We start from the raw sequence: 144,179 nt of genomic DNA on the forward strand, positions 1-144,179 counted from the left end.
GTAAATAGTATGTGTGGCGGTACTCCATCGACTGACGCTTCGTTTCCGGGTCGTAATGGTGTATCCACGACTCGTCACCGGCGATGAATCTTCCTGGGCACACAACCTTCCACAGTCAGAAATTCAATGACATCCCGCTCTTTCAACTGGACACCATCACTGGATGAAATGGATTGCTCCATTATTCTGGAACGAGAAGAAAAATGAAATGAAATTTTTGAGTTTTACGTCTCACGGTTATGCCGGTTAGGCTAAAGGAGACGGTGATGATGAGTGATGAATGAAAATGGTGAAATGAAGAAAGTGGGAGGAAACGGGAGAACCCCGAGAAAACCCACGCACACGGTGTGTCCACCACAAATTTCACTTGGCGGGAGCACGGTTTGAACCCAGGACCCCAAGCACCAAAGATGAGCGCTCTACCACTGAGCCACCGCGGCCCCTGGAACGAGAAGAGATAGGAAGGTGAAACAAGCGACATTCTATAGCTTAAACATCAGTGCATTAATGATAAACAATTCAGAATGTTTGAAGTACCATTATCAAGTAGTGGGGTTGGAGGCATTATTTTCTGAATCACCCATGGAATGTAATTAAATCTGAGAGAACAAATATAGAGAAGTCGTTAAATAATAGAGAGCGTATGATTTAAGGATTTAAATTATGGGTATGATAGGGGAATACAATCTGTCAATCTTAAGATTCAGCTTGATTATTAGAATCGAGTAAAGCAAATGTACAAAGTGGGGTACGATTAAAAATAAGTGAATGTCAACTTTCGCTTTTCTATGCCTTACTCCTAGTTTAAAATTTACAAGCGAAAATAATAATAATAATAAATGTTCGTCAACTGTGGTGCTTCCGTGAATCAGAATGGTCTCGAGTTCGGTTCTCGGTGGAATATAGGACTTTCGACATTGTAAAAGCAATTGGGATGCTACCTGAACTAAGAGGTAGTGAAAGCGTAAGTCACAATAGGAGCCAATACTACAATCACCCAATTTAAAGGTGTATAGCCTGCCATACTCCTTCGTTCTAATCTTCAGTTTCTTATATCTAAATAGTATTAATAGGCACTTGACGACAGGTCATCAAGATCAGTCTGTGGGTACATTTATTCTTAATATTTGTAATGGGCCCTATAGGACATATACTTTTAATTAAATACGTATTTATACTGTATCCAAGCACGTAGGAGTGTAACGTGTACACCACGTAACGTTAGTTTGTATGCCGATATTTTCTTAATATTAACTAGGTTTCTACCACTTATGGCTGTAGTGAAGAGACTACAGTGGAGTGGATTGCAGAAAATCTTTTCTCGTTAGGTTACAGTTTCCACTTCATAACGATCAACATTAAAACCGGAGATTTCTGCCACTTCCGTTTTAGTAGAGATTACGTAATATAAGGAGGCTTAACTGATTACAGGAAACCGCGTCTTTATTACAATTTTTCATTCTTTGGAAATCAAGATTAAAACTGGAAGTGGTTGATTTCTCTCACTTATGGTTTGAATAAAGAGTTAAGAGAAAAGATGGTGCATATCCTTAGAATGCTAAATCGATTAAAAAAAGAAAAAAGAAACCGGAAGTTATACTGGGTAGAATTCCGGCTACAGCAAACTACTTCAGCTTTTAATAGAGAAATAAAGGATGGAGATGAAATACATTGTTCAGACTCTTAATCGATTGCAGAAAATCGTTTCTCGTAATTTGTTACCGTTCTTGATCTATAGTGATCAACTAAAAATCGGAAATAGCTGATTCCTACCAATTCCGATTTGAATATCGCCTCCATCAACAAACTTGATTATTAGCTTTTGACCTACATCCATCAAATAGTTCTTGAGATATTTTGTCTCCCAGATACATAAACACACACGGACTGATAGGGTGAAAATAATAATTCTTATATAATACAGGGTTTTCCTGGAACTTTCCTTAGTAGCATTAAGTAAAAAGGGCTGAAATTACAGTTGTTGTTTCCGATCTATGGTGACTATTTCAAACATTTCAACCTGCACTTACCGTAAGAGAAAGCATGTCGCCACCATCGAGTGCTCTATTTGGTGAACTTACATCTGAGCGATTGCCTGATAGCGAAGTTTTCACTGTAGGGGACTGGCACATGGTCATGTCAAGCCGCAACCACTCTCCTAACAGGCTTTCCATAGACCTTCATTGATGCGGGGTCTGCTATGAGACAAGGTTCGTTTCAGGAAGCTAAAGGCGCAAAAGTCCATCGATAAAGCATCAGGGGACTTCACTGGAATGTCTGAGTGGAATGGAACGGCGAATGGAATGGAATTCCAGTTTCTGCTGCCATTTGTTGAAGGAAAAGGCGGGTTGAGCGAGATGTGTGACTTGACGCCTTGTTCTGATACATCTAAATACGATTTTTGTCCCTCTCGTAGAGATGGAGAATGTCATGGTGATAAACGGGTGGACGTTAGCCTAATAATATTCCGAATTCATCTTCGTATATTTGGCTACATGATGTATGGCCAGCTTGCCCTGGTACGAGTATCCAGTAATAGTCATGAAACCTGTGCCAAAACTTTCCTTGTATTCAGTGAACCATCTTTGGAAGTCCCTCGCACCTAACGATCGATAAAAAATTGAAGGTTGCTTGTGACAGTCATCCAGATAAACATTTACCTCATCCAATGTTACAACAAACTTCCACTTTTCACCGGGCCCAGTACCGCTCATACAGCTTTCGACAGTTGGTGTGACGTTCCTAGATGTGTTTTGGCAAGAGCTTATGAACACACCCCTTCCGTCGCTTTACTAACATCAAATCGCGGTGAATGATGGTGTGCACTGTCTTCAGTGACGTCTGTAGCCTGTTCACGATACTCCTGTATGGGTGGATTCTCCCTGGTGACCAGAGCCCGGACTTCCCCAATTCTAGCTCGTGTGCGGCTAGTGGCAGGTTCAATGCCTACATGACTGGCAGCTTCCTCCTCTTCCCGCTTGGTGGTGCTGCACAAGGTGTTTAATTTCGTCATTATAGATCGGAAACAACCACTGTATACTCGTATAAGAAGAATCATTTCTTGCATACGAGGCGAATACCTGTTATTTTATACATCTATTCTTAACTTGTTTCATGCTCAAACATGCTCATCGCATTTACACATTGAAACATGGAAAGTACAAGGGTCATTCAAATAAGTAAATCAAATATTATTACATATATCATAAAAGATAAAATACTGTATTTCCAATTCGAATTTTCATAAACAATAAAATTACAAATACGACCATATTTTTGACTTCAAATATAACTAATTCTTTATATATATATATTACAAAGTACTACGTGCGTTTCTTAATAAAACTTAGGTATGCTGGCAGATTTCAGTATATACACGTAAGTAACTGTTTCTCTTTCAAACAATTTTGAATCTTTTTATCTGATACTTTTAAGTGTGTCAAAGGAAAATGAAAGTTCCATACAGTGTTCTTACTCTAAAACATCTCACACAAATAATAATAAATTCCATTCTCGCTAGAACTCGAAATCAACTAAACTAGATTTTTCTGTCCATTGTATCGTTTTGAGTAACTAGGCATATACAGTAAAACCTGTCTAAGCTGGCCACCACTCTACAGAATATGCCATCACTCTAAAAAACAGAATAATAACAGCACATACTATATCTACATGATTCCACAGATATGTGACCAAGCTATATAAGCTTATCAAAGAGTGAATAAAATTATTTATATTATGCAATATCCATTCCAGTCATTCAGTATTTGAGTATAAATCTAGTTTCCGTACTTTTCAGCCCAGCAGATTTTATAAGCTCGAAGTATATCTATAAATCTAAAATCAAATTTACTTTGCATAATATTACATACAATTTCATTTACATTACAAATACTGAAGCTGAAGTTACAAGTCACATTATGTTTAGATTATTATTTACATTCCACATTTGTTAAACGCTAATTCGATGCGTTACAACTTAGCATACCTTGAAATCTTCAATAAGAAAACAAGTAATACTACCTGTGCTCATTAAACCGAGGAATGTCGTTGGAAACAATCGTGTAAGAAATTTGGCAGGTGTTCACTCAGCCGTGAATACAGCACCTTTCGTTATCTTTCGATCTGTATTTTTCTTCCCTATAAACGTTCAAAGAAGTGATTCTTTCTTAGGCATTAAAAATAACAAATCACTAATTAGTTAATTTTAAAAGAATTGATTCATTTCACAGGTAGCGATGTATATGAAGGCCTGAATATATACATACACAATTTATATATATATATATATATATATATATATATATATATATACAGAAAATTCCCAAAATTGAAGAATAAATTTGATGTTTAAAACAAACCACCAGCGTAATAAAATTGATATTAATATTCATATATTTGGGTATTTTTCCTTCCTAAAATAAAAACACGTAACAACAGAAACCGATAGGTTATTGATGTTTAAATTGTCTAATATATGTATCAAATAAATATCCTTTCTTTGATTTTCTTATTGCTGATCATTGAGAATAGTTTATACAAGTACAGTAGGAAGTCGAAAATCCGAACTAATTGAGACCACAGGTAGTTCGGATTTTAGAAAATGACCAAGAAAATGCCATTTAGGCTTAAATATACTGTACGGTATGCTCTTTTATCGATATAGTGGTTATACAGTACATACAATAACTACAATACCGTACATAAGGCTACTTACATTTAATATTTCTCAAGAAGCTGCTCGTACACTAAATTACATTGTTCTTGTAACTTACACCTAAAACTTAACTTCTATAGGCCTAAGGGAAAATAAGGACACACCAAGGTCATTACCTTGGTCTGCCGACGGATAACCCTATTGTTTGTTTATCGTTAGCGCTAAGGCAAAATGTAAAAAGCTTCTATGGACAGCGTTCGGATTTTTGACGTTCGGATTATCGACGTCCTACTGTATATAATTGTATGATCGTTCAATTTAAACCTTTACATCCTGTTTCGTTAGTCCAATTTATTTAAACTTTTTTTTTCATCACCTAGGACCTTAATCAGGTTTGTATTTCCACGGTTAACATTTTGATGATTTCTTATTTTTAATACGTGACAAAGAATTACTTCCTTGAAGAACGTTTATAGTAATCTTGAAAGAAAAATGCTGATCGAAAGATAATGAAAGGTGCTGGGTTCACAGTTGAATGGACACTTGCTAAATTTCTGAACACACGTTAAATTTCCTATCTGATTGCTTTCAACGACATTCCTCGATTGAATGAGCACAAGTAAGACTTTTTACTCATTTATTGAAGACTGAAAGGTATCATGAACTACAAACCACTGAATTACCGTTTAACAGAATTTCTTTCTAACTCTTTATTTTCTACACATTTCGTTGATCCTTTCACTTTGTCAAAGAATAGTACTTGGCGTTTTAGAGGTGTAATAAAGAAAATGTTCAACATAAATAACTGCTGTATATACGTACATTTTCTGTTAACACTAAGAATTACCATTATACTGATTAGATTTTTAAAAATAAAGGGGCTGAAAATCTATACATATATATTAAGCAGCAATTAAAGTTTTTTCATCTATCTGTTTAACTAAGGAGCTAGCTACTTTAAAGTACATAGCACACATGTTAGTACGTCTGTTAATTATATACAACAAATGTATGAAGACCGTAATCATACATCTGTACGGATTAATCATTTCATTCATACTGAGTCTTGTAGTTCCGTTAAATATAAAAAAAGGCAAATCCTAACAACTATTAAACTATGAATGAAACAGCGATTCACAATTGTACTGATACAATGTACAGTATGCCACTTCTTACTTATTAATTACTGTTTATGAACTATATTTCTGGGTAATAATAATAAAATTAATCTTACACAGTATATGACTGGCTGAGATAATAAAAATAATATTCAACAGGCACAACAAAATAAATAAGTTTTCTTCATTCAACGAACTCGAAGTTTGGTTGGGATATTTACTATTATGCAACTGCAGGTCAAGCGGCGAAGTATTACGTCCCGGAATATCAAATAATACAATTAACTGATTTATTCTTGATCATTAAAAATCAAATTTATTGTAATTTTAGAAACATATCTTCCATCCACTAAGTAACGTATACAATGCAAATCTGAATTTCATCGAACATGTGTGGGTACACAACAGATGAAATTATAAGGAAGAAATACTACAATACATAATAAAGTAACAAAAGAAATTGATAGTGTAATCACCACTCTTATCGACACAAAACATCCGTTGCTACATACAGATCAAGATTATGTTAGCATAGTTACGCCAATAGCAATATTGATTGAATATTTATTTCGATATATTATACTGTCATGACTTGAATTCTGCCTCTGTTACAAATATTTGATTGATTTTGTGTTTAACGTCTCTTTCAGCAACAACTTATTTCACGAATTACTGTACACGCAGTGGCGGCTCTTGACGGAAGTCGCATCGGTAAAAAATTTAAATTTTAATCGCTACAAGCGAGTACATTAGAAAGCTCGGCAGTGTAGCAGTAAAGCTTAATTTTTTTACTGATTGACTTCCCTTACGAGATTAAATTTTATTGTTTCCTAGCTTTCCACCTTAAATCCTAGGCCCTTCAGCATAGCGCACGCAAACAAAAATTTAACAGAATGACGAGGGACAATAAAAGTTTTCTTACAAGACACAGTTATAAAATAATAATACAAATTACCAAAACAAATATTTTGAGCTACAAAATCTCGCATTGTTTCCATCTTCCTTGTAATCACCACTGAGTCATAAAAAAAAATCAATAGCTCAAAACTGGCTTTCCCTGAGGTGCCTCCTTTCACTGAATAATTTAAGGACGGGAACGCTATATGTCGAAATGAATAAGAAATGCCCTGTGTGAAACTTGCATAAGGTATTTCCACAATGACTCTTATATGCCTCTTGCTATTGGGACTAGAGCTGGTGCACATTTACTATGAAGTTCCTACACGAACTGCACACACACATAATCTGTCTTTCGCCAAGTTTCAGGATTTAAAACATTTTATTTCAGTTATTCAATATCTTTCAGGAATACGCGTGAACAATTAAATCTACAATAAATATTGTTATAAAACTCATGTTGTACATATTTTCCCTTCATATCAAGCAAGAACACAACGCAACTAACAGTTACAATTCTTCTTTCCCAAACCCTGTAACTTACAAAGATTTTCAAAAAAGATTTTAGGTATATAACAAAACAAAATAATCAAGTTCTAAAGCTCATTGTTCTCTTGCGATCTACCGCCATACAGTACTCGGATCACAACACACAGAAGAATCCTCTAGGTTAAAGATTGTAAACCATCATGTGTTTGCAATCAACACAAGTTTACTCATTTTACTCACATTTCTCCCGAGAATTTGAACATTTTCTCGATATGCTCCATATAACAAAACAAAACGTATGGTAATTCTAGAATTTTTTCTTATTCGAGGAATACATAGAAGCATTTTCGGCGAAAGGTAAACCGCAACATTGAAAATAACACAAATCGTATCTTTGTTACTTTGATAATCATTATGAATCCTTAACTTTGTAAATCATTATGAATCCTAAACGAAAGAGCATAATCTTTACGTTACGTTTTTGTATTTACATGACATTTACATCGTTCTGTTACACAATTAACAGAATATTCCTTTATCAGAAAGAAAAACAGATGTATATTTCAGACTTGAAAATACACTTGCTTGTAAACAGATTACAATATCGAATTACCTAAGGCATTACACAGTTAGAACTTGTTACGACGTAACTCAATATTCATTCATCAACTGTGCACAGAAAACAAATATATATTACACAAGACAAGTAATACATTCCAGCAGTGTTTCTTAAACAATGCACCGCAAAATTCTCTGCATAATAATCAAAAATTCTGTCAGAACTATTCCAATCGTCAAACAGTAAACAATAAAACGTAACTTTTGTTACGCGAAAATACTGGGATTTAAGATCCGGGTTTTTTATTTTCTATCACTAATATATGACGCAAGACTAATAATTCCTGGTAGATATGAAAAATAACACGAAAATTGATAGAAGAGATGCGCTTGCCAAATCTATTTGGAATCTTACTGTTAACAGCAGTTTCATCTCCTATTCCACGCCGTCCTCTACAACGAGGAACACGTATTCTAGTTTTCATTCTCGTTCTATTGAGAGGATTGTCTTTGAAAAATCTGTACTGGAACAAAAGAAAAAAATTGAGAAACACTGCATTTACATATATTCAAACCGAAACTTTTTTTTAAGCACTCGAACTAATTTCATTGATGCTCGCGATTGGAGGGTATTCATAATATTAACTTGTAATTTAGTAGTAGTTCAGTAAATTTTAATTAATTTCCTTTCTGTCGCAAAATTTGCTGCAATGCACGCAAACTCTGTTGAAAGCCTTCGAGCAAATGAACCACACATTAATTAAAATACTTCAATGGAAATGGGAACTTCTTTATTTATATGTTATTATGCAGTCTCTTATTCCCGTAGTCTCTCATACAGATACAAACTAAACACTTCTGAATAATACCTAGTCACTTTCACTTCCGGAATTCTTTCTGCTTCCCTCATTCCCAGAACCAGATTTCGCTGAAAGAAAGAAAGAAAGTATAACTTAGACAAATGCATTAGTGCAATGAAGGTCGTATAATTTTATTATTCCGTGAAATAAAACCCAGCTGGGTTACGATTGTCTTACACGAATGTAATTAAGAAGGAGGAGGAGTGGATACAGTTATTATTGATTAAGCGCTTTAACTTTCACCACAGTGAAATTAAACTACCACTAATTTTAGAGTTTTTCTCTAATATCTTTAAAACAAATAAAAATAATCGAAAAGCAAAGACGTAGTGCACTAGACAATATTATTTTTGCATGTGATACCGTTATCAGAACTCATCTATCTTCTTTCGATTTGCAACTGTCGATAGATTTAGCATTTTTTGCGGGTTCTGTAAATAACAGCACACCAAAAACAGATAGGTAAATTGTGGTAAAGGTATCACATGCAAAATCATATTATCTAGTGCACTACGTGTTTGCTCGAATATTTGTTTTGAAGATATTGCACAAAAAGTCTAAAATTTGCGGTAGTTTAATTTTGCTGTGGTGAAGATTCTTGACATGGACCATAAACACTTAATTGAAGGACTCCAGGAACAAAGTTTTTCTTCTATTCATGTTCAAATGAACCTTTAGTTTGCTATTCGGCTCATTTCATCCCTAATATTCTGATATTCAATGTTGCTGCTCATTAAGAATAGAGATAAGGCGAAAAGTTTTAATTTCATTTACTTCTATATATATACATATTTATTAATTTTAGTTTGCAACTGTTAATAACACAATTGTTCCTACAGTAGTATAGCTCGTCTTGCAAGATCACGGTACGGTACAATATATGGTCTATAGTAAAGCCCAAGCACTCAGTTGTCCACCGCGACGTAAACACAATGTGATCACGGATCGAACATGAGCATATACAAGGGTCATTCAATAAGTTCTTAGAAAAAGTTAAAAAAGAAAAACAAATCATTTTGGATAAATTCTTTTTATTTTTCAACAAAATCTCTTTTTCACGCGCCGCATTTTCCCCAGCGTTCCTTCAACTTTTGTAAGCCGTCCAAAAGGTAGGATTTCGGAAGGTCTTTAAAATAGGCATCTACTTGGGCGATGACCACCTCATTCAACGTAAAAATGTCTTAGCGGAAAACGATTCACAAGTCTGGAAATAAAGTCCCTGGGAGCCAAACCTGGTAAATACTTTGGATGTTGTAATAATTCATATTTTAATTTTATAATTTTCGCTATCGAAACTTGTCTTGATGGAAGAATTTTTTTTCTTTGTCAAATGAAGGTGTTTTTTCTCAATTTCTTCTCTCAACCGGTACAATAAAGACGTAAAATATTCATCATTCATCGTTTGTCCTTTTCCCAAGTAATCGATGTGATTCCGCGCGCATCCCAAAACACTGCGGCCATCATGTTGTCGGCCGATTTCACCGTCTTCGCCTTCTTCGGAGCTGGATCGCCTTTTAAAAACCCACTGTTTCGACTGTATCTTTGTTTCTGGAGTGTAATAGTGTCCACTGTCATGTATCGACGCAGAAACTCGTCGGGAATGTAACGAAAACGTGCTAAACCAGCCTCCGAATCGATCACACAATTGCGTTTATTTTCCACTGAGAGCAAACATGGCACCTATGCAGTGCGTTTTTCGACAAAACAAACTTTATCAAATTAATACAGTATATTATCGTTATACCAGTTAGTACTGCACAAAGAGTATTTACTGGAATGAAACTTTTGTGACCAAATGTTAAATTGTCAACAAAATTTGAGATGGTCCAAATTGGTGTTCAAAATGAACTTGAAAATGATCTATCAATTTTCCCACGAAACGGTTCTATAGAATAGAACTCCTCTTCAGCAGCGAAGAGCTCCAAGAATATAAATAACAAGGAAGGTGTTTATTATCACTAATGTTTTGTGTTATTTTAATTTACTTCGGTATGGTATACGTCAGGCTAATAGTAATGGTTGTGTTAGTAACAATAGTTATGTGTCAGAAGTAATACACACACTCATATATACACACACATATATATATATATATACAAAGTTTCAGATTTGTTCCAAATTTTACAAATGCCGCAAGTTTCTGGATTGCTCCGCTAATTCCAGCAAAGATACTGATATGACACTGCTGTATTGTATTTGTACGACAAAAATAAATAATAACGCATGAAGGAAACTGGAAGTGTATTACACAAGAAAACTATCTGTCCTAGTAAAAGGATAGCATTACGCTAAACCCCAGCTGGAGAGTAAATGGTTGACTGATTTGGAGTTTAACATCCCGTTTAGCAGCGAGGCTATATGAGACGTGAACCCACAACTTAACATGGGCTCTGAACTACATGAACTTTAGCGAGAATCGAACCCAGGACTACCGGGTCGAAGTTGCGTTCGCTAACTATAGACTCATCAGGGAGTTCTGGTGAGAAAACGAGCAAATACAACTAACATTTTCGTATTACACTAAATTTATATCAGAAAGATTTCAAAGGGACGCTTAATAGAGAAATCTTACCCTCTTTTTATGTCTTTGCTATATCTAAAACATAGCAACTCATGAAATAATAAGTTTAGCGAAATTATAATAAATTTCAAAGATAGAAATTTATTTTATCTTTCAAATATGCGTGAGTACAAAACAAAACAACTTTTATTTACGTATATACATTGAATATTATGCTAGACTGTAATCTCTGACTTTTTTTTTTAAATCTAATATAACTACGTTCATATTCACCGCTTACACTTTGAAACGATGTAGATCAGACACTTAAAACTTGGTCTGATCTACCAGTACTTCTTTCAACATAAAAAGTATCACAACTGGCTGGGATTTAAAAGTATTATGGGTAATGTCTTCTCCCCAAATTTCAAAATCACTGTAATAATAAAACTTCACCTTCTAAAAATGGTGGCTTCACCGCCATTTAAACACAAATGAAAGGCGGTTACAGTATTTCCAAAACGATGTTTTCTAATAAATGTACTTTAGGGGAAAATGTGACAATCTTGAAGGGATTAAAGCAAGGTGGAAAAAAAATCATGATTTTTTTTAAAAAATCATTTTTGATGATTATTTTGATTTAAATCGATTTTTTTGATTTAAATCAAATCTCTCTCCTCATATAATACAAGACGCGAACTGAATAAAAAGCATTACGAATTAGTATTAACCCTTAGTTGGTAACATCCAAAAAATAAGCTATAACAGTAACATCCGCCTGAGAGACGGACACGCACAATTGAGACGCTTGAAGCCAAAGTGGTGTAAGTAAGTTTTCAATAAGGTTTAGTTACACCCAGAGAATTGATTCTACGTAACAAAATTAATAAACTGGATAAGAAGCACATCGTAGTTCACTTGTAAATGTACCCATGAGTTCAATGTAACATGCTTCGCCGCTGAGAATTAATTTCTAAATATATACCTTGTAGAGTTTTATCAACACGTATATGCACCCCAATAGAATATGCCGTTTGGCAATTAGAAATGAACTTATTGAAAACATTGGACACTTCTACGAATAGATGAATCATCAAACCAAAATTTCACACCTTTTGAGACATGGTTGCATGAAAAGCATGAAGTCCAGTGCAGTCAGTTGATAAAGGTGACACCAAGCTCTCACGCCCCGACTTGAAAATGGATCACAAACTCATCAAACCAATAAGCCCTTCAATTTTAGTCTTATCAGTATTCTTATAACTTGAGAAGGAGTTATGTAACTTTCATCTCATCACTTCCATTGTACACTAATGCAGTTCACAGTTTGGTTCATAGTGTCATCAGTAAGGAATAAATGTCAGATGTCCTCTGGATTTGGAAAATTCTATAACTAATTCGCGGGTCCTAGCCACGATGACAATTTATTTTTTTTATCACGTTTTACTTAGGTGTTTTAGTACCCAAATTTGGCTTCTTGCAACTCTATCTGATTTTTTTTTTTTTTTTTTTTTCTTTTTCAATAAACACTATCAGTTTCTGTTGTACTTTCGTATTATTCTGATCACTTTTCTGTTCATTGCTATTGCTTATCAGCTATGTTATTGGCATCATTAAAATTTATTTCTGGATTGCTTTTATGATCTTTTGGATAAATGATCTTGTTCAGGAACACACGAGTCATCGGATCCGTAATCATAATCAGTTTCTGATCTATAGCCATCTCTAATTGTTCTATAGCCATTTGTGGTATAGCCTTACTCCTTTGTGGTATACCTTTGCTATTTGACATCTTAAAATATTCAATTTTCTAAACGAAAGAAACAACCAAATATTAATAGTTGTCAGTATAAAGTAATATCCGTCCCTTAGACGGATAAAATATATTTCCTTTACAGTAATATCCGCTTGCGAGACGGGGTGGAATAACTTTATACACTTCGAAGTTTGCAACAATGAGCTAGACACGCAACCACCTGCTGAAAACTGCACAGTCAACCCACAACCGAAGCATAGGTGAAGTATCAGATCATACCTCCAATATGAGTACCAACTCTGAAGAAAAAAGTATCGTACATCCGCCTGGGAGACGGATATTACCGACTAAGGGTTAAATGCCAATTATGCCATTTAAGTGAAAGTATTGGAGTTGAATTTTGAATTAATCCGCAATCGTTAACTATATCAATCCCAAACATTTTTTTTTTTTTTTTTTTTTTTGTAAATTATAAGACTTTCTGTCAAGCATCATCCCTATTTATCCTAGGATCATGGTTCATACCTCATTCTCTTCAGAACAGAACAGTCTTTAAAACGGTAACATTCACATTTTCCCTATAATGTCCCCGAAGCGGAAAATTTTTAAAGTCGGGATTTTTTCTGATTTTTTTTTTTTTTTTTTTTTTAATTTTGATACCTTCTGGACTCCCCTGTGTTAACGCACAATCTCAAAATCAAGTGGGAAATACTAAAGGTGTACTAATGTGTGTACAAAATTTCAAGCTTCTATCTTGAATAGTAAGGGCGGGAAAAATATTTAACATTGAGCTAAGAACATCCCCACAATACCCCAGATGACCCGGATGTAATATAAAAATTTCCTCAGACATCCCTATTTATCCTAGAATCATGATTTGTACATAATTCTCTTCAGAATAAAACCGAGTTTCAAACGGTACCATTCAAATGTCTGCATCGTGTAGGCTATCTGGGGCTGGAAAATCACGAAAAAAGGGATTTTCTGTTAACAAATACCCACATTTTTTTTTTTACCCCTCTCTACCGCCTCTGTTTAAAGGCAAAGATCTGAAACAAACCTGAAAAATACTACGAGGTGCAGTGAATGAGTGTCCAAAATTTCAAACTTCTAGATGCAAAAGTAAGCCCGCGAAAAATAATATTCCTAAATACCCCAGATTCCCGTATAAAACAGGATCTCAAGTAACAGTTTCCTGAGACATCCCTATTTATCCTAAGATCATGGTTCGTACATCATTGTCTTCAGAATAGAACAGCCTTTCAGATGGTACCATTCACATCTTAGGCGCTAAAATCACTTTTTTTTTTTTTTTAATACATTTTTGCCCTTCTGGACCCCCCTGTTTCCATGCAGAGATATGAAATCATCTGAAAAATACTAAGGGTGTACTGAACGAGTGTGCAGAATTTCAGTCTTCTGAATGTAAAACGTAGGCCCGCCAAAAATAATAAGAATAGGCACAACAAAAAATATCTTTTTTAAATTTTTGATGTCATCAAATCTTATGTCTCGACGCAGAGAGGCGTGAAAGCATATGTAACGTGCTCTACAATGCCTTCAGTCCTGAAAAAACTAAGTAAAAAGCTTTATTGGTAATTTTTAATGGAATAATGAAGATTTTATCCTATCACCTAAAAATAGGTGATATAATATACAAGGTTAAGCGCTAAGGAAAAAGTACAGCAACGCTTATCAAAGTGACACTTTTCCCACACAAAAGTTACTGATATTTGGCTGGGACATATTTTTAAGGAAATTGTAACTAGCTTGCGGTACGAAATACATAAATTTTGCCTGAAGTTATACAATCTAAAAAAAAAAAAAAAAAAAAAAAAAAAATCGGAGAGGGGATAGGACACTTCTAAATACGCTTTATTATTTGGGAACAAATACATAGACGCGCACACGAAGGAATCTTCGTCTTAAATGTCGATGCTGATTTCCCCGTTGGAATAGTTAACGATTTACAATATAAACCCTATGTTACGAAGAGAGGAAAACAGGATTGCCCTGTTACCCGTTCAAAACGGGATTTTCCCTGATCATCCTCTGCATGACACTTGTGTTCATACTATGCTGTACATACTGTACATTTGAGTCTCATTGTAATTATAATTATCATCTTCCATAGTCGAAGTAACAGAACAGAAACGGGACTTTACTTATTTTCACTTTAAATTATTTCTGAATTTGATTTAAATCAACGATTTTTATTTTAAAAAATCAAGTGATTTAAATCTTGATTTAAATCAGTCTGATTTAAATCACTCCACCCTGGATTAAAGTATCAATTCATTATTCACCTGGCGTAAGTTACATTTTAAAAAAATCTGTATATCAAAGACATCATCATCTCAAAAACAAAAAACGGAAAACGCAACCAATTATCGCAATTGAAGTTGGAATAATAATATATTGTGCCATCCATTTCAGCTCGGCAAAAAAAAAAAAAAAAAAAAAAAAAAAATCACCATTTCAGATATTGTTTCAACTTTTTTTTTATAGCAACTATAGAGCATCTCACCCTTAGATTGCAGTACAGGAGTAAATGGCAATGCTTTTCCTTATGCCCATTGTTGCCAAACAGACTGAATTTTAGAAATATTTTTTTTATTATTTATTTTTACTAGATATGGATAGATTATTGTATTCTCTATTAAATAATCCGTTTCATATCAAGAATTTTCAAGTATTGAAATAAACTGAAATAGTGAAATCTTACTAATGGCAAATTCTAACGTTGCGTTAAATATATCACGTCATAAGTTCGGAACTATAAGAGATACAAGGTTGAAACTTATACAGGTATTAACATCATATTTGGTATCAATGTTGGAAAAATTTGCATTCAAAAAAAACTTTTCGGATTTTAAAATAAAAAATAAAATGTAAGAGAAATTGCGTATACTATTGCAATGCAATATCTAAAAAGTTGACTAGTGAGAAACTTTTTTTTTTATTTTTCAGGTTAGATGGGGGTGAAAAGCGAGAAAATGTTATTGAAGTTATTTTTTAAAATAAATTGCAGGTCGATATCTATCTTTATTTAGGTTTTACGACTTTTAGTGTTAAGGATCAACTTTCCAAAGCGCACGCCCCTGACCAGAAGAAAGGCAATGACAAATCTTGCCAATGTTATTTTCCTTATAATGTTTGTTTTAAAGCCACTGATGTAGTGTCGTGCTATAGCGATGAGTATTCACTGTTGATGCTATGCTAGCACGAATATACTGCTTAACAGAGGCGTGATCGCATAATCGAACCCTGGACCACATGTGCGAAAAACATTACGAAAATTCCACTCAATCTTACTTCGCTCGTTTCCCTTGATATATATATATATACCTACATAAGATTAACATTCAGACGTATAGTTCTTATTTTCTTTCTTCCAAGAAAGGCAAATTTCAATCGCGGGTGAATACTAAGTACAGTGGACACTTGAATCAGGATAGTAACTCAGTTAGCAATAACATAAATCACAAAAATGCAGTTGGTACTCAAAGAAAACCAACTGTTTCTTCAGAAGAACTATATCTATGGAAGAGGAAAAAGCAGGCCAATATCTGTTAATAATAAAACTCCTCACTCACTGGTGATAAAAAGTCATCAGTTTTTATAATTGATTCATTTGCAGTTCGCACGTAGTCCCTAATGTCCTTTCGAATGCTGATAATTTTGACAATAAAATTTGGTTTTGTTTGTAATCCCACTTTCCTTAATTACTTTGGATACGTAGATGAAAATGAAAAAAGCGTTCATAACAAATAAGTTCATGAGCTCACAAAGCAGAATGAAAAGGCTATTTGTTCTTTCACTCGATGTTTCTTTAGGAAGCATGAAATAAACAAAATGCATTTTGGGAGAGTTCGATAATTCTGTTTGATTTTGTTTCCTCGCCCTACGATTTGTAGCTTGTTGGGTGTCGCTATACGTGATTTAAAGTCAAAAGTTGGTCCGTTTGCTTAGATATAATAAGGTATCTTTTCATTCTTCTGTTGTTTCCAGATTGGCATTGTGCGTCTGAGGTGTCAGAAGTAAGTATAGAAACCAGGGCAATTCAGTTCCTATTCACTATTACATTTATAGATTGTTGAAATATTTAAAATATTTGATATGTCGTGTGCAATACTGTATTTACTGTATTGTTCGTCATGCAGAGTGAAGTGCGGAAAAACCGTTCAATTGGTAGGTTGCGTGGGAGAGCGTCAAATAGTGCCGAAAGTGTTTAAGTGTAAGCAGCGAAAGTGATTAAAAGGTATTTAGCATGCGTCTTTTCTCCTTTTATTTTAAATTTACAAATCTTTCGTTAATACTTATAAATGCATTTATAATTTCTATTATAGTGCGATGGTTCATTTAGACCTCCTGGTATTTGTTAAAATATCATACTGTTATTATGCGGAGAAAATCAGATTTAAACCATCGGAAGTGGGAAGCAGCCGCCTTCACAATATACTTTACGATGTAACTTTTGTTTGACAAACGGAATTGGATTTGCGGATATTTTGCGTTTTCGCAATACAGACGAATGAACGTTTTCGTACGTCGTATTTTCTCGTCATGTATCACTATCACACTACTCCAGTTTTCACACTTATCCAACTTCAGTAGCAGTATCTTACCCATTGCTATTTCTTAGTTTGAAGCACAATCGTTACAGGAAATTTTTGGGTGAAACTGTTTAGTCTGTCATTTATTTCAATCATGTTTTCTATTTGTTTCATATGTTCTGTCGATTTCGTTTTGCTCTTATCGAAAATTCATTGCAACAATTTCTAAACCATCATAAAAGGAAACCTCTAACACGCAGTTATTAGACTGTTGTTTCGAACCCTCCAATTAGCCCTTCCTAGTGAATTTGACCGAATGAAATGGCAAAAGGGTTGAAAATATATGAATTTAAGGAAGGCTGTAATTTTATTTACATACTCTCTTACTCTTTCTGTCTTTCTTGTTCTTCCTTCAGAAGAAAACATACGGCGGAAGAAATGTGGCAACAGCACGCTCCATACACTCTGCACTGCAATCTAAGGGTGGGACGCTCTATAGACATGTTTTTAAGAGAACAATGTTTTGTTTTTTTTTTGTTTTTGTTTTTGTTTCTGTTTTGTCGAATAAAACATTCCCGCCAAGTAATGGGCCGTCAAAGACGCGGAGTACAATTTATGAATTGTAGAAAACATGGATAATAGTTAACTTGGGAGCAACATTTAGCTATGGAGACAGGTAGAGTTATAATTCTTGGTATGTACAAAGGATATAAATAAACTATATTTTATTATAGTTCGGTTTGCGTATGCGTTTCTTTTTGTACATAAATTAACAAATGAACGTCAGTTTATCTGAAAAGTCAAAGTTGACTTTAATTTTTTTCGAGCACTTTCGGTTCGAATTTTAAAATTTTGTTTTCACAGTTGGTAAGATCTAGTTACCCGCTTTCCAAAAAAAAGTTTGTATCGCTTCTGAGTGCAACCTTTTTGTTGGAAAAAAATCGAGAGATTGTCAAATTTTGAAAAATTGCCATTTTTCGGCACCATTTTCTCGAAAAAACCACATTTTTAAATTCTGAAATTTTATCAGATGGTTCAACTTTGCATGAATAACAAGACCACCAAATACCATTCTCGACCAATGCTTCATGAATTAACTAGTCTTTTGAAGTTAGCGAAGTTTCGTTAACTTTGATGTCACATTTGGCAACACTGGAAGCAATAAAAGTGCAATAATTTGATGATGTTTGTGGTTCACATTCATTAAATGAAGAATAAAAGTTCTTCCTGACTGTTGTTTTTATTATTATTTTGATTAAAAAAAAAAATGCTCTCTGAAATAGTAAAATGAGCCTCCCGCTACTCCTCCGTTTTCTTACATCGGAGTAATCTGAGATGGAAGTTACGATTACGAAACTCAAATTTTAAGTTCACTTACTTAAGATGGTCTACGGAAACAAAATTTCAGTGATTTTTTTTTCTTATGAACCAATCATTTCCTTGCTTGGTGTCTTCTTCGCTATCAGCATGTAACCATGCAGATGCTCCAATAGGTGTTTGTGTACTCACAACTCGTAGCACATTGTCGATAATCAAAAACACTTATTTTCACTTCTCTTATGCTCTTCTGTAAATCTCTACCCTGCTGAAGGTCCATGTAGAAGCCTAAATAGTACTTCAACTTCACGTAATTCATGATTTATTCATAATATTTCTGCTACCCACCACTGGTTATCATATATGCATTTAACAAAAGTTCCTTTTTGCAGACTTACTAAATATACTCTTTGAATTGCAGAAGCTCGATTTTAGGGAAAGTATGAAGTTAATTCACGGTGACCCGCTATTGCCATAAAAACTTTTGTCATTTTTTGAAAGCCAAAGGTGACTTCGTTCAGTACAGTTACCGGTCGCACACTTTCCCATTCTTTCATTTTTATTATTTCCGGAAATTGTCGAATTCCGTTCCAAGCAACAAAACGAGAGTAATACCCGGAGTTTGTACTTGCACTATACTCACGAATTCTTCTGCAGTTTTAATAATGTGTATCTGTTTTTGCCTAAGGTTATGCCGCGTTGCCACATTCTTTACAATCCCCCCCCCCCCAATACCGTCGCAGAGACTCTAGCATGGCCGGTTTCAATGAAAAACCATTGCTTTATCGGACTTGTCTGCATCTCGAACATCTGAAAGCTATTTTTAAAGTGGGATGCAGCACCATCAGAAATGACTGACACAGTTTGGGAAATTGGAGACACTTATTTTCACGTATTCGAACCTTTTTCTATAACCTATATTTTTGCTTTTCCTCGAGTACTTTTAGAATCTTTTCTATGGCTATGAGTACATAAGCCGAATCGTGTATTTTGCCGTCACTTATTACAACAAAACTGTCAGTTGTTTCATAATAATATACCACTGCCGTAAAGATGGAAATTTGCTCGTTTTTCCGGAGATAACTCTAATTTCACTTTGCAGAATAACAGTTTAGTCTTCAGCGAAGTCCACATTAAGTAAAATAGAATCTGTATCTCCAAATTTTATACGATGCTTTTCGGTAGCAATTAGTTCTTTTTGTATTTTCTTGACGTAGTCATGAATTCTTACAGTTAAACCAGCAACGTACGATACGAAAACAAAAAGTGGCATATTTTTTTTTTTTTTTTTCCGAGACCATTGTTTTCCCATATGGCATACGTCACACTTTCATTTTCATCAGGATCAATAATTAAAGACTCCACACTTATTCCTCCCATTCCAGGACATTCACCACATTCTTGAAGACAGCTGTCATTTTCTACGGATCATACTACTAAAGAAAATAGGTCACTCATGATAGCTTCAATACAGACTGCACATTTGATTTGTCGCAACGCAATAGCAGCTAACTTAAAATTTGCACAATACACACACACACACACTTCTCTCGCAGGTTGCGGACTGACCCACGTTGGTCAAACACTATAAAATTTCAAGTGACCCATTCTTATGATGAGATTATTCTGTTTAAACAGTCCGTGAATTTCATTGATGGAACGCGCAAGAAAACGTTTCGATTTTTTAACTTTTTGTCTATTTTCGATCACTGTAATGACATCACATTCATTGGGACTTCGTCTGGAGCATTCCAAATCATCACGGAGGTAATAGTTCAGGCTTTTTATAATCATTAGAATTTATTGGATAGCCGTTTTAAGTAAACTTAAAATTTGTGTGTTTCGTAATCGTAAATTCCATCTCAGATTACTTCGGTTTAAGAAAATGGAGGAGTAGTGGATGGCTCATTTTACTATTTCAGGGAACATTTTTGATCAAAATAATAAAACGCAGTCACGAAAAACTTTTATTCATTTAATGAATGTGAACCACAAACATCATCAAATTATTGCACTTTTATTGTTTCCAGTGTTGCCAACTGTGACATCAAAGTTAACGAAACTTCGCTAACTTCAAAAGCTGTAGTTAATTCATGAAGCATTGGTCGAGAATGGTATTTGGTGTGTTTATTATTCATGTAAAGTAGAACCATCTGACAAAATTTCAAAATTTTAAAATATGTTGTTTTCGAGAAAATGGCGATTTTTGAAAATTTGACAAATTCTCGAATTTTTTGCGACGTAACGGTTGCACACAGAAGCAATACAAAATTCTTTTCGGAAAGCGGGTAACTAGGATGTACCAACAGTGAAAACAGAATTTTAAAATTCGAACCGGAAGTGCTCGAAAAAAATTTCGCAAACTTCGACTCTTCAGATAAACTGACGTTCATTTGTTAATTTATGTACAAAAAGATACGCATACGCAAACCAAACTATAATAAAATATAGTTTATTTATATCCTTTGTACATACCACAACAAGAATTATAACTCTACCTGTCTCCATAGCTAAATGTGGCTCCCAAGTTAACTATTATCCATGTTTTCTATAATTCATAAATTGTACTCCGCGTCTTTGACGGCCCATTACTTGGCGAGAAAAGTTTTTTCAACAAATATATATATATATATATATAGGTCTCGTCTAGTTGCTATAAAAAGTTTCAACAATATCTGAGATGGTGATGGTACCTGCTCTGCCTGAATTGAAATGGAAGGCACCACATATAACGTCTATATTGCAAAACACTGATCATTGCTCTTAAGTTTTTGGAGAGAATACGGAAGATACATGAACTCACAATAAATCTGTAAATTACTTATCTGGAACAAATATGATTCGAATGCACACGAAGGAACAAGGAATTCAATTCATAATATCTTTCAGTGCTAGGCATCACCTAATAGAGAAATTTGCGAACATCTCACTTAAAATGCTTTTCCTTTAGCTCTGTGTCTACAATGTATCATAGAAATCAGGAACAGCATGGTACATCTATTTGTGGAAACACTTTTATTTTTTAATTGTGGAAATACATTTCACTTTTACTTACACATAAAGAATATAAACAAACGAAGTGCTTAAAAAATGATTTAAATATTTGTATACATGATGACCTGTAAGTAGCTGGACAGTAGACAAAAATACCGAACTTCGATATTCTTTGGTTGGATGTAATTAAGAATATGTGGAAATAAGTTATCAACTGACAAATACTGACTGAAACCACCAAAAAGATTATTTAGCTTCCAACCACGTATACAAGATATTATATTTCACGCAAGTCATCAAGCAAATGGCATCGAAAGTTATTTCTAGAGTATCATGTGCAGCCTCGAGATTGACACATATCCTATAAAAGTATTTTAAAAATTCGTCAAAGGTCAAAATAGAAGATAAGACAACCTTAAGACAATAATAAAATGCTTATTGTGTTCCATTGAACACATATATCATTGCTCTCATCACACTTTGTATTAGTTTCAAATTAGGCTTATATGTACAATGAAAAACATGCAATTCTTGTTAACTTTCCGCACCAAAAAATGGATTGCATGCTTTACATTTGTAAGCCTGGATTAAGTGGAACTACTTCATTATCTTTAGAATTAACCATTTCTACGAGAGAGAAACGGATCAACAGGAACTGTTTTCCAGACTGATGGTCGTTGTCAATCCATACCTGATCCTCTATCCGGACTTGAATTTCGGGATGATTGTTTTGATCCAGCTTCACTCCCAGATCCTGATCTTCGCGAACCAGACCTGGAATAAAATATGATAGATACAACATTTTAATTCAAATATGCGACAATAGAATAAGTTGAAATAGTAAACTGTTAATTTGATCACTCGCTACCTTGGCTTCGATCTGTGAGACATGAAATTTTTCGTGATATTATATCTATATTTAATGTTTCAGACATAATGCAGAGTTTTCGAGAAACAATGGTGGAGTTTAGGCAACTTGGGGTGGCTGAATAATACACCTAGTTGTTTAGCAACTCAAATGTTTGTTTAGTGCAAAAACAAATTCAGTGCTACCAGAAAGGCAACCTGTTGAAACCGTTTGAATATCAGTACGTTTCTATGTATGACACATATTCACAGCACGACATGCGTTCACGCGATAATCAATTTCATACCAGACTGTCGAGCAAGTTTCGCATAACAATGCCGACCACCTCAATCATTCTTGCTTCCAGCTGGTTCACATTATTCATTTTAACACGATACGCACGTCTTTGAGAAAACATAAAATACCTTATTTATCATTAGGAGAAGGTGTGGAAAATTCCAAAGTTTCAAAGGTAAACGTAACTGGTAACAAGTAATATATCATTTGAAGTTTTTTGAGTCTGAATAATATCTATACATGGGCCATTTAAACTGTAGACAAGACTCTGTATGTGATTTCTGAAATTATTTTTCAAAATATTCTCTACAATTGACATGTTTAAGGAAGTTTATAAGCCCAATGCCGCAGTGTCGGAACAGTACAGTAAGCATATATGGCAAGGATGGTAAGACACGGTGTCTACAGAACTTATTTAATTAAATTCCCTGAGTTTTTCTGGCCAAATTATGATTTTTCCCTAACTGTCGTTATCATTTTAGTTAGAGCCTTTCTATTTCAAGTATGCCTTCGGAAAATATGTGAACCATACTTCGACTTCACCCCGCCGCCCTCTTGCGGATGAAACCTTCCCTTTGCTTTGGGGAAAGAGGTGAACGACTTCGGTTGTGTTGCCAATTTGTCATTCAGTCGTTTGGTCTTGGCGAGTGATGATCGTATGCTACTTAAAATGGCTAACAAGACAACACGGGGAGTCTCGTGAAGTAATTCAATGTGGTAACCCTGTCCGTATCCAACCATTGAGGGATCTCGGCAACAGCAACTTGTCCCTCCTCTTTCGAGGAAGGTACGGGGAAACACATCGACAGCAGCGCCAGCAGGGGCACATTTGAAATAGAAAGGCTCTAGCATAATTCATGAAAAATAGCGCCTATTTGAAGTATATCCCAAATTCCCACCACTGTTTATATGATTATGCACTACATTGTAAGCGTAGCAACTAACCAGTTTATTTATCTTTAAATTCTATTTTAATGGTCTCCCTTCACCCCTCACAGCCACCCTTTTAACTCCCGTTTATTATCTACTTATTTTTTCATTTTTCTAGGTCACTACAACAAAACATTATTTGATAGCAAACACTTAAAAGACATCATGTGATCAACACACATTTTCACAGTGCCTTACACAAGTTTTTGGAAACGTTTTTTCTACACAATGATTTTTTTATGCATTGTATACATTGTATGAGTACTGCATCACGAGTCGCAGTATTTTCAGTGTAAATTATTGCCTCTATAACCAGTGTAATGCCACTAGTGCAGTGTAAGTGCCATTTTTTCTCTTCTAATCACGTATTTCTTTCTGTTGCTTCCTGTAGCATACTGTAGCACTACTTTCTATATGTTTCACTAATCTATACCACTTAGAAGCGACGAAGTATGCAAAACTAACTGTCTTTAAGTTTTGCATACCAATGTAACCCCTTGGTTAGTGTCCCTTTGGACGGATTAGAATTTCGCGCCCCTTTCGACACTGAGGCTATAAGAGACATGGAATTCGAACCACATACGCTTCCGCCGAGATTCGAATCAGGTCTCCTGCGCCGAAGATGCGTACGCTAACAATAATTATGCAGTCTTCCCATCATTTTAAGTTAGATTCTTAACAAAGGTATCATTATCGTCTTCAAGTAATCTTTCGGTCACTCACTTTACACACAAATACTTCAATATAGAGTTGAAATTATTCTTTCTAATCCTTCCCTTCAAATCAATAATGAACTTAACTAAATTATCTAACCCGGTTGCCTTTCTCTTCCACACCCTTAATAGCATTTCCAAATTCATTCGAAAAATTGTAAACCCTTTTTCACACTTTCATTTACTATATTTTCTCCTTCAATCTAGTGAATATCCGAAGCTTGTGTATGCGACCTCGATAAGTCATTTCACTATTCCTAAGACCTTCCTCCGAATTAATGTTGTTTCCTTCTTGTACAATTCTTCATATTTCCCTACTTTTTCTGGTTCTTATATGTATGTATTAGTAAACACACTAATCTTATTCTACTTACTGCTAAAGTGACAATATGTATATAAGAATAGGCATAAAACAATATCAATTAACTTACGGTAACCTTTTAGTGTTTAGGGTAAAATGTATTCTGCGGATGGTCGTGTCCAATTCAAAAGTCCATTCGATTCAGAATCAGCCCTTCGGAGTTACTTGATTTTATTTTATTTTGTTTTTATTTATTGCATTTCAAATGAAAACTACTTTTTTTTTTTTTTTTTTTTTTTTTTTTTAAGTTTGCAACATTGATAGAAGCCAGGTTGCATCAAATCAATACCTATTGCAACCTTGATATTACACATTCACGAGATAATACTCTTACCTGCTTCTCGACCTCGATCCTGATCTACTTCTGCTTCTGCTCTTGCTCCTGCTCCTGCTTCTACTGCCTGATGGACTTCTGGAATACAAATATTTTAAAATAACCATTAAAACAATGAACATTAACTAGCACTCAGTTACAAAATAAATGGGATTACGTCTAAACTAATAGAATCCCAATGAGATTTAAAGAGTGGGCGAATGTTACAGGTTTCTTCCCCGGTCCCTTTTTTCAATTTCGCTAAATTGGCAACTAGAGAGAGTCGTGTTTAAAAGAAATCCTCCATTTTTATACAGTGGAGACTCACTCAAAGAATATCGGTCGATCAGCTCTATTCTTGCAAGTCCTTTACTCATATATTACTTGTTAACAGTTAGTGTATATACACCATCAGAACTAAAAAAAACTAGAGCTCTCTCGTGGCCATACGGTCATCATACTAGTCTTCAGCGCGGGAGACCCAGGTTCGATTCCCGACGGGAGTCCATGTGGTTTGGATCCCAAGTTAATCTGTAGGTTCACATTTCCTATAGTCGCTGCTGAAAGGGACGCTAAACCCCAATCTAACAAACTAGATAAATTATTGCTGTTAAATGCTAAATACAGTGAGTTTCTTTCCGCTCGAGGCCGAGAGCGCAGCGCATTGTCAGCCAGTGCAATAGGAGCTGGCTGAGATGCAACCCGTTAAAATAACATCAGAAGTGGTAAAGTACGTTCGCTATCCTGGTATACAGTTGCTGTCCGATGCCGACGCACCACGGGTGGTGGAAAATGTCACCAGACGCAGTATGAGGGCTTATTTAAGGCTGGTCGAAGGGAAGTCGATGAGGGTGACAGATCTGTTGTTGCCACATTTTCCCTTCTGTGTTATTTCTAGAGATCTTTTTCTTTAAAACATAAATAAATAAATAAATAAAACATTAAAAACATAATACCTAAGAATTTTGTATTATGCAAAACTGTTAATATATATAGAATTGGTTAGCGAGGGTAAGTATTACGTTTGTCCTACAGATTGCCTAAGTAGTTTTTAAATGAACACACATTATTTTTTTTAATTAACTACTGAATCCGTAATGGCTTTAAGAAACAAGCAATTGGAATTGTGCAGACCAGGAAATAAACCTTTATAATTACGACAAAAGCTCTATGACATGAATTCACGCAGATGTTCATTTCTAATTTATATTTTAGCCAAATGCTGAAACTTTTTTATTTTATGTGTTTTCAGTAGTCTATAGTTTCTCCTAGTGTTGCTTTAATTCTACGTCTTTCCTACACGGCTAATTAAGCGTAATTTATTGTTAGGATCTGCAGTGTTAGACTAGTGTTGCCCCCGAGATAAGAAGTATCTTTTAAATTCGAGGCGAGACGATAAATTTCACGAGTCTGGCGGACAACTCTAGTATATCTCAGTCTTAGTTCTCACACTTTGTTTTATTGATACATGAATCATAGCATAAAATCATACATTGATAAATTGATTGTACGAACACAGTGTGGAACATTTATCAACTTTTTAAAGATACGCAAGTCATTATGCCATATACTCCAATAATAAATATGGTTTGAATGTTATATCATTCCCTTCATGAACCTCTCTTTACGCTGAAGGATTCTAATAACTTCTAGATGAAATTAAGACAAGTGAATGTTGTTTCACAGTTGAAACTATGTAATACTTCCAAACAATCCGAATACAATACTCAAAACTTCAAAGTAGTCGGCTACATTTATAACTACTGATTGTAACAGAGGAATAATATCAAAGAAAGAACCTGTTCCTGAGTCCATATACATAAAATATTTCTCGCTATTCCTTACTGTTTTTGTTCTGTGGCGAAATGTTGAAACCAAAAATCGTTAATTTGGATCATTTCTAGTTTGAATAGAGGGTAAGGGAGGGTATAGAACCTATTTTTGGGACGTTGAATCGATTGAAAAAAAAAAAAAAAAAAAAAAAGTGCTTCTCAATATCTTTTATAGTTCTTGCTCTATGAAAATCAATATTGAAACCAGAAGTACTGTAAATTGGTTCCGGTTTCGATAGAGTGTTGCAGGTTGTGATAATAAATATATAGTCTATACTCTTGGGACCATGAATCGATTGCAGAAAAATGCTTTACACTATCTATTACCATTTTTGCTCTGTAATGATAAATATTGAAATACGAAATGATTAACTTTAATTACTTCTGGTTTGAATAGAGGGTTAATGGAGAAGACAGACCCTGTTTCTGGAACGCTGAATCGATTGCAAAATCCGCATCTCGATATCTCCTATTGATTTGGCTGTGATACCTGATGACAGACGAAGGGACGGACAAACCCGTTCTGTAAGACTTCCGACACTTGTGCATAGCATAGTTTGAAAATCTTAAAAAAATATATCAGGTCATGTATGTGAATTTACAAATTGAAACGAGACGAGGACATCTTTTTCGATAATCGAAACCAGAGGAAAAAAAATTCTTCGAGAAGAGAGAGGAGATGTGACGTGACATAAAATTTAGACAAGGAAACCCCATTTTTCGATCGACTCGTGAACACCACTATATCAGACGCATTTATTATTATATTGGTAATAGTATTCGATCTATGTTACACAACAGACTTCAGTGTTTATCAAAATTGGAGAATGCGCCTATTACAGTACATTTCGTAGGTTTAGCTACAGTCAATAATTACTATTAATATAACGCTTATTATTCTACTGCTATAGTATTTAATCAGTGTCCACGAGAGACGTTTATGCTTGTTGTGTTACATTGCTCTAGTTTCGCAGAAAATGTTTACTTTATCTGAGTTATGGGAAAGTAAAAGAAAAGTGTGTTGTGAAAAAGATTTTTAAAAATATGACCGAAAAAAAGGGAAAAAGGAAGAAGGAAAAATAGTCACTGACCATCCTTTCTTGACAATTTGGAAAGACATAAGGCAACGTCGCAAAAGCATTGATGGATCGGTTTTGCCAGCGGGAGAAATGTCCACTGGCGTTATTTGAATGCTGTCTTGTGGTTTCTGGGGAAAAGGGACCATGCCTTTGAGTTTCTGAAACTATAAGAGGACAGCGAACAGTCTATACACACAAAATGTCTTTCTTAATTAAAATTAGTTAATGAACTAATACATTTTAAGAATCTTTATTTTTTTTCGTTTTATTGGCAGTTAATTTATACGCTACACAATGCCTGCACTGAAATTATATTTGGAATTAATATACACATCGCAAATGCATTCCAAAGAAGAGCAATAAAACTAGAATCATTGGGAAATATATTGTTTCACACTGGAATTGTGTATTTCGATTAGGATCTGTGAATATATCCATTATTGCACTCTCACGAAATGCGTACAGCATTTGCCGATAATAACCGGTAGTCTGTCTCGGCTAACAGCGAGTTTTATTCAATTTTAATCACAATGAATTCAATTTGTTATTATTATTAAAAGTATTTATGTATTCTAGTTGCAGTTCCAAATGGAATACTATCTAAAAATATTTTTAAAATAAGAAGACAGGAATGTTAAACACTATTTACTTTGTTTACTACCTACTTGCTTACGAACCCAAACTGGATTGGCCGTCAACTTGCCGATGTTTTTGCGCCGCACTCCCGCCCTCGACAGGAGTCACACTGTAGTAAATTATTGCGTGAAGTAAGCTTCTTGCTTATACATATTAATTTCTTTCTTTCCTGTAACCTATGTAAAACAATTCTGAACGATACGGGACTTTCTCCGATAAGAAAGGGGACCAGGTCCGACCCTTCGCAAATCAACAACCACTTTTATTGTGGTTCTTGGAAGTCCTGTTCCATAAGTGAATCCTTGAATGAACGATTAAAAAAAAAAAAAAAAAAAAAAGACAAAAATAGCCAATATTTCGTGTGGAGAATAGGAATTTCCATATGACTGTATATAGAGAACAACATAGAAGAAAGTATAATAAAATCTGAAGTTATTCAACAAATATTTTGGTTAACATACTGTAAAGAAGAAACTGTATTCCGAAGAAACTGTATTACAAAATATAGTACAAAGAAACATGGAATGGACGGAAGAAAAGACTACCATTAAAGATCAATTCTTTAATTGCCACGAAAGGGTTAGGAAGAAACTAGAGCAGCGGTGCATCTAAGGGTGGTCCAACAGTCCAGATTTTAGACTTTGAATCCCCCCGCAACAAAATTTCTGAGTATGGCAAGGGAAGTACTACGGTATTTACTTTATTAGAATTCGATTATGATTATTTTTCTTTTATTTTTGATGCGCAAAATAAGTCTCCGTGTTCACAAGGAATCTTTAACTCCAATAAGCAAAAACATGATCAGACATCAATATATTACCTCTGGCTTTACTGCACGAACGAATGATTTTATTTGTCTATTACTGTGTCATTTTTTTATGCAATTACAATTTTAAAGCTTTCTTTGTATATTTTAGGATCAGAAAAATCAAAGATTCAGGAAAGTTTATGCATTCAGGCCAGAAACAGAGACCAACAAACGCTGGGTGCAGCTTACCGTGCAGCTTCAGAAGAAACAAAATACAAGATCAGTAAAAGGCTAAGAAGCCACGGACCACTGAAGTAAATGTGGAAAGCACGATACGAAACCTGGATAGTGGTGCAGAAAGCTGAATAATAGTTAAGAAGGGAAACCAGTAAACCACGGAAGTATATTAAAAAGGAGATTAGGGAATTAGGAAGAGCAAAAGTTATGAATAGGTGAAATTAAATCCAAGGAGAAACATAAATATAACACTAAAATCGAATGGATAGTTGACGAGGAAAATGTGATAAATGGAAATAGTATGTTGATATATTAGATACAATAGGATCTATCACGTACTTTAAACACCGTAAATGAAAAACGAGTACATGGATACCGACCACACAGTATTATATAATTGGTTAGTTGATTCAAGTTTAACGTCAATACAAACTTGAGAAACAAAAGGGAAGAAAAGAGGTTTCTTCAATATTAATACTTTTAATTAAACTGAATTTCAGAACCGTTTCATACATTGAAAAATTTTCTCGTTGAATGTTCCACATAAATTTAAGAGAAGCTTACCTAGATTTGGCTGAACCTGACCTCGAGCCACTTCTTGATCTTGATCGAGATTTACGAGATCCTGAACCGCTTCGAGAACCAGAACGAGATCGTGACCTGCTTCGTGAACGTGATGCCGATCTAAAACAAAAATATTATGTGTGTACTTCAATACATTCACGGTTCCTACTCTCTTTCCCCCCAAAAAAATCCAGGACATTTCCAGGACAAATCATCAATTTTCCAGGACTTCGACACGGGAAGATAACAGGATTGCAACTGTAGGTTCAAAACTCACAACAGTGAAATGACAAGTGCGGTAGCTTATACAGTGAATATTAATGCAAGTACAGTATTAACCCCTTCACATATGACTTCTTTCGATTTTTTTTTTTTTTTTTTTTTTTTTTTTTTTTTTTTTTTTTTTGCATTGCTGTAAACATCCATGCCTCTTCTGGCGCTTACTTAAACTAACAGATGTTCACAAAGCACAGGAAACCTGTAAGCTTCTGCCTTCTATTGACAGCAAGAGGGATACAGCCGCTCAAACATCGGAACGCGTGACACGCGTCAAAATACGGAAGTGAAAAGTGAAAAGCAACGCGTCCAGCGCGTCAAAATATGGCAAGGGGTTGATACACGATATTTAAATACACAAAGAGGAGCATAATTTGCTGTTTTTTTTCGGTGGCCTCCCAACTCCCCTTATAGCCAAACGATACATAGGGTTGCCATAATTTTTTGATCCAGAATACGGACAAATTTTAAATTACGACCCATCAAAAATATGGTGCCCAAACACAGAACAAATATTTTAAAATTTCTTACCTAAAAATCACCTTTTTATGTTATCGGTATCACACAATTGTTTACTGTAATACTTAAAACACTACTAGAAATTAATGAAATGAAATGAAATTTTTGAGTTTTACGTCCCACGGTTATGCCGGTTAGGCTAATGGAGACGGTGATGATGAGTGATGAATGAAATGGTGGAATGAAGAAAGTGGGAGGAAACGGGAGTACCCCGAGAAAACCCACGCACACGATGTTTGTCCACCATACTGGAAATTAATGTTTTATTTACTTATTTATTTATTTTTTCATTAACACGAATATAATAAATCATGCCATTAGATTATATATCAAATCTAACCAAAAGAACCCTGGAATGGAAAAATGAGACAGTTCTTAAAAATATAACCTACGTTATTAATAGTTACCAAAATATAAATTACCCTATACCTATATGATGAAAACACAATTCTTTTCGCCCAAGATTTCAGCGATTCCCGACTCGGAAACTTTCAGGCAGCTCCAAAACTGTCAAATACGGGCATTTTTGTATTTCATGCTTTGTACAGTACGGACACGGACCCAAAAATACAAACAGTCCGTACAAAATACGGACATATGGCAACCCTACCGATACACCCACATCCAGCCCATGTAGTTTTAGTCTTTCTACATGACATTTTAATTGTGCACCGAACAAATTTACAAACAATTAGAAATTGAGTTTCACCTGGATAAGACCTTGTCACAAATAGCATTCATATGAAATTTTATTGAAGAGTAAGTACTGTTGCGAAAATAGACTGATTATGCAGGGTTGATACTGGTCGTACAAAGCACAGTTTCTGGAGGATAGTGCTAGTGAAGACAGTATCCAAGAATGGGTTGACAGACTAGTGGATGAAAGAAGAAGTTATCCCAGCCAACCACCCTGTTGGGAGATAGAAAACCCACCAACCACCCACACATGCAGCATCACGTCAAATTATTATTCAACACAAAAACAAGAATTATTATTATTTCTGCCTTCCGGCAGGTCCTGGACAAATGGGGATTTTTCTTTTTTTTTCTCTTTCTTTCTTTCCTTTTTTTCTTTCTTCTTTTTTCAATTTTAGATTTTGGCCTGGAAATGTTTCTTTCACTTTTGTCGATCTTCAGCTTCCTCTTTTAACTCCCAATATTTTCTTCTATCTTTCAAATCATCGATCAGTGTGTTCTTCTTCTTCCTATTCCTCGCTTCTTTTCCATCTTCCCTTCTATAGCGGTGTGAAGAAGACAATTTCTTCGCAGAATGTGTCCTCTTTTCTTCTATCCGTTTTAAAAGATCTTCGTTTGTTGCTCTCTCTGTCCATTTTATCTTCTCCATCTTCCTCCAACACCACATATCGAAGCTCTCCAAATATTTCCTCTCTAACTTCCGTAATGTCCAAGTCTCTGAATCATACAGCCCAATGCTCCATATATAGCACTTGACCAACTTCTTCTTAAGTCCAATATTGAGCATGCTACTTAAGAGTGATCTTTTCTAGTTGAATGCTTCTTTAGCTATGGCAATTCTTAACCTGATCTCTTTGGTGCAGTAAGCGTCTCTCGTCAAAATACTTCCCCGGTACTTGAAATTATCGACCTCTTCAAGTTCTCTTTGTTCTACTCTGATCCGTAAGGGCGTATTTCCACGGGATATTCTCATGACTTTCGACTTTTCTATGTTAATTTCCATTCTATACAGTTTTCCAGTGTCAACTATTTTGTCAATCATCTCCTGTAGTCCTCCTTCGGTTTTAGCTATTATAACCGTATCATCTGCATACCTGATCTTGTTAATGATCTGCCCTCCAATCTTGAAATCTCCAATTCCCGTTAATGCTTCCTTCATTAAACATTCACTGTAAATGTCGAATAATTGGGGCGAAAAACTACATACTTGTCTGACTCCTCTTCCAATCTCCACACTATTGGTTTCTCCTTCATTCAAGCGCAGCTTCACTCGTCCTGTATACAGGTTTTGAATGAGTCGTCGATCTCTCCAGTTGACTCCGATTTCTTTAAGTATTTTCAGAAGTTTCGTCCAACTGACTCAGTCGAAAGCTTTTCGCCAGTCGATGAAAAACAAACACAACTCTTCCTTTACATCAAGAATTCTTTCTGATATAATTCTCATCAATCCAATAGCATCTCTGGTGCCTTTTCCTTTCCGGAATCCAAATTGATCTTCTTCTAACCTCTCATCTATCTTACTTTCCAGCCGCCTATTCAGTATGCGTGCAATGATCTTTCCAGTGTGGGATATTAGACTAATGGTTCTCTGATCGCTGCACTTCTTTGCTTGGTTTTTCTTGGGCAATGCAATCATTGTAACATCAAGAAAATTCTTTGGCCATTCTCCACTCAGGTAGATCTAGTTAGTAAGTGAAGTCAGTACTTTCATTGCGTTGTCTCTTAATCCCTTGAGCAAATCTACTGGTATGTCGTCTTCTCCAGTGGCCTTTCTCCTTCGCATGTCTTTGATTGCTTGTACTACTTCACTTTTCAATATACTCGGTCCTTTTTCATCATCATCCACCTCTTCCTCTTCTTCGATCGCAATATCTTTGGGGTGGTTCTTCTGATCATACAGATCCTTTATGTATTCCTCCCAACTTCTAAAGATTCTTTGATGGTCAGTGGTTACATTACCTTCTTGATCTTCGACGCCGAACGTTCGTACACTTTTGTTAGCTTTCCCTCCTAATTCTTGAGCTTTCTGGTACATCAGATCATATCTGCCGCGCCGTTGAAGTTCCATTATTTTCACATATCTGTTCATGCACTTTTCTTTGGCTTTGTCTGTTTCTCTCCTCAATTCATTATTTAGCCTTCTGTATTCCTTGATGTCCGTGTTTTTTGCTCTTCTGCGTAAACAAAAATAGCAATCAATTAAAATATTCATTACAATCACGAAAAATCTGACTCAATATTTCTATAAATTTCAATAACAGAAATGCATTTTCAAGGACATTTCCAGAATGTCTCCATGACAAAATCAATTCAAGGACATTTCCAGGTTTTCCAGGATAAGTGGGAACCCTGAATACATAAGAAAATTGTATGATCTTTCAACCTTCATTATTTTGTATTGTTATTTTTTTTTTAAAAAAAAAAAGTACATTCGTTTCCAATGAACTTTCCTTAGGGATTTTTCTTTAACACATGTTGCACTTTACAGGAACAGACAGCTGTTTTCCTCGTCGAATTTCTCACATTTATTTCCACACTTAAATAAGAATAACACTTGACCAAAACAAACACTTACTATTATTAATCTGTACTAGCATCAATTATTCGTTTCGCTGGGTTAAAATAAGAAAAAACTAGTAAGTCACTTTTTACTATTACTGAAGCACTCGCAAATCGACAGAAACAAAGAAAATACAATGAAAAATCCGAAACCAATAAGTAATCTATATAATTAACAGTTAAATATTACTATTGTGGGCTGAATTTGGAATTAAACGGCATCGAAATTGTCACTGTTCATCTAAGCGACCCCGAAAACAATTGATCCGGCACTAATATCGGCCATTTTCCATCATTTTTATGTATCTCTATCTCCTCTAATTTGTGAGGCTGAATTTGGATTTAAACGGCATCGGAAGTGTTAATGTTCATCTCAGTGAAAACTATAGATTCGACACTAATATCGGTTATTTTCGATTATTTTATGCATCTCCTCCTCCCTCTCCCGTAAGTTGCACAAAGTAAAAAAAAAAAAAAAAATTATAAAAAAAACTAATCTATGTTGAAAAATCTGATCGAAATCGGTCGGGTGGTTAAAGAGTTATTACGTCACAAACGTCATTACGTCATTTTCATTTTTGTTTATATAGATTACAATTTAGGCAATATATGATTTCTTTCGTCTGATATATTGTCCAAACTGTAAGAAAGATTATAATAGCAAGTGTTTCTTCTGGTCAAATTTTATTTTTATTTAATTTATACGTAATTATAGTGATAGAATGAGCAGCATTGCGATTGATTCAACTATTAGTTTTACACTCCATAAAAGGCTCTTTATACGTGGTGCATCCAATAAATACGCGAACTGGGCTAGCAGGGTGACCTTGAGGTGAAGTTAGGCCATGCGCACTTGCTTGTGTGTTGGCAGGTGACCCCTAAAGCGGCATTAACCGTCAGACTGTCAAGGCGAGTATACAGCTAGAGGTGGCATTAGTTTTGTAGTGTCCTGTTTGTGTTGGTGTCGACGACGATGAATATTAATGAAGAGATGGAACAATGAATCAACATCAAATTTTTGGTGAAACTGGGGAAAAGTCTTAGGAAATTCATGGAATGTTGAGGGCTGTTTACAGAAATAACGCACTGAAAAAAAAATCAGCTGTTTTGAAGTGGATCACGCGTTTCCATGATGGCCGTGAAGACTGCAAGGATGAGGCAAGGCCAGACAAGCGTCGACCTCTTGTGTTGAAGACAACATTGAAAGTGTGCGGTCTCTTGTGCTTTCCGATCGTCGATTAACTGTTCAGATGACTGCGGATCAACTGAATTTAGGAAAATCATCTATGCACACGATTTTAAGAAAATATCTGGAGTTGTGAAAATTGTCTAAAATTGCTAACACCTGACCAAAAGCTACGAAGGACCGAATGCTGCACCGACTGGAAAAACTCCGTTCAAACCTCCGGTTTGCTTGAAAGGATCATCACTGGTGACGAATCATGATCGATCGAGTACGACATCGAACTGAAATCACAGAGCGAGGAATGGAAAGCAAAAGATGAACCACGAATGAAAAAAATGTCGAAAAAGTCAACCAAAAACCAAAGTCATGCTGCTCGTTTTTTTGACATTCATGGTGTTGTTCAACATGAATTTCTTTCTCTAGGACAAACAGTGACTGGTGCCTTTTACGTGGAAGTTCTTCAGCGCTTGAGGAGTGTATGTGTTAAGTGCGATCGAATTTGTGTGGTAGTGATGGATGGCTGTTGCATCATGACAATGCGCCTGAACATTCATCAGTGACTGTCCACGAGTTTCTGACCCACAATTTGATCACAATGCTAGATCATCCTCTTTCCCACTAGACTTAGCCCCCTGTGATTTATTTGTGTTTCCGAAATGTGAAATGGTCATTGGGGGGGCGGGGGGGGGGGGCACTGGAATGATGTGATGACGATAAAACGTGAAACGACACAGCACCTAAACAGCCTGACTCCTGAAGACTTCCACGGGTGTTTTCAACAATATACACGGAGGCGAGACAAGTGTATTACTACAAATAGAGAGTATTTTGAAGGGGATAAGATTGATGTACCCTAATTTTTTAAAATACAGTGTTTATGACATTAATTCGCGTACTTATTGGACAGACTACGTATACATTCTATTTTGACCAAATTAAGCATCTGTCAAACTACATTGAAGACATTTACTTACCTTGATCTTGATCCACTTCTGCTTCTTGAGCGTGATTTTGATCTTGAGCCACTGCGTGATCTGGATCTGGAACGGGATTTGCTTCTTGATCGCGATCTGCTTCTAGATCCTGACCTTGATCTACTTCCACTTTTCGATCTGGATCTAGCTCTTGACCCACTTCTTGACCTGGATCCACTGCCTGATCTTGACCTCGATCTACTCTTTGATCTTGAACGTGATCGGGAGCCGGATTTACTTCTGGAACGAGATCGAGATCTACTTCCAGATCGACTACGAGATCCCGATCTTGAGCGTGAACGTGATCTCCTATCTGACCCGCTACCAGAATCTGATGCAATGCGGCGTTTCCTGCCTTTTGTTTCCTTTTCACTGCCACTATCGCTAGAAATATAAACAATAACATTAAAGAATTGTGTGCTTATCACATCTATATTTGTTAGTTAAAGTAACATGCTCTGAGAGCATCTTCTTCATTTCATGAATGGATTCAAGAACACGAAATCAAGGGTAAATTAGTTTAATTAAATGAATTTCGTGCCTAATTCCAGCTCTCATTGTTGCTGACCAAAAACTTTTCAGTTAATTTCGTAATGAATACACATTAAAATGTTCATATGGATGGGAAAATATCGCATTTACAGTTACTTTTCTGCTATTTTCTTTAAAGTCCTGTCCAGTCTACGAAACTTACGTTTACAGTGTTTTGGTACAACCAACTTAAAATACGCTGCACAATATATAATAATAATAATAATAATAATAATAAAATTGAAATCACTTTTGAATAAATATGTTCACATTATTGGAATGAATTTGAGTCACTTGTTATAATCTTAATGTCTGAAATGTAACTGACAAGGATTCCATTTTCAACCAATGCAAGAATAACAAGATTATTGAATGTTTAAATAATTAACACAGAATATGACTCTAGGGGGACATTTTCTGTAGTGTACGTACCCACTGGCAATTTTCAACCTATTATCATCAGAATCAGATTCACTTGTTGATATTGTTGCTTTTGAAACCACCCGTAACCTCTGCTTTGCTGACATTCCTGCGGATTCGTTCTGCTTTCTCTTTTTGCCAGGACCTTTAGGTTCCTGTAAAGTAAAGGTATCTTTTATTAACAATCCATTGATCCTGAGACCACCATTATTAATGGAAATACAACTATTACTCATGTCACAATATAACAATTATTTTCTATGCTTACGGCATTCGGGACACTAACAACACAAATACCTTATATGGTTATAGTACGTAATATTCAATCTAGTACAATGTACTACATCCACGTGTTTAAGCTATATTTAACACTAAAAAAAAAAACAACAAGCGTCTTCTATTCTTAGTATCGCAATTGAACAGAGAATATGAATTAAGGACATGAGTTCAAATTGTTCAAAAGTTTTGCAATTTTCATTAAGTTTTAATTTGCTAACGGGGACCTGATATCCTTTATACAATTCATGATACGATGTTTAAACTTCGTGGAAGCGCATAGCAACTTTCAGGTTTTCGGTCACAGGCTAATAGCGCATTTTCATACACTATTTCACTCAATATCGAAAATACACAATCACGCCGAGCAGGAGAAAATTTCAATCGATAATTTTAAAGCTAAACGCACCTATCATTTTGAAATATAAAAAGACAAAATAATAATAAGTACATTTACAGAAGTAAGTTTAGATTATATGTAAGAAAAGCAATACGTTATAAAGTACATTGAATACAATGAACTGAAGAATCAACACACTGTCGAAAGGAAACTGGAATTAGTATTAATAAACAAATAAGAGCGTATTCCTTAATGTTTTTACTACCAAATAATAATAATAATAATAATAATAATAATAATAATAATAATAATAATAGTTGGCAACATTTCTCCTTCGGCCGAAACACATTCCCGTATTCACTCAGTGTTGTTGGCTTACAATTTATTCCGTAACATATTAAAATATCGACAAATACACATATCTATGTATTTAAATCTACTTTCTATGACTTTTTATCCTTGAAAATGAGAGCTGTACACAGCTGTTGAAATTGTAAGGTGAAATTTTCCTTTATCCAACGAAATTCTATTACTTTATCTTACACACTTTTTGCTTCACTTTCCCATATAATTATTCACACCTTTTGTTTGGACTTTCTCTTCGTTTTCGGTCGGTCTGAATCTGACTCGGAGCCAGACACAACATCTCGCTGTCTTTTTTTCCTTCCTCTTCGACCGCCGCCACCTTTCTCGCCTGGTTCTCTCTTTCTGCCTCGTCCTTTCTTTCTCCCTTCGCCCTCGGAACTACAACAAAGAAAATTACATAGAACTACCAATTGTGAAGACAGTACAGTTGTCGGCAAAATGGCTACTCTATTTATATATTCATTTATCTTAAATACGAATGGTTCAATCTAAATACAACTGTCAGTAATATAGTGGAATTAATGTTCTTTCTACCTCAAAGAAAACTTACATTATAATTAGGGACACGAGTTTTTCGCACTAAGAATTTAAAAATTTCGCGTTTCGTTTTTCATATTTCGCATTTTGTAGCTCTTGTGGAAAAGATATTCATTGATATTTTTATAATTGTTCCTTTTATTCATAGATCACTACAGAAATAAACCATTAATTACCTGAAAACAAAATGCACTGAATATTTCACTTCACAGTATAAATTTCACTTATAGAAAATTATATATATTTTTAATCAAACTGAAGGAAAATTAATAACTAAACTTACTATGAGTAGGAAAGTTTTGCTATCTTCTGAAAAAACAGAAGTTACATTTAAGTATTAAACATATGGATGTTACATGTTTCCACATTTTTCTGCTTCATTACTGTACGTTTGTCACTTACCACCAGTCCATGACATTGACTAGCTAATTAAAACGACTCCTCCCCATCCAGCTGCGATGGTGACAGCTAAAGCGAAAGATGTTCTCTATAACCATGTCCGAATCACCCAAAATGCACCGTTCATATACCACGTTCTACAGTTTGGTCTGGGGAAAACTGGCGTTTGAAATTAATGAAAAAATATATAAAATTTCGCACAAAACTGCCAATTTCGCGTTTAATCGCACAACGGAAACCAATGAAAATACACGAAGAATATCATAAAACGTCAAGAAACTGAAAATTACTTAATTCTGATTCATTTTGTTTTATCACGCATTGCGAAAAACTTGTGCCTCTATAATAAAATGTTAATAATAAATCTGATACTATTATGCCTGTACATTTATCCAGTAAGTATGCAAGTTTCTATCTTTCTTCTGTACTATCTTAAATGCACGGAAACTATAGTATCACAAGAAAACGAAGGGCAAGGAAAAAAAAAAAAAAAAGAAAAAAGAAGGAACTGGATTTTCGAGAAAACGGCGTTTTAATATTGAAACCGCGTATAAAATGAATAGGGTCAGCCAAATCTTTTGCCCCTTTTACATGGACATTTCTACGTCTACTCATGCATGGCATATACAGTCAAATAGTACCAAGAGTCACCAATAGATAGGACAAAGTACCCGTTAAAGCACACACATGGACATTCCTTGTTTTTTCCCCTTACCCTTCAAATGATGAAGTATAAATACAACCTACGAAAAATTCACATATTTTGAGTACACAAGCAATCAGCTCCCTTTACTATAATACTTCAGGCCAAAGAAAATGTATTTGGATAAAATAAAATTAGGAAAGCAACACATAACAAAGTAATTCTCAAGTGATACCAAAAGAAGGAAGAAGGTACAATACACCAAAAATAATCCGACTGTTTGACCTAACCTTAAGAATACTAAATGCTATTCCAAAAGATAACGCAAAGGAAGAAAAACTAAATGAAATCCTCGCTTCACGATATGTATTGGATTATTTTGTTTCTTCCTAGCACATTACAAGAGCAGGCTTTCCAATGCTAAGAAAAAATATAGAAAATCACGACGAAAAAATATAGGAGGTTTCGTGAAGCTGTAAAAAAAGGAACATTTTCAATTATCCAATAGATAGAAATAAAACAAAATACATGGAAATTAAACCAATTGTTATATGAATATATATTCTACTCTAAATATAACTAAATGGGTAACTGTCTCCCAAAAACGCCAATGGAATTAAAACGCAGAAATGACAATGTAATACAGACGAAGTTGAAAACGTTACGCGGAAGACGCAGAAATACCGTTGCACCCTTCCCGGAACAACTATCTGAAATGTAAAATAAAATCTAAAATATAAACATTCTGTAGCTGGCGCTTTTAAGGTAAAATTTCACTATGTGTAAGTATTCATACATCTAAATAAATTAAATAAGTCTTTAAAATCACTACTCCATAGAACTTTTTAATGAATATGACGAAACAAGTTTTATTTTTTGTTCCATTTTGTAGCTGTATGAATGCTTTTTGAGCTAACTGTATATTGTTTGGTGTAATTATCTTTAGACAATAAGCAGGAAAAGACGAAACACAGAAGAGTGTCCGTTCAATCACTCTACCGTGGAGACAAAAGGCCCTCCAAAAACCCACACCTTATTTCCTTATGTTATTTTCACAAGTAGAAGTAGCAATGCCACAAACATGTACGAGGTTTCATTAAAATATAAGAAATATAGGAGTTCATAGGAAGAGATGTAAACATATAGGAAAACTAGGAAATATGGGAGCATTGGAAAGCCTGCAAGAGGGATAGATGAAGTGAGGATTTCATTTACTACTTCTTTCCCAAGGATTCCAAAAGAGGCCAGGAAAGTGCTTGTATATTTTCAGTTTAGCAGCGAATAGTCATTGCTAAAGATGAAAGCTAGCATCGAAACACGGATTTGACGGATTAACTTCCCCGAATACAAGGTAATCTCTTTTATATCTAAAAGAAAAAGGTTTACTTATGTACGAAGCTGTCGAATAAAAAAAAATTAAAAATGCACTAAAATTTACAAACAGTGTGTGATTGTCCTGAAGTTTGCAACAGAAATAGGCATAGTATGAAAACCCTAACAGGAGACAGCATTATTTACAACATGCTCCGAAGAGGAGAAACTTATTATAAGTCATAGTTTCGAAATTTACTGGTTTATTCGTACACAAGCTGCAGTGATAGATATCCATCACCATACTGTACCATTTGTTCTGCTATACGTTTAATTCCTTGCTACTGAGAAACGAACAACAGAGCAATGTTCCTTTTCTGGTCCATGTTGTCACTTGTGCTGCCATTTTCACACTATTATCCAACCCTTGTGTATGATTCCACTTGTATGATTCCAACTTCTAAAATTTAATTTTATATTAGAGAGGTTGTTTACTTTTGTAGGCTCGAAGAGTTGCTCCTCAGGACACGGTGATACTGTACAACATTGCCTTGATCCTACAAAGATTAGCAACTCATATACTTAAGGACGAAAAATCTACTTTGGAGACTGTATTACAGGCTGTGCATGAATTAGGATTATCACATAAGTAAGTATATTTTAAAGCGAAATAAACTGTTGAATGTATCGTACGATATGGCAACAAATCTGGGGCTGAGAGGTAAACTATGCCAAGTCACTTTTTGGCCGAAATTGAGTTATATTTTTCTTTACTTACATTGGTACGAGGGACACTAGGAACGTTTTAAAATGGTCATTATTGCAAATTTTAGAACAATCGGATGTTATTTCTCAATTTTAGCACATTTTTAAGGTTTTCATTTGACTTTCTCTCTTAGTACGCATTATATGAACACTCGCCCTGGTTCACATAATAATAAAACAATTCTAATCTACGTGGTGTACAAAGAACAGAAAATATTGACCAGGAGTATCAGGTGGTAACTTCTATCTCATAAGGGCAATAGGTAGAAGCTGCGTGGAGAAAGATTAAACAGAAAGTATAAAATGAGCAAACAAATAAGGAGGAAAAGGTGTTTAACAGCTATTCATCTGGCGATCTTGATCGTTTACATTCGTCTTTTTCCAGAAAGTTTTGCACTGGTCGTCTTTAGGAAGCAATATCTTACACGATTTGAGTGCGGCACTCGCTTCCAATTTTTTCTATATATATATTAGTCCAATAATTTACCATTGTAGGTTTTTCACGATATATGTTTTTCGCTGATTCACAACCAATAGTTACTATTTTCACTTGGAAAATCAGTGTGGAAACCATGAAATGAAGTGTGGGAATTATTAATTTGATATATTTATCCTAGCGTATTCCAAAACGAATGGCGAGATCTGCAAAGTATCGGACACCTATGAGTAAGATTCGGATTAGGAGAGTGTACGAAGCATTTCGGATAACATTCACCGAACCAGTCATATTTCACCACTATAACGCAAGAATATAATGCTATACTCTGCTGGTATAAAACAAACCCAACAAAGAACACGACTGCTATGGGAAGTACGGTGCAAATACTAGGTAAGAAACCGCATTTGTCACTGCAGACTCCAGATTCACTGCTGTTTCTCTGAAGATCCAACAGAGCACACACCACACCAGCTTGTAAATTTTTTTGGCAGGAATGACCCTATTGCATGATATAGCTGTTTCACAAAAGTAAGTCGTTTGATCGCATGAGTCAAGAGTAAGGCGACACTTCGCCAGTCAGTTAATGTATAATATAAATATTCCTTGGTCCAGTCATGACTCCTTACAAGGTGTTAGGATATCAACGATGATATCGGTATTCCTCGACTACTAAAAAAAAAACATTAAATTTCGTACAAAGAATTGACTAATGAACTGAAATCCACTGACTTGAAATTTGAATACAGTGTTTTGCTACGATGGATGATTACTTACTGTTCTTGTCACTCGCCAGTGGTTCATTCTTTCATTTCTGTGACCATTTAGTGCTAGAACATACTTAATGTATATCTGGAATGTAGATATTCTTAGTAAGCCTATATAGGCTTATCTGCTCAAGTTCAATAGCATTTGCCATTTCAGAAATGAAATGCTTCTTTTCTGTGATTCCCACTATCTGTCCTTAATCAAACGATGTTAAATCCTGTCCATGTTCTAACGTTACAACTAGTTTAATTCCTGAACACAACTTGTAACTGTCACATTATATGCAATTCTGCAGAACATTTTCCAGCAAGTCAAGAATATAGAAACAGCTTATCTATAGCTATTTTCAATGTCAACTGATGAAAAGGTAAAAAATAAATAAAGAAAGAAAAAACCTACCCTGATCTTTCCTTCTTCTTTCTCTTCTTTTTCTGTGATGGTTCGACATTTTCACTGTCGCTGCCACCGGAATCAGTAGCAATTTGATCGTCACGCTTTCTTCCTTTTGGCTTCTTTTTCTCGGCAGGTAGCTCCAAGAAAGCGATGGCATTCTTTGTTTTTTCTTTGTATTCCTTTCGTTTCAACAGCATTTGCTCTAATTCCTGTCTCCTCTTCTCTTCCAATAGTTTCTAAAATAATAAAAAAAATAAAAATAAAATACAACTACATAACATTCGCAATAGATTATATTTAAAATATAACGTAAAGTATGGTGAGTTGTTAAAGGGTAAAGGAATAAGAACAATTCAATGTGGTAGGACCATAAAGAAGTTGGTAACATATTCCATTTTCATTTGCTAGTATTGGACATTAAGGGAAAAAATACTTCGTTAAAGAAGTAAAACTACAATTCACAGGGCAATCACGAAATAGAAAAAATAAATTAATTTCAAATAATTTACAGTACTTAAAATATTTTCAATTTCAATGTTTTCTATGACAGTATGAATCCTGCATACCTTCGTGAAAGCAAATCATATTTTTCTTCAACATTCCCTCAAGCCATCATAATCGATCTGCTACTTTCACATACGATTTACACACCATAATAGGGGATTCATGTTATTTCAAAAAGAGAGAAAAACACTGCTCACCCTTCTAAATAGGTGTTTTGAATTTTTAGACGTATATTAAGAATAAAGGATGAGGGTCCATAAGTGGGGTGTTAGGCTCTAAGGAGTTAAATATTATGAGTTGTGTATTTATAAAGTAGGGTCGTTAGTATAAAAAATATACACAAATTAAAGCCAAAAGTTTATAACAACCTAGCTGAATACACTGAAACATTCTTAATGCAACAAATCACAAAAACCTAAAAAAAAATTACTGTGGCTTGTACAATAACCAAATAAACTACGTGAAAATCTACGCAGTAATTAAGCCGAGCCGTCCTCACAGCTTTCTCCACTTTCAGACCAATGAGAAATGTCAGCATTTATAATATAGGAGATGTGTGGAAGTAAAAAAGGACCTGATGCTTGTAAATATCTTTGATAACCCAAATACCATAATACAGTGGCTATATGTGCACAACACCCAACCACCCATGCACCAACCTTGCATTTGGAATACCAGCCACGAATTGGAGGTGAAACACCACTGTGGTACTGAATCTATGCATTGCATATTTTGGAAGACGTGTGATGTGATTGTAGTCCATTGTAGTTGAACACGAACAATATCATCGTGCTCTTTGTCAACAAATAGTTCATAAAGACCCAATTCACTCAAATGCTTCTCTGTATACGACTTGGACTGCTTAATTTGATACACCCTAAGCGTCATATCACGCAACTCCTTAATAGTCAATCTTGGAAAGTCCCCTGAAGTGTCAGCGGACATCTTGTGCCAAGTACTCTTGCGTTTTTCCAGTTTTCGGATTCTACTAGTATTTGTAAATGATTAGGTTGGTTCACCAAGATTAGAATTCGTTCGGCGATGATCTCGTCTTCCGTATCACTTGAGATACGAGAAGGTCGAAAAGCATTGCACATAGCACAAAATAATTCGAACAAACTCGCCAATTATGGGTAGCTGTGTGTTCGGTATTACCTGTCCGAGAGCTTTCCATCGTTTGGTTAAACCGTTGACAGCTTCGAACACTTACCTATTATGCGTAACTCAGTTGTGACTCATTCGATTCATTTGCGATATGCTATTTCTTGCTTTGTAAGAAATGTGGCATTTTTGGAATAAATCTTCCTTAACTCTTCGATATTTTGCACCACACATACATCTGTGCAACTTCAACAAGGTACTACGTTACTACAGTGCTTTATGTTCTCCTATAATCACTGCATGAACCTTCTTTTCCTCACAAATGCACACTTCGTGCAATCAAACGCAGTTTCGTTTGGTCTGCACGGGCAACTTTCTGCTACATGACGTCAGCGCAACAACTACCTACTGATTTTTTTTTTTTTTTTTTTGAGCGCAATCGTGATACACTTTGTTACTTATATATCTTATGTGTTGTTACATGCTTAGTATATTATATAAATAAGAAAGTGTATCAATGTTGCGCTCATAGTTTAACAAGCACGAGACTAACGAAAAATCAGCAATTTTTCGCAAAAATCCTCCTTGCGACTCTAAAAGAAACGTAAATATGGATAGCATGGAACAAATATTTACTGCATCGTTACGTAAGTATGTTCTATATTTAACACCGGTAGTTAGAATTATTGTAGTACTCATTTCACTTTTTAGAGATTTTTAGAGCCAAAAGACCCCCTTATGGACCCTCAAACTTTGTAACAATTAACAAAATAAACAGACAGAAAAAAAAGTTCGTATTTCCATATATCGAGAAAAACTAAACTGTAAATTCTTACATTCAAACCTTTTCTTCAAGAAGCAAATTCGTTACTACAGAGGATATCGTTAATAACAGTATATTACTACTATTAGCAAGTGTTACACCTTAAATAAAAAAATAAAAATAAAAATAATAAAATAAAATAAAAATAAAAAACAGCATTGTTATATTGTTGAGAACTGATTAATTAGATAATAATCGAGCAAACCATGAAACTGGCCTTGAAGGTATATCTGTCTGTGATCAGTGCACGATACCACACATTAACTTACACAACATTTATATGAAACAAGCAAATGAACCAATTTTACCTGTTCTTCCAACTGTCGCAGTCTGAAAGCCTCTCGCTCCTCTTCCTGTTTCTTTCGTAATTGTTTCTCTTCTTCATCCAGCCGTCTCGCTCTTGCCACGTGATACTGAGCTTGAGACAACAAGTCCTGGCACTGACGAGCTTCTAAAGCAGCAAGCTCCAAATCATATTTCATTCGGTCACCGTGTACAGACAAATACTGGAAATACCTGTTATTGGTAAGGAATAAAGTGTGTTCAATTCTTAATGGGCGAACGGCTACAGTAATACCAAACATGCACGCCTAAGTACGGGACACGTTTGACTATCGTGTAGATGTACGTATGTCGTTGAGTCTGGTGGAGAGAACGCTGAACAATTGTGAGAGCTAAATGAAAACTTTGTATTCCTAAACGTATTTTAAAATTTACCCAAAAGTTTTTGTGTATGTATGTAAAAGATACAGTCTTGTAAAATCAGATTATTCTTTTTGAAACTCCGTGCAGCTGAAAAGACCGATGTGAATAAAACTTGATATGTCAACTTTTCTTTCTGCGCAAATCTTAATTATTTACTTTCACAGAATAAGGTAAATTTTGATATTTGATGAAATTTTGTCCTTGTGTACGAAATGTATAAGGATACGATTTTATCTCCACATTTTGCAACTAGAAACCTTAAATGATTTTACCCAAATTTCCAAATTTTACAGTCTTCAGAAAACTAGAGCATGATATATGATATGTGTTTAGTTTTATCTATTATCACAATTACAATCTGATGTGTTCCTATATAAAGAGTGCAGCTTGTACATATTGGTAACAGTTAATCACAGCTAGTGAAAGGTTTTACACAACTTGATTGATTGAATGATTGAACGTAAGAAAGCACTAGAAGTAGAATGATTAAAACAAAATAAAATGCGAGTAAGTGAATGTTATGTAGTGTAAGTTAGTAGAAATAACATTGTTGAAACTACGTGAAATATTTTAAAATGCCGAAAGTATGCTTTTCTTTATAATAGTAGATGAACAATTTTCAGTCAGTAGTATAAAACTTATTTTTCATTTTTCTTTTGCTTTTTTTAATTTAAGCTGTTTTAGTGTATCAAAGAAATGTCAGCATATAAGATAGCATTTACACAATAGTCGTAACTGTAAATTAACTGTAGCTCTTACTATAAAATATCAAAAACATGTACGCTGAGTTACTAATTCATTTATTTTTTTTTTTTCCTTTTTACCCTTTGTACTGTGACTATTTTAATGCTTTTCTGGTACTTATATCTGGGGCTAAGAGGTAAAGTAGTGTAAGTCATAAAATATTAACTTCACAGGAGAGGCGAAAAAGTGTTTTGCAAGACAATGTTTTGTTTAACTACGCCGATTGTTTATTGACGGAAAAATTTTTCACTTCCTGTGTTCCAGTTGTCCCCATCTTAAAACGTTTCTAGTGTCCCTCGTACTAATGTAAGTAAAGAAAAATATGATAACTCAATTTCGGCCAAAAAGTGACTTGGCATAGTTTACCTCGCAGCCCCAGATATGTTGCCATATCGTACGATACATTCAACAGTTTATTTCGCTTTAAAATATACTTACTTATGTGATAATCCTAATTCATGCACAGCCTGTAATACAGTCTCCAAAGTAGATTTTTCGTCCTTAAGTATATGAGTTGCTAATCTTTGTAGGATTAAGGCAATATTGTACAGTATCACCGTGTCCTGAGGAGCAACTCTTCGAGCCTACAAAAATAAACAACATCTCTAATATAAAATTAAAATTTTACGTGTTTCTAATTATACAAAATGTAACATAAATCCTATTTAATCTTTGCACGACCAAGCTTTAGCAAGTAAAGTTAAGGTAAGTTAAAAAAAAAAAAAAAAAAAAAAAAGTGTACATTTTATATTAAATGTTACTACTATATTTTACTACAAGTAATAAAATTTTTGAAGATAAACGCCAGTAATGTGATTTTCTTTTGGAGTTTAGACACTACTTCTTTTGGTTTTTGGTTAATTTACACTGAATGTTAACCATTTTTGTACATTGTTTTCTATCTGATTACTTTATTCTTTAATAAGTGCATCTTTCTAATATATTTCTAATGGCAGAAAAAAAAAGAAATCGAAACAATCAACGCGACAATAATTAAAAATTCTGCTTCACAGCACACTTTTGTTTCTTGGACTGATAGACCTTCTTAACTTAGAAACAATACAGATAAGTTAACGATAAAGTAGTCCCAAGATAGGTGCACACAGAAAGAACTCGATATATAGACAATCACATTAAAGGTAAGTTTTGGGTTCTTCGACTAAACAGTCTAGAATAGGTGAAGAGCTGAGCCGTTTACGAGCTAATTTAAAAATGCTCAATTCACAAACATTTTCAGAAAACTGCATAATTACAAAGTTGATATTTTGAGAGGCATATTTTTAAATATTTATCATCGAAGGATTGATTTGGATAAAGGCATATGTAACAAATTTAAAATTTTACACGAAATTTATGAATTTACTTATTTTTGTTTTCCTTTAATTTTACAGATATTGTTTTCTTAGATTGTATAGTTATAGGCTGCTTCTTATTACGTCATATACTTTGATAAGCTTTGTGTGGGCAATCATACTCAAACAATCATTGATGGAATACATCGTATTTTAAAGAAAATGCTACGTAAGCCCTTATCCAAATTAACCCATCAGTCATCAATATCGTAGTACCCAAAATATAATGAAAATTAGCATCTGAATATATAATGTATTTAAAATGTTTGTATTCCACTGTATGTTTTAATACATTACAAATTTAAAGTATGTGTAATGTTTGAAAAAATACAAAGTTGTTGATTTTGAGAACCGTCTATTTATTTATTTATTTTGAAGATGTTAAAACACTTAGATTTCGTAAAATTTTCCCTCAAATTGACACCGAAGAGGTAGTGACTGCTAGGTTTCGTAGGATATTCTAGTCTTTGTCTCTAAGCAAAAACGAAATCTTATGTTTAACAATAAATTCAGTCAGCTTGATCTTCTGTATCCTGTATTTGTGTTCAAACAAAATGTAGGAGTCAATTTTTCCTGAAAGACTATCAACATTGTCAAGATATCGGTAAGAAAAGTTTCTAAGTGGCAACACAATTATTCAGACTTGTATAAGTACATAGACAGATTTACAGCTTATCAAACTGTGAGATAATGAAATTTTCTGCAGGTTAAAGAAGAGAAAATTAAATTGAGTAAAACATTTTGAATTGAATGAAACTCAAAATTGCACTGACCTTGTTTGTATTCCCAGTAGCCTGAACTAGTTCCTATATTCTGAATAAATTAACTGATTATCCTTTTTCAAGGTTCACTACACCTTAAATCATATTGTGCAAAAGGTTCGTCACATACTTGGGTTCAGCTCAGTGAAATATAGGAACTACTTCAGTCTATTAAGAATACAAGCACAATTTTATACTGTAAAATGTATTCCATATGATCTATTATTATTGTACGAAACTTGCGTAAATAGTAACATCGTAGATTATTTTTATATTGATACCGCTAAGATGTGACTTAGTGTGGGTAATAATCACAAACATTTAAAGAGCTAATTGCTTATTTTAGTGTTTTCTGTGGAAAAAAGTAACTAAGCTGAATAAAATGTAAACTATATTTGGGCAGCCGAAGTTCTTCATTAGATCTACTTCTCAAAGACAACAGGATTGGTTGCCGAAACCATACTAGGAGCAATATACTTCAATCAGAATTACTCAGGCACAAAATTGGTGATGTTAGTTAATCTCAATACAATGTGTCAGATCATATTTGTGTTAAAATATTTTACAAATAGTTACACTAGTAAGCAAACATTTTTTGCTGCTACGTAATATACATAGCTTAAATCTAACGTCTAACGCCCATGTTCTGCCTGATAAAGGAACTACTGGGAAGTTGTTACAGTCTTTTATCTTTCTTGCTTCTGCGATGCGATTTTATTGACCTCCAATTGTAAAAATGAATTGGATCATAAGTTTACAAGAAGCGAACTGCAATATGAGTTTCTTACCCTTTACACTATGAACACAATCCGAAGAGAAAAATTTTAACTATAGAAAAGATACGCCGTTGGGCTTTCTTACTGACGAAACGTATCTTTTTCGCGAGCTTATCTAGAAATCAGACACAAATAGTAGTATTCAATTTTCCATAATAAACTGGTTACATATTTTATATATAGGGTGTGAACTTCATTTCTGACCCACCCTGTTTTTTAAGTTATTTGATTTTTCGCCTTACAGTTCTCACAGATCATCAAACTGGCCTCTATAAAGTTCCATATCTTAATTCCCACTCTTTCATAGGTTAGTTTTGACCGAATAATTTTCAATATCTACGTCACTTCCGTTTTTTGTGTTTATCTGTGTATGTTGTTATCACGAACCTGTCTTGTTTACATATACTAGTTTACATATACTGCACATGACGAGGTCTATTTTGTAATCAATACTGTTCATTATCGGACAAATGATCGCAGTGCTGCCTTTGGCATTATTTAGTGAGTAAACTGTAAAACTTACAACGATACTGCTTCAACCAATATAAAATTGTGAGCACTTGTTTGGCACCACCTGTGCCGGAAAATTACTCAAACGGGTCAGAAATTAAGTTTACCCAAAAAGAAATCAGTTTGATCCCCTTTTAATGTGAATTTATTAGGTAAATTTGCATGGATTTTGAAACCACATACGTGTATATTTAAAATACACTTTTTTTTTAAATATGTGAAGTGCTTCTTGAAGTGCAAACTCATATTTTCAAGTGCAAGTGTAAAATGTGCAATACAGTACAATGTCAACAGATAGAGAAATGCTTCGTCATAAAATTCAAGTGCTTAGTGCTGGTGGTAAAAGTATCCGAAACAACTAAGAAACTGAAAATTAGCCGAAACACTGTACGGAAGTAAATGCGAAAGAATGAAGGGGATGTTAAGCATGCACAAAGAACAGGGCAGCCAACTAAAGTTACACCAAGAACAAAGAGGAAAATACGGGAATGGGTTAATGAGAAACCAGGTGTTGGAGCAAGAACTGTAGCTAAAAGACTGAACTTTTCAGAAAGATATCAATCTCAGGAAAGGAAGATTAGTCACATGGCAGTCTCTAAATATCTTCAGACTAGCGACCGGCGAAGAAAATGTTATATGCAGCCTAGAAAACCACTACGTTCGCAGAAAAACATATGCAACCGCTACAACTTTTGTAAGACTCTGCAAGATGAAGACTTTGCTGATACTCTCGTGAGGGACGGATGAAACGTACTCACGTGCTATTTACCGATGAGAGTCTGATGGAGTTCTTTCCTGTACCGAACCGGCAAAATCATCGGGTTCAAACATCGTCTCCTGAAACGATCCCTCCTATACGGAGGCCCAAGTTCGGCCTAAAGGTTATGGTGGCAGGAGGAATTTCAAGCTATGGGAAAACGGAATTTATTGTTGTTGGGAAAGGAAAGACGAATGACTCCCAATACTACCGAGATAAAATACTTCCAGTTTACCGAGCGTGTCTTACTAATCCCATTATGTTTCCTGTTCAACAGTACGCGATTTTGATGCAGGATGGAGCCAAATATCACACTGCAAAGGCAACGATGAATGTGATCGCCAAGGAGTTTCCCAGAGTGTGGAATGATTGGCCAGGTAATAGTCCGGACCTTAATGTTATTGAGCACTTATGGTCTCGACTACAGGACAGCGTGTTTCAGAAACCAAGGCCTCACAACAGGGAAACTTTGATTCAACGCCTCAAGGAAGAGTGGTCCGTCATCACACAAGAGGACTGTCACAAGCTAGTGGAGAGTTTTTGAACTAGGATCTTATAATGTTTGGAACGTCAGGGAAAGAGTACTAATTACTGATAAATTGGGCATTTTTCTTTTCAAATAAATCAGATGTGCAACGTTTCTTCATTGTATTCTTACTTATTCATGCATTTCATAAGATTTCTAGGTGGGTCAAAAATTAAGTTTATACCCTATATATATAAATGTGGAGAACAAAGTTCGTACAATTAGCTATCATTAATGTGTACTTTCTACAAAACATACCTTAAGCAATATCATCTTTGCCTCTCTAAGTTTGCCTGCCTTAAAATACGCCCTAGCTAAGTACTGAAGCACTTCCACACGATGATACTTGTAGAATTTACGAAGACAATTTTCATACTGGAACAAAGAAGCAGATATTTAAACCTTTACTTACGAACAATACTTACTATAAGAATCCATACACATACACATCTCAGAAGTAAATTAATGAATTGGTTATACGAAATGAGATAGTATTTTGAACAATAATAATTTAGCATTTCTACATATTTTTTTTTAAATTTCATTCTTACATATCATAGCTTTTACCTCTTATTATTTATATTTTCCTTCATAACTTTTGTATTCTTCAAAATGCTAAGAAATTCGAGATGTTATATATCTTCAATGTTATTTTGAGAATCATGTGATGTGAGTTTCTTACTCTTTATACTATGAACGCGGTCCGAAGAGCAAAATTTTAACTGTAGGAAAGCTAAGTTTGCCGTTAAGCTTCTTCGCTAACCAAAAGTACCTTTTTCGCGACCTTATCCAGAAATCACAGACATTGGATATTAGTCAAAAAAAAAAAAAAAAAAAAAAAAAAAATCAAGTAAATCACGTATCACTCACTATAACTGGAAATCTCAAACAGGTATATATTACACATGTAAAAATTATTCAACTTAATAAGATAAATATTATAGACATTTTAATAGCTTATATAGATCTATTATTATAAAATATTCTTATAATAACATATCTATATAAGCTATTAGCATTTCTGAAATATTTACCTTATTAAGTTGAATAATTGTATAAAATAATCTTGACCGAATTCAATTATTAAAAATCTAATATGTAATTTCTTATGTTAATACCAAAGTAAAATTGGGTATTACTTAGTTTCTCCCCTAAATCACTTGGTAGTGACACTGATTCACTTGATAGTGATTACGGTTTGTTATTTGTAACTGTGATAAGTAGAGAGTGGATTTTAAGAGGCAGCACCTTTTCTAAAAATGTAGTTGTTAAGCAACCAAAGTTCAAAATATGTATTTCTGAGCATAAAACGAACTGAAATGAAGGCATCTTGTTGCACCTTTTTCATGAATGTTGCACCTTTTTTGCAAGATTAATAAAAACCCCCCCTTTTTTTTTTACTTCTTTTAACCTTTAACACCTTTGTTGCCCCCTTTATTTTATTTATTTTTTTTATTAATGGACAGATCAATATTTTATTTTCAATCTGGTTTACACATAATATTCCACAAATTTAGACGCAATCTCGACGGATTTGCTAGGAACAAATCTGAACTGAACTTGCGAAACAATACGGACGTACAAACCTTTGCATGTGCTGACAAGATATGCACCACTGGTTTCCATTGATGTCGAGCAATGTTTAAGGATCACCTGAACTCCAAGAGAGAGAAATTAACATTCGAAAACATAGAAATGTTGTGCATAATCAAGTATAACCAGTTTCCGAAAATCCAGTAGTAATTAACGATTTTTCAAGCCACAATATATTTTTTTTCCTTAAACACCGAGTTGGTTTTAACCACTATTTTATTACAAGAATGTTGAATGGTGTATAAGTTTGAGATTAAATAAAACAATTTATGTCAAATGTTTAAAGTCATGTTTTGCTGGTGCAATGAATAAAGAATGTTCACGTAACTATATACTATATCACTTTCCTATTAGCACCTTTTTTTGCACCTTTTTGAATGATTTTAGCACCTTTCACTCCCTTTCTCCTACCACATTTTTGCACCTTAAAATCCGGTCCCTGGTGATGAGTATGAATGTAGTGAGGACATATGGCACTATAAAAATTATAGTGAATTATACAAAAACAAACTTGTGCTAGGTGGCCGCTAAAAAGCACGAATATTATCTAGCCGAATTAGGTCAGGAACGCAGCATGAGGGCCCGAGCGGTAGCGAAGGGGTGCGTCCGTAGGGAACAGGTGTGTTAGCGATTGTAGGTACACGAAAACGAGGTCGTCCACAACGGCTCACTATTAGTCACAGTATCGGCTCCGGAGCCGTTGATGGATTCTGGAAGATACTAAATGCCATCCGTAAAATTAAGAGAATTTTAATTAATTCTGTTTTAAAAATACATGTATACTGATATTAACATATGCTCAAAATATTTTTAAAAAAATACGAGTTTGCTTGCGAAGGGAATAAGAGTATTGTCGTTCGTAAACATTTTCATTAATAAAGTGGTTCCCTCTTAAAAAACGCTGATTTAAGATATATAGTGAGCAACAATTCTTGCTCAATCGCAGCAAAATGGGCATCATGTGTTGCAAACACATGGACATAACCTGTGTGGAGCTTCTTTGTTGTTTCTTCAAGTCAATCAAGAACCATTCGATGGGAATCTATGATAATGGTCTTGAAGATGCATACCTCGTCAAACCACTTTCATTTGTCTGAACACTTCCACGAGTTAATAACTTTCCGCACTCAGAAATTGGATCAGCAAACGATATCATAGAAAAACTTTCCGCACACAGTCGTAGTATATTTCATAAACAGGCCTCATATATAAAAATTCAATGACAGACATACTAATATGGAGAAGAAAATTATATTCCATAATGAGTTCAACTCAAAAACGTACTCAACAACTGCAAGGTAATTCTTTTACAATAGCCTAGAACGGTATTTTATCCTTTCTCCAAAGTATAGTTTGGAAGATTGCGTAATACTTAACAAGGTTTGTTTTATTCTAAATACAGAACAACTTAAGAACCGAAACACATGCACGTTATTGTCAAAATCTACAACAATAAACTCATTCTTGGTTCTTAAGTGGCAAATTTTCAAAATAAATATAAATATTTACCATTTGGATAGCGCTCACAAACTGCTTCTGCTCAACATATATATGAGCTATGTTCAACCACACATCACAGAATTCTGCTGTGGCCTCTCGTACTTGCGCAAAAATATCTCTGGCCTCATTTACACACCCTTTATGGGCTAGAACAGCTCCTAGAAATTCGAAAATAATAATACGTATCAGCTGCGTACCTATATCACGTAATGAATTTTAACTGAAAACTCCTGAAAACTAAATTTTATTCCCTAAACATATGAATCAATTCTTTTCTGACAGATGTTGATACCAAACTAAAACCTTAAAACTTATTTTGATTTTGAGAATAATACAATGACAAAATAGCTGACTGTCCTCCACAAATTCCATAATCTCGTTTACTTTCGTAAATTTCTAAATTAATACGAAAAGTTAAGGAAATATTTTCATCTAAGCGGCGTTAGTGTTCAATTGTAAAAGAAAAAAAAGTAGAACGCACTGTCACTAACAATGTTAGATAATGAAAATTGTTGCACAGTATGAATTTCTTCTTTTTGGAAACTCCAAATAAAACAAGCACCACTTCGAACTTTTTCTTGGAAATTATAAATTAACACAACAGTTTTCATTATCTAACATTGTTAGTACAACATTTTACATTAACGCCACTTCAAGATAAAATACCTCATTAACTTCAAGATGCAAAACACTTTACTAGTTTTTAACGGCTTGTCATGTGATGCAGTTTCTATTCCATTACAAACGTATTTAGAAAGTGTAGACTGAACTTACTTATTTTTTCTCTGCAAAAAGCTTGTTATTGAAGTGACCGTTTTTTTTTTTTTTTTTTCCAGCTGCAACAGATTTTATAACCATGTTTTAGTGCACTGATCGGCAAACTACGCCCCACGGGCCTGATATGACCCTCTGAACGTTACCCGGCTCACGATATGATTCCTAATACGATGAATGAAAAGAATAGGGTTACGTCGAAACAGATGTAGAAACAAACTGAAAGATAAGCATTTAATTTCACTTCCGAGAATCAGAGCATCCCAATTCGAACCACAGTATTACAAAATTCAATTATTAATAAAGCTTAATATTATAAGGATTTTGGAAACAATACCATTTTTTAATACGTTATATTGGCTTGCCGTTTTCTTCTTTTTTCTTTACTCGATTACCGGTGGGGGCACACGGTCGAAAAAGTTTAAAACGCTTTTTCAGGCCAGCCACCCTGAACGAGGTTTTCCTGGGTTTTCCTCATTCATACCAGGAAAATGCCGGAGTGGTACCTAACTTATAGGTCCCAGGGCGCTTCTTCTTTTTTTTTCACCGGATAGTGTACTCGACGAGGGTCGTTATCCCTCAAACGTGACGGGCTAAAGGGCCTTAGATGCCGAAAGACAAGAAAACTAAACCCTAAATCCTTCTTTTTCTTTGGCCCTCTTTTAAAAATAATAATTTTAAAAAAATCACTGTTTCAATGGATACCGAAGTCGAAAAAGAAATATTGAAAAAGTAGCCAGAGAACCTCGGAAATCATTTGTTGTGATCTTCATGTCCAGGATGCAATATAAGAATTGTTTCTTTGTAATTTAAAAAAAAAAAATCAGTGCCGCATAAATAAAGCCTACCAATAAATCCAATTCTACCAGTAAAAGCCGAATCACGATGTTATTCACACTCCTAAGATCAATCTTTAAGTTTGGATACAAAACCTTATGGAACGAAATCTAGCCCAGGATAACAAAACCTTGTAATATAAAATCTCGCCATGTGATTTCTTTAGTGTAGAATGTTCAAAATATCGCTCTATGAACTGTATATACACCTATATTATTATTATTATTTAAAAAAAAACGTATACAGTGAAATCATTATATCTCCATAATAAGGAGATATTTTCGTGCTGGCAAGTTAATTAACGAAATTTCCGGATTAACCGAATCGTCAAACGCCTATGCGCAACTAAAATAAAAACATCATCAAGGAGTAGAGTTTAGTTACTTATCAAAGAGTAAGTTTATTGTTATGATGCATTGACTGCACTCCCCCATCCCTGTCTACTTTAACACACGTACTGTACTGTTCTATACGGGTAAAGAAATATCTGCCAGCTGAGATTTGGATACAAACATACTATCCAGCATACATACATACTATTTGGATACAGCACTATATATATCGGGTGTTGCAAAATAAGTGTTACAACTCTTGGGAGGTGAATCCTGCCACTGAGACAAGAAAAAAAGTTCTCTTGAACTTTCGGCTATAGGACATAGTTTCAGATCTACAAGGTGCCGAAAGCGTGGGAAAATGACTTTCGGACGCCAATAGTTCGGAAACTATCCAACGTAAAGAGGGCGGGTAAAAAATTCACTGAAGAAGTCATACCTGCTGTATTGAATTTTGCATGTTTCACAATCCTACCACATGCACGCGCAAGTGATTCCCCAAAGGAACGTAGGGAGTCCCGAATAATCTGCTAAATGAAAATCGATCTAAATGGATATGAATTGATGGGGTTTCTACCAGGTAACAATAATTCGTTTGTATTAAGTCGATATCTGGAACAAATACAAAATGATGGACACTTTAATGTCCGTTGTGTGTGGTTGCATAATCGCCAGATACGGATGATGGGCAACAGTGAAGTTCTGAGTAATTAGTATAGCGAATTTGAACTCAGATGCTCTAGAAAGACATCTGGAGTGTCGGTAGAACACAACAGATGGAGCAGGGTGATTCACATGTGTGGAAACAAGTAACAAAAAATGCACAAAAATGCACTCATACTCAGTAAACATGAGTTCAAAGCGTCAGAATTGTAAGGATTAGCGTCAATGACATGAAAGCCATTGCCAATTCACCAATAATATTCCCTCAACCCGATGCAATATGATGTGCACGATTGCATACCAATAAGAATGCAAGAACTTAGGCCAAGTTGAAATTGTGTAAATGGACTCACTAAGAAACTGGGTAAACTAATGAATGTCTCTAGTGGGATCGCATGATCGATATTGAAATGTGGCCAATGTGTGTGTTGATATCGACATGTAGCTAATGGACAAATGTCAACATGTCCCACTACTACTGGGACACCGTCTCACATGCGAAAACTAGGAAAATAATGTTGTACATTCTGCTATTACATCTGGTGCACTTTTTGATAGAACGTAACTAGAACAAGATTGTATCAATGTCCCACTTTGTTTGGGACATTATCCCACAGTCGACACATATGAAAAGAAATCTCTTAATCCATGGTTCAAATTGTGATAGAGCGTGAAAATAACAAACTTGTATTATGTCTCACGTCTTCTGGGACATATGACGTACTCGATATCAAAATACCTCCAGAAATATGTATCTTACACACAGTACACATGCCAAGACAAAGACGAAAAGGAACCAATTTGGCACATCTAACACTACAGCTGGAACACCATACATATGGAAAATAAAACGACAAGAGAAATAGGAAGAAACGTCTTAAAGCTCTGATTGTTTACAACTGTGCAGTAGAGTAACAAAATGTAACACACAAACATGTCGGGAGGCTGTACAAGAGCGCTTGCCGAACAAAGTGGGTACTCCTCAAAGAAATGTATACAGAGAAAGTGAGGCTTCCTCGAGCCTCAGGGCTAGAGCGCTCGCTTTCGCTCGCGTGGTCGCAATTTCCAATCCTACTGGGAGCCCACGGCCTCAGATTCAAGACCCGAGTAGTTATTTTCCTATTTTTCCCACGTGGGACGATGTCCCAGTAGTAGTGGCACATGTTGACATTTCTCCACTAGCTACATATCGATATCAACACACAAATTGTCCGCATTTCAATATCAATCATGTGATCCCACTAGAGACATTCATTTAGTTTACCCAGTTTCTTAGTGAGTCCCCTTGCAAAATTTCAACTTGGCCTCAGTTGTTGCATCCTTATTGGTATACAACCGTGCACATCATATTGCGTCGGGTTGAGGGAATGTTATTGGTGAATTGACTTTCATGTTCTTGACGCTAATCTTTACATTTCCGACGCTTTGAACTCACGTTTACTGAGTATGAGTGCATTTCTGGGCATTTTTCGTTACTTGTTTCCACACATGTGAATCCCCTGCTCCATCTGTTGTGCTCTACCGACACTCCAGATGTCTTTCTAGAGCATCTGAATACAAATTCGCTACACTTAACACTCAGAACTTCACTGTTGGCCAGCATCCGTACCTGGCAATTATGCAACCACACACAACAGACATTTAAGTGTCCGCAATTTTTATGTGTTCCAGATATCGACTTAATACAAACGAATTATTTTTACCTGGTAGAAACCCCATCAATTCATATCCATTTAGACCAACTTTCATTTAGTAAATTATTCGGGACTCCCTACGTTCCTTTGGGGAATCACTTGTGCGTGCATGGTAGGATTGTGAAACATGCAAAATTCAATACAGCAGGTATGACTTCTTCAGTGAATTTTTTACCCGCCCTCTTTACGTTGGATAGTTTCCGAACTATTAGCGTCCGAAAGTCATTTTCCCACGCTTTCGGCACCTTGTAGATCTGAAACTATGTCCGATAGCCGAAAGTTCAAGAGAACTTTTTTTCTTGTCTCAGTGGCAGGATTCACCTCCCAAGAGTTGTAACACTTATTTTGCAACACCCGATATATATATATATATATATATATATATATATATATTTCGGGATTAAGGGGCAATGTTCCCTCTCCTTGAGTTTAGATCAATATATATATATATATATATATATATAAATATATAAATTAACAACCAAGTTTTGAAAACCGTGAAACACTTCCCTCCAAGCACAACATGGCGCTGCTGGATTCGAGGAATAAGATTTTCCGTAAGTTGGATTTATTTTACGATTATATGTCCATCTATTTTTAACTCGTCATTTATTTGACTTTCCAGTGCCTGTAAGCTTTTCTGGTCCCATGTTATGTGTCTTTCTATTATTATCATTAAGACCCCAGAAACTCTTATATAGGGTTTGTTCTGACAAGATTTCGACCTGTGAGTCTTGCCCCAGCGAAATTTTGCGCGGCACTGCGAGATTTTGACTTTATTCTCAATCTTTACACTATCATTCCATTTTCTTCCATCCTACTCACACCAGTTCTGTTATCTACCAGTTATCTACAGTTATAACGCCCTAGGATATACTTATTAATTAGGAAACTGTCCGGCAAATTATGATTATTATTAAATAATAGTGAAACCACCTGTATTTGTGCCTTTTAATTTACTCATAGATAATTTCAAGAATCCTTGATGTTCTCTTTTTCAATTACGATGTACGTTAAAAAAAATCTAAGTCAAGAACTCATAACCATATTAATCCATATAAAGATACAATAAATTATAACAATTCCTAAGAAAGTAACGAATATTTACTAACTAGAAAACACTCACCTATTATTTATCCAGAAATATGAACACAGCAATACAGAAACTGAAAAAAGAACATACACATACGCACTCACGGAGAGCAAGTCAATGTTGTTCCACACACTTTCCAAGATCAGTTGCACCTATGACCAAGTCTTTAAGCATTTTTGCGTAACACCGAGTGACATGCTTCACAGTAAATTAAATCTTTCAGTAGGACTAATGATGATACTATTCCGATTTTGATCCCAATTACCAACAGTGTTACCGTATATGCTCGCGTAATGTCCGTACTTTCCTTTCTACTAAAATCGTGGTATCAAAATGTAGGTGCGGACATTACGCGGGTTGTTCAAAAAAAGCGCAATTTTCAGTCACATTTTTTCGAAGTAAATTTCATTTTGAACTTCCTACATAATATAGGTAAATAATTAAATAAAAAGTAAATAAGGACTACTAACTCACACCATGGAGTGTCTGGTGCCAGAAGTAAGAAAATGTGCTTTTTTTTCTTTTTTTTAAAGAAAGAAAAAAGCAAGTTTTTATTATAGATATTATTATATTTCACATTCTACCGGTACTCAATTATTATTCTAGAAATTATTATTATGGTTGGATTCAAGGGATTGACTCAAAATCCATAAAGAATATGTAGCTAGTATATAAATTATTTTGTATAATTTATTCTAAATTTTTAAATAGAGTGTCTGGTGCTAGAAGTACAAAAATTTGTATCGTGTTAGAAATACCACAAGACATAACTTAGATTTTCAAGCTGTGATTTTTAGTGTGCGGACATTACGTGGGGCACTTTTTTCCCCAAAAAAATATCTCTGAAGTTGGGGTGCGGACATTATGCGAGCGCGGACATAACGCGAGTGTATATGGTAGTTTCCTTTTATGTACATTTTAATAGTTTATTAGCCTTTTCATTCTTCAAACATTTTTCATTCATGAAATACTTTCGGCTTTGTTCTTTCTCATACTGGATACTTCATTTAACAGAGGCAACTCAATGCTAGTTTCATACCTGAAGAAATCCTTTAATATCTTTATTTATTTATTTATTTATTCGTCCTTATACTTTAATTAATTCATTTTGACCTATTTGAAAACATGAACAAAGATTTTTCATGTGCTGTACGAGAAATATGGAAATCCTAAACAGTAAGTGATGAAAATGAAGTCTTTCGCTTTAACAACCAATGATTATGCCCTAACAGTTAAGTGATATCTAGAATACTAAACTACTACTACGGCTCCTCAAAATGTATTTACCTATTCCATTGGCAGCCCAAATATTCTTAGGATCATTTCTAAGCACTTGCTTATACATTGCTAATGCTCTATCCTGATGACGTTTCTCCCTTTCTTTATCCTTGGTAGGCTGATGTAAAGTTTGCAACCATACATTTCCCAGTGCAATCAGAGAATAAGCATCATTTGCTGTTGCAGGATTCTAGTGGGAAAAAATTTAATTGTAACTAAACATAAAGACTATCTAGGGCTCTACAGATATATATATATATATATATATATATATATATATAATACTAGATACCACATAATAAGAAGAAAACACATAATACTTCATCATTTCAGTAATTCTTCTAACTGTTTATGACACTTCCAGCTTACGAATTACTCCAGTAAATATTAGACGACTCTTTAGAGACCCATTTTCGCTTTCACAAAACAGCAGAAACTGGGCTAAAGTTTAGTCGACGGTGTAAATTTTCATGTATTACTATCCACAATAAAGTTGTCTAAAACATTTTACATGTGACTGACAGGTCTCTTTCTTGTAACAAAAAGAATATTTTCTTCTCTTAATTTTGGTCGAAGAAAGATGGCTCATTTTGACTCAATCCTTCTGTACAGGTAAGCAGTAAAAAGTTATTTAAAGACTAAGAAATAATATGTGAAAAGAATGGCAACCTTTACAATTAGGGGAATAAAAACCAAGTAATTATAATAGAACATATATAATATATTTTGCAAAGTAAAAATAGCACTAACCTTTTTGTATTTCTAGAGAACTGTAGTAATTTTCTATAACTTCGGATACTCCGAGTATCCGTTTTCAAAGCCCAAAGCGGCTTAAATCAATGTGAAGTTCAGTGTAGCCAAATCATACTGTTATATCTATTAGTGCTTTCGTGATTTTTCGTAAATGACCAATATTGTGTGCAATGAAAATTCGGACTAACTGAAACTGAGTTTGTAATGCAAATTGTTAATATTGTAGCCACCTCCTATTATATTTATTTACAACAAAATTTCTATTAAGAAAAATTCTCAAAAGTAGTAAATGAATATATTTACAAGAATTAACTAACTAATATTTGTTTATGAAATTAGTAATAATGTTATCCCATTCTCTGTCTAAATTACCTTTTTCGGTGTTGAGTTTACGATTTTCTTTATCCTAACGAGAAATGCTTCAAAAACATATTGGAAGACAGGGGAAGGAAGAAGAAAGGAATTGGGAAGCAAGGAAGCGACCTGGGGCTTGTATGTTAGGTACCATCCCAGCATTTGTCTTGTGTGAATACGGAAAACAGAGGAAAAAAACTCACTTAGGATGGCTAGTCTGAAAAACCTGTTACATCTTTTCGACCGAGTATTCCCACCAGAAATCGATCCCGGACCGCTCGCACAATCTTCCAATCTAGTGTTGATTTTCCTTTATGTCATACTAATATTCTTATCTTGGAAAAAGCATGAAATTTCGTATATGCCGCTTAAAGAGATTTTATCCATGTAATAGCTTTTGCTTGGATCAAAGACCTTTCCAAATCCCTAGGGTATTAAGCTGACTTTTAAGTTATATTTTCTTCCTATTTTCCGTCATCTCAATGACAAGCTTGGGAATAACGAGAAGGAAACCCATTTGTTCGCTTGGTTGTCCCTGTTTTTAACTTCTCCATTTCTTAAACTTTTAAAAGCATTGTAAGCCAGTTTCTGCCAACTTTCCAACGTAAGCCTATTGTAACCACTACCAAGACCTCAGTTAAGTGTACAGGTTCTTAATTTCGATCACCCAGTAAAATAACCAGCCTAAGTTCTAATGAACACGTTAATCCACATATTCGCCTTAACCTTTCATGGATGTCCAGAATTTTTATTAACGAAGCACTATGAGGAAGGTTTTCTGCAAATTTTTACTGGAATTTATTGAGGAGCCTATATCAATAAGATCCATAAAATTAATAGAGGAGTTGTCTTCCAATTTCAATGCAATTTTTCAATTATAATTTCAACAGTCTGAAAACATATTGTCACTGTTTTTCAGTCTTATAAATGATCAGCGTAACGCTAGCGTAGCGAAATTACTTTAGATGCTTTAATTTCGGATTCTCCAAAATTCAGAATTTAAAATGACTGATTACTCTATTAGCTAACACTAAAGAAAGGGCTCCCCACAACTAACACTTCCTTTTGCCAACAGCAATTGTCTTCGAATTTAAAGTTGTTATTTAGTAGGCACACTTCAATGATCTCTGTGAGTTCGTATATTTCAAAGTCTTTAAATTTGTTCTGTTTAAGCCGATTTTGGATAGTTGCAATAGCTACGTAAATGAAAATGAAGCAAAACATATCTACTATGACTATGGATGTCCTTTTAAATTGATCTGCATTAGCTAACCAAAATATTTCTGTCTTCACTTCTCGACTGTTAAGAATACAAAACGGTTAGTGCTACTTTTATCTTAAAATAAAGTAATTTTTGAAATATTGCAATTTTATGCACTATATCTGTTTGATTTATGCACTATATCTAAATATGAAAATATTTAGAACATTTTTATTGTATAAAATAATAATGAACTACAAACATAATGAAAAGTTGAGAAATTTACGTAACAAAATGTTAATGTACAATCCACAGCAAAAAACCTGCAACATGAGCATGTAAGTTTATTGTGAAACGAAGAAGTCTTTTGCTCCAAAATAAGTGTGCAGGGGAGGATGCCGAGGTTTCTCCTGGCGTGATTCGTGCCATTTAGACGTTATGTTGATTTCATGCCCTGGTAGGGGTAGTTTCACAATAAACTTATACGCTCATGTTGCAGGATTTTTGCTGTGGACTGTACATATAAATAAGAAAATTTTCTTTTTCTTTAGTGTGTACACAAGCATTTCTTTGAACATGAATTTACGTCTACACACACTGTAGTACAAGATTCAAAAGCTGACAAAGAAAGTAACTCCGTAAACGCGGAAGAATACAAACACGCTGAAAGAAAAATCTCAAGACCTACTGTTCTTAAGTTAAAAAATTAGTAAGACTGGTTTCCTACAACACTTTAAATGAAAACATATACTTATTATTCGATTTTACAACAATACGAATACAATACATAATAAAAAGAAAACTCACCTTTATAATACGTTCAAATTTCTTTTGTCCAGGTCCCCATTCCATTTTCGCCAAGTGAAGATTACCTAACAATGACCATGCGTCCGGATGTTCATTGTTAATTTGTAAAGCTTCCTTAAACCAATCAGAAGCATCATAAATTTGGCCTTTGTCTCGTGCCATACATCCTAGTCTTAAATAACCTGTTAATAAGATGTAACTATCGTTAATGGGCGACAGAAATATTAATGTAATGAGATTCAAGTACAACTATGGATCACATATTAACAATACATGCTTAATAGCAACAAATTAATAACGACAGGAATCACTTTTGAGTGTGAAGTTTAAGAACTTAACTGTCAAATTTTATTAAGCTCTCTTTCTGCTGAATCTACCTTATTGAACACACTGCTAGCTTTGTATTTATAATAAGATAAATAAATAATAAGTGTTTGAAACTGAAAGCTTACGATTTGACTTTGGGGGATACACAGAGAGCACATAAAGAACTTTTACAACACTGATTAAATAAATGCTGCACTATATCAAGACATCTGTGCTTAATTTTGGTGGGATATCACGGAAACCGAAAGAGACGCTAAGGCTCTGAAATTTATTAATTCGCTAATCGCGGTATCAGCAATTTTATGTATCTGGAATGATTGGCGCGAATGGTCCTGAGTTCGAATTCCGCTAGAGGTCTAGAAATTAAGGTTTTAACCCAGCATTGCGAGGCGATTAGATGAGTGAGAGTTTAGCGTCCTATTAACACCAATGCTATATGAAACGTGGGATCCGAACATGAGCTCCAACCACAAATTCAGCCCGAGTCTCACGAGGCAACTACAAAGTTACTTTAATTACAAAGAAATGAATTTAGATCTGAAAAGGAAGAAACAGTGACAATTGGTCATAATGTACAAACCATCTGCCTGGTCGTAATTTTTCATAGATTGTAAATCCAGGAAATTATTACTTTTTGCGTATTAAGAATTACCAATTTACACATTATTAGATACTAAGAAATCGTACCTTTTGTGTATCCTACTATTTGATTTTGTGGTTTTATAATTACGTATGATTAATGTTTGACGTTTAAGTTATTCTATGTGTTGTTGCTTTTGTTTTTATATGATTTCTCCGCCGTCAGGATACTTTTCCAGTGAAGAAAATGTTAATAAATTTAGAAATATAATTTCGAATGTCTCTCGGATTGAAAAGTGGATAACTATAAATATACAATGCTACGTTATTGTCTTGTGAAACAAAATCAGTAGTTTGGTTAATTTACAAAGTACAGAAGGTTCATCCGTCTATGTGAGTCCGATCTTAAATCTTCATCCCTGCTCACAGAATCAGCCGATCATAATGATTCAAACAGTAGGAAAAAGTCAAAGGCCTCTAGTATCGCGCCAAGTTCGCGCGTGTGTGGTGTGTGCACCATGGCTCCCAAGGTGAATCAGTTTTGGGAAGGTTATGTCGTAGCATTTTACCACGTAAAACGAAGATTCAAAAACAGTACAGGAAAAAATTGATGTACATTGGGATCAACGACATCAAGAACATCATTAATCGGTATAAACACCACGACGTTCCAGCACTTCGTTCACCCAGTAAGGGGAGTAGCAAGCGACCGTGTACTGCGGTGACTCCACCTATAGCTCGGAAGTTGCGCCGAATGGCTCTGCAGAAAAACCCTCCTACACATCATATGACGGAAGACGATTGCACGTTACACAGTCAACTGTGAACCACAACCCACATGACAAATTAAAGCTCCTGATGGTGTTCAAAAGTCGTGGACATGTCCTTACTGTGACTCATCGGAGGGAGAGAAAGACCACCAACTGCTGACGCCTCTACTAATGCCATCTATCCGAGGAAAAGTGGAAGATTGTTGCCACATTCGAAAAAGCATGGGTTTATGTATCAGACTGTGACAAATTTGAGCCATAACGTACACACTACGAGACGCAAAAACCCGTCCTGAGTTTAACAGTGCAAAGCAAGTCTCGAGATTTCTGGTTGTCGCGGGATACTGTTATGAAGGCAAATAATGCAAAACTAAAAATTAACTCCGCATTTTATCAGCAACATCCTCACACAAGTTTATACTGAAGACCTGCCCATTTGTATGGAAATGCAATACATCAAGTCAGTGTGAATATGGATAAAGCCTTATCACATACATCCTGTTTATAAACAGATATTTCTGCAACAGATGGTGTCAGACACCGGCATCCAGGTTATTCCCTTCCAGAACACATCAGTGAAGTCATCTGATACCAGTCCCATGGACTTTTGCGAGTTTGGGCTATTGAAAAAAGGCACTTGCATCTCGTCGTGCTACTACTGTCCGTGTCCTCTGGAAAGACTGCCAGGAGTGGCTCAATATTCCCATTCCTGTACTTCAATGGACTTTTCTGAAATAGAAGTTACGGTGCACGGTTCATCGTTTTACGTTCTTACGCAACACAGATCATGACGACGGGATTTACAGTTAAGTGGGATCCCTACTATTACCTGGGTTGGTGTCCGAAGCCTGTACTTGGGTAGTACGACCTGAATCTATAAGAACGTAATCCTAAAATAAGTGAAGCTTTAGCATCGCAAACCTTGTATTAAACAAGAAGAAAGCCAATATCACTATAGTCTAATAGTTTTGAGAAAGAGAAACCTGGGATCTCTCATGTGTTATCAATTTTTGTTTTCTCCAATATTATTATTATACACTTGTGTTAACCCGGTTTTTTTTTCTGTATTTTGTCTCCAGTATAGCCCTCACCACTGGTCTAGTGGCTAGCGTATGACTTTTTGGTACACGTAGTCCAGATTTCGATTCCCGGTGGGAGTGCACAAATATTTAATTTCACACTCATTTAGTTTCATTACTCATCCTTTTCCTTTAGTCTAAAGGGCATAATAAGCAACGTTGACCTAAGAAAGAATATTAATGTTGATATAAAAAAGAATATTCTTTTTTCTTTTCCGTCTCCAATGTCTCCGAGATCCTGTAAAGCAACTCTACTAGGAACAGTGATGTGATAAACAAGATATAGGGGATGAATTTTTTCCTTTACTTGGAGAAATACTTCGAGAAATAAATATCGGACGAAAAAAATTTTTGAAATAGAAAATTAATATTCTGGAGGCGGAAATTCACCTGTGATAAAATTAGCCTCCACCCGCAACTTGGAAAACGTAAATGGGGACTCACATTTTTCATCGCAGATTCGGATTGTACGGGAGAAAAATATACAAATTTTATTCTAAACTTGTTCTTTTTTTCGATTCGTGATAAGTGGCGTTGTAATCAGTAAAAACTATTTTCGCTAAGGTTTCTTTAATTAGGAGCTCCTACGTTTCATTCCAGAATAAGTCTGCGATAAACAGTACTAACCATTTGTCTTAAACGTTTTCTTAACTCGTAGAAGGTAGCGTGGAATACTGCTCTGCATTTAGCGTGAACTCAGATAATCCAAATGTGGCAGTGCAGTTAGATGATGTGAGTGGTGATAATCGTATTTGGTTATGGGAGCTAATTTTATAACAGGTGAAATCCCTCCCTCCAAAGTATTAACTTTTTATTTCGAATAAGTTTTTGTCCGAAGCTTATTTCTCCAGATATTTTGCACTATCATCAAGTTAAGAACTCACCCTATATATGTTTAAGTCATTAAATAGTTCGTTTAAATAGTACAGTGTGGTAGAATATAGAGTGTTGACACAATATTGAGATAAATAATAGTTTCGCTTTAGAAATAACATTAGTAAAAGACCAAGAGTCACCGCAAGAAACAAACTACATCATTTGGAAGTACTTACGAAGAACATCGTCTTCATCTTCAGCCTAGGCACACTTCGAAAAGGATTTAAACCATAGGAAATAAATAATGGATAGGTAAAAAATGCTTAAAAAGAATTTTAAAAATATGCAAAGCAAAAATCTTCTTGTCACTAGAAATAGACATATGTTAGTAGTAATTCACTTGTCACTGTTCACTGTTATTTACTGGTTTTTCTTTTTTTCATTACCTTCCAGACGGCGGAAATGAGTAGTAAAAACACTGCTCCAAATGGCATTCATGAATCAGCACTTAACCGCAATTTATCTGAATTGAGAGCTGGTTTCTCCTTATGAATGTCACAAGCTTCTTTAATTTTCCATTCTGTTGCTATTTTTGCTTTTTCAATCAAACATGAATTAGCAATTTGTGGTTATTTTCTTTGAGATATGATGCCAATCCAGATAACTGTTGTAAGCTACGAGATTTGGATGTACGAATGTGCTTAGCGATTCTGGTACAAATATTCCTTTTAGAGTTGAGTTGATTTTGAGTTTAACGTCCCGTTCAGCAGCGAGGCTATATGAGACGTGGACCTACTGATTAACGTGAAATCCGAACCACATGAGCTTCCAAATATTCCTTTTTGTTTGGCCTATATATATTTTGTCACATTGACATTTCACCTTATAGACGCCACTACTTTGTTGGGGATCAGTAAAAAATTATTTAAAATTTGGAATATATTTTTCTATACATTTAGGGAAAACTGCGGAGACCTTGGTGTTATATTTATGCAATGCCTTCTTAACTTCTGCCGAAATACGTGGGACCAGGGAGACGCCAAGCCATTTGTCCTCTTCGGCATTTGTTGTTGTCCGATGGTGGATGCCGTCGAACTCCCGGTGTACCTGTTTCTACCACTTCAGTAATAAAGACTTTTGAAAACCATTTTGTTGTCCAATTTTAATTAGATATTGAATTTCTTGGTTGTGGTCACCAGGAAGATCAGAAAGTAGAAGAGCTCTTCTAAAGAAGTTTTTCCAAATATTCAGTTTCTGAAGCCATGAATGGGATGACTTAAAATGAATATACTTGGTACCAGCAGAAGGTTTACGATATACAGAAGTATCAAACTTATTGGTTTGTCTTTTGAAGGTAATATCAAGGAAGTTACGAGCTCCATTTTCTTCATGAAAGGTAATGAAAACAGAAAAACAGCAAATAACAGTGACAAGCGAATTACTATTAACATATATCTATTTCTAGTGACAAGATGATTTTTACTTCGCATATTTTTAAAATTCTTTTTAAGCATTTTTACTCATCCATACTTTCTTTCCTATGGTTTAAATCCTTTTCGAAGTGTGCCTAGGCTGAAGATGAAGACGATGTTCTTCGTAAGTACTTCCTAGTGATGTGGTTTGTACGTTATTTCTAATTATTATCACCGCTCGCAATACAGTGATAATAGTTTAGCTTCTTTTTCATCACCGTGGTTATATAAGAACTGGACTAATGTATGTATGTACTATAATAATAATAAAATGGAAACGAAGCAATTAAAATTTGACACACAAAATCCTTATTTACGAATATAACTTTTAAAATGCCTAAATTGGTTCCATATCACTAACAAAGTCTGATACAGCCAGATATAGTCACAGGGCAAGACAGGATGAATAGTGGGATGTGTAGATGGCTTTTCTTAAGTGATGACGCAATAACGCTGTATATAGATCAGGACTATGCCTGGCAGAAGGTCATACAGCTTCACTCTTGAAGTCAATACTCAAACCGGTCACAGTTTTTATTGTGCTCGGGCAAAACCTACCTCAAGGGTGTGTGTGTGGCTGGCCAGGAGACAGAAAGAGCAAAGTAGTAGTTAGTGCACCAGCACGATAAACAGACGACGCATACTTCATTTTTAGTCCTGTAACACTTTTTGACACTGAATTTTCATTGCATTCACACATATAGATGATATAATGTAAAGTAAATCTTTGAAATGAAATCTTTGAGTTTTACGTCCCACGGTTATGCCGGTTAGGCTAAAGGAGACGGTGATGATGAGTAATGAATGAAATGGTGGAATGAAGAAAGTGGGAGGAAACGGGAGAACCCCGAGAAAACCCACGCACACGGTGTTTGTCCACCACAAAGTTCACTTGGCGCAGGCTGGGATCGAACCCGGGACCCCAAGCACCAGAGGTGAACGCTCTACCACTGAGCCACCGCGGCCCCAGCCACCGCGGCTGACTTCACTTCATATGTAATATCTTTATTATGACGGAAATCACTCCATTTTTGAAGGACGACAGGCCATTCTGCTAAAGCCGTCACTACAGAAAAAACAGCACTCTCAAGTGGTATGAACGTACACATGTCATCGTCTATGAAGCTGATTTCATATGGTTTCCGTTTACTAAAGCAACATTTTCTTTGTCAATGCTACTATCTTTCGTTCTGTATTAGCTACACATATTCGCACTTGAGATCGATGCTCAGCTACTCAGTTCACATGAACTGTACATATATGTTATAGTTGGTCAACCCGAACACCTACCCCAAGAGGAAAATGTGGGGTTATCATGAGGCGGTATATTAGAATAACGTAGCGATTTCTGCTCAAATATTATGTCCACTATTCAAATAGATAACAGAACCACTGCAACCTGAAATGATGAGGCAGACAGTGCCATTAGATTTATGTATCTTGAATAGACCGTACACAATTCGTAGACCTTCTATCCCAGATATAAAGAAACTATCAATCCTTTTTTACCTAGTCAATTAATAGAGTCAATAAAACTTTCCTGTCTGCTAATGTCTTTTAACGGTGATACCAATTCTTTAATTTTATGCAGAATATTTTCCCGTACTGCTCTTTCTGCAAGGTAACAACCACATTATTTGCCCACTCGTATGCACCATAAACCACTTATCTAATTATATTGCAAAGGTTTTCTACTGAGTGACGCAAACGGTCTGACGATGATTATGTCTGGCGATACCAGAAACATTTTATATATATATATATATATATTGAGAGCAGACTATTTTCATTTGATTCACTAAAGGCGTTTATTATTAATATTTACTTACAGTCCACGTAATTGGGATGTTCCTTCAGAATGTCCTTGTATAGTTTCTCTGCTCTATCAAATTGGCACAGTGCTTCACTTAGTCGAGCCAGATTGTAAGTAGTGGTAACAGCTATCGAATTGTAATATTGAGGATCATGCTCTGCCTCCATCTTGGATCTGCTGAGTGATTCTTCAAAAATATTTTTCGCTTCTTCCAAATTACCAAGCCTAAAGGAAATAAGAATAAAGGTACCGATTATACATTATAATCAGCGCTTTGCGTGCCATTTCAAGACTTATAAAGAAAGTTCTGTATTTTGTTTTTATCATAAGTATGTGTAAACAAGTGAGTGTCGTTTCACAGTGTGAAACTATACAAATTCAATACGCATGGCTGCAACAGAGTAATAAGATCAAAGATAGAAGCTGTTCCTCACACGCTGAATCCATACAGAAAAAAAATCATTACTCCCTATCCCTTACTGTTTTTGTTGTATGGCGATAAAGTTGGAAACTAAACATCGTTTATTTCAAAAATTTCCAGTCTGAATCACGGGTTGAACGAGGCAATAGAAACAATTCTTGGGATACTGATTTTTTTTCTTTTTCAAAAAGCAAGCTTTTTCATATCTTTTACAGTTTCTGCTCTACAGAAATCAGTATTGAAACCGGAAGTAATAGTAAATTTGAACCATTTCCGGTTTTGGCAGAGTATTGTGAGCAGTTATGGTATTTTGTCTTAAAACTCTGAATTGATTGCAAAAACGCTTCTCGCTATCTATTGCCGTGTCTGTTATGTGGCGATAAACGTTAAAACTAGAAATGGATAATTTTAACCACTTCCGGTTTAAACAGAGCTTCAACAGAAGAGATGAAATTTATTCTTGGGATACTGAATTGACTGCTAAAAACTACACCTTAATAGTATTTACCGTTTATGCCACTTACCTCGAACACATACTTTACGTTGGACAACTATCGTAGGCTTCATACTGCATTTTGGTGGAGCTTAATTCTGTAACTTGAATTTCTGTTAATAATGTAATACAGTGAAACCTGTCAACTTGGCCACCTGCTTATCTTGGCCTAGTTTGTCTTGAAACTGCATTTTCCCATAAGACATTCATTACTTACTACTCTATAAGCTGGCCACCTGTCTATCTTGGAAGTTGGCCACACTGAAGCAATGTTTATCCTATGACGATAATGATAAATTTACCTGCGTATCTTGGCCACGCAAAATATAGTTTTGTTATTTTTCTTAACTCTTTCGAATTTCCATATGAGAGGCAGATGTTCTGTATTTGTGACTGGAGAAAAGATGCAAGGATTCCCGCGATTTGCTCTTGGATGTCAATGGCCAGAAGACTACCCTGATAAAGGGGTGGTGAAGGAAGATGTGAATAAGAAAAAGCACGTACAGGAATTCAGAAAATGGTTGTACGTATTTGTTTACCCTGTCTGTTTTGGTAAAACCGTTAGCTATATCAGCTCCTCTCATCAGTGGGGGAGCTTTAGTAATTCCGGAAAATTCTCAAGGTTAAAACTAACAATCTCAATTGTCAACTATTGGCACCTGTCGGCTTGTCAAAAGATAGCGGAGTTTTTGAGATATGAATTACCTCAAGGTTTTCTCAAAACATCTTTTGCTCCGAAAGAAACACTTCTAACTCATTAACAAGATGTAGTTAACTACAATATTAGAATGTGCATATTTGACAAAAAGAATAAAACAAATACCACCATTCGGTAACAACTGAAAAGAAGTCATATAAATTGCATATGAATTCCTCAATTTATAATTTAGCTTTTCTTGTTTACAATCTGAATAACTCAAGTGTGCTATAATAGCAATTTCAATAAACTGCGTACATACGCTTCTATTTCATGGTTGTCTGTGTAATTGTGTTTTCAATCCGAATAATCCAATGTATCAGACTAGTTTTCAGGAAGAGAAAGGTATGCGCATATATTAAACATACTATAGTAATATTTTCTAGTACTGTATATTTTTATGATTACTCTATATACATTATTTATAAGTAGCTGTCGTGCCACTGCTTATTAAATTTTTACAATCAAGTAATACTAGAAATCCTATTCTAAAAATACATAAATCACACTTATTTTCTATAAGTTGGCCACTTTTCGATGGAACCGATGGTGGCCAACATAGACAGGTTTCACTGTATAGTTTTATCAATTGTGTCATATTTTACTTTTTACTAACTTACGACTATGTATTGACGTAGATGATGATAATGGTGAAACGATGGAAGCGAGAGGAAACGGGAAAACCTATGTACATGGGATCGAACCAGGGACCCCACGTGCAAGAAGTGAGCTCTTTACCTTCGAGCCACCGCAGCTTTCTTTTTTCTTTGCTCCGAGGATAAGTACGAAATATTGTCCCGAAATATAAAGACTAGTACTTTTATCTATTATTAATGGAAAGTTACGAATGAAGATTAAGATTTTTAAGATTAAGAATTTTAACTTCTTCTGTTTTGCCATAGGCTGTACTTTACTTTTACAGTATTGCGTAACCGTGAGTTTGATCTATTTCCTTCCTCAATAAATCTGATCTTATTCTACTAATTTTCCTTTTACAATACTTCTGATAACGTCTGCCAGATAGAGAAGATACACGCTACAGTATGACAAGGACAGTAATATATTAGTATTTTCTTAGTTTCTGTGTGTAATATCATGAGTCAAAGTTGTCAGCATTCAATTCCTTCAAGGTATTATATACTAAGTAACTTAAATTAACATGAATTATCTTTCGCTATTAACTAAATAATTAAAGTTACCTACCTATAATGTAACGCACCAACATTGTTTAATATTTCAGGAGGAATATCTGCCTGAACTTTTTCTTTCAAGATTCTTGTGGCTGTATGATATGCTTGCAATGCACCCTGTAAGTCACTCTGTTCCAATATTTGTGCCAATTCGATCCAAGCTTCTACATCATCTGGAAACTGTTCTGTTACCTGGAAACCAATGAGAAATAAACCAATAGCAGTTAAGTTCGATCCGATCTAGATATAACGAAGAACACGTTTAATGGAGTACAGAAGAATCTTACATACAACATATATTCAGAGCCAGCAGCAACTAGTTATATTCGATTAAAACACCACAATGAGAAAAAATACTGCAACTCTTTCAACATCTTCAATATTTAATTCGTTGAGTCATTATGTATTAAAAAAGTGAAAGAAAAAATCATCAAGTACCAACCTTACGTAAGTGGTTTTTGGCTATATCCCTTTTGGATTGACTAGAAGAATTAGCATAGAGTGATCCCAATATTTTCATAGTTTCGTAATTCCCGGGCTGTGCCTTAAGTACCTTCTCAAAACACTGGGCAGCCTGAAAAAGAGTTATAAAATCAAACCATTAGCACAACTTGGTAACCAGCACTTTTACAGATATAATGCACAACGAATATTTCGATATACAACGAAATTCGTATTCGTTGATCTCGAATTCGGATATGAGAGTAAGTTGCTCATACGCAAGATGGACAAAAACGTGCAGGAGAATGCAAGTTCGAAGAGATATCCCACAATTGTATGGAATGAAAGCAAACCAGGTGATGATCCATATGGACAAGGCTTCGAGTCATACTGCCAGAACATCAGTACGTTTTCATCAGGAAATGGCAGAGGAATTAGGAAGACATTCCTGTGAAAACCCTAAATCCCAGTTCAATGAGTTCTTGCGCATCTGAACTGTTGAAACAATGACTTCAACATCGCCGCCCACGCACCCTGGATGGTCTATGGAAAGTGTGCAGGGAGGAATGGTAGAAAAATCCCTATGTCTGTACTGGCACCGGAGATTGCTGCAATGGAAACTACGATGCCGTATGATAGTCCACAATGCTAGGGGTGCAACAGAACATAATTGGTGGTGGCGGCGCGGTATCTCTTAAGGTAAGTACCCGTGAAGAATGGTTGGATATAAGGCGAACAACTTTCCGTATTATTATATACAGAGATTTATTACGAAATTCGATTGAAATTACTTAGGAACTACTTCACAGAAATAAAAATATTACTAGTGGCTCTTGCCCAAGTTTTGGAACGATTATGCGGTTAATTTTTGCAAGCTTTTTCTAAACAAAAACGTCTTATAATATATCCCAAAGCAAAAACAATCACATTGTTTGATGGTCATGTTGTTGATTCAAGAAAACAATTTAGCTAGCAATATTCTTTAAAATACACATTTAACATGCATCTTTAAGAAACTAGGTACGTCTACCACTTTTAAGTATGAAAAAACCGACCTGGGCAAAACTCATTCAGGGAGCTAATGATTTCCATTAACAACGTAATAATTCATATTTTTTCCTGCTATTAACTGAACAGTATTTAATTTCACGAGAACTGTTTTATTATTTTGTTCTTAAGAAATAAATATATGCCTAACTGAAAACAATTTATCTTAATTTCATACAATTTCGATTGAAGAAGAACTGAAAAGTACAGAATACTTCATAAAATAATATGAACCTAGCAGTAATTTAAAATACTGATAATTGCATACAATAATATCACAGATAAATCACCTACTCTAGTAATTAATTCATTAAAAAATTAGCAATTAATTGAATCAATTAAATTTTTCAAGAGTTAATTTTTAATTGATTACAGTTTTACAGTTTTAACTGATTACAGTTTTAGTTTTAATTGATTACAGTTTTAGTTTTAATTGATTACAGTTTTAGTTTTCATTGATTACAGTTTTACAGTTTTCATTGATTACAGTTTTGATTACCTTTTAAATTACAGTTAATCGCTATTTTTTCTTGAAAACCATGTGAAATGGATATTCTGCAAGAACTTTTATGTCACTTATTAAAAGAAATCTTTAAGGGTGGTTTCACTATAGAAGTGGATTAATGCAGGCCCCTTTTCCCAAAGTGGTCCCAGCTTGCTTTGAAAACTGGGTCATAGACTTACGACTTTGTAACGATCAAATCACTATTATTGAAGATTATTACATGCACCTTGTATTGGTATGATTTTATATATACAGGGTGAACCTGAAAGATGTGCACTAACTGCGGGATGTGATTCGTGACATCAAAAGAAGACAAAAAGTCGCGTGTCGAATTCCGCGTCGTGTACGCTCTGCACATCTTTCCATTCCATTCCAATTGTGAGGATTCGAGTTTCGATTCCAAGTTGGCACCCCTGTTACTCATACACGACGCGGAATTCGACAACACGGAAAAGGACTTTTTGTCTTCTTTTGATGTCACGAATCACCTCCCAGAGTTTGTGCACATCTCTCAGGTTCATCCTGTATATATCTCGTAGAACTAACAGTTAAACAAAATATCATATTAAAAATACGTAACTTTCGAGACTTTTCTCAGTCTTTTGACTTTTGTATTTTATCTTTATAATTTATGAGTTTTGTTTGCAAAATGAATTTTCATAAATTAGTTTTCCATGTTCTTAATTTTATCCATTAAATTTCACATTAACTTTCCCAACTCACGATAATTTTTACTGCATAATAGTAAAAACAGACACTTTTAATTTGAACTAATCAATTATTTTTTCTTTACCTAGGTTTTAATTTTGATGTTTTTTTTTAACTTTTCCAAGTATAGAAATCACAAAAAGAAAGAGATAAAAAAAAACTTAAGGGTTTACGTTTTAGTTGATCCCGTCTAAGTATAAAGATAACTGCAGGTTAATGATGATATGATTGCTAAAAATTATGATTAAGTGAAGGAAATTAGTAGTAGAGGAATTCCATAGAAAATATGTGTGATTAAGTTTTTCTGCATCATTTCTATGTATGATATTTTCAGAAAGTTTGATCATTATTGTTTCAAAAGATTATTATTTTCTTTCTGAATATTAAAAACTCTTCTTTTTAGCATCCTATAGCGTTGCTAGCTTGCTTCCGATGTATGCAGTCGCTCTCTGCATATATGCGTTGACTAGCAACCAAGGTCACCGTAGCAGAAACCAGCACCCAATGACAGTTTCCCGCTTGTAGTTACGTCACCTTGGCGGGAGATTTTCATACCCAGAGCGCCATGTGGTAAGGTAGAGAGAAGTGACGTTGTGCGAATTATTATTCGCGCCTGAACAAGAACAGCAACATGTAGAGAAAAATAGCTCTGAAAACCAAGTGTAGTTGGACACTCTGATCATATTCATGTGTTAATATGTAACATACAACATAGTAACATATGTAACATACATTTACCAATTTGTGCCTATTCCTTATGATAAAGGATGTAAGTATTCTATATAAGATAGTACAGTTCCTCTTTTATATTTCGGCTGTTAATTGTGACTGTAAGATAATGCCTCTTCGTAATTCTTTGTTCAAAGCACATGGCTTACAGCATATTGAGATGCGTAGTTCTATATGATAGTAATGTATTTCAGTCGTACTTTTGAACACTATCTGTGATGCTGATATTATTCACGACAGGCACGTAGCCAAGACGACCCCCCCCCCCCCCCTTTCGAGACCAGAAATGAAAAAATTAAGGAAAAATGAAACAAAAAGAAGAATCAGCATTAAAAATAAAAAGATAGAGCAAGCATTTGGTTACTCTTTCTTATGAGTAGATTTGTATTACTTGCAATATATGGTGGCGAATGAGCGAGATATCCTGAAAAAGTCAGGGAATTTGAACATTTCTAGAAAAGTCACGAAATTTTTAGAATTTCTGCTACTAGTCAGGGAAATTTCAAGCTTTCGAAAGTATAGTGTCATTCTGTAACAGCGTAGACATTTTTTTATCATAATTTTTCGTCATCGCTTCTCTGCAGTATCAAACATGTTATTTCACAAAGTTTTCTACTGCTCCTTTAACCTGTCATTTGGAGCAGACAGTAGTTGACGGAATAATGAAAACAAAAAAGTTCTATGGAAAGAAAGTTCTGTTAATATTTGATTCAGCAGAGAAGGGAACACAAATATTGAAAAATATTTTGCAAGACATTATTGAATATGTACGTTTTGTAATAGTGAATATGTGCTTTTTATAATAGTTGAAGTCATAATGAAAGTAAAATTGTTATATTTGAATGAACAGAGAAAGGAACGTAAATATTGTAAAATCTTTTTCAATACTTTTTTTATTCTTTTACTAGAGACTTCTTCATAATTTATTTTATTAAAATACTTACTAACATATCCTCATTTTATTGTCGTAAGAAACCAATATATGTTGCCAGTAAAGTAGTTTAGATTGATGGAGCTCCTGGGCCTTCAGTATTTCATGTTACCCTTCCCTCCCACATTACGAAATCCTGGCTAAACGAACCAATATATGTTCCAGTAAAATAGTTTAGAATAATCGAGCCCCTGGTGTAATGACTACAGTACTTCATGTCACGGACCCTCCCCCCTTTTACGAAATCCTAGCTACGTGCCTGATTCATGAATATTTATCATCGAATTTGCTATCTGGATACCGCGTATGTGTAGTTGTCGTTGGAAGAAGCTAGTACGAGAAGTAATAACTTGTTTCATCGTCAATACTCATGCGAACATACAAATAACGACTACTAAAATATGGTATTTGCTCTATTTAGGACCAATCGCCCTAATGAAGTAATCATCACAAATGCTAGCCCACATAAAATCCACATTGAATAGGATCGAACCTGCAAATTTGTGCATCAAAATAACCACATAACCTCTGAGCAAATACCATACTCAAAGAATAACGCTATTATTTTCATAATGTTTCTTCAATAGGTTAGTAAATTAATAAACGCAAATAGTAAGTTACAATAACTCACATTTTCCGCATCTCCTCGATAAATGTACATTTGTCCAAGGCCAAAATGAGGTAACACAAAGCTTGCTGGAGCAAATTGTGTTGCTTGGTAATAATACTGAAAAGCCTGATCATAATCTCCCTGAAAATATGAAAAAAATCACTGAAACAATTCACACACATGTATGATAACAGCAAATACACTCGTGCAGAGAAAAATTTTCATTTCAGTCAATTTAATAGATGTGCAGTCACTCACCAAAAAAAAAATGGATAATACCTGCTGTCCTTTCCTCTCCCCCTCCTCCTCCCCATATGATCTTTTGGAGCAAATACATAAACATGGGTACCGTTTATTTCACCTACAGAGAGACCGTAACTCAAAAAAAACATACTCAAATTTGCCTATTCGCTCCGAAGTAGATCGAAAATTCACTTTTGCTTGCCATTGTACGTACCCACCCACACATAGTATACTTTCGTAATTTCATAACAAACCAACAGTTATTTGCAACAACAGGGCACGAAGTTAATATTTGACTTCTGCAAGATTCTTATCTCAAGATCTCAAGATTTTTACGGTGTTGATTTTCCGTTCGTTCGACGGTGGTTTCGAGAATCTTGTCACTTTTTGAAGGTTATTAAAGGCTATATTATACTGAAATGCACAACGTGTCAGATAAATATTCTCAAAACGAATGCCTGAGAACGAATCAACTAATCTTCTGCTTTATTCTGTACTGGACACGTTATGTGTATGAACAGATCCGTTATTTTAAATATAAATACCTGTAGGATATGGGAACAGGACAAAATGCTTACAAATAAGACACAGACTGTTACGGAGTTGAGAGAGAAGCATGTGCAAATAAAGAGATATCATAAAGGTAGACATTATGCAGATATAGATTATGAAGAAAACAGATTATAAAGGTAGAGATAAGGAAGATATAGAGTATAGAAATATAGATTAATTTGTTAAAATAAGATTAGTGTAACTGTGGAATACGATTGACAGTAAACTGTGTGCAGAAAGACACAGATTAAGAATAAAGTTAAAGAAGAATTTAGTAATATATACATATATATATATATATATATATATATTCAGGGTATTAATGAACTAGACCGACAAACTGAAACAGGCGATTCCTTACATCAAATAAGAAAAGAAGTTCATGTAAACCCGTGGTCAAAAGTGCATAGTTTCAGAACTAGAACTGTCCAAAGCCGTGGGAAAATTAACCTTGGGGATGCATATCTCCAAAATTATTACCTACTAAGCTGAGGCGGCGTGTTATTGTCAGACTTGTAATCTGCTCTATCCAGAAATGCACGATTCTGAATCGTTCAGTGGCGGCGCAAGGGAGTCCCCCACAGGAAATGGAGGGCCCCGAATATTCCGTTAGGACAGATGGGTCCGATTCATTACACGATAGAACAACGTACCACCAAGTAACAAAAAGTCGTTGAAAGACCATCAATATTTTGAACAAAATCAAGATGACGAAGGATTTTTGGTGTATTGTGCGTGATCGCATAACTATAGTTGGAGCTGAATGTGGTGGATAAAAGGAAATTAAATAAAATCATTACATCTGCAGGTTCAAGACCCACAGTCATGATCTGTATGCTAAAGGAAACAGACATTAATAATACGTAATGATTTTGGAAGAACTGATCCAATGAGAGTTTGTGAGAAAATGCGAGTATCCCCCCCCCCCACACACACACAAATAAAAGAACAATAGATACAATGTTCTTCATCACAAACACATTTGGCCGTAGATCTAAAGTGTAACCCCTTCCATACAGGTGCACACTATCACTGAGTTACCATGTACCCCTTTTCTCCCTCCCACGTAGCGAACAGATTGTTTACAATGTATGGGAGCTGATGACACATAAAAGCTACAATACTGGTTATGTAACAAAAAGAGGGAAAAGCTGTGTTAAGAAGGTAGATATTTCGAGAAGAGTTAGTACCTTATCCTTTCAGTTTTGTTTGATTGATTGATTTTTACGTCCCGTTCAGCAGCGAGGCTATATGAGACGTGGACCTACTGATTAACGTGGAATCCGAACCACATGAGTTCCCGCCGGGAATCGAACCCGGGTCTCCCTCAGTTTTGTTTGAAACAAATTAACATTCCACAGTGTTGCCTCTTAAAGTCGGCGGATAATTAAGGAAATATGAGAAGAGTTGAGGGAATGAAAATGTTGCGATACAATGGGAGAATGGCGAGGAAACCCTGAACACTTCTGAAAAAACGCCTGCTCATTGTGATAACAAACATGGAAAGTATCTTGGACATGTCCGTCACGTTGTAGTTAGTAATAGAAAATATAACACATGGTATTGCCAGGCAGTAACAATGGTGAGTGTCATTGAACGGATCAGAATCTCACGGACATGTCAGGGAACAATATTCCAATCTACATTAAAAGTAATCCCCGTCCCTTCACCTCCCCCTTCCTTCTTTGACGTATGAGCATAAGAGATTGTCACAGCGACAGTGAATACTGGCCTGTTATAATCTGCGAATATTGGCCTGTAATAACTGCAACACACCAAAAATCCTTCGCCATCTTGATTTTGTTCAAAATATTGATGGTCTTTCAACGACTTTTTGTTACTTGGTGGTATGTTGTTTTATCTGTCATGAATCGGACACATCTGTCCTAAGGGAATATCCGGGACCCCCACTTCCTGTGGAGGACTCCCTTGCGCCGCCACTGAACAATTCAGAATCGTGCATTTCTGGATAGAGCAGATTACAAGTCTAAGACAATAACATGCCGCCGCAGCTTAATAGCTAATAGCTTTGGGTATATTCGCCCCCAAAGTTCACTTTCCCACGGGGCTTTGGACAGTTCTAGCTCTGAAACTATGCACTTTTGACCACGGGTTCATATGAACTTTTTTCCTTATTTTGATGTGAGGAATGACCTGTTTCAGTTTCTCGGTCTAGTTCATTAACACCCTGTATATATGCTATCTCTCTGAACTCCGTAACAGTCTGGTCTTATTTGTAAGTACTTTGTGCCCTGTTCCCATATCCTATAATACCTGCGTTTAATAAACTTGTTATGGCATAGATTAAACCTTAGCCGATAAACGCATCGACACGATCGTGACACAGAAACAAAGCAATATTACTCGTACATGAAATAATTTTGAAGTATGATAAGAGAGTGGTATCCGTAAGGATAAATTTAAACTGTTCAGTACCAAAAGAAAAGCATTCAAGATAGTAGTCGAATGACGAAAGTTAAACTTCGCACACAAAAGCATCATACAACGAAGACAGTAACATATTAAAGTCTGTTGATGATTTTGAATTTAACGTCCCTTTCAGCAGCGAGGCTATATGACATATAAAACTACAGCCTAACGTCGGATCCGAACTACATGAGGTCTCACCGAAAATCGAACCCGGGTCTCCCGCGCGAAAGGCGAGTGCGTTAATCATATAACCACGAAGAAGCTCTATTAAAGTTTGTTCTAACACAGTACAGTTAATTAAAATATTCTCACTCTTGCTGCTGTCCTTTTTAGCTCGACTGTTTTTGATATAATAAAATGTGGGATATTATTCTCACTAAAATAAAACTTTATTCTGACCGTTAAAAATAATTACAATAGTCTTACGAGGAATTATGATAATGGCTCGTCCATTCCGTTACAATAAATCAGTTTAGAATCTGTTTATCAATGTATGATGCAAATGTACGTGTTGATAAAAATGTTAACCTCGTTAAATTTTACAAAAGTTTGAACCTCCTGTACAATAGTGTTACTCTTCCGAGCTTAGGGTAAAGTTCATTGATTAATTATACAGGTTTGGTTATTACAGCACACTGGTTCTCAACGTAATTCATATCATGACTCCCAACTTATCACATTCCCTTGCCAGCGACCCTTTATAATTCGTAAGCTTGTATGGGATTTTTAATATGCCTATTGCGGAAATCTCAAGATATCCATCTATTTCCGTAACAGTAGAATCCATTTTTTGTATATAGTGGATATAGTTAACTTCCCTAAAAGCGAACGGATTAAGACCGACAAGTCCTTACAACTGGTTTTCTGTAACGAAGACTTGGACAAGTTCTGGCTGAAGAGGAGGGAAGAATATCCTGGTCTGGTATTTGGTGCTTTACAAGTAATAATTCCATTTGCTACATCGTACCTGTTCGAAAGTGTTTTTTCTTCTATGGTAAGCATTAAAACAAAGACGATAAATCGCTTACCAGTTGAAAATGACTAGATAATCTGCGTCACGAAGAATGAACCGGACATTACCATACTAGTGAAATCACACCATGCTCAGGTATTTCATTAGTTTTGAATTGTAATTGTATTTCAATATGTAGGTTCTGTTGCATTTGTATTTTTCTGGTATTTCAATATGCAGTTCTCAACAGTTTCATATAGTATCTCTCTCATTTAAAGTGATTTTTAAACAACTCTGGACCTGCTGAAGATGTTTAGTAGACCTATTTTTTGTTGTTTTTAACAACATGTATAAAAATAAAAATATGTCTATCAGAACAAAATTCAAAATAATATTTAAAAATACTTTCCACTTAGATTCTAATTATATTTATCTCTTCCGCTTATCTTCGCGACCTCCAAGTTGAGAAATCCTACTACAGCATATAGAAAATATTATACTCGTCACTATCCTTTACATAAACTAGTGCCAAATATTTAGGACTTACTTCAGGACTGGATTATTAGCAATACTCCTGCTAATTATAGAGACAATTATTTTAGCATGTGAATTGACGCGTGATGATAATTTTGTCAACGTACCACACCAGAAAATTCTGAGAAGTAAGATGGCTTATACGGGAATTACCAGGATCTACTGAGGAAGGATCTAAGTCAGGGAATAACAAAGCAGTACACCAGTACAGTACATTAAATATCGGACATAATAAACAGGAGTGTACGTTTACAGATTATTTGAATCACAGTTATAGTTACAAAATATGGATGCAGCACTCAAAAATGACACCAAGTATATTACAAAATAAACTACTAGCTTTAAACAAAATACATTACTTACATTTATTCTCAAAGTTATCTGGTCTTACGTTAGTTTCTTAAAAGCAATAAACATTTCTTCAAGTTCATTTAGTAATATCAACTTCATTACAAGACATTAAGAAAACATTAATCCAGCAAATGGTCTCCGATATTACATGTAGGCTTCCAGTGTATATATAACTTTATAATATAAAGCTATATAATGTATATAGCTTTATATAATGCAGTGATCGCCAAACCGTCGATCGCGTTAACGCTTCGGTTGGCTAATTTCATATAATAAACATATGAAAGATTTTTTTTTTTTTTTTTTAAAAAGTTCGTAGTTCTTGTGGTTGGTTGCTCATCGTAGGATTTAAAAACGGTACAGTAGCTCAGAAGCTTCGTAAGTATGGCAACCATTGATATAATGTATTAAAAAAAATGCACAAATAAGAACGACGAAGATTGAACCATTTTTAGTATAGATATCTACTGAACATTAATTATTTCATTCCGTGCAAAAAATTTGATTTAAACAATAGTAATTTCTAGAGTCAAAAGATACGGAATGTAACAGATTCTTACCTGAACATGGAAAGCTCTGGCCAGCATATAACAGCTTTCTGCTCTCATGGCTTCGTTTTCAGTATTATGAAAAGCATGAAGAGCTAAATGTTGAACTTTATGGTAATCCTAGAAAGGAAAGTAAAAACACAACTTAACCAATTTTATTCAAAATTAAAATAATAACAGTAATTATTTAGTTATCAAAAATGCTTTAGCATTTCGTTCCTATATTTTACACCATATAGATAAGGTGTCATCTAATAGGTTTTTAAAAAGAATTAATTACAATTAATGATTATCTGATTAGCATTCCGGTTTTGTATTCCACAACATATTAGACAATAATGTCATTTAATACGACTTTCAACAACATTAATTACAATTAACGACTTAATACAAGAATATTACTAATATAAAAATAAATAAAAGAATGCCCTCGACAGCTATATTAATTCAGTATCACAAAGAAAACAAATGTATTAAGATTTCTAATAACCAAAACTGAAAATTAGAAGTTTTGTGATTTGTGAGTTGCAGTGATAACAGCTGATATATTATTTTTAACTATTTGTTTATCTTAACACGTTCGCTGCGACAGTGTAAAACTGAGTTTGAATCTTAGTGCTATACGAGTCACCGTGTGTCTCGTTGAGGTTTGTCCGCCGATACTAGTACAAACCAAAATACCTCTTAAAAATCTGTACAAACCAAAATACCACAAACGCACAGAGGTAATACAATGCATAGAACAGCACCGCACAAAAATGAAGTATCGCAGGAACCACCGGCGACTCGTAACGCAGCGAACGTGTTAAAGAGATACTGCAGTAATGAAGTTCACTACATTACGAAAGAAACATCATAAACTACAGTATTTACCGGGATGATCACGTGCACTTTTTGATTTTTGTTTATGTCAATAATTTGTATTATAGCGAAAAAAAAAAAAAATGAAGAAAGCAGCTTGCATAAAGGATAAGTAAAAGATAAGTGTAAAATATACTATAGAAATAGCGTAGTAGCACTATCATCATTCATATTATGTCTTTTACAGATCAGTGACATTATATACCTAATAAAACAAACTATCAACCTATAAAATCCTGAATAACGGATTCAAAATGCTGATTTTGGGCAGTCTGCAAATTATCCTCTACGAAGTATGGTTACTGATTTCCGTATAAACTGCAGAGTACTCCGATAACGAACACTGCAGAACATTACGATTTTATTAGGAGTAAATTAAGAAAATGTCATCCCATGGAGAAGCAGAAACTCAGAAACTGGAAAAAGACTTTGGAGGAACAACTGGACAAATTAGTGTACCAATTGGCGGACCTAGAAGAATGTCGTGAGGATATGGAGGCTATCGAATATGCAGAAACAAACGCTGAGACTTTAGCCCAGCTTAAGGATTTCAATAACAGTTTATCTAAATTAATTTAAGGAAATAAGACTTTAGAGGATCAAGTAAAATCAATGCAACTGGATGTTGTTTGAATTTAGCGTACATGGATATTGCAGAAACAGAAGACATTTTCAAAACATGAAGATGTACAAAACCAGAAATGTAGGTAAACAATCATCGTTTCTTAACAAAAAAGAAGCGGACTAGACAAAGACCCCAGGAAAAATAGCAGCAGAAATCACTGCTCTATTAAATAGCGCAGGTATGATAATTAATTTCTTTTCTCACTTATATATATATTTTAGTACTTGCCTTTTTAAAGAAAAAGTGGTTTGCCAGATGATTTAAAACCATAGGATTTGTTGAGTCAATAGTGTAGGCCATAGACAACATCTGAACCCCTGTACGAATAGACTCTGGTTGTTGCTGATTTAATTTCAATATGGCAAGACCTACTAACGCTCCTACACAGTGAGGATCCAACTGTAAGGCTCTCTCAAATGCAAGTCTGTAACAAAAATTAAACAAGATATAGCACAAACTTTTATACACATAAACGAGGAAATAAATGTATGTACGTACCTTTGCGTACTTGGGTTTTATTTAAGTCTCAATAATTTCTGTGTCCCACTGACATCTTGTCCTAAACCAACAAACCTTGAATTATTTGTTGAGTTGCTTACAATTTGCATGCTAACACTGTAACTTTTTCATCTACTGGTTTATTTAACTTTTCCTAAAACGCAACAATTGTTGCAGACAAACACCAATCACTAGAATATGCTAAGGTAAGTTGATGTTAAAATAATGTACAACTACTAAGGCGTATTATATAACTACCTACATTTTTTCAACACCTCGCGTCGCCACCATATGTTACTAACTATTTTGTTGGATTCTTAAAAAGTATAAAAAATTGTTCAAGCATTTTCCCAATATGAGATTTTTTCTTCTTTTTCTTAATTTTTCAAAGTCACCTTAATGCTAGAGATTATTCTAAGTGTTATTAACCTTAACAACATAATTCCAGTTTTTGTTAAGTAAGGCTTAATCATGATTTAATATAGTTTGTTTAGCCCTAATAAAGAAAGATTCGTTAAGTAGATCTTTTAATTAGCAAAAATGTTGTGGAGTAATTGTACCTTTTTTATGATGTGCTTTTAAGTGGATAAGCATTTGGATAAGCCAGATAACGCAAAATCTCAGTCTTAATTGCTACACATTTCTTTTAGTGAAATGAAATTAAACCTTTTGAGTTTAACAATTATCTCCTTTAGGCTTAGGGAAACGATGATTAATGCAAATTGGAAGGAAAACCACGAACACAATGTTTCCACCACAAACTTACTTGGCCGGAGATCGAAACAGAGACCCACGCACTAGAGAGCGCTCTACCACTGAGCCACCGTAATTCCCCTCCTTTAGTCATTCTAATGTAGGTTTGTAGGCATTGACATCTCACACAATGAATTACAGGGAAATTTTGATTGTCCATATAATATTTTTTGTATTCCGTCAGGTTACTTTCTAATGTCATCGGAGATTTAAGCGCTACGTAGGTAATTATTACGTAATACACGTTAAGCTGTACATCAATTTACCTTAGTATATTCGTCTAGACATAGATTGGTGAATGTCGGCACAATTGCTACCAGAAAAAAAAAAAAAAAAAAAAAAAAAAAAAAAAAAAACTAAATGTACCAAATGGGTTAAGATAACAAGATTAACATACAAATTGTAAGTAGCTTAACAAGTAATTCAACGCTTGTTCGTCTAGAAAAATATGTTACTGGGACACGAAATTATTGACGCTTGAAGAAAGAAAGAAAGAAGAAAAAAAAACGCTACGGTACGTGTCTTTATTTCTTTAGTATTATTTTACATAGCTAGGTGGTACACATAAAGTGAGGACATTAACTTTTCATACATATACTTTATATATTACATATACTTAATCCCATTTACGTTCAAGAATTGTACATAGAAAATTATGACACAGCATTCCCTAAAATCTGTAAAACATTCTGGATAATGATCAGTCTTTTTTTACTTAGATATGTCACATTTTCTAGTCTGAGAAATAGTTTCCTCTATGACTTAAAAAAAAAAAAAAAGTTGCTAATTTCTATGCATTTATTATATGCAAACCGATAATGCTTCTCTTCTACCGACTATACTGTGTATAATACTCTCGATAAAATAACTTCTCAGAGACTTTCTTATAAATTGAAATGAAGATATCACAAAAAATAAGAGAAAAGCATATTAAATGTGAATAAAATCAAAATAAATGGAAAAGAAATGGATGAATAGAGAAAACGATAAGCGGAACTTTACAGCAGGATTGTTGAGCTGAGTTGATTTTGAGTTTAACGTTCTTTTTTAGCAACGAGGCTTTATGAGACGTGGACCTACTGATTAATGTGGAATCCGAACCACATGAGCTCCCGCCGGGAAAGCGGATTGTTGCTTGCAATGGAACCGATAGGGGTAAATGGGTTCCACCGGGTATCAGTTCCAAAAAACCGGAATAGCTTTCCCTGAAAAAACGAGTCCCAGCGCGGAACGTAAACAATTTTCTGATAAAAGAAAATATTTCAGACTTAGTACTGGTTCTGGTCTCGAAATGGAAACTGATTTTCTGACAAAATCGGTTCTAACTACTGAAACGAAATCGATATTAAAGTGGAAAGGAAATTACAGGCAAGAGATAAGAGAAATATATTTTGCAGCAAAAACCGTTGTCTGTAGGTAGTTCCCTCGAGTTTTTAAGTTGCTCAACATCGTCTGCAATTTGTAACGATCTTGAACTATCGATGTGTGCAAATGAAAAACTCAAAATATAGGTCGGTTCTCTTCTGGAAATACAGTGAATTATGGTTTCTGGTTTTGTGAACAGAACCGATATGTCGAAATGTATTTCAGTTTCCGAAGCATAATTAATTAAATCTTTATTAGGTTCCAGGATTGAAACAGAAAACATTTTCAGTTTGTTTACCTGCTTCACAGTAGTTACAACCGTCGCTCGCGTGAGAAATACGAGTACAGTACGTGAAGCGAGAAACCCATGGCAAAACAGGTCATTGAAGAGAGAAAAAAAAAAAAAAGAAGAAGAAAAGGAAAAAGTTGGAATACAAAATATGAGATTTACTTAGGTCATATAGAATCCAAAGGGGAGTGTTTCTGCAGTGATGAATCTTCGGATTTTTACGCAATAAAATCAGTTAACTTTTATCTTATTTATACCCCTCATACATCAAAAAAGCATTTAATACTTACCGAGCCTTTTCTTGATTGCCAAGTTTCATGAAACAATGACCCATGCCAAGACGCACAGCAGCCGGGCAATTAGGATTTGTTCTTAATGCTTTCTTATAAAACGCCAGCGCTCCCCTGTAGTCCTTCCTGTTGAATACAATACAAGCTTTCCCAAGCAACGATGGAATATTATTCGGTGACTGGTTCAATACGAAATCAAACTGGGCATCAGCTTGGTCCATCTTATCACCTTCCAGTAAGCAAAAATAAGCTCTTCCCAGTAAATGGTTCTGAAATTAATAGAACAACAATTAGTTTAAAACACTGAAAAAGTCTACTTTTAAAATGAGCCTCTTCGAAGAAAAAATCTACAATAATTATCAAATTTCTAGTCATGCTACTCTTAATTAAAATTCTGTTAACTTGGGCAAGATTTTATTAGTTGCTCTGCATTTGTTGATCAATTATTTAAAAAAAATATCTCTCAAGCCATGTGCATGTCAAAACCGAAATTTCCATAAGTAAGTCCCTACCATTTGTACCTTTAAGCGGCATTTACAATGACAGGCATTCACAATAACCATGCAATAGCATTGATGTTATAGCAACCATGTTAATTCCTATCCAAGATAGTGGACAACGAACCCAGTGCGATCACTGCGTAGGGTGTTATTTTTGAGATCGTAAAACCTGCCGAAATTTTGTGAATAGTGATTTTGAGTTCAAACTGAAAGAGACAAAGGTGGATGTAAAGTCGTACGAAGGGGACGCAATCTATTCGTAATAGCGATAAAACAGAAGCTCAAATGCCACAGCAGTGAATGATGTGAATATTCAATTAAGAAGAAAAATTCTGTGTAAAACTTTAACATTGTTAAGTTTTAAATAAGTCCTCAGACAATATGCTAACTCGCTCAGGAATTTTAAAACTCATTTTACTTACTTGAGATCCTGATTCCTGAAAATATCTTACTTATACTTTCTAGTTTTCAGATTTTCTCTGGAGACATTCCATGCTAATCAACACGGTTTCGGATAGATTGTTTATAGATTGCAGTGATATTTTATATCCTGATCGCTATCCTCAACGTGTGTTAGCAAGCGGAAAACTTAAGTTGATTTGTGAACCGGTTTCGAAATTACAGACCCCTCAAATGCTCAACATTCATCTAAAATTCCATGAATGACATCTGTTCGATCGGAATTTGCAGCTGATCTAAAGGACATTGCAAGTTGGTTAAAGTGGCATCTTAAAGCTTATGAAAAGAACTTTTAAATGGTACATAGCATTATAATTTGTTTCTCGAAAAAATCAAAATATTGACTGATACTGAAAGATACTGACATGATTAACTCAAGTCATTACAAAACATTCTGTTGCTGCAAAACCAGTTTCAGTGAAGTAATCTTCTAGCCGATCCTCCCATTCCTCATTCACTTCCTACTGTTCCTATATATGAGCTGCTGAGAAATGGCTTCCCTTCTCACAGAAGTAGCAAATTTTACCTAAAGCAGGGTACCTCAGTCAAACGGTGAATCAAACCTACTACTAAAAAGTCCTAATCAAGCTGAGGGAAAGAATAAGAAAGAAGAGACCGGATTTGTGGAAGAACGATGCATGGACCCTCCACCAAGACAATGCGCTTGCTCATAATGCCCTTTCTGTGAAGCAGTTTTTAGCAACCAAGCGCATTCCTGTGCTCGACCATCCTCCGTATTCCCCAACCCTGGCTCTCTGTGACTTTTATATATATTCCCAAAACTTAAAAGTGCATTGAAGGGAACACATTTTCAGATTGTGGAAGAGGTGAAACGAAAAACGGCGAGTTGTTGAACAATGTGACATCTGATGACCTACAGCACTGCTTTGAACAATGGAAGGCACATATGCAGCGGTGTATAGATAGGGGAGGGGAGTATACTGAAGGGGATAACAGTCAATTGTAACTTTCTTTGCAATACATCACAATTTGACACCAGTCTCGTTATTAAATTGCTACACCTCGTACGTGTACATACTATACAAACTTCAAAATGTGAACCATTTCTGTCATTCATAACGTATTTTCTCAAAAAGGAAGAATATGTCTAAGAACAGGGACTTCACATGCCTGTTAATAACTTAGAGCAGTTGATGACCCAGACAAAGCTGCCAGAGAGCAATAAAAACTTAGGATGAGTCTTTTTTTTTTTTCTGTTCGGATTAAAATGAAATGTATTTATATCTCCAATGTTAAATATATAGCTACACACAGAATTCGTAGTGTCATTTGAAAGAGCAACCGCCCAAGAAATGGAATAGAGAAATTTTAGCTCTCACCAATGCTACGGAGAAATAGGTATCTTCTAGCTGTTTTATGATATTAAAAGAAAAGTTCAGGCTTGCTACTCGTTTTAGGCAAACATTCAATTTGAACTCTTACAATTACCGAAATAACTTAGTTCTGTACACTTACCTGATCGTACATGATGATTTTGTCGGCAGTCGTATACAAAAGAGTGGCTTTAGTGAAAAGTTCTCGTTTCCGATCTTTGTTTTTCTCTCTGTTTGCCTGCTGCACATAGTAGGCAGCAAGCACGTCTAAAGCCCTCATTTGGTCCTTTTCGAAGTCCGTGTAATTAAGATTAGCATCTGATCTGGAGGCTTCCAATATTTTGACAAAATCTTCAACTTTTCCTTGTTTGTAATACTCGACCTAACGAAAAAAGAAGCAAAATAAATTACAATAAAAACTAGGAGTTCGAAACGTGTAAATATACCTAAAACAGACTCAACAACGAAAAGAAAATTGTATTTACTAAAAACAATTTTCCAGAACCGTCGTGAAAGTACATAAAAGTATTAAATATAACGTAAATCATACGTTTGCCAATAGAATGAAATTCAATGAATGAAAAAAAAAAAAAAAAAAAATGAAACGATTTACCCAAATGCAAAGGCTCTCTAAATTATTCTCTATAACAAAAAATACAATCAAATACGTACTGCCAAAGTGACCCATATATGGAGTTGGGCATTCTCCTGACGAAGTATTCCGAGTACTTCATCTCCCTCTGGAAGTTGATCAAAATCTAACTCTATAACCTAAAAATAAACAAATACATAAAATTTAATTTAACTTAAGGTAATCATTATTTCAAGCATATTATATACCAAATTTCATTAAAATCAGAACAATACAGTTACACAGAAATTTTAATTTCCATCACACGAATATTAATTACAAAACATAAGAATCTCATTAGAAGACCAACATATTCTCTTATACCTAATAGTTCTCTCCTCAGTGAACTAAAATTATGTAGGCTACAATAGTTTTCCCACAATCACTTTCTGGTCAACACATATTGACTGTTTATTAGTACTCAGAAAAGCAATGTTGAGACACTTTCTTGGTTCACAGTTAAATTTCACGACCTCTTAATGTATTATTATTAATGTAGGGTCAGTGAGGGTAATTATGAGACACTGCGTGTGGAGGGTAATTATGAGACACCCCTCACTGATCTTCAACCTTGTAGGATATACAAATTAAGAGCACAGGCATTTAGTAACAACTTTCACAATGCTCTGTCTACATTTTTAAGTTTCAGTTTACAAAAGTTTGGATGTACCAACTTTTTTTTTTTTTTTTTTAACAAACTCATTCAAAAAAAATTTTTGTTTTGAAATATGAAAGCCTATCATTAACTTTTATTTACTCGTGCAGTAATATCACTATAGTGAAACCATGGGTGTTGTTGGAAGCCTGGTAGGACAGCAGTTATAGATTACGTTGAATTTGTCCCTTGGGCTTTTGTTTTAAGAGTTACAAATTTTTGTTGCTGTATCTCATTTTGCTTATATGGAGGGTAATTATGGGACGCACGCTGGAATTTGTCCCTATTCTAGTATGTTAAGTTTTAAAAAAGCTGTATTCTGGAGTTTAAGTAGTCCTATAATCTTGTTTCTTACTAACCTCCAAACTGCGGACATTATTTTGTTGAAAACAGCCTAGCCTATGCTGCATATCAATATATATACGGTGTTCAGAAAGTAACTATGCAGTTCGTAACTTGCCGTATTTTATTTTCCATAAACAACTGAAATTAACTCGAAGCTAAACTTTAATGTCAGGAAGTTATGAGAGATGCTGGAAATGATCCCTTTGAACTTGAAGACACAGTTGCACATGTTTCTGCATGTTCTTGAAGACGTTATACAACATGGCACTGCATAGTTACTTTCTGAACACCCGGTACTAAAACATAAAGAAATAGAAGTAGCCTAATTTGTATTTTAGTGAACAGCCTAGAACTTGGTCTAAATTTGTTTCACAAGTCTGTTTTGCAACCTAAAACTATCTTATGTCCACCTTCTTTCTTAGTTATTTTTTTCTGTAACTCAGCCAAATATTTATTTATCTTTATGTAATAGAAACAAAATAATGAAGATTTCTTTGTCTCATAGTTGGACTCCTTCATATGTCAATATCACATACAGAAAGCTGGGGACAACAGGTGTCTTATAATAGCCCACCCGGTATCTCATAATTACCATTTTGGAGGGAAATTATGAGACAGCATAAATTTGACATTTATCCATCGTCTTATGAGATGACAGGAAATTTCTTGGCAACAAATTGTTACTCTATTCACACCATATACTGCTGTCTAATCAACTGCTTTTAAAACTAATATAAGCTGAGTAACATGGAAAAGTTGTGAAATCTGTCTCAAAATTACCCTCACTGACCCTAATTCTTTAAAGCTACACTAAACAATAACCAATGTGAAACAAAGGGCATATTACTTTGTACTACTGAAAGTCGTCCAATACTACTCAGTTAATATTCTTAATTTCTTATTTCTGCGAGTATCGACGAACGAAAAGCCTCTTTGAAGTTTAATCGAGTACAAACTTACGTCCTAGTTTTTTTTTTTTTTTCTTTCTTCCTTCCTCTCGTGTATTCCTATGAAGATAACTTCGTTACAAACTATGCAAACTCTTGAACATATCTCCATATAAGAATATTTCAGAAGAAACAATTAAACAATCACGTAAATTCATATTCGCTTAATCTTCAAAAAGACTTTTACTCTGACGATATTCGCACATACAAGTCAGTGAAATATCACGAATCAAGAATAAGCTAAACACGGAAGGTACAGTCATGTCCAAAATGATTGTCGCATATCTATAACTGTCTTCTTCTAAGAATATAATTTGATAATGATTTTGTAGAATATTTTTAATGCTAATATTAAGTGTATAATCGGGAAATGTATATTTGTAGTAAATTTCATAGCAAAAGAATTGTAAATACGAAAATTACATTGAGCAAAACAAAATGTTTTCGTTTTGTTGTTCTTATTTACTGCTCTTTTCAAATGAAATATGCCACATACATGTCCTTGCCGATTATACACGTACTAACATTATCAGAAATACCGGGCGAATTCGTTATCAAATTATATTCCTGAAACAATATATTTATAGACATGCGACAATAATTTTGGACAAGAGTGTACGTAAATACATTTATATTTTTATAAGCCATAATTTGAGTAAAAGACACGAAAATCTTAACTAATAAGATAGTATTTGTGAGATGTAAAACCACTGACAAATTCTAAAAGCATTAACTTTTTCCAACACAAATTACAAGCACTTGTTTATTATTTTTTTTTCAAATCACGACGTTAGAAAAAAATGAAATGAAACCTTTGAGTTTTACGTCCCACGGTTATGCCGGTTAGGCTAAAGGAGACGGTGATGATGAGAGATGAGTGAAATGGTGGAATGAACAAAGTGGGAGGAAACGGGAGAACCCCGAGAAAACCCACGCACACGGTGTTTGTACACCACAAAGTTCACTTGGCGGGACCCGAACCCGGGACCCCAAGCACCAGAGGTGAACGCTCTACCACTGAGCCACCGCGCCCCCCACACGACGTTAGAAATGTACGTAAATATGCGAAATGTACTTTACTACATTCCTTCCTTAGATTCGCAAAGGTCAAGACAAAATAGGTTCACTATTCATCCATCTTGTTTTGTATTGAGCATGGAACTCAGTGGCTGGTTGTAGTTGTCACTGAATAGGAATACACCCGAGTAAACACGTAAATACAGACAAAGTCACTATGTGAACGGTGACCGTTCCTGCTTTCTGCAGCAGATAAGACAATGCCTTTACGCGATAGCAGCGCACCTTGCTTTAATTTCATTACAGGAAAAGACATGGATGAACAATCACCTGTTAGTCACCATGCACAGAGTGCATTGACAATGATTTACTTAACGATTTAACAGCGATCTGTAATAACATCACGTTTCAAAAAATTTTCAAGGAACACGAATTTAAACTAAAATCTTGTACCTCCCTTGGGACTAGGAAAAGCTGTACAGATTTGATTTGGAGTTCAGTATCCCTTTCAGCAACGAGGTATACGAGAAGTGAATCTGAACCACATGAGCTCCCACCGGAAATCGAACCGAGGTCTCCCACACCAAAGGCGCTTACGCTACCCGCTTAGGCATGAGGGAAGTCAAAACTATGAAGATCGAACAGCATTAGGTATGGTTATAGAAAAAGATCACTACTGTTTTTCTCTAGAATAATTTGATCGAAACGTAACGAGTAAAATTTTCTGGGATTCAATATGTGTTCGTCACGTTTGAACTCAAAAGACATCATGTTTTCTCTATAGACGCACAAATTACTTAAAACGCTTCCCTTACAGGGAAAGACACATTCACCAGTAACCAGCCAAGGCTAAAAGCGATGGGTTCAATTCACGAGCTATCAATTTATTAAAGAAATTTTTCAAGGGCAAAAAACCTATACGAATTTGTTACTACAAGCTAGTTTGTATATACTTTGGCACATGAAAGATAAGGGGCGAGGCATAGCACGAAGGTCTGTCTAGGATGCATCCATAAAAACTGTTGCGTTAGCGATTGTACACAGAAGAACGTGTCTAGTTATTGCATTATTTGTCAGCGACAATGTAAAGCGCAAGTAGTGCGATAGTTACGTATAAACTAGATCGCTTACTGCTTCACTTGCGAATAAACTTCATTTCATTTTGGTACGTGCTTGTTGAAGTGGAACACATTGCTTTGAAATACCAAATTTATTCATTCATTTCAGTAAGTCTACTTTTATATGTAGTTTCTTGATAGTATCATCTTACAGACTGAATTCAAAACTTTAAACTGAAATCCTATGGCTGTGCGAATTAGGCTAAAGAGAAAAAAATCATTACGAAAGAACTGGTGGAATGATAAGGGAGGTAAAATCCGCAAGAAAACCATTTGAGTAACTCTACATGACAAATACTTCAATGAAATCGTGTAAATTTAAAGATATAAGTTTTTAAATTAAGGCGCAACCACCCTAGCGCTTTTGGCGTCCTAATTCTTTTTCCTTTCACCTTCCCACGTTTAACTATCGTTCCCTTCGATACCTACACTTTCCGGTGTAGTGAAACAAACTCTCTCATGCAAGCATACCTAGTAAAAATAGGAGGTTACTAACATACTTCTTAAATTCATTAAGTGACGTATTTTTGCAAAGAACGATTTATAGACACGTTTGTGGTGGTCACTTGAGCTTCACCTTTTACCTAGTATTGAACGGAAAATCGCTCGGTAGTAAGATATAAGCTTGTAAAACATCTGTTAACAATTTTGCAAAGAACATTATATATCCATATTTATGGCGGCTCTACTTTACCTTACCTAGTAGAGAAAAAATGCCGCCTTGTCCAAATCTTAAACAAAAGGATGAAGAGGTATCTAGAACTTTAACTTTTATTAATGTTTCGAGTAAACCTCCTTACTTGACAGTACACCCATTTATCTAGCTGTATCGTTAAACTTAACCTGCACGAATAATAACGACAAAAGTCTTTTGACCAGGTAATTAATACCGGTACTTCACTAAGCTAGTAAGCGAAGCCGGGTAGTTATACATTATGTACAAGGGTCCATAATGAAGAACGTTGGTCTCATTCTCGAAAAGAAATACCCTCCAATTTATACTATGAGCGTGTCAGATGTAGTCGTATACAAGAAAAGTGGTCACAACCTTCCAGAGAAAGACAATGTAAAAATTTTCAATACAAATCTGCCACAAGGAACCAACGCACTAGTTATATATACTTCAATTCTATTTTATGAACAGACTTCAAAATTAAAAGAACATCGAAAACGTATCAACGGAAGCCAAAAAATTGTAGTTGTATTAACCATCAACTAAAGAAATGTAATTAACTTACCTCATCAGTATCGCGCAGCGGAATCTCAATGGACCCCGCCATCTTGCCACAAACAACTTAATTCAATGCCATTAAGGAACGAAGTGCTATGATTGAACGATTCTGGTAAGAACTGTGATAAAAGAACCAAGAATCATTTCCTTGATTCGCTTCCCATGCAGTTCCTATTCCAGTAGTAATTGGGATTGGGAAGCTTCAACGAATATGACGCTCTGCACACAAATCGACAAAATTGTCGGTCGTAAAACATCAAATTTCACCATACTTCTATGGACTAAGATGTGATACACATCGGTTGCATCTGGGTTGCCATACAATCATTTTTTAAATTGTCGCAGTCGCAGGTGTTATTTCTCTTGCCAGAGTGAGCAGTGTTTCTTCCAGACCTGTTTCTTGGGGGGCACTGCCCCCGGAGCAGACTAAAATAATACATCTATAATATAATAATAAATAGAATAGTATCTGGAGTGCCCCGCCGGAATACTAGGGGTGCCCCCCGCAACATTGTTTCCGAAAGAAACACTGAGAGTGAGCACTGCGTTAATTACTTGGACATCATTCTAAGCGGGCGGAATTTGGTTGACGGGGAGCAATTTCCTCCCTGAGTTTTAAAAACACATGCAGAAAATGTTATCAGGGGCGTTATTTAGGAAGAAAGAGGGGGCAATTGCGCCCCAAGAGTTTGAGAAATACATATACTTTAATATATTGTCTACTACTATACTAGTACAAAACGTGAAAGTCTTATATCGGTGGTGCTCTTGCCCCCTCAAGCGAAGTCTGAAATGACGCCCCTGAATTGTATATTAATATACTAATAAAAACGTGAAACTCTTTGTAGGTGACATTCTCCTCCGCCCATCCGGCAAAATCTGAAATGACCCTACTAAATTCAAGACAGCACAATAATCGGAAATTAAAAAACATACACTATAAACAAGGCGATATTTTTGTTATGATTGAGTTTATAATGAGGTGAAATCAGGACAGTTATTTCAGATTTTGTGAGGAGAAGCAAGATCCTCCACGAACATAGAAGTTTCTATTTTATTATTATTATTACTATATTAGTATGCAATCGATTAAAAAGTATAGACTTCCTAAACTCAGAGGGATAATTTCCCCCTCCCTGTCTAAACGAATTACCTTGGTCAAATTCAATTTGTTATTAAAATAAATAGAATTTTCAGATAATAAAATATACAATTCATATCTGGGTGATTCCACGAAAAAGGGAAATTTCCACTTGGAAAATTTTTGTTCCGTTGATGGTCGCCTATTTCGATAAAAATATCACATGCACTTACTACTACTAAGTACATGTTAATTAGGTGTTCAGCTGAGCTGAATCGTTATTGGTGTAGTAAATAAAAAATAATAAACTTTTCAGCACCCACGGAGTTGAAAATTGCTGTGGAGTTGAGAAACGTGATACATCTGGATGATAAGTTTTGGTTTATAAGTGATTAAGCTTATAATTTACATAAAAATTGAAATAATTTTCCAATAGTTTTTGTAAGTTAGAATTATTCTCCTTATGTTGAATAAAATTCTAACAAACTAGATGACACGTAATTTGTTATACAAAAATACTCCAGAAAATACTGCAAACATATGAAAATATATCTAATGAATGTTCCAAAATTGAGTATATATATATATATATATATATATATATATATATATATATATATATGTATATAGTGGCGGATCCAGGATATGATCAAGGGAGGGGCTAAACCATAGTTTGCCGTTTTATCCAGTGTAAAGCAGGATTGAAGCCCATTTTATCCAGTGTAAACCTGAGCGTCAAGGGGGGGGGGGTGGCTATAATCCCTCCCTTGGATCCGCCACTGTATATATATATATATATATATATATATATATATATATATATGACGTAAATAAGAAAAAAAGAAATACACATACACTTATCGAATATTGAAAAATTATTGCGCTTTCAATATGTTGACTATCATATGGAGAGGACAAACTTTTCACATAACCTTACGAAACAGATGAAGTAGTCACTAAACCTGTCTATTGTCTACTTCATTTGTTTTCTGAGCTCATGTAAACCGTCTGTCTTCTCTGTGTGATCAAGTCAACACGTCGAAAGTGCAATACCGTTGGTGTTAGGAATCACCTCCCAAAAGTTGTCGGTATTGTTTTGAAACGGCCTGTATAATGCACACTAAATGACATTGTAAGGCACTCATCATTTCTGTTTTCTTTAGATAATTCGATGTTCTTTGTTAAATAGCTCTCATTTTCCACTCCAATGAAGGAAATGTCTTGAGGAAACAGGGAAGGGCTGTTCTAGTCTACACAGAATGACAACTGCCAACGCTTTTTAAACGTCAGATTTAGTAGGCCAGGAGAAATTCCTCCCGATCCGCGTCATAAAATTGACTGTCCGTACATTGCCCTCAAACTCTTCGACAATCCCTGAAAAGAAAACAATTAGCTGATCATAAGACTGAGACGTCAATAAGTTAAAAACAGGTATTATCCATCTTGACTTGACTGAAGTTTTACCTCCGGTTACCTTACAGCACCAAATCTGAACTTCCGCGAAACACTCCTTAAATGGGCTAGGACCCACCAGCCGGCCTTTGAGTGTGAATGACACGTGGTCAGCGTGTCGGCTCCTACGACCGTTGCGATGGTCTGCGCGATCAGGTTTCAGTACATCTCTACTCAAATGAGTTTTTCAATTGCCTCACTGTGCGAAGTAAACACCATTAATTTTTGAGCTTCCACCGGGAAACAAACCCAGAACCACGCACGAAAGGCGAGCATACTAGTCACTAGACCATGAACGAGCTTTATTTCTATCAATATATTGAAAGAACAAATATTTGGAAGAGCATAAGCATAACAAACACTATAGGATTATCAACTCCGTGAACTTGTCTCAACACCGTGGATTCCTTAGTTTTCAGATGGACACGGAGTTGAGAACCATGGAGTTGAGAAAATCGAATATAATTTATCTTTACCGGCCCACTTTTTAACCAGTACATGTGAGTAATTGTGTACGAATTTTCTACGTTAAGGCGTAGGTTCCTCAAGGGAAAGAAGGTATATACCATACAAATACATTCAGTAATAAATACCATGGTGTTGAGTATCAATTAATATACGCACCTGCTTTCCACACACAAAAATATTTTTCCTATAGCTTTTAACAAATGCACACAACTTTTTCTGTTCTTCAATCAAACATGTCTGCCTTGTCTTCTTGTGGGTGTTGCCAATGTGGACGACCATGCTATCTGTTGAGAGCAATGATAATTTTTTCTATTGCCATGGAGTTGAGACGAAATAGAGGTGACAGAAACGAAGCATAGTCAAGCTTTCGAAAATAATCGTTATAAAGGTTTACTTTCCACAAAACCGAAACATTGAAGTGTTCTCTTCCATTTAATTACCATTCAATGATGTTTGATTTGCGACTTCAGTTGTAATTTATTGATTAAAATCAGTCAACTGTAGTCTGTGACAGACCACGGTGTTGAGAAATTGGGTAATAATTATTTTTTTACGTATGTTTCGTGTTATATTTGCAAACTGTTATACATGGCATATCTACTTTGTGACGGTTACTACCGAACAAAATAAAAATGAGGTGATTCTTTCTTGTAGTAGTTTGAAGAAATGCCCGTGACAGAAAATTTCCCTTTTTCGTGGAATCACCCAGCTACACAGAAGCTAGTTGGTAGGCAGGAAACATTTTTAGAATAATAACTAAATATCTGGAGTTATTATTATTATTATTATTATTATTATTATTATTATTATTATTATTATTATTATTATTATTATTATTATTATTATTATTATTATTATTATTAAGCATCTAGAAATTGTAGTTTGAAGTAGGGATTCTCAATCAGTGCTATCGGCAATGAGATTCAAGCCATATTGCGAATCAAGAACGCTAACCACAGTATACACGCAATTAAAGATATTACGAACGGAAGTGGGAGTAAATATGCTAAATGTATTTCATACACTTGAAAACTCTTTCCGTTTCTATTTTCTGAATGCGAGGTTATCCGCTTTTTCTTCATTCCGCTATTCCATTCATTCTCATCATCAATATGTCCATTAGCCTAAACGGCACAAACGAGGGACGTAAAACTGAAAGAGTTCATTTTCATTTCATGAATGGAAGCGAAAACTCTTGTAATCAATGTAATAAACCCTATTATAATGAATACTCTTCTGAAATTAATGTATGAGTAGATAGAAATAGGAAAATGATACATTTGCTAATTTCGAGTGAAGAAGAAACTGTAAAACAACCAACAACCGTTAACTTGAAAAATCAATTAATTTTCTAATTTGCTTCTTTTAGAGTAACCAACACGCAATTGTGATATGATTTTGGACTATTGGATGTGTATTAAACATTTTTAGTACACAATTGTAAAAATAAGTTTAAGGAATGCTTCCTGGAAAACCTGCATTTTTCACTTTCCAGGAAGCAAAGACTAGAAAGAATATTGAAAGTCAAAAACAAAAACAAATTCAAGAATAAAAACAGTAGATACAACAGAACTATATAATATTGTGAAAGGCCAAACAAGATATATAAACGGGTAGCAAGATAAACAAAGAAAAGGAAAAACTGACTGAGGCTCGTTCGGATTGGTATTGTTTCTCAGAAGGACTCAAAGTCATATCACTATTCAACAACGATGTTGGAAAAGGCTGTTTTACCTTCTCAATTAATCCCGTAAGTTAAAACCTTTAATTTTGTAATATAAAGGAAACCAATAGACGAAGAATTCACATGACAGGAGGTCTCCCTCCGTGCAAATGTTTTATTAAAATTCAGTATGTAAATGTTTTCTAGTATTTCTTGTATGTTTGTGTAAAAGAAAATAGAAAGATGCATCTCACTTCTTCTTTTATTACTACCGAAAGATACAATCTATTCAAGTTAATGACAGTTATCCTTCTTCATTACTTTACATATCTTGGTGTTAATTTATGTTTCTAAAATTGACAAATTTAAATTCAAGAAACATAGCATACACTCTAATTTTAAAGTTACGAAACACATTCAATTACAGTATATTTAAATATCATAAATATAACTGGTTGTTTGTTTATTTTAATATTCTTTTCAAATTTTGTGTACAAATTGAAGAATGAAAAAAAAAGAATTATTATTAGGTGAAAACGAAACTAATGAGTGGAAGTTCTCAAATGCCGTGCTTACTGCGTTTATTACGTCATGAGCAAGGCTTCGACTTCATGATTAACTTTGGACTGCTAGAGCAGCCAACGTACAATACTGTGACACAGACGGTATTATGTTTGTCCGACGACGCAACGAAAAACCCAGGCTTACAACTGGATCCTACCTGGGAAAAATAATATTTAAGTTCCAAAAAGATGGGAAATATATATATATATATATATATATATATATATATATATATATATATATATATATATATATATATATATATATATATATATGTTTATTGGGGAATTATCTTCTTATAATTACTTGGATAGATTAAAGGAAATTCGGGCGGGTAAAATAGATTATGTGTATAAAATTAGAGGGATCACTTTGGATTATAGAACACGAGAAGAAATTAATTTCGATCATTTTTAAAAATTAGTAACCATAAAAATTGAGGGGAAAAATGAGTTAAAGTTCCCAGAAAGGATTGTGCTTATCATTGAATGCTGACCTGAAACCAAGACGTTTCGAAAGGTTGACAATAAAAGACGCTGGCTGATACCTATTAGCAGTGGCGTATTTAGGGGGCTTCCGGGCTTAAGCCCCCCCGAAATCTTACTATAGTAAAGTATATGAATATCTTGCAGAATTTTCACATTTTCAGGCAAAGCCCCCCCCCGAAAGTTAGCAAGGCCCCTCCCGAAACAAAATCGTAAATACGCCACTGCCTATTAGAGTCAAATTCTTGCCTATTAATGCGTTGGTCGAATGTATGTATGTTTGCAGGAATGAGATCTATATAACAAATATATTTCCATTATCATATAAAACTATACAACAGAATTATGAAACAGAAAACGTATTAATAGGTCATATCTAAATATAATACTGTATATTGTAAATAATATTGTGAATGGCGGGAATTCATACCTGGATATACCACATTAATATTCTGAACTATAGGGTTTCTTCTGCTATTATAAGACCCTATTATTATAACAACTTGATTCAATCTATGGTGTCAAAAGGCTCTACCTACGTCACCCCCATAATATAAAAATAATAACTTGAAAATATTTTATACATTTATATAGTTATTTTTAATTATATTAAAATAATAAAAGATAATGTAGCTTGCAGCCAGTGAAGCATCGAAGAAAGCAAGTAACAATATTTTTAGCAATGATCCAAAAACTGGATCAAAAGATTGCTATCTTGGTCAAGAATTAGTTTTTGGTCAGGGAGAACCGGTCAAAACTCCCACAGCCAAAACACCCACACTCAAGAAATGTCAAAACGCCCACACGATCGGTCATAATCCCCACACAAATGGACAAATCTCCCAAATACACGAACGGTCATAACCCCCACAGCCAAAACCCCCACACTGGTAATCGGTCATAACCTCCAACGGTCATAACTCCCACACAAATGGACAAAACAGCCACACATAGCAACGGTCACAATCCCCACATAAATGGTCAAAACCCCCACACAAATGGACAAAACTCCCACATGCAGAAATTGTCACAACTGCCACACAAATGGACAAAACCCCCCACACAATCGGACAAATCTCCCACACTCTGAAATGATCCTGCTTGCATGTCTTGCCCTTGTACTTTTAATAACATTTTTTTCCACTTAAACTGATGTTGCAACTGTTCTTCTTGCACTGTTTTCTAATGACAGAAACACTAAAGTGGGCGTCATAAAGAGCCGCAACAAAGACGTGCAATCACGATCATTTCAGAGTGTGGGGGATTTGTCCATTTGTGTGGCAGTTGTGACAATTTCTGCATGTGGGAGTTTTGACCATTTGTGTGGGGTTTTTGTCCATTTATGTGGGGATTATGACCGTTGCTATGTGTGGCTGTTTTGTCCATTTTTGTGGGAGTTTTGACCGATTTTGTGGGCGTTTTGATATTTCTGAGTGTGGGGGTTTTGACCGTTCGTGCGTTTGGAAGATTTGTCCATTTGTGTGGGGGTTATGACCGATCGTGTGGGCGTTTTGACATTTCTTGAGTGTGGGAGTTTGGCTGTGGGGGTTATGACCGTTCGTATATTTGGGAGATTTGTCCATTTGTATGGGGGTTATGACCGTTTGTGTGGGCGTTTTGACATTTCTTGAGTGTGGGGGTTTTGACCTAGACCCGGATCAGGATTCACAACATTTTTGAGTGAATCGAGTTTTGGTATTTTCTACGGAATACGCACGTCATACTGAATTACGTGAAAAATTGTGTTTGGCTCATTATATGTAGTTCTCCAGATATAAGGCGTACAAGAAATTTTTTGATTGAAATATATTGGATATCATGATTCAAAAAGCATCTTAATGTAAAATCATGTATATAATGAAACTTAAAAATCAATTCCCATAAAAATTATCTACGATTTAAATTACATGTTTTGCTTCCAATGAAAATTATTTATATACAAACAAGTATTATTAATTTCAAATAAGAATGTGTATTCTGCCGAGCAAAATTAATAGTTAAAAAGGTTCACAGGACATAATAGTTTACGTGTGATAGACATTTACGTCCATCATGACAAGCAAACCAATAATATCATTAATTTAAAGATGGCACGTGTGAGCTATGGCTCAGTGGTAGAACGCTCACTCCTGACTCTCAGATTTCAAAGCTTTCCTAGCCTCGGTGAGTAAGTATAGGACATTAAACTTTAAAAAACGCACACACACACACACACACACACACACAGGTAAGCTTACAGGAAACAAGTAAGGAAAGGGGCTTTTTCACTTAGTCGATTTGTGGTCAATTTAGTAGAACTGGCATCACATTCTACCTAGTCACTGTGTAAAAAGGACTTCGACTGAATTGCCTGCTGTCGAAGGCGAGGAATAGACTGGCAACTGAATTAAAAAACGGGTTATATTTTCTGTGGTTGATTCGTTCAGATCGCTCAGCGAGACAATTACGTTGCCCAGTGAAAACACATCACTTATCGCCAGATGAAAAGTAGAATGCGAATGCTTTGAAAATAGCTCATTTTGAAACTAAGGAGATTGTATACAGTTACATAAAAATAATTTTATAAAAATGAGTGCGCCAAAATAAATGTTTGGAAAATGTGTGGTTTAGGTGTGGTGACCATATACTGAAAAAATATAGTTTGGTTTCATGAAACAGACAATTACTTCACGTCATATTATACCATCAAGGTGAAACTCCATAAATATTGACAATTCGTGCACATTGACGATTTGTAATTGAGAAACAAACTTTATTTTTCAATTTTGTAATGATAAGCCGGCTTGTGTATGGTCCGCTCCCCCCAGTCCATTGTCACTGGAACTGGAAGAGTCCCTACTACTACTGCTGCTGCTGCTATTACTAACTACTACTACTACTAGGCACTATTATTATTATTATTATTATTATTATTATTATTATTATTATTATTATTATTATTACTAGGTACTACTACTACTACTACTACTACTACTACTACCAGGGGCGGATCCAGGGGGGGCGATCGGGGCGATCGCCCCCCCAAAAGAGGAAACTTTCTTATTTTATATACATAAATAAAACCCATCCCAAAGTTTGGAGCCCTTAAAAGTAGCAGTATGACAACCCATCGCCCCCCCAGAAGTCGGTCCTTGATCCGCTCCTGACTACTACTTATATCGAGAACAGAACCCAACCAACCCCTGCGGGGCTTCTAACCCGTTCCTACTACTACTACTATTGCTACAAACTACTACTACTACTACTACTACTATTGCTACTACTACTACTACTACTACTACTACTACTACTACTACTACTTATACTAAAGTTTCCTTACTACAAGATTTACATCTTAAATCTTTATAACATGAGATTCCGATTCATTATGAATTAATATCAATCCTTAGAATCACTATGATTCGTTAAAAATCACTGTGGGAGCGGGCTATACTACTCAATCCGATAATTCTATTAGATAATTTAGATTATACCCAGGTTAAGACATGTATGTGTACAACTTAATGAGTAGAAATGGATTTTATTTTCAAATCTTTCCATATTGAAATGATAATAATAGAAACATATATGTGTGATCTTATGTTACTGCACTCGCTATTCTCATAGATAATTAGGAGAAATAATTTGGAGATTGAAAACATCTTATTGTACACAATGACATAGCATTGGTGTGCTGAAAGTGAAATGGTAGATTCTCCTTCAAGACGTTTGACACTAAATGCAATACATTTTACATACAAGTTGTTGCTGTATCTATGTTGATATATACTTTACATGTTTGCCATCTTAATAAGTAAGTTCCTTATGTATCCAGCACTGTCTCATCGTCACTAGCTTTGCCCTGAAACCGAAACATACGTAGATGTAAACAGTGTTTCTTTCAAGCCTGTTTTTGCCTCCAGAGCTCTGAGAGTGCCTCCCCCCGGAGTAGACCAAAATAATACGCCTATACCATAACAATAAATAGAATAGTACCAGTAGTGCTCCCCCGGAATACTAAGTGTGCCTCCCCGGAACATTGTTTCTGAAAGAAACACTGGATATAAATATGGCTTGTAGTAACCATTTAGCACAGGTTGCTAAGCAATTTTTGGTGAACTGATCGTTAAGATGTACATTTCCAGATATTTAAGTCTGTGTGGAACAACAGCATTCACCAAGAAAAGGATTAAATGTTGGGAAGTAGGTCAAAAAATATGAAAAATACACAAAATTTACAGAAAGAAATGATGAATCGGAGACTTTTTGTGTAATTCATAGGCTAAACTAACCTAACCTAACTAGTAACTGAGAAACATAACGTAAACTATTAAACTAACCGAGCTCAGTAATAGAAGAAATGAAAAATAACATTTTAAAGCCGTAACATTTTTGGCATACTCAGCGACACAAAGATCCAAGCAAATAACACTCCAGAAGCCACTCGAGTACTAATTACAGTAAAAAGTCTTGTGAAAATATTTTACCATTCACCAAGTCACCCCCTTCTCTTCTAATATTTTACCAAGTCACCCCATTCTCTTTATACTCATGTGCTATATTCATAGATATGCCTATTGCATAATTGTTTTCTCGTTTCTTATTGTTCTTTCTTTAAGAAGTAATAGATTTTATTCGTATTTTTTTTCTTTTAATAATATGCTTATCTCAATTTGAGCCCTATATCACTTCCACAAAATGTTTCATACTGAGATTGTAATAATTGCAAAGTGGTATCGGAAACATGGCAGATGAAAGATAGGGACCAAACCGCATTTAGTATGCAATAGTTCTTAACTAATGAGTTGATATATTTTGCGGTTGTTTTGAGTACTCTTTTGAAATTTCCTTAATTCAAATATATAATGCTTTTAATATTTTTTCTCAAAGCCCATTCCCTTTTCCTACATCCTTTTTTTTTTTTTCGTTTCTTATTGCTATTTTAATTTCATCTTGTAATTATCCTGAAATAACACAACATATTGTTACAGTAGCCTCATGTTGGATATCTTTGAATTGAAATCGCTCGTCGATTTCGGATCGATCAAAGGAGAGCAAGTTGATAACTAGCCTTCAATTTTGGTGGAAATAAACAGAATCCACAGAAAGGGTTCGACGTAGTCGCCTGGATTTAGTAGCAACTGCGGAGAGTCGATTAGGCGCGCAACTATGTCGAACAAGTGAATACAGAGCTAGATTACAGTGCTAGATGCAGAATACAAAATTAGATTGCAGTGAATAGAGCTAGATTGCCTACGCATCTGCACTGGAGAATGTTTTCCTCTGACGTAAATACTTTGAGATCATGATTCCGTGAGCCAAGTGAGCTATTCGTTGGAAAGGCGAAGTGACAGGAGAGTTGTGTTTCAGATCCATTGGTTCCTAGTGCAACCTGAATCGAGTTTTATACCTAATAATCAATAGCTAACGTGTCTGTCCTTTACGGTAACCCTAATCATAAATAATCACACTGGTAGATTTTGATATCTGCGTTGTCTGACTCTATTAGATGCCACTACATGTGTTATCGCAAGTCTGTATAAGAAAATCCTTTAATAATTATGAATAGGGTGGTTTGTTGGCGAACGCAAGATAGATTTACTAAGTACAAACAATCAAGCTTTTAATTAAGCACGAATTTAACATATAAGGTACAACGTGCCGAAGGCTTGTGCGGAAGAGCTAGGGTTTTTGATTATGGCTATGAACATTTTTGTTAAAGATAAAAAGATGCCTGTTTTACACAGTAAAAAGCATAGATTTATACAAGTATATGTATAAGCTGGCCATAGTTAAATTTTTTGCTTCTATGAAAATATTTTTACATGTCGATTTTGTGAGTAATCAAAAATTATTCTAATCGCTTTCTTTTGCAATCAGAAAGTGCTTAAACTATTTTCAGCAGATCCACAATGTATTATGCTGAAGTTAATTAATGAATGAAACTTACCGTAGTAAAAGCCAAGAAGTGCTTCTCTCGACACAGCACAGTAGGGATATAGGAATATGTCCACATTCCTAACGACAGGATACCTTTGTTAAAACAATGGGAAAGGTTAGAATTCGTAACAGAGACCCAATGTGTAACTGTCACATAATTTCATCCTTGTGTCATTAAAAGAAAAGAAGATACTGACACTTGAAACTGATAGATAGTTTTTTGGTGAATGCTGTACCGTAGGAAGTCAGAAAAGAATATTTTGAACATGTCACATAACTTAGTTACATGTATTTAGAAACAGCACAAATGTAGATAAAGAACAATTGTTAAAAGGAAAGACATCCAGATGCTTGAATGTGGGTGTTCCAGTTTGTTGGGGAGGTGAACTGTAATGTCCTTTTTTGAGTAAAGAACCGCTTTTAATTGGGATTGGGAGTTGTACCCCATGGAGAATGAAAATATGTGAAGTTTAAGAAAGAAATAGCACTCATTATTGTGAAGGACAGAGATTTTTTAGAAACACCTTGGAAATGTTACATGTCACTTTGTGAAAATTATTGTAATGGAAATCGAAACCCACATACTGTTGGACGACACATAGGATCGGGAGGCGAAGCGTAATGTCCTTTATTGAGTAAAGGACCGCTTTTTTAAAATTGGGTTTGTGACTTGTACCTTATGGAGAATGAAAAGATGTGAAGTTTAAAAAAGAAAATATCACTCATTATTGTGAAGGACAGCGATTTTTAGAAACACCTTGGAAATGTTAGATGTCACTTGTGAAAATTACTGCATTGGAAAGCGAAACCCACATACCGAACAGAATAAAATGAGAAAATGTATGTGACATTTGTTGGTAGGGGGTGGAGAGAACGTTATGTTAGTTGAGTGCACCTGTATTTGTGACCCTTTTTAGAAAACAAAGAATGGAAATAGTTGAAAAAAGATTTTTTGACTTGTTAGATAAATAAATGTGACATTTAGCATGCAGATGTCACTTGTGAAAGCTATTGCAATGGAAAGCGAAACCCACATACCGAAGAGAATAAAATGAGAAAACGTATGTGGCATTTATTGTTAGGGGTGGAGACCACGTTATGTTAGTTTCGTCCACCTGTATTTCTGACTTGCATGTAATCCTTTTTAGAAAAAAGATCTTTTGAGTTGTTAGACAGATAAATGCGCCATATAGCATGCTACCTACATTGATACTAGGAAAAAGAAAGAAAGAAAAACCATTTTGTGGAAAAGATTCTTGTTAACTTTTAAGAATAGCTATTGTACTTGTTTTGTGAAAAACGGAAGGGCGAAAAACAGATGTGTTTGTATGTGCATGAAAGCACGGAGCTTAATCTATATATATACAGGAGTTTGAAATGAGATGAAATTAAATACTGTGCTTTTGGCGTTGTGGAAACTTGGCTTGTGTATTTTCGTGTGAGTGTGTTATTTGGAGAATAAATTTGGAATTACTGGAAGTAAAGGTGAGTTAAAATCTACCATTTATATAAACAAATATGATAAAAATATTGAACTGCGATTTTAAATGTATTTATATGAATTAAAATGAGTTGTTTTGCTTTTATTTATTGGAGAACTAGGATATAAACGTTGTTATGAACGAAAAAGACATTGAAATTTCATTGTCGCGATTTTAAGATTGAAATAGAGGAAGCGGAAATGCCATGTATTTCCTGGAGAGTTTTATAGGATTTGTGTGTGAGTTAACACAGAAAAAACGCTCGAGAGAATATATATATATAAACACTTGTTTGGTAGGTGTAAAAGATGCCGTTTAAAATGCGTGAATAAACATTGTAATGGGACAAATAGGTTACCTAGCACTGTAAAGAAATATGGAAACCAAGAGAGAGCGCGAGCGAGAGAGAGGAAAAAAAGAAAAAAGTTTGTTTGACTGTAGGCTACAGTAGGAGCGGACAGAAGCGCGCGGGCAAATTTGTGTTGCTAGTTTGAAGGAAAGAGAGAGAGGCGGGAGAGAGAGAATGTATTTTTGTATTTGTATTGGTGTGTGAGAGAATGCCCGCAAGGGTGCATAAACGCGTTGGTGTGTGTTTGTGCGTGTGAGAGAGAGGTGGGGGAAAACAGCGTTAGCGTCAATGAGCATACTTGCTACCCATGCTTGAAGCGGTCTTTAATGGTTCCTTTATGACATTCCAAAGGAAGGAAGAAAACTTGTTTTTGGACACTAAATTTGCACAAGTTTTGTAAACTAAGAGAAAAGTTTAAGATGTATATTTTTAAAAAACGAATAGCAAATGATTGAGTTCAATTAACGAAAAGGAATGATTTGTTTGTTGAGAACAGTGGTGTATACAGAATATGATTATGTGGGCGGCTTATTAAGAGTAAATTGAGATTGTAAGTGAATATGTAAATGCTTTTGAGTGATTATATTTTTAGCTATTTAGCATTAGTTTAAAGAAATTTTTGCCATTTGAAAAGGGAAAAATTAGGTTTTGAGTATAATATTTGCCTAGGAAGGAAACGGAAAAATTGCGAAAAATTTATGAACATAATATTGTTTATTATAAGGTTACTTAGCCAAAGAACAGAACTATGGAACAAATGTACTAGAGGAAATTAATTTAGTAACTGAATATTTTGACTTTTTAGTTTAGGATTTGTGTAGGAAAAGTAAAATAAAAACGTTATGATAATTGAATATTGCCTTGCTAGTATTGTAAATAGGAATGTTTCGTAGGAAAAACTGTTGCTTAATTTTTGTATTATTTATTATGGAATTTCATATAAATGATGTGAAAAAGTTAGTTGATACGAATATGTCCATACAATAGTAATAAGGACTTATGCTATTTGATATTTTGGGCATCTAGGGAGTCACATAGAAATTTTTTGTTGGGAGGGTTACAAAGTAATTCTGTTAGAATATGTTTGAGGTTGGTGATTTTTAAGGCCTTGTCGAGAGTTATATGTAGGTTACTTTTAAAACTAAGGTAAAAATTGCAGAAAAAAATTAGTTTGTTTATGATTGAAGGAAGGAAGGAAATATTACTTTTGTTGGAAATATAGGTAAATTACGTTATAAACATGATTTAGGGAGCTTAGCTCCTCAGAGTTTTTACTGGTGGGAAATAAATAAATAAATAATAGCAGCTTGTTTAGAAGAGAAAAAATAAAAAATAATTAGAGTCATTATTTGTATTGAAAATCCAAGTTTTTAAGAACTAATATTTAAATAATGAAATAACTTTGGCAGATCAAATTATAGGCGCTAAGCGAATAACTATAAGACTGATAACTAAGTATTCAATGTACAGTAGCTATTTATTTTGAGAATAAAACCGTAAATTGATACTGATAGTTATATAATTGATTGGATGAATTATTGAGAGACATAAAAAATAAGGTCATACATATTTTTATTATATTTTTAAGAGCACAATTGCTTAAATATAACCTGTGAAATTTTATAGTATTATTTGATATTTATAATTGTTATTTTTGTTTTGTTGCAGGATGGAGGGATCACGACCATGTACATTCTTTGATATTTTTCAATCATTTAATGAATTAGATGGGATTCTATTGTAAGTTGGAAATGAAGAGAGCAAATCAGAAAAAAGAAAGGGAGGAGAAAAAGAAGAAAAAAAGAAAGAAATGAAGCAAGAAGAAGATTATCTTTGGGCATTGTTTCCCCTAAATGGGGAAACAGAAAAACTCTTAATACTTGCTGTCAAAAGAGTGGAGGCAATGGAAAAACTAAAATTAAAGAAACGAAAACTGTAGAAAAAGAAAGAAAAAACTTGTAATTATATGAAAAAATAAAAATAAAAAGAAAATTAGATTAAAGAATATAATTTGTGTGTTTTATTAATTCCGATGTGTTTACTTTAGGTAATTTGAACTTTGAAAAATCAAGTTTTAATGTTGGTTGGTTGGAAAGCTTTATAGCGACCATATTTTTTATGGTTTTCTTTTTCAGTTTTCCTTTGGATTGTAGAAAGACTGGAACGAACAAATGCAGTGGAGTAAGGTAATGTATATTTTTTTATGAAAGACCCAGCGAAAGATATTAGTTTCACCAAAATTTAAGAATGTTTTGCTGCTAAAATTACAGGGAAAAAAAGTCTATAGAAACCTTATAAAAAGAAGAATGCTGAAAATATAATTTTGTAAGTAATTTCCAGTTGATGGTTAAAGATGCTTTCTGAACTTGGAAAAACGCTAATTAAATTAGAAAATGTATGAATAAAAGACAAATTTTAGGTAATGTGAGCTGGAATCCAACTAAGAATTCAGTTATCTAAATATTTATTATTATTATTATTATTATTATTATTATTATTATTATTACTATTATTTAGGTATTCAGCCATTTGACAAACCTGGAAAATAATTTTTTACGCTTTATGATTTTGACTCATCTGTATTTAAAATTATGCTTATCTTATTCTTCCTATTCCTTGCTTTCATTCCACCTTTTCCTTTTATACTAATACGAAGAAAAAAATACAATTTTTCGTAAACTATATGCAATCAAAATAATATTATTAACAAAAAGAAAGATAGATAAAACTCATCTCTTCTCTGCTACCCGTTTTAAAATAATTTTGGTTGTTGTTATATACATTTTATTTGTCCCCTTAAAAACACTCTTGAAGCTTTATAACTTGCGTATTGCTAAAGTATTTTGATCCTGATTCAAGAAGGATTGAAGATTGAGACCAACTTCTTTTTAAGTGCAATATTTTCTTAAAATCATTATTTGTTTGGCTATAGGGTTTCTTTGATTTTTGTTCCATGAAAATTTTTGAGGGTTAGTAAAAAATGTAAGGCTGTTAGGCTTTAAATTTCTGTTAGATAACTCATGAATTCCATGGGATTTTTTGAATAGGTTTTACGTCCCACAGTTTTAGGGATTATTTGCATATTCCCTCGAATGTTGTATTTTAATGGATTGATTTCAAAAATATCTCATAAAAAGAAACTGAAATGAATTTTTTACTCTTTGTTTTGTATACAAATTTTAATTAAATAGACATTACCAAGTATATTATGTAAGGGTACTCTCTTATTAGATAAACATATATATATATATTTAAACCAAAAATCATTAACTGTAGAAGACTCCACTGAATATGTAATGTAGTTAAAAAAGGAAATACTATGAACATTTTTCACTAGTGAAACTCATTACATAAACGAAAATGAATGGGTAATATTAGAATGAATGTCGCACAAAGTAGAACCTGGAACCAGTTGGGTAAGAATAAAATTCAATGAAAAGCTTTTGTAAGCGTTGTTATGAACGAAAAAGACATTGAAATTTCATTGCCGCGATTTTAAGATTGAAATAGAGGAAGCGGAAATGCCATGTATTTCCTGGAGAGTTTTATAGGATTTGTGTGTGAGTTAACACAGAAAAAACGCTCGAGAGAATATATATATATAAACACTTGTTTGGTAGGTGTAAAAGATGCCGTTTAAAATGCGTGATTAAACATTGTAATGGGACAAATAGGTTACCTAGCACTGTAAAGGAATATGGAAACCAAGAGAGAGCGCGAGCGAGAGAGAGGAAAAAAAGAAAAAAGTTTGTTTGACTGTAGGCTACAGTAGGAGCGGACAGAAGCGCGCGGGCAAATTTGTGTTGCTAGTTTGAAGGAAAGAGAGAGAGAGAGGCGGGAGAAAGAGAATGTATTTTTGTGTTTGTATTGGTGTGTGTGAGAATGCCCACAAGGATGCATAAACGCGTTGGTGTGTGTTTGTGCGTGTGAGAGAGGGGTGGGGGAAGACAGCGTTAGCGTCAATGAGCATACTTGCTACCCATGCTTGAAGCGGTCTTTAATGGTTCCTTTATGACATTCCAAAGGAAGGAAGAAAACTTGTTTTTGGACACTAAATTTGCACAAGTTTTGTAAACTAAGAGAAAAGTTTAAGATATATATTTTTAAAAAACGAATAGCAAATGATTGAGTTCAATTAACGAAAAGGAATGATTTGTTTGTTGAAAACAGTGGCGTATACAGAATATGATTATGTGGGCGGCTTATTAAGAGTAAATTGAGATTGTAAGTGAATATGTAAATGCTTTTGAGTGATTATATTTTTAGCTATTTAGCGTTAGTTTAAAGATATTTTTTGCCATTTGAAAGGGGAAAAAATTAGGTTTTGAGTATAATATTTGCCTATGTAATGTTGCACTATACTGTTATGGTGGTTACTGGAAAGCACATGGAGATTATACAAATTTTAAAACATTTTTACTTACCTAAGAGAAAATGTCCTCTTCCATGTTTGAAGCACGTACGGGAACTGTCTAGGAACAAATAAAATATGGCGGGAAAAAAACACGAGAAGCGACAAAATATTTTTGTCGGTAAACGTATGAGGTATTGCCGTTTCTAGAAATAAAACTAGGCCGGTAACTTTTGATGTTAAACGCACAAAAGCCTGTACAGTACTGACATTTGTTGCTATATAGGTGGCGCTGATGGAAAAAGACTAAGATTTTTCCGTATAATAAATTTAAATGATCATAACTCCTAAACTAATTATCGTAGGACAAAATGGACTACAGAAATCGATTTGTAAGGTCAAAAACTATATAGAAAGAGACCCTACACGATAAACTTGAACATTTTTTTTCGGAGTGTTACAAGGGCGAGTTGGAAAGTGTATTGTGGCATTACGTTTTTGGCTTTTTAAGGCAAACTATTGGTTGTAAAATCAAAAGAAAGGTATTTTTTGAAGCTTACGACCTAAGGAACACTACTATACAGGTTAGAACAATGTAACTTTAAAATAAAAATTTGATAATTTTAAATGGGCGTAACTCCTAAACTGTTGATCGTAGGACAAAATGCACTACAGAAATCGATTTGTTAGATCAAAAACTATATAGAAAGACACCTTACCCGATGAACTTGAACATTTTTTTTCGGAGTGTTACAAGGGCGAGTTGGAAAGTCTTTTGTGGCATTACGTTTTTTGCTTTTTAAGTCAAACTGTTAATAGTAGAAACAAAAGAAAGGTATTTTCTTGAAGCTTACGCCCTAAGGAACACTACTATACAAGTTAGAACATTGTAAATAGAAAATAAATATTTAATTAATTTTCATAAACAATAAGGCGTCGATTTCTTTGAAACTTTGGAAATATGCTTATTGGAATATATATTTTTACATGAATGAGTATAATGAATGATATTTCTAAAATAAACACCATTTTCGCGCCTTTATACCGCTACCGGTGCACGCCGCGTGGTATTTGCGCCCTGAAAAAGGTTTTCGCGACGCGGGACGCGTAAAATATTGCCGCCCGGAAACTGCGCGGGATATTGTCAGTTATAAAAACAAACAACACTCGGTAACTTGCTATGGTACATGTACACACGCACAGTCTTATACACACTAATGTTAATGTTGTTTGCACAGATGGCGTTGTTTAAAGAAAAAAACATGGCGGTTATTATAATGGATTTTATTGTGTTTTCTTTGCATTAATGATATGTAGTATATGTAATAAAGTTTATAATATTTGTATATGACATATAATATTAATTGGAATGTATAACTTTGAAATATTTAGAATCAACGTAGTAAACGTTATTTTTAAAATATTGTATTATATTATTATGAACACCAATAATTGGAAATTTGAAGAAGTTAACACGAAGATTTCCAAAGATTTCCAAAGATTGCCGAAGTTTTCCGACAATTGCCGAACCTAACCGAAGATCAACATAAGAGTTTATCCAGAATTTTGGACATGTTGGTAAATGTACCATACGAATGGTTCTGAAAATTGCCGAGCTTAACCAAAGATGGACATAAGAATGTATCCACAATTCCTGTACACGTTTGGTAAATATAACTTTAAACATTAGTAAAGATGTACGTTTACTTTTCAATAATTGTAATTTTATAACGAAATTAATTATAATATCAACACAGAGTATAACACTACTAGTTGTATAGGATGTAACGCAATTTGTTGCGTGAAATTTAATCTCGTACCCAAAGGCATTTAGTTTTGTAATCTCGTTCCCAAATGCATTTAGTTTTATAATCTTGTACCCAAAAGCAATTAGTTTGTAGTCTCGTACGCAGTTGCTTTAAAATATTTAAAATTAGTAACAGTAATATTACATAATGTGACGTAATTTACTCCAATAATTTGTAAGTGCAGTATAAAAGTGTGTAACACTTGAAACAATTTTAGGTGCTTATCTTTTTTAAACAGAACACTCATAGAGTGTGATCGTATTTAAATTGCTGTGCAAACTCGTTTATTTATTTATTGGTTTGCTTTTATAGAAATTTTACTTGGATCGTTTGCGGTGAAAACTCCTTGTTAAAATTAATTTGAAAATATTAAAATTTGTGTCAACCTACAAATAATTCCGATAGAAACTCAAAGTAACATAGTTGCAATTATTTTATTCGTTCGCTTCATTAGAAGCTTAGCTTATTTTTTGTTAACATTGTTCAATGTAAACTTGAAAATAAACTGTTTCTTATACATACTCCTAATTTTTAATGGATCGCTTCCATAGGAAGCTCAGTGAATTCACATTCCGAAAATACTAAAAATTTCAAACTTAAAAATAAGTTGCTTCCATACAAATTTTAGTAGCATCATTTGCCGTGCAAACTCGTTAAAATTTATTCCAAAAATACTAAAAATTTAAAGTTCTAAATAACTTGCTAGAAATTTTTGTGCAAGCTCTGCTTATTTTCTTTTAACAAAACACTCATAGAGTGTGACTAAATTTAAATTTTGAAGGAACTTAATTTTTTTATTCAATCATTTCTTCTTATTATTATTTCATATTATTTTGAATAATACTCATGCAAAAACATTGTTGCGATTTTATTCGTTCACTTGATTAGAAACTCAGTTTATTTTTGTTAACAAAACACATAAACTATAATTCAACAAATAATATAATGTTTTTAAACACAATTTAAAGTATAATCATATTTAAAATTTTGTAACTATTTTTTAAAATTAACTTTCTGTTTTTTTTCAGTACTATACAGTAAATGTTCACAATTAATGCTATATTATTATATTTTAAATATTTTTTATATATTCTTTTTTCTATGAAAAGTTGTAAGAACACACACTTTTCATTATAATTTTGTGCGTATTTGCAATTCTTATATTCTAACTTTAAAGTATTTATATTCTTTTTTAATACACTAAAATTGTATATGTATGTATGTGCCAACAGATAATGTTTGCAATTTTACACTTTTTATACTGCTTTTTTCAGTATACATTACTATATGTTTTACTAATTGCATGTGTACCTATGTGAATATTTTGAATATACTTTTGTCAATATTTATATTACTATATTATTTACTATAGTTTAAAGTAATTATTTTAATTTACTATATATTTTAATTATTGTATAAGCGTTAAATCGTATGCATTGCATACTCTTAATTTTTAAGGGATCGCTTCCAAAGAAATTATACTTGGATCGTTTGCGGTGCAAACTTCTTGTTAAAATTGATTCCAAAAATATAAAAATTCCTGTGCAAACTCGTATACTTATTCGTTCATTTCTTACATAAGCTCGTTGTTAAATATATAAAGTTTATAAAAATTTGTTAAAAGCTCTCAAAATTTTGTTATTATGATATTTTTTGATTCGTTTGCTGTGCAAACGTAATTTTTAATGGTACGCATCTGTTTTTTTCATTGTTTTACTTCATTACACGTTCGGTGTAAAAAATATGTACAAACAATATTTGCGAGTATTAAAGAAAAGCTCATTGTTAAATATGTGTGTAAACCTATTTTAAAACTTTGTAATTTAAGTTTCCCTATTACTAATTTGTATATACATACGTAGTTCTTAAATTTCTTTCCATTATTTCTATTACTCAATTATATATGTATGTATGTAAGTTTTTTTTGTTGATCGCTTCATTAGAAGCTCGTTATTTATTTTGTGAGTGTATCTATTATAACTTTTTTAAGTAGCTATTTTGTTTGCTCGCTTAATTAAAACCTTGTTAATTCTGTAAGCTTTTCACTTGACGGTTTCTATTTTACACTTTTCGTTATTTTTGTTTTTCATTATACAATATTATATTTATTACTAGCTGTATATATCTATGTGTACATATTTTATCTTTTATGTTTCAATATACTTTTCTTAGTATTTTTATTATTATGTAGTTTACGATTTCAACTTTTTAACTTATTGCCTTTGTAGTACATGTTTACTAAAAAATCTTTTTTTCACTACTGTTATTCTTTTAGGGAAATATCAAAATAAACTGTTAACGAAAATATCAATAGCATAAACCGATAAAAGTTCATAATACAGTTTTCCGTAAACTTTTTGTAAACATTGTTTCTTATTTTTCATTTATTCTCTTGCTTAATTAAAAAGTCATTGTAAAAAAACATGTACTAACAATATTTGCGTATACTAAACAACAAACTCAATGTTAAAATTTTTTGTTATCATATTAAATTTATAATATAAACTAGAATCTAACTTATTTTATTAAAATAAACTAAACATTATTTCTAATTCGTAATTCGATTTTATGTAATTCGATGTAATTCGATTTTATGCACAATTATAAAATAAAAACATGTATGTAAACATTACAAAATAAATTCCAATGTGTGCAAAATTACAACTAAATACGTTTGCTCATAACATTACAAACTATTTGTGTGTACAAAATTACAAACTAAATATATTAAAAATAAATGAAAATAACAAAAATACTTTTACAGAAATAATATTTTTATTTTTCACATAATTTAAAACTGATTACATATAAATTAAATTATATAATATAAATAAATATGTAATGTTATATTCTGTTTTAATTTTAAAATCATGTACATGTAAACAATTTCATCATTCTAAAATTTTTCTAAGTTTCAAATTATAATAAGTATTTTACAATACAAAATTTATTGTATTTACATTGTGTAACTTTTACTTCGTTTTCTTATTTCACTTATACATAAAACAAATTAAAAATTATAACAATTGTAAGTAAAATCTTTTTCTAAGAAAAGCTCTGTGATTAAATCGACATAATTTTTGTTTAATAAAATATTATATAACACATAAATAAAGGTCCAATCATCTATTTCAATGTCGTGATATGATGAAAAGATTTCATACAGTTCATCAAAAGTATCCCATTGTACCATAACACGCCATGCATTAAATCACATCATTTCATAATCCGCAGTAATACAATCATTGTGGTCTATAATACGTGAGTTTTCAGAACAACCTTCACATAAAAGTTTATATTCTGGTTTCCATCTTGAAATAGATTCCAACACGCACTGTTCATTCACAAAAAAAGAACTACAATTATACACACACGATCTGTTTCCTGTAGGCATTTTTGTCTTTTTTAAAAAACAGTTCCACTAAGTCAACAATATAACAATCTAAAAATGTAAGTGATTCATATGATAAATTAAATCTATTTAAAAGCGTTTCGTTTTGTTTGTAATTGTCGTCCAAACAATGTTTCTTCAAGTACAATTCAAACACTATGTCACGAGTTGTCTTCTTAATTACAAATTCCCACACAGCACGTTTCAATCGATTATTATATGATAATAAACATAAATGAAGGCGCTTATCTGGTATTCTTAATGAACAAGCATAACAAAGTAGTGGTTCATTCAGTTTATAATTTTCAAAAAGTTCTTTTATGCACAAGTCAGTTACTTTAAACCGATTGCACTTACAGTTCACAATATCTAATTCACGAATTTCAATATGTGTATTAGATACACTTTTTCAAATTGTATATCATCATCATTTCGATAAAATCTTCTAAACGAATTACAATGTTCTTCATTAGGATATAATAATTTCACTTCACAATTATTATCTTCTACAAAAATAACTTTCTTCCTATTAACAAGGTTAAGTTCTTTCTCTCGTGGCGAAATATACTCGGAATGGTATACCCGTCTACTACACATCTTCACAAATACTATACTATTTAAGTGATGTTCCTGTGTATACATAAATAAATTTGCGCATGCGTATAAGCTTTTAACGAATGCGCATTCGTGTTACAAAGTTGGTATTTACTTTCCATTGGTAAATATAGCTTCCATTGGTTACCAGAGCTTCCAACTGCAACATGTGTTTTGCTTTTCATTATGCATGTATATATATGTATATATTTTTAAAAGTATACTAACATCAAAACAAAGTAAAATTGTATTCTATATCCAAAACACAATAAATATTTATATATGTTTTTTCTAAGTTCGCACATTTTATAATTTTCAAATCATTTTTATTACTTCATACAAAGTGTTTCAGTAATTTATTGCGCAAAGTTAAATAAATAAATAGTTTTGGTAAAAAACGATTCTGTTAATAATACTTACGTTTAAAAATAAAGAGTTTACGTAGTAAAAAAATTCTCCAAACATTTTCTACATAGCGTGTTACTTGAAATAACACAAAAATTATTCGTAGAGTCACACTTTTTAACTGTTTGTCCAAAAGAAACAAAAAAATACGAAGGTAAAGTTTTCTTCGCAATTTTTAACACGGTCATACAAAGTCTTCAACTAATTTAGTACGAAAATATACATAATTAGTATTTTCAAAACATTTCTTTTTTTAATAGTTCATACATAAATTATTTAAGCATTAAACTTTCATTTTACTTTAAAGCAATATATATTTATATACATGTATATTTTAAATTGTAATACTTTGTTAGGTATTTTATTATTATTTGTATTTATCTTTAAATATTTTTTTAAAATGTAAAATAATATTTCGAAAAATTAAAAAAATGCAAACATTTGAAACAATACTAATCGCCAAATAATATAAGTAAATGCAAAAGAAAATAAATATCAAAAATATGTTACGTTCAATCATTTTCAATTTATTTCATTAACCATTTTTAAAAAAGGAAACAAGAAAAATTATTATAATGCAAAAGTTTCTTTATATTTTCATCACAATACAATACAATAAAATTACAATAACAAAAAACTTAATGGTATTATCAATCATTACATATAATAATAATAATTATTATTATTTCTTGTTTGCATACAATACATTTAATGTTATTTTTTATTTTCCAAATTAAAAAATATAAGTTAGTGCAAAATTATTTTTAATCAAATATTTTTCTGCACCTTTACAATAAAAGGTTACATCTTGTTTACAAAGTTGATATATAAGGTTACGTATGTGTGATACAGTATAACCGCATTTATCATTCCAAGTTAATCCATGTAAGTTTAATGATAACCATTCAATTTGTTTTTCACAACCTAACGGAAGTACATTGTATTCTACTGGTGATTTTATTAAACAATGCAAATTTACTATATCATCACACGCACTTAAACAAAATACACGTATAATAAATTCATGATTTCAAATCTTAAAATCTTGTATGTCAATAATGTATTCATTAACACATGGTGAATTTTATGTTTAGGTTCTAATAAAAAAACGGAGCAACAAATTCAGTGTTCTTTAAACTATCACGCGCTTTGCGTATAAAGCTTATACTAGGAATTTCACTATGGTGTTTTTCAAACACTTTAAATAAATCAATAAGAGTTATGTTGTTGCATAAATATTCTACAGCAAAAGTTCCAATATCATAAAAAATAAACATTGATGTTCAAGATGCATCTAACATTGTTCACAAAAATATTATTAAAGTGTAAGTATGCACTTATAGTTTTTAAAACACAAACTTCACTAATATGTTCTTCACTACATCATACACAAAAATTATTTTCGAAATACATAATATGCATACATACATAGTCAAAAGTTTAAAGTATAAATTGTTTCACTTTTTGTATGTCTTTACACTATTTACACAAACACAAACACAAAGTTCACTTTACATCTGTAGATCAGTTCACACATATTTTCTGTCTTTCATTCTAAAAATATTAATCACTTTAGTTAAAAATGTCTTGTCCCTTTCTTCAATCAAATCATAATACAATTCGTAAAACATCTCCTGTGTACATATAACAATTATATGCGATTTGGCATATGTATAAAACAGTTCTTCAATTTCTATTTCTATTAAAGTTGATATGGCTCTTTCCACCAATTCTTCTTCAGTCATAAATAAACACAAACACAAAGTTCACTTTACATCTGTAGATCAGTTCACACATGTTTTCTGAAAAGCATTCATCGGCCATTTGATTGTCAACACTTTCAAAACATCCACTACAAATTAAAATTTTATTTGTTTCCCAGTTTTTAATAGCATTTAAAATGCAGTTTTTGCCCACTTTAAAATTTCCACACGTACAATGTAATCTACAAAATCGTACCGTTCTTGATAATAAGGATGGTGATCCTGACACAAATTCTTCATCTTCTTCAATATCAGTATCATCATCCGAAGATGATGATGATGATAAATAAATAGTTTTCACACTATCTGGAGAATCTGCTCTGCAGTTTACCGATAAATCGCTATTCTCTGTCTTCGGCTTATTCTCCACACATGGCGGACAAAACAACGTCTCTTCATCCGCGTACACGAAATCTTTTTTGCATAGCAGCCATACCTAAAATACATACATTTACCAAAACTCCCGTATTTAAAGAATTCAAACAAACAAGATGGCTTCCACCAATACCATCAAGTTCATACAAGTCACGTATTCCTTTTCAAAACAATATTTAAACATGTCATTATCACAATACAAAAACAAAAAGTTTTCTTTACACTAACAAAAAAATTCTAAAATTCTTTTCATATATACGTTCAAGGTAAATACTATTGTCTTCTTTTAAAATTCTAAATCATCCTCTCTTTTACTTCATTTTCAAGTTTATTACCATCCGCGCACACATTTCTTTTACCGTTCGCGCCCGGCCATTCGCGCTCCGCCCCTTCCCGCGCCACGTCCGCATTTCCGGCAACCAATATCTGCTTAAAATTCTTTTCATAAACATATCATCTATTGTGCAATGCAGCTTCCCACGACATCAACATAAGCTAATATTCTTTTCTTTATAACAATCTACCATTGTTCATCACCTAAATTATTATTTTAAAAGCATACAGGTGTAAGGTTTCTCTTTTATTATTCTTTTCATACAGCTACAATGTGTTGTATACTTCTATTATTCTTTATAACAAACTACCCTTGTTCAATGATTTTCCAAGGTTTCTCTTTATTATTTTAAAACATACAGCTGCAAAGTATTCTATAGTTCTATTATTTCTTTATAACAATTTACCCTTGTTCAATGCTTTTCCTAGGTTTCTCTTTTATTACTTTAAAACATACAGCTGCAAAGTATTCTATAGTTCTATTATTTCTTTATAACAATTTACCCTTGTTCAATGATTTTCCAAGGTTTCTCTTTTATTATTTTAAAACATACAGCTGCAAAGTATTCTATAGTTCTATTATTTCTTTATAACAATTTACCCTTGTTCAATGATTTTCCAAGGTTTCTCTTTTATTATTTTAAAACATACAGCTGCAAAGTATTCTATAGTTCTATTATTTCTTTATAACAATCTACCATTGTTCAACAAGTTTCCAAGGTTTTTTAAAAATCGTTTATCTTCACAACTTTGACATCTTTTATTATTCTCTTTTATGTAACTCCTATACATACAATAGTACACCAACCATTACTTGTCATCATATGTCATTTAAACAATAGTGTATTTCTATACAACTATACTCTCTATCCATTGTCTGAGGGCCACCCCCTGGTGCTTCTCTGTTACAAATTCTAACTTTTCCCATTGTTTTAACAAAGGTATTCTGTCGTTAGGAATGTGGACATATTCCTATATCCCTACTCAGCACCTTGAAGTTTGTGTAAGGCTAAACTAGTGTTGTAAAGGCCTGGGAAAAAACCGGAAATTTTGGGTAAAAAACTTTTTTTTACAGTTTTTCCCGAGCTTGGAAAAAACGGGAAAATTGAAATTTTCGAACATTTTACTACATTATGCTTTTAAAATGAAAACTATTATATATTTACTAGTTTACAGTTAAGAGCATTGAGTAGTTATGTTTCTTTTATTGAGTAGTTATGTTTCTGGCATTACAATAGGGGAATTTTGTGGCAACAAATATATTCGCACCCAGTGGCGTATTTAGGGGGGCTTCTGGGCTTAAGCCCCTCGAAATCTTACTTACTATAGTAAAGTATATGAAATATCTTGCAGAATTTTCACATTTTCAGGCAAAGCCCCCCTGAAACAAAATCGTAAATACGGCACTGTTCGCACCGCTCCTTTAAAGTTAGCTCCGTGATAGAATGGAGTTATGGCTACAAAAGATATTAAAATATAATCCTAGTTAGATTAACCCTTTTAAATTATGATGGTACAACACCTGTGTCATGGCGTCGACCTTCGGAATTTGCTTTATAAGTCTCTAATAAAGGTTTTTAGACCGGGGTTTTTGCATTCGTTCAAATATGGAAGCATCATAGAACATATTTTATGGGCATTTTGCAACAACGCCTGCTCTGTGTGGGGGCTGTGACGTCACAAACATGGACGATGGGTTTTAAAAAAGAGAATATTTGAGAAGTTTTTTCAAAAAATCCCTGACACATTACTATTTACCCTAGCATCATGGTTTGTACCTCGTTTGTTTTGTTATAAGACAGGCTTTCGCAATGCACAACTCAAATTTCCCTATTGTGTACCAGAAGCTGGAATATCTCGTCCAAAATGGAAAAAGGGGATTTTTTAAAGAAAAAATTTCCCTTTTCCCAATTTTTCTCTTCACAGGTTCACGATAGCGAAATTTGAGTGATACCATTTAAAAGGCTGCCTTACGCTGAAGAAAATAAGGTATGACTGATGTTGCTAGAGTCAACAGACGTGTGTCAAAAAATCTCGATTTCTTTATTTTTTCATTTTTTACACATTTTTAGTCAATTACTTAAGTAAAGTATCTACAGTATTATCACTATTTATTCTAAAGTCATGATACTTGCCTCGTTTTCTTTGGCATGAACCAGTCTTTCAAACGGAACCACTCCATGTCTCTAGCATGCACCATAGTGGAGAAAATTCGCAAAAGAGGGAAATGGGGGAAAAAGGAATGTTTTGACAAAAATTTCCCTTTTTCGAGAATTTTATCCACTATAGTACATGCTAGAGACATGCGAGCGGTACCGTTTGAAAGATTTGTTCATGTCAAAGAAAACGAGGTACAATTCATGTTCCCATATTGAACAGTCTTGATTATGATGATCAGGGGTGTAGCCAAGGGGGGCCCATCGGGACCAGGCCCCCCAAATGATTTCCTGCCCCCCCAAATGACCAGCTTTTAAAACATCGTAGTAAAATTAACTTGCTTCATTCAATTAAAAATAACAAAGTTTACTAACAATTAGGGATGCGCACGAGACAAGATTTGTGGCTGTCTCGACTCGGAAATGTGCTGTAAAAGTGATGTCTCGACTCGAAAAATGTATATTTCTCTATTGGAAGAGCTGTGTCTCGGCTCGAATTTTGCCAGGAAAATCCTGTCTCGACTCGTCTCGTGCGCATCCCTACTGACAATTAATAATTTGCCATAAAATAGTATGGAAAAATATTCTTTTTCTATACCGATCGAAAAATAGGATAATTTTTTTTGTGACAGCAGATTACACAATTTACTGCGATTTATACTTGACAGTGTGAAGACAAACTTTTTAACAACGTATTATAAATACAGTCATAAAACAAAGTACTAAACTGATTTGTAAGTACAGTATATTTTTATATGCTTTAACAAGTATTTTAAAAGACATAGAGGATGGAAAATTTGGTGAGAAACAATGTTTTTATTCAGTTTGGATTTCATTCGCTCTCTCTTTTACTTCTACTCAGTGTAATAAAATAATTATATTTTTTCTTTTTTTAGTCACGAATAATAAATAAATATTTTTGTCAGGAAACAGTAAAGAAATTAAGTGAAATTTCAAAGAAAATCAATCTTTTGTAGATAGGTTCTGTATACAAGGTCTTAAATTTAAATACAAAGGTAATCAAGAAACATTTTGTTGCTTTTTCACCCACCACCTTCGAACATCGATATGTCACCTTCGAAGATCGAAAATAGTCCCCATCAGCATCGACGAACTTCTCCCAACTTTCTGAAAGGCCATGGATTCCATCGCGGTAGAACATGGTGGGTCGTGAAACGAAGAAGGTATCAGGTGCATTTTGCACTTTTACTAGGGATTTGAACTGGCGTTCTCTAAGGTGATTGTCTAAAGAATGGAACAGGTGATAATCGAACGGTGCAATACCCAGGGAATGTAGTGGTTGCAATATTGTTTCCCATCCAAGGCGTAGAATGGTGTCCTTAGCCATCCTAGCCACGTGGGACTTAGCGTTGTCCCGTAAACGAGGACCCGTTTGCAATTCAGAAGTGATGGTTCCAGAGTTTTGAGGTTTTCTTGAACACAGCTCAACTGTTAATACTACACAGTTGCATTGATACTCTTACCAGCTGGTAGCAGTTCCCGATGCACAATGCGCCAAACACACAGCTGGTGCAGTGCTGGTTTCGGCTGTTTTGAAATCGGTTCATGAGATGCTAACCAATGATGACTTCGCCGTAGAGCTTCGTATAGAACACACTTTTTATCACATGTCAACACCCTGTCCAGAAATGGCTCCGAAACAGTGAATAAATACAGGCGACTGTCGCGTTGCCTTCTGGCCCGGAGTCAAAACATGTGGGACCCATCAACCCAACTTGTAGTGCTTCCCAAGTTGATGGATGTGCTGGCGAATGGTTTCTCCACTCACACTGTAGACTCAGTTCCTCTTTGTACATGTGTTGGTCTTCCGGCACGTGGTGTTTTCGGTTGTTTCATCATCTTCCTTAAACTTGTTAAAGCATCGCTGCACAGTCCGCGTCGTCACGACACCCTCACCAAAGGCCTGGCATGTTTTCTGTTCCGCTGCAGCGGCGTTTGACCTCCATTTGAACTCGTTCAGCATACATGCCCTTATGACGCTCTGTGGATGTCACATGTTCCCTCTGTCCTTACGCAAGTTCACGGTGTACCTGAATTGCCACAACTAGGTAGTATGTTGGATATACCAACACCAACAACTGACCTTCGCCTTATTTCCACTCTCATTCAATTCACGGTGTGAGGACCAATTTAACACAGACCTCCACGAAAAGGGACAGGACTTTCTTGGTTACCTTTATAGTTATGCACAAAAGTGGGTCCCGTTTGGTCCCGGGCAGTAGTTCTTGAATATAATTTGTGGAGAAAAAAAATAATAATAATCTGAAATAGTGTTTTTAGTTTTCCAGAAGGAAACCAAAATTTTCCTTTTTTTCAGACCTGAAAAACACTAGCAGCAACACATTTTTTGTCTTTGTACATTGTAGCTGGCCCCCCTCAAAAACGACGGCCCCCCTACATAAACCCCTGATGATGATGATGATACAGAAATTCACTAAAAAGGTATTATCAAGGGAAAATATGTAAATCGGCTGTAGCATCAAAACTATTCATCCCAGGGCCATTCTTTGTATCTCATTCTCTTCACCATAAAGCAAAGTTTGTTTTAGTTGCATTCGCATGATCGTATCCTATACCAAAGGGGAGTTATTTGCGATAAAAAAGGGATTAAAAAAGAAAATCCCTTTTTCCCACGTTGAGCTGAAATTTCCCGCATTTGGTACACTTTAGGGAAATTTTACAGACGCAGTTGGAAACACTGCTTTACTAGAAAAAAACGGGGTATGAACCATGATCCTGCGACAAATAGTCTTGACGTAATAGTTGATTGAGTGAAAGTCTACAAAATACCTTTAAAAAGTCAAAATTTAAAAGGGTTAATTAATATAGGCTCATTTAAATTATTCTAAGTAATCTTACAAAGTTACCGTTTTATGGCAGGGAAGTGTTAAAATAACAGCCAGAATCATTTTAGTTAATTCCAGTATGTTAAAATCAAATATATATTTTATGGAGATACGTATCTTCTTTGTGCTGTGTAACATTTCCGGAAATTTTGAAACCATTAGAAAAAATCTTAAGTTCGGAAATATTGGCAAAACCAAGAAAATATAATTTAAAAACCATTTATTCACTTGTTGCTAATCTTATTTGCCGTAAAGTGTCTACAGCATATATACAACGTCTTTCGCTAGCAGGAAAAATACTTAAAGGAACAGCTTTTAATTTTATTTTTTTGTTTTCTGATTTCTGATGAAAAACCCTCTATATTATTTGTATTTTTTTCCGAACAACTCAAAAAGAGAGAGGATCTTATTTACATATATACACATACACCGCACAAATGGGTACATTTGAGCAGCGACAAATATATTAAACAATTTAACATGTGAAACTACCGTTCGTTATTATTGAAGACTAGCAGAATATCCGTTCTTCGCACGGGGAGAATACGCTTCATTTTCGGTATAAAGGGAACCAAAACTGTCACCAAAGAACATAGGGACCCCAAAACTATCAATTCGACACTAGTATCAGCCACCCCGAAAACTATGGGTTCGACACTAATATCGGCCATTTTCGATCATTTATGTATCCTCTCCCCCACAACCAAGTTACGAAGATGAATTTTGATTTAAACGGCATCGGAAGTGTTACTGTTTATCTCAGCAACCCCAAAAAATATGGATTCGACACTAATATCGGCCATTTTCAGTCGTTTTTATATCTCTTCCTACCAAGTTGCGGGCCTGAATTTGGATTTAAACGGCATCTTAAGTGTTAATGTTCATCACAGTAACCCTAAAAAATATGGATTCGACACTAATATCAGTCATTTTCGATCATTTGTGTATATATATATATATATATATATATATATATATATATATATATATATATATATGGTGCCTTCCATTTCAACTCAGGCAAAAAAATATAAAATTGTACCATCACCATCTCAGATATTGTTGAAACTTTTTTTATAGCAACTAGACATGTTTTTAAGAGACCCATATTTTTTTGTTTTGTCGAAAAAAAATTTCCCGCCATGTAATGGGCCATCAAAGACGGGGAGTACAATTTATGAATTGTGGAAGACATGGAAAATGGTCAATTTCGGAGCCTCACCATTCGCCTATGGAGACAGGTAGAGTTATAATTCTTGTTGTGGTATGTACATATGGATATAAATAAACTATATTTTATTGTAGTTTGGTTTGCGCATGCGTATCTTTTTGTACATAAATTAACAAATGAACGTCAATTTATCTGAAAATTCGAAGTTTGCGAATTTTTTTCGAGCACTTTCGGTTCGAATTTTAAAATTCTGTTTTCGCGGTTGGTAAGACCTAGCTACCCGCTTTCCGAAAAAAAATTGTATCGCTTCTGTGTGCAACCGTTTTGTCGCAAAAAAATCGAGAAATTGTAAAATTTTCAAAAATCGCCATTTTTGGGCGCCATTTTCTCGAAAACACCATTTTTTAAAATTCTGAAATTTTGTCAGATGGTTCAACTTTACATGAACAATAAACACACCAAATACCATTCTCGACCAATGCTTCATGAATTAACTGCAGCCTTTTAAATTTAGCAAAGTTTCGTTAACTTTGATGTCACAGTTAGCAACACTGGGAACAATAAAAGTGCAATGATTTGATGATGTTTCTGATTCACATTCATTAAATGAAGAATAAAATGTTTTCTTGACTGTTTTGTTCATTATTTTGATCAAGAAGGCTCTCTGAAATAGTAAAATGAGCCTCCCCCTCCTCCTCCGTTTTCTTAAACCGAAATAATCTGAGGTGGAAATTACGATTACGAAACACATAAATTTTAAGTTTACTTGAAATGGCCATCCAATAAATTCTGATGATCTACACAAAGCCTGAACTATTACCTCAGTGATGATTTGGAATGCTCCAAACAAAGTCTCAATTAAGTGCGGTGTCATTAGTGATCGAAAAAGGACAACAAGTTTAAAAAATCGAAACGTTTTCTTACGCGTTCCAAAGAAATTTACTGACTTTTTAAACAGAACAATCCCAACATAAGAATGGGTCACTCGGAATTTTACAGTATTCGACTAAAGTGGCTCAGTCCGCAACCTGCGAGGGAAGTGTATGTGTGTGTGAGTATTGTGCAAATTTTAAGTTAGCTGCTACTGCGTTGCTACAAATCAAAGGTGCAGTCTGTATTGAAGCTGTCATGAGTGACCTATTTCCTTTAGTAGTATGATCCTAGAAAATGACAACTGTCTTCTTCAAGAATGTGGTGAATGTCCTGGAGTGGAAGGAATAAGTGTGAAGTCTTTAATTGTTGATCCTGATGAAAATGAAAGTGTTAGGTATGCCATATGGGAAAACAATAATCTCGTTAAAAAAAAAAACTATGCCACTTTCTGTTTTCGTATCGTACATTGCTGGTTTAACTGTAATTCATGACTACATCAAGAAAATCCAAAGAGAACTAATTGCTACCGAAAAGCACCGTATAAAATTTCAAGATACAAATTCTATTTTACTTCATGTGGACTTCGCTGAAAACTGGACTGTTATTCTGCAAAGTGAAATTCAGAGTTATCACCGGAATATGAATCAACTCACAGTTTTGTTGTAATAAACGACGATAAAACACACGATTCGGCTCATGTACTCATAGCCATAGACAAGATTCTAAAAATACTCGAAGAAAAACGAAAATATATTTTATAGAAAAAGGTTTGAATACGAGAAAATAAGTGTCTACAATTTCCCAAACCGTGTCAGTGATTTCTGATGGTGCTGCATCCCACTTTAAAAATCGCTTTCAGATGTTCGAGATGCAGACAGGTCCGATAAAGCAGTGGTTTTGCAGTGAAACCGGCCATGCAAGGGTCTCTGCGACGTTATTGAGGGGGGGGGTGTAAAGAATGTGGCAACGCGGCATAATCTTAGGCAAATACAGATACTCAGTGTTAAAACCGCAGAAGAAAAAAAATGAAATGAAATCTTTGTTTCACGTCCAACACTTATCCCGGTTAGGCTAAAGGAGACGGTGATTATGAGAAATGAATGAAATGGTGGAATGCAGAAAGTGGGAGGAAACGGGATAACCCCCAGAAAACCCACGAGCACAGTGTTTGTCCACCACAAATCCCACACGGCGCGATCTGGGATCGAACCAGGGACCTCAAGCACCGGAGGTGAACGCTCTACCACTGAGCCACCACCACCCCCACTAAAACCGCAGAAGAATTCGTGAGTATAGTGCAAGTACAAACTCCGGGTATTACTCTCGTTCTGTTGCCTGGAACTGAATTCGACGACTTCCGGAAGAAAAAAAGGGAAAGTATGCGACCGGTAACTGGTATTCAACGAAGTCATCTTTGGCTTTCGGAAAATGGCGAAGTTTTTATGGCAGTAACGGGTCACCATGAACTAACTTCATGCTTCCCCCAAAATCGAACTTCTGCAATTCAAAGTGTAGATTTAAGAAATCTGCAAAAAGGAACTTTTGTAACATCATATATGTATGATAACCAGTGGTGTGTAGCAGAAATATTATGAATAAATCATGAATTACGTGAAGTTGAAGTGCTGTTATGCTTCCACATGGACCTTCAGCATTTGTGACTATCGACAATGTGCTACGCAGGGGCGGATCCAGGACGGACTTCTGGAAGGGGGGGGCGTAATACTGCTACTTAGAGCTACTTTTAAGAGCTCCAAACTCTGAGATCGGTTATATTTATATATAAAATAAAAAAGTTTCTTCCCCCTAGATCCACTCCAGGACGAGTTGTGAGTGAGCCAACACCTATTGGAGCACCTTCACGGTTACATGCTATTAGCGAAGAAAACACAAACCAAGCAAATGATTGGTCCACGTAAAAAATTAAAAAAATAAGTGAAATTTTGTTTCCGAAGACCATTTTAAGTAAGTGAACTTGAAATTTGTCCATTTCGTAATCGTAATTTCCACCTCAGATTATTTCGGTTTAAGAAAACGGAGGAGTAGGGGGAGGCTCATTTTACTATTTCAGAGAGCCTTCTTGATCAAAATAATGAACAAAACAGTCAAGAAAACCTTTTATTCTTCATTTAATGAATGTGAATCAGAAACATCATCAAATCATTGCACTTTTATTGTTCCCAGTGTTGCTAACTGTGACATCAAAGTTAACGAAACTTCGCTAAATTTAAAAGGCAGCAGTTAATTCACGAAGCATTGGTCGAGAATGGTATTTGGTGTGTTTATTATTCATGTAAAGTTGAACCATCTGACAAAATTTCAGAATTTTAAAAAATGGTGTTTTCGAGAAAATGGCGCCCAAAAATGGCGATTTTTGAAAATTTTACAATTTCTCGAATTTTTTGCGACAAAACGGTTGCACACAGAAGCGATACAAATTTTTTTCGGAAAGCGGGTAGCTAGGTCTTACCAACTGCAAAAACAGAATTTTAAAATTCGAAGCGGAAGTGCTCGAAAAAAATTCACAAACTTCGAATTTTCAGATAAATTGACGTTCATTTGTTAATTTATGTACAAAAAGATACGCATGCGCAAACCAAACTGTAATAAAATATAGTTTATTTATATCCCTATGTACATACCACAACAAGAATTATAACTCTACCTGTCTCCATAGGCGAATGGTGAGGCTCCGAATTTGACCATTTTCCATGTCTTCCACAATTCATAAATTGTACTCCCCGTCTTTGATGGCCCATTACATGGCGGGAAATTTTTTTTCGACAAAACAAAAAAATATGGGTCTCTTAAAAACATGTCTAGTTGCTATAAAAAAAGTTTCAACAATATCTGAGATGGTGATGGTACAATTTTATATTTTTTTGCCTGAGTTGAAATGGAAGGCACCATATATATATATATATATATATATATATATATATATATATATATATATATATATATATATATATATATATATATATATATATATATATATATATATATATATATATATATATATATATATATATATATATATATATCCCCTTTTCACCCTCCCAGGTCACGGTGCTGAATTTGGATTTAAACGGCATAAGAAGTGTCACTGTTCATCTCAGCAATCCCCAAAAACTATGGATTAGACACTAATACCAGTCATTCTCTATCATTTTATATATATATATATATATATATATATATATATATATATATATATATATATATATTACCCCTTCCCCTCCCAAAAGTTTCGGCGTTGAATTTGGATTTAAACTGCATCGGAAATGTCACTGTGGATTCACACTAATATCGATTATTTTGCATCATTTTTATATATTTCCCCCTCCTTCAATTAGGGGGGGGGATAAATTTGGATTTAAACGACATCGAAAGTGTCACTGTTCACCTTAGCGACCCCGAAAACTATGAATTCGACACTGATATCGACTATTTTCAAACATATTTATTATTTCTCCTTCCCCCTCCCCTAAGTTGCTGGCTTGAATTTTTATTTAAACAGTATCGGAAGTGTTACTGTTCATCTCAGCAACCCCACGAACTATGGATTTGACATTAATATCGGTCATTTCCGATCATTTTATACACATTCCCGCAAGTTGCAATGCTGAATTTGAATTTAAGTTTCATAGGAAATATCAGTATTCATCTCAGCAACCCCAAAAACTGTGTATTTGACACTAAGATCGGTAATTTTCAATATATATCCACACTTCCTTCCTCCAAGTTGCACCTTCAAACTGAATGGAGAAATCCATCCCAGGTCAGAACCTATGATGAAAACTTTTATCGAGATCAGTCTGGTGGTTCAAGAGTTGTTAAGAGAAGAGTAGTCATTTTCATTGTTTACGTGCAAAATTTTATACATAAAGTTTATATTAAAGTCTGTATTTGAATAGTGCATGAGTATTGGTGAAATTTTCCTACTACTCTTTCTTAAACCAAGGAATTTGGCTAAAATGATCATTTCACCAGATCAAAGAACTCAGTTTCATTCAAGAGCTCTTTTTGTTGCAACAGAAATGCTTCATGATGGTAGATGTGTATGCAATTGCAAAAGTTCTGTAATTAAGTCACAAACCTGGAATAAACAACTAAAACACACTTAAGGGAAATGAGTGATGACTATTAATTTTCAAGAATTATTACAACAGTTTTATTTTCGAATGCTTCTTTTTTTAAGTATTTACAATATTAAAGTTTCTCAACTTACATTTTTCACGCGTTCGAGAAAAGAAACGGTTCCATTACTAACAACTATCCTAATACAAAGATTTTTGTTGTTTTCCCAATTTTTTCATTTTTTTCGGGAAAAAACGGAAAAACGCCTTTTTACAAGCAGGTACAAAATTTCCGGAAATTTTACAACACTAGGCTGAACACATGCTACTTATTATTATTATTATTATTATTATTATTATTATTATTATTATTATTATTATTATTTGGGGGGATTAAAGTTGAGAAAACTTTACTATCAATCAATATTAGAAGTTCTGATCACGCTAACCTCACTTGTTTTCTGTAAGTGGGCCACCTAGCTAATTTGGCTATTTTCAATAGAACCAATGATAGTCAGGAGGTTTCACATTTTCCTTTTTTTCAGACCTGAAAAACACTAGCAGCAACACATTTTTTTTGTCTTTGTACATTGTAGCTGGCCTCCCTCAAAAACGACGGCCCCCCTACATAAACCCCTGATGATGATGATGATATAGAAATTCACTAAAAAGGTATTATCAAGGAAAAATATGTAAATCGGCTGTAGCATCAAAACTATTCAGCCCAGGGCCATTCTTTGTATCTCATTCTCTTCACCATAAAGCAAAGTTTGTTTTAGTAGCATTCGCATGATCGTATCCTATACCAAAGGGGAGTTATTTGCGATAAAAAGGGATTAAAAAAGAAAATCTCTTTTTCCCACGTTGAGCTGAAATTTCCCGCATTTGGTACACTTTAGGGAAATTTTACAGACGCAGTTGGAAACACTGCTTTACTAGAAAAAAACGGGGTATGAATCATGATCCTGCGATAAATAGTCTTGACGCAATAGTTGATTGAGTGAAAGTCTACAAAATACCTTAAAAAAGCCAAAATTTAAAAGGGTTAATTAATATAGACGCATTTAAATTATCCTAAGTAATCTTACAAAGTTACCGCTTTATGGTAGGGAAGTGTTAAAATAACAGCCAGAATAATTTTAATTAATACCAGTATGTTAAAATCAAATATATATTTTATGAAGATACGTATCTTCTTTGTGCTGTGTAACATTTCCGGAAATTTTGAAACCATTAGAAAAAATCTTAAGTTCGGAAATATTGGCAAAACCAAGAAAATATAATTTAAAAACCATTTCTTCACTTGATGCTAATCTTATTTGCCGTAAAGTGTCTACAGCATATATACAACGTCTTTCGCTAGCAGGAAAAATACTTAAAGGAACAGCTTTTAATTTTATTTTTTAGTTTTCTGATTTCAGTAGTATTGGCCCCACTCTACCGAACTCTTAATAATCCAATTTTGGGTCCCCATGCACCATAGTGAATGAATTAGGGATGCTTTGGCCCGGGATTACGTCACCTATTGAAATTTTGCTTATGCTTATTTAGGGGCCATGCACGATGGTACGAATGAATCAGAGGTACCTTGGCCAGACTATGACGTAATAGAATTGGGAGTATTGGATCAGAGGTCATGATGATTCTTTAAAATTACTAAAAATATGATCTTGATGATTCATTACGTTATGAAATAGTACAGGTTTACGAATGCTTTCGTTCCCTTTTATGGCATAAAATTTGGAGATTGTTATATCTTTGATGAGATGGACTAACACTGGTGCAAATGAAATCTTTAGTTTTACGTCCCACGATTATGCCGGTTAGGCTAAAGGCCCATACAGCAGAGGTGAACGCTCTACCACTGAGCCATCGCACCTCTACTGGTATGAATGAATTAGAGGTAGTTGGTTCGAGCTAATATGTTCGTTTGACGTCACTGAACTGGGATTTTTTAGCTTGGAACTTATGATAGCTTGTTTCGTTCCCTTTTATGTGTATAAAATTACCATTGATGACCTATTACATTATGAATTAGTAGACCCCAGTAATAGTATAAATTAGTATTAATATGAAACTCGAAAACTTTGGAGTTCCTTTGTGGCTAACCGGTTAACGTATGCGCCTTTAACGTGGGAGATCAGGGTTCGATTCCCGGAAGGAGCTCATGCGGTTCGGATTGTTATATCTTTGATGAGATGGACTAACACTGGTGCAAATGAAATCTTTAGTTTTACGTCCCACGATTAGGCTAAAGGAGACGGTGACGATGAGAAAGGAATGAAAGTGTGGGAGAAAATTGGAGCATAATGTCCACCACAAAACTATTTTTTGCGGGGTTTGAACCAGGGACCCCATACAGCAGAGGTGAACGCTCTACCATTGAGCCATCACGTCCCTTATTAGTGCGAATGAAGTAGAGGTATTTGGATTGAGGTAATGTGATTGTTTGATGTCGGGGTGACCTTATTTCACTTTTGGGACCCCCCACATGGATCATAGTGAATGAGTTAGAGATGTTTTGGCCCGGGATTGCATTACCTATTGAAATTTTTGCTTATGTTTACTCAGGGGTCAGAGATCACTCAGGACACATAAGATCACATTTGATTTACATCAGGAGTTGGGGGGGGGGTTATAGAACCTCGTTCCCTTTGATGAGTATAAAAATATTAAAATTTGGACTTTTTTTTTTTTAGCTTATCCTATTATTTTGATGAGACATTTTCGTTATATAATAGAGTACAATGGTTTACTTTTTGGGAGTCATCGTTCCCTTTGGAGCCTTATTACGTTATATGGAGGCGTATTTTAAAATTATTCCCTTAAATTTGATAAGTACTTTGTGATCCATTTTGTTCCGCTTCAGGGGTGAACATGGATACCTTACAATCGTCCCGAGTTCGATTCTTGGAAATGTTGAATTTAACGTCCCCGAGAAAACGATGAGAAATGATAGGACGAAACATGAACTTATTTGACTGAGGATTGAAGCAGGGACCTCATACAGTAGAGACAAGCGCTAAGCGACCGTACACGTGTGTTGATTACTATGCAATGGTCCCGAGTTTGATTCTTGGTGTTAGTTTCAGGAAATGTTAACGTCCCCTTGAAACGATGATGAGAAATGATGAAATGAGAAAACATCATAAACTTACTTGCTTGCGGATTGAAGCAGAGACCTCAAACATCAGATATAAGAGCTGAGTTACCATACTCCATTGAGAAGTTCAGTTTGTTGATTACTATGTAATGGTCCCGAGTTCGATTTTTTGTGTTAGTTTCAGGAAATGTTGAGTTTAACGTCCCCTTGAAACGATGATGAAAAATGATAGGAGGAAACATGAACTTACTTCGTTGTGGATTGAAGCAGGAACCCCACACGTTACAAACAAGCGCTGAGCCGCCGTACTCCATTCAGTGCGAACAGTTTCGCGTATGAAAAGAAGACGAACAGATTATGTTACATTACACATTTCAGTGCGAGCAGTTTATACTAGGTTTATGTTTCATATAGAAAGATAGAAGATCTGTGTTGTCTTCTTTTTACTTCGTGTGCGACTTTGACCTTGAAGAAAACCTTGCTGACAGTGCTAAGCATTGACGTATACACACAATCTTATTGTTTAGTTGGCTGTATTTAGAGATGAATCAGACATTTAAGGTTGTTGGTTCGAATCGAGTTGTGTTCGCTGTAACTCAGTGCCTGAGCGATACTTACCGAAATTTTTCCAGTGTTGCCAACACTATCAGAATGAATCGATTCATTTAGTCGGAGCAGTTTCGTGACGAAAACTGATTTTTGTTTTGCACACAAAATTTTTTTCTGAAACAGAATTTTGTTTGTACATAAAAATTTTTTCTGAAACAGAATTTTGTTTGTATACACAACTCCAAAAGTGCATTACCACCTGCAATTCTCCTCTTCCTGCAATAGCAGGCAACCCAAAAAGCTCGGCGCTTCGGTTGGTTGCGAATTCGAAAGGCGTTGGACCAAACCTCAATTTTGTAACAAATATATCAGTGTGGCAAACTGCAAATAAGAGAATAAAACAAATTGTTAAGAATGAAAACTTTATTATTGTGACGGAGTTGGATGACATCAAAAGTTAGAAATGATCTTACTTAAGCAGTTCAAACAAGATGAATGGCAAGAAACAGATATCAGAGAAAACAATTTCTCTCTTTCCATCCGGAAGAAGAATTTCATAAAAAAGAAAAAAAATACATAATGTAAAGGTTTAATGTAAAAGACAATCCCAAAATTTTCAAAGCTGACATCCGAAAGGCAAGAACAACTGAAACGAAATGAGTGAAATTGTGCACAGATATTGCAGACGTAAAATGAAGGAATACGGCTCTCGTATTTTAATGAAAAAACGGTTGGGTGGGGCATGGCCCCTAACATTTGTTCACGAAACATCAAAAGTACTGGTAACAGGATGTCAGATGTGTTTAAAGAACATAAAGAATTGCACCGAAACTTTACGTATGGACAATACGAAAAAAACAAACGAATACGTTTTTATTTTCTGCGGAATAACGGTTTTAGGGGGCAAAGGCCCCAACCCAAATTTTGAAAGTTGACTCCCAAAAGGCAAAAAGAAGTGAACTGAAGTAAACGATATTGTGGACAGAAATTGTAGACGTAAAATGAAAAAAAAGGGTTTTGAATTTTCCTTGAAAAAAAACGGTTGGGTGGGGCACGAACCCCTCCAAACTTTGATCACAAAATATCAAAAGTGCTAGAAACAGTATATCATATGTTTGTAAAGGATATGGAGAATTGCAACGTAATTTTGTGTATGGACAATACGCAAAAATAAACGAACACGGGTTATTTATGTTCTGCGGAAAAAACATTTGCAAGATCCCAGCACAAAATTTTGAAAGTTGACACCCAAAAGGCAAAAACAAGTTAACCAAAGTGAATTAAATTGTGCACAGATATTGTAGAAGTAAAATAAAAAAAAACGGCTTTCGTATACTCCTGCAAAAATAGGTTGGGTGGGGCAAAGGCCCCTCCAAACCTTTGATCACGAAATATCGAAAGTGCTAGTAACAGTATGTTAGATTTGTGTAAAGCACATGAAGACTTCCAACGAAACTTTGCGTATGGACAATACGCAAAAAATAAACATATACTGTTTTCTATTTTCTAAAAAAAACGGTTTTCGGGGGCAAAAGCCCCTACCTAAAATTTTGAGTGTTGACGCCCGAAAGGCAGAAAGAAACGAACCAAAGTGAATGAAGTTGTGCACAGATATTGTAGACATAACATGAGGGAATACGGGTTTAGTATATTCGTGGAAAAAAGGGTTGTTTGCGGCACCGACCCCTCCAAACCTTTGATCACGAAATATCGAAAGTACTAGTAACAGCATGTCAGATGTGTGTGTAAAGGACATGAAGAATTGCAACATAGCTTTGTGTATGGACAAAACGCCAAATATAAACGCATACAGTTTTTGTTATTTTCTGCGGAGAAACGGTTTTTAGGTTGCAAAAAACTCACCCCAAAATTTTGAAATGTGTTGCTGAATGCTAAGAGAAAGTGAACCAAAGTGAATATAATTTTGCACAGACATTGTAGACGTGAAATGATTATATGGGTTTCGTATTTTCCTTCAGAAGACGAGTGGGTGGGGCACCGAACCATCCAAACCTTTGAACATAAAAAATCAAAAGTGCTAGCAACAGTATTTCAGATGTGTGTTAAGGACATGAAGAATTTCAACATAAGTTTGTGTATGGACAATACGCAAAAAATAAACATATACTGTTTTTTATTTTCTGCGGAAAATTTGTTTTAGGGGCAAAATCCCCCACCAAAAATTTTGAAAGTTGACACCCGAAAGGCAAAAAGAATGAACCAAAGTGAATGAAGTTGTGCACAGAGTTTGTAGACGTAAAATGAGGGAAGACGGGTTAAGTATATTCGTGGGAAAAAGGGTTGTTTGGGGCACCGACCTCTCCAAACCTTTCATCACGAAATATCGAAAGTGCTAGTAACAGTATGACAGATGTGTGTAAAGGACATGAAGAATTGCAAGATAACTTTGTGTATGGACAATACGCCAAAAATAAACGAATCTGTTGCTTTTATTTTCTGCAGAAAAACGGTTTTAGGGGGCTAAAGAGCCCACCCCAAAATTTTTAAATTTGACTCCCGAAAGGTAAGAAGAAGTGAACCAAAGTGAATGAAATTTTGCACAGATATTGCAGATATAAACTGAGGGAATACGAGTTTCTTATTTTCCTGTAAGAAACGGTTAGGTGGGGCACGGACCCCTTCAAACCTTTGATCATGAAATATCAAAAGTGCTAGTAACAGTATGTAGAGACCTGCAAGGGCCGAATGTTTCGGCCCGAGCCCAATCCAGCCAGAACGTACCTAGGCCCGGCCCAGCCCGGGCCCGAAAAGTTTTGGAGATTTTCCGCCCGAGCCCGGCCCGGCCCGATAAGTTTTTAAAAATTCTTGGCCCAAGCCCGGCCTGGGCCCGATAAATTTTAAAAGTTTTTGGCCCGACCCCGACCCGATAAATTTTTTAAAAATTAGCTCGAGCCCGAATCTTTTTCAAAATTTAGTACTAAATTTTACCTAACCCTCAGAAACATTTTCTAAACTTTGGTTCACAACCTGACGCTTGCCTCCCGAATGGTACCATTGCCTCCTAGAACGTTGCCTGTCATCGAGAGAACAAAAACCATTCCCTGTAACAAAAATCTAACTTAATTGACTTTTAGGATAAAGTGAAGATTGCAATATTGTTTAGCGACAGGCAAAACATTCCCACCCGTTCTTTTTATATTTTGAGTTCAGTGAAGGTCAAGGTCAGAGAATCAATTTACCGCATAATGCCTGCAATCCTCTATAGTGATAGGGAGCCGCTAAGCGACACAAACTGTAAATAGCTATTGCATTCTTTGTAACATTTTCACGGACACACTTCTTCAACGTTTGGCTTTATTCCAATTATCGTTTAACGAAAGTCAATAATTATTAAAGAATTGCAATTGATCGGCCCCAGCCCGGCCCGACCTGAAGAGATATCAGTGTCGGCCAGCCCAAGCCCGGCCTGGCCCAAAAGAAATAACAGTGTCGGCCCGCCCAAGCCCGGCCCGGCCCAAAGAAATAACAGAGTCGGCCCGCTCAAGCCCGGCCCGCGGGCCGGGCCGGGCTTCGCGCCTCGGGCTGGGCCCGGCCCGTGCAGGTCTATAACAGTATGTCAGATGTAAAGGACATGAAGGATTTGAACGAAAGATTTTGTATGAACAATACGCAAAAAATTAACGAATACACATTTTCTTATTTTCTATGGATAAATGGTTTTAGGGGGCAAAAGCTCCCACTCAAAAATTTGAAAGTTGACGCAAGAAAAACAAGAAGAAATGGACCGAAATGAATGAAATGTGCACAAGTATTGTAGAGGTAAGATGAGGGAATATGTGTTTCGTATTCTTCCTGAAAGAAAAAAACTGTTGAGTGGACCGAGGCTTTGAGGGGCGAGAGGTGTGCACCAAAGCGAATGAAATTGTATGTAGATATTGGATGTGTAAACTATGGCCCTTCGTGTTTCACATGTGTCGTGTCTTCATCCGATTTCTTTAAATTTTTCAGATTAACTACAAGCCCAAACAGTATAGCGTTTTTTATAAAATTTCAGGAGGCACTTTTAACCCTTATAATGTTTCTCGCATAAACAAAAATACATGTCGATTTATTTCAAGCTTGCTCTTGATCTGCCAAATTTGAAGCAAAACGGATAGGAAAACTTGACAAACCCTATAGGGTGTATATAACATCTACACACAATTTTATTTGTTTCGCTCCACTCCTTCCTGCGCTATTACTGAAATATCTATTTTTTTCAGATGGGGCCTAGGCTCCAACAGTGTGTTTCCACTGAAGGTGAAACACGTTTCATTTATTGTTTTGGAAAATACGAAGTTTCGTTGCAATTCGAAATATTCTTTAGGAATGTCGGACATATGCTTATTTGTAATTTTGATATTTAGTAATCAACGGTTTAGAAGGTCCGTGCCTCACTCAATCGCTTTTTTTCGGGATAATACGAAACCCAATTATCTCATCTTACGTCTACAATATCTATGCACAATGTAATTTAATTCGGTGCAGTTTTTCTTGCCTTTTGGGCCTCAAATTTAAAAATTTTGGGTGTGGCTTTTGCCCCCTTAAAACATTTTTTCCGCAGAATAAGAAACCATATTCGCTTCTTTTGCGTATTGTCCCTACACAATGTGTTGTTCCAATTCATCATGTTTTTCAAGTACTTGTGACA

At 34.5% G+C, this 144,179-nt stretch overlaps 1 protein-coding gene across 2 annotated transcripts; it reads right to left on the minus strand.

The window, feature by feature from the left end:
- Nucleotides 1-3,199: 3,199 nt before the first annotated feature.
- Ctr9 (RNA polymerase-associated protein Ctr9) lies at nt 3,200-98,404 on the minus strand. 2 transcript variants are annotated; one of them, XM_081752260.1, is made up of 24 exons: nt 98,256-98,403; nt 92,977-93,075; nt 92,447-92,686; nt 90,012-90,280; nt 87,045-87,240; nt 85,343-85,450; nt 79,742-79,861; nt 75,192-75,323; nt 74,763-74,941; nt 71,965-72,173; nt 65,093-65,274; nt 61,987-62,167; nt 55,316-55,464; nt 52,472-52,588; nt 47,970-48,115; nt 46,391-46,598; nt 43,661-43,890; nt 38,618-38,780; nt 37,433-37,575; nt 36,470-36,853; nt 30,260-30,379; nt 25,185-25,262; nt 22,394-22,476; nt 3,200-8,647 (listed from the first exon to the last, which is right to left on the minus strand). In XM_081752260.1, the coding sequence occupies exons 1-24, from the start codon at nt 98,295-98,297 to the stop codon at nt 8,589-8,591; spliced, it is 3,837 nt and encodes a 1,278-aa protein (XP_081608386.1). In that variant the 5' UTR covers nt 98,298-98,403; the 3' UTR covers nt 3,200-8,588. The 2 variants fall into 2 exon arrangements, with proteins under 2 accessions (XP_081608386.1, XP_081608387.1); XM_081752261.1 differs by lacking the exon at nt 30,260-30,379 and having other exon boundaries at nt 98,256-98,404.
- Nucleotides 98,405-144,179: the final 45,775 nt, after the last annotated feature.

Source organism: Thermobia domestica, chromosome 3, assembly GCF_964235325.1.
Source record: "Thermobia domestica chromosome 3, izTheDome1.hap1.1, whole genome shotgun sequence".
In the NCBI taxonomy this organism is placed as follows: domain Eukaryota; kingdom Metazoa; phylum Arthropoda; class Insecta; order Zygentoma; family Lepismatidae; genus Thermobia; species Thermobia domestica.

Excerpts from the sequence above, each read along its gene's own strand:
- Ctr9 (XM_081752260.1), bottom strand. The coding sequence starts at position 98,297 with ATGGCGGGGTCCATTGAGATTCCGCTGCGCGATACTGATGAG. Across the intron at positions 62,168-65,092 it reads AATTTGAACGTATTATAAAG|AATCCTGCAACAGCAAATGA; the intron begins GTGAGTTTTCTT and ends TTTTCCCACTAG. Across the intron at positions 55,465-61,986 it reads TTGGGCTGCCAATGGAATAG|GAGCTGTTCTAGCCCATAAA; the intron begins GTAAATACATTT and ends TCGAATTTCTAG.